Source organism: Raphanus sativus, chromosome 8, assembly GCF_000801105.2.
Source record: "Raphanus sativus cultivar WK10039 chromosome 8, ASM80110v3, whole genome shotgun sequence".
NCBI lineage: Eukaryota > Viridiplantae > Streptophyta > Magnoliopsida > Brassicales > Brassicaceae > Raphanus > Raphanus sativus.
Genome location: NC_079518.1, coordinates 5,974,196 through 6,104,120, shown reverse-complemented (window position 1 = coordinate 6,104,120; position 129,925 = coordinate 5,974,196). Strand labels below are relative to the sequence as shown.

The following is a 129,925-nucleotide window of genomic DNA, read 5'->3' as shown; positions in this document are numbered from 1 at the left end:
GGTTTCGGGAGGCATCTTGTATATACCCTTTTAAATCATTTCTATTCACAGTGCAAAATGATTTTTTTTTGGTAGGCAAATATCTCTCAGGAAACCCGGACGAGTTAGTCCAGTGGTACCCCGAAACTTAGGCTAAGGGAACGTGGGTTCGAAACTCGGGTGGGGAAGCATGTCCAGGGCCTTAACCGGTACAGACGCAGGCTGGCGCCGGACCTAGATGGTGGGTCCTAAAGGAGCCAACACCTAGTTAATCAAAAAAAAAAAATATCTCTCAGGAAATTGTATTTCGTGGACGGAAGTTGTATTTCAACTTTACACAAATTTCTTGAATTAATATTCGAAACACCTGATTTCCTGAGCAGAATTCCAACATAAGCATGTATTTTAAATCATATTCATAATCGTATTTTTGTCTTTTGTACATATAGAACAATAAAATAGACTACTAGATTCGACGTCGTCAATTCATCACACAAGGTTGGTTGATCGTGAACTTTATCTATTTTATTAAAACTGATGTAAATAATAATAATCATCTATTTTAAATATTTTTATATAGATTTTATTCATTTTTAATTAATTCTTTCTGTTTCATTATTGTTTTTCCTATTTCATTCGATATAGATTTATTACAAAGTATAAACATAAACTTACTTATATGTTTAAAATGTTACTAAACAATTTATAAAAAAATAAGTAGAAATCAAATCCCGTGCGGCCGTAAAGATAAGCTCTAGTTTATAGTTAACTAGGGTCGGCCCGTCCTACGGACGGGATGTGAATTATAAAATAATTTCAATAGCTAAAGTATACGTATAGAAACATTAGAATTTGGATATTGAAATTTTAGGTCTGTATATCCGGATCCGGACCAAGTACATATTTTTAAATATTTAAATATAATTATATCTATATATATGTATAATATAAATAACTTTTATTAAAAAAAATAATATCTATTTTCATTAAATCACAACTCTATAGATAGAGAAAGAATATTTGAGAAATAGACTAATTTTTGGTGACAAAAATGTATCGAATCCACTATGAATGTAAAAACCCACAACTCTACATGTAGAGAGAAAATATTTGAGAAAAAACTAACTTATGGTGAGTGAGTAAAATGGAATATATTTGAGATAGTAAAATGGAATATATATATATATATATAGAGGCGGGTAATCAATTGAACGAAACAGTATAAATATATTTTAATAATTTTTTAGTTTATAAGTAATTATAATTTTCACTATTTACTACAAATTTTACTATTTGTTTTACAAATTATATATTTGTTACTATATTAGGACGATTCATAACGATTATAAGTATTTTAATTTGTTCACAATTTTTGTTTTTCTTGAAATTAATAGATTTTAATACATCTCAAATTTTATAACTTAAAATTTGTAAAAGTAAATTCAATTTTTTAAAGAACAATAAGCAAGAAAATAACATTAAAAATATATTATTAATTGTTACGATTTAATATTATAAATAACATGTTAGGTGCTATATTTATGTAAAATTATATTTGGAAAAATAATATTTATGTTTTTTTATGTTTCTTCAAATTCACATCAACAAAAGTTTGAAAATAATGAATTTCACAGTTATTTCCTTTTTATCACTATAATTTCAGCTAAACCCCAAAAAAATAATAGAAAACCACAACTATTTGATGTATTGTTAGCCATACAGCTTATTTATAGAGCATTTGATGTATTGTTAATATATGGTTCAAATGTTAAAAGAAATTTGAAAGAGCTTTTACAATGACTAATAAAATAACATTGTATTACACTTATATTCTTGTAGATGATGAATCCAATTAAAAATATTTTATGGAGAAAAATGAATTCATTTCAATTCTTAATCTAATAAAATATTTTATTTAAAGTGAAACATTAAATAAAAAATCAATTAAAAAACGAACTGGAAAAAAACTGTAAAGCACATCCCTTGATAACTCAATTCAGTTAAACAAAATATTGAATCCGAGATATGTAGCCTTCTAAAACCCAAATCCTCACCCACTCAACAATTCAACAATAGAAAAAAGTATTAAACTTCTATGAAAAATGTGACTTGGCCCGTTCTCTAGTATCTTTTTGGAGGACGAACACTGCCGCACTTGTGCACGTATTCCTTCCTGAACCAAGTTAGTTTGTAACCAAACATTAATCCAACTGTTCATATTCACCTGACGGCTTATGCTGACTTCTATCCTTGGATTCTTTGACGATGCTGTTTATTGCTCCACCATTGAGTCTCTTGCTCGGTGGTTCCACTCTTTATTCCTTGCATTATTGATCCAAATGTCACAAGCTTTCAAAGCTAAAATGTTCGTAAGCTCTTGCAAAGAATCAGTTCATTAGGAAAATACCTTTAAGGTGTTTCCTCTTCCATTTCCAAGTCATCCTCATCATCATTTGAACCCATCTAAAACCAAATAAGTAAAATCAGTATACGCTTTCAAAAAATTAAGTGAGTTAATGCTACTCACAACCCATCTAAAAGAAAACTAAACATTGCACTACTTAAAACGAATTAAAAATATACCACATCAGAGTTAAGAGTCAGATTTATCTTCGTCATCTGCCTCAGACTCACCAGGTTCAATGTTGGCCTTTTGATCATTCAACTTCAATGAAGTTTCCATCATCCGAAAGCGTTGCTCAAATTCTTCATTGGGTTAGGTACTCACAGTGACGAAATGCAGAAAAAGGTGAATCATATTAGGGGACAGCCAGTGACAAAAATGGAATGTATTCCTCAAGCTATATCGTTAAACTCAAAGGTTATCCTGAAACACATTGTTTATTAAGTAGCAACTAACCATCTTCAAAGAGTGATCTCGTTCTTGGGAATTAAATATCTGTGGAGAAAAGAAGATACAACATAAGTATGTAATCAAAACTCACTGTTCTTATTCAGAAGAAGAAACGATACAATATGAAAAACAGTCCCCTGACGTTCGTGTTTAACCTGATGGCTTATTAGGAGTTCTTTGACTGAACCCTGAGTCCTCTGAGAAAAACAACCACGCTGAGAGTAAGACAAATGTCCCTGTGAGAACGACTGCTGTGATCGAAGCTGCTGCGTCTGCTGTGATCGAACCTACAGAATCCTTTGACGATCTTCCTGAAGATTGATTATTTATGCTACGCAAAAAAATGCAAATGTGATTCAAAGATGTAGAAGATGATTTGGAGAGGAGGAAAACATACCCTTTAATGTTCGATTGATGGAAAAAGGTGTAAGGACTTGATCGAAACCCTCAACGAACCGAACCGTCACACCGATTTAAGCAGATCCGTCTCCTTTAGATCGAAGAATCGCGTTCATCATGTGCTTTAGGGTTTGCGCATAGCTAGGTTATCTCTCGACGCGAACAAAACATGAGATCAAGCCCAAAACGGAAGACCCGAAGCCAAGTGATGATCCGCCTCGTTTCATTTAGCGGACACGTGTCAGAAGGATAAAGCCCGAATTTGTGACATGGATGCTGATGTGTCCTCACCAGGAGGGAAAAAACTCAATTTTATATAAATAGATCTAAGAGAACATTTGACGTAAAAAAAAGATGGTAATAATGTTAATACATGAGAATCATAAATTGAACTGTAGCTTTCACAAAAGGCTTTATAACTCTATAGTCTGGATGGAACAAGGCCCAAGATCGTTAATGTCGTTAAAGTTGTAGAAACGGGTTCATGATACTTCTGCTTTTTCTTGGCATTGACTGCCTAGCCCTCTTTGTGAGGCTTGCCCGGAAGATTGCATGGATATAATCATCAATATCTTCTTTTTTTTTATAATCATCAATATCGAGTTGTCTACATTCCATTTTATTTTAGGCATTACAAAGAACCTGATTTTTCTTCAGTGTCAAGCAAAATAATCATAAGTTCAAAAATAGCATAAACTCCATTATATATTATGTAATAGCTGCTTATATATAACTAATCACAGGGTTCTGATGCCAGCCAAAAATGGGGCCTGGAAAGGTTCATCACACAAATATCATGTTTCACGTTACGTTCTCAAACAAATCATAAAACACATAGCAAACATCATTATATAGCAAAGATCCCAAACCTCGAGTAGAGGCATACGTACGACCATCAAAAAGAAAGGATCTACCTATCATGGCGTTAAGAGAGATGGTGATAGGTGATTGTGATGATATAGAGAGCTACAGTGAGCCATCCCTTTGTCTGGATAAAGCCAAGGAGCTTCTTGCACTCTTCAATTTACCTACAGGACTGTTGCCATTGAAGGACATGATAGAAGTTGGGCACAACAAAACAAAAGGGTTTGTGTGGATGAGGATGATAAACAAGATTGAGCATACATTCGCTGCTATAGGTCGTAAAGTGGTATATGACACGGAGATATCTGCTTTTGTTGAAGACCGTAGGTTTAAGAGAGTTACCGGAGTTAAAAGCAAGGAACTCATGATCTGGATTCCTGTGCATGATATCTTCATCAAAGAGAAAGAGCCTGAGAAGATCACATTTGCTAATAACACCGGCCTGTCACGAACATTTAACGTTTCAGCATTTCAGATCGAGGGCATGATATAAATCAGAAAAAGAGGAGTAACTTATAAAGTTACTTGATGTAAGCAAGCAATAAAGAACATAAAATGTTCCATATCAATAGAACACAGTTTCATTAATATTGTAAAGAGAATCCTTTCCCTAAGTGTTTGCACATAACCAGCGTTAGTGAATACTCGCATCTAGTTAGATTACCAACCTTGTTCTCTACCGTATCAAAAAAGATACAAAGTAAGAAAAAGGATTTTTTGACTTGTTGAATGAGGACCATATATACTACTCTTGAAAGCTAAACACACACTTTCTATTAAAAAAAAAACTGCAGATACAGAGAACAAGGTTGGCAGATCTTTGAAGCATTTGAAAAGCACACAAAGGTAAAATCAGGTGGGTACACATCGTTAGATTATGTAACAGAAGTGCCTCCTCACAGGAGAGATAAGATGGAGACGTTTTTCCTCGGTGAGACACTGAAGTACTTGTACTTGCTATTTGGAGATGACTCGGTGATACCCTCGGATAAGTTTGTTTTCAACACTGAAGCTCATCCGTTGCCATTAAGAAACAAGTGAAGTGTTTAATTTTGAAGACCGTTCCAGAAAAATACACACACAGATACTTCGTTGAGGGAAGTGATGTATAGTAACAGTATCAATTGGAAAAGAGGATATAGTTAGAAGCCTCAATAACTGAAATATATGAGTCGATTATTAACAGCCGGTGTTGGGTTTCATGTTTCGGTTTTTCGTTCTTATGGTTATCGGTTTGGTTTAGTAACTCAGGGTTTAGGTTTCCCGGTTTTTCACCCATGTTATTGCAAAAACCAAGAAATCTTCCGAGATTTTCCCATGTTTATTTATCGGTTTAAGCGGTTAGTTAAATGACCAAGTAAACCATAAAGAAGATCACATATATTCCGGTTTAGTTTGGGTAAAACCGTAAAAGCCAATAGGGTTTATAAGTTTGTCCGCTCTTTTTAAGACAGACGTCTACAGCTTTGGTTTCAAAGGCTCATTTTTTAACTCTTTCCGCCGCCGTCGTCGTCTGTCATATCCGGTTTCCTGATCTGTGATTTAGGAGTATAGTCACTTTTAGAGATTAGAGTTAGGGTGTTTATTGTACTTTTGGTTATATTCATATGTGGGAGTACGTAGATGATGAAGATGATGAGATATAGCAGGTACTTAAGATCAGTCTGGTTAATCTTCAGGAATGTTTCTTGGTGCAGCTAGCAGCTTTTAACTTCTGCTGTGCCGAATCTTCCGGATAAATCAGTCTGAATGACTTTTCAAATAAAGCTTGTTCTGATTCAATCATCCTTCTACTTCCCCTTTTATACAATACTTTTTTTTTTCTCTCGCAATGGTTGTTTACTCGTCTTCTAACTTCTCTTTTGATTTTTTCGCACCAGAAAGATTTCTTTTTTAGGTAACCAAACAAATAAAAGCCGTCTTCTTTGTTACGCTGTAACATCTTTGTTTCTGGTTTGACTCTGTGGTCTTTATAGACCAATGTTTTTAGCACCAAGTTTTTTTGGGATTGATTAGATTCCGAGTTGCTTTTGTTGATTGATTGGTTGCAATTCGCTGAAACATTGCAAATTTAGCTGTAGGGTATTTACCGTATTTTGTTATTGTTGAAGTTTTTGAGTTCTTCGTTTATATATGGGTTTGGTCAGGAGGTTGAGTTCTTCTTCTTGGTAGCTTAGATGCAATCCGTAATATATGGCAGAATTTGGGTGTGTTGATGAGGATGAGAAAGCAATAATAGGCTGCAAAGTGATATGTGACACGGAGATAGATAGTAGATATAGGTTCCTAAGAATGATATCGGCACCTCATCAAAGAGAAAGAATCACCTTTGCTAATACCACCGGCCTGTTACTAACATTCAAACTTCCAGTATCGTCAGAGCAGAGAGAAACTACTCTTCCTTGTTGTAAGCAACCACTTAAGAACATAAGTGGTAACACCATTGCTTATGGAGATTTAAGTTACAAGTGTTGAAATTCATGCCTTGCATTAATACTTAATTCCAATCAACATTATTAGAATCGGAAGATGTATTTTATGACACCTATTCGAAAGTGACTAACAAAGTAACCTGATATTTTTTTCTTGTGTTTTTATTGTTTACCCCTTCAAAATAAAGTTAATAACAATTGGGTGAGATTTCTTTTCCTTTTTAATGAACTTATAATTTATTCATCATAAAACCTTTATATGCTAAAGGCAACATTGAATTGAAATTAATTGAACTGCATGAGATTACATTTTTGACACCATAATATTTTCTATTAGTTTTCTTTTTTTAAGATTAGATATGGGTTTTTTTCTTTGATAAATCCAATGAAAAAATGAAAATTGTTTTTACAGGTTAACAAATCAAAGTTTACACGCACATATAAATATTTTCCAAATCTTTGAAAATTTCCAAAAAGTTTTATGGTAATGAATAAATTTTATATATGTATACTAATGATTCCTTAGTTAGGGTTTAACGTTTAAATTATTATTACTTTTAAGGTTTAAATTATAAATATACTAATATCAATTTAGATTCACCAATTCTGTTTTCAGTTTAGATTTCAAAATTTAAGATTTATGGTTAACAAATCATAGCTTATGTAAACATATAAAGGCTTTCAAAACTTTAAAGAGGTTTCAAGAGTTTTATAGTAACAAAAAAAAAAATTATACAATATACTAATTAATTTGGGTTAGCTAGTCCCCAGTGATGGTTTAGTTTATGGTTTTATGGTTTATTATTTTTTCTTAGAAATTCACTAGATATGATAAATTTACTAATATCTGAATTTAATTTATTTTCCAGTATGTATATCTCTATGATATTATTTGAGAAACCAGTTTTTAAGTGTTTTGTTTATGTTAATTTTCAAAAATATCAATTACATTGATACACTTAATTAACAGAACTTATTACAATCATTTGCCATTATTTCTATTTTTCTCTCAATTAATGTTTTTATTCTAAAATATATTTCTTCCAATAGCAAAATTAGAAAGTATCTCAAAATGGAAATTATTTTATAATCTTATAAATATTATTAAAGAAACTTATTTTTTATAAGTTACATTCACTTGGTTTTTACAAAATTTTATAATATTATTTGAGAAATCAGTGTTATGAGTATCATGCTTGAGTTAATTCTCATTCACGTGAGTACCATTAGTGAATTAAATCATTACAATCTCATATCATATTTTTCTGTAAAAAAATTGTTTTTTGTTGTAACTAACTTAATTATAAATAAACAGTTTTAATAATATATAATCAAAATTAAATTTATGGTTATTTGATTTGAATCATACATATATCTCATGTAACAAACTTCTTAGTTGTTGATTATGGTTATGTTCTAAAACTTTAACCCATCGGTAAGTTTTCAACGATTACTTTTTTGGTTTGTTCATGCAATTTCACACTGATCAACTTATATAAACTAAAAAAAATAGTAATATCTCTAAAAGCTAAAAAATATTAACAAGTTAATATGATTAACAAATATATCAAAACATATAATTTGTAACAATAAATATTTAGAATACTAAGACTAGAACACAAAATGCAACAAAATAATCTAATTTAACATAATAAGAATTGAAAGACATAAACCACGTAATATATCAAATATTAATAATTGAAATAGTCAAAATTGTTATAGAGATGGTATAAACAATGTTGATGGTTCCCGTGGTACTATAGAGATGTCATTTAACCTTTTAATTTCATTACTTTTATCGCCACCAATTTTTGCTTGTAACAAGTATAATTAGATCTGTTATGTATTTGGTGTTGTTCTGGAAAGATTTAACTTACACCCTTTTGGACTTAGTGAAATTTTGTGGTCTATTTCATGTTATGAAATCAAATATTAAATCATAATTGTTATTTTTATTATCGTTCTGAAAAAAAAATGAAAATGTTAAATGAAAATATTTTCTTCGGTAAAACATACAAATAATTGTAAACCATTTGTTATAATTTTAGAATCTGATCAAAACTAGTACATAGAAAACGAAAAGTAGATTTATTATGAGATGAATCCACCACTGAAAGATTAGCGCTAAGTAACAATATAATCCTTAAATATATGCAAACTGGAAATGAAGATGATATAGTTTTTATTAAAAGTCTGAGTATTCATAGTAACATCATTTGATCATACCAACTACCTTCTATATCATAAATCAATCATGTATAGAACGTTTCATACTGTATAGAACATTTCGAGAAGGATCTCTGAAGCTATAGAACGTTTCATACTCTTAGACTCTTGAGTATCCAAACTCGCTAGCTTTTTGATTTTGTGGAGTTACAGTTTTTGAAGTATTATTATGGATTATGTTATTTTTTATACTAGATATTTTTGTTTATCGTTTTTAGTGGACAGACTTAAAAATACTATCTTTTCCAAAATACTTGTATTAGAGTAATGCAACTATTAAGAAATTTTATTTTTTTTCTAAAAAAGTATTATTGAAATATAAATTTAAAACTATTTAATCAATTACAAAAAACATTATAAAATATTATTGAATTATGAAAACATCATCTATTCAAAAAAAAAAACTGTCAACAATTTTTTTTTTTTTCTGAAAACCTTAACTATCAACATCTTTATATCGAAAACATCTTTAATTTCAACTTTATTGTTCTTATGCCCAAAATGCCAATGTCGTAAAGAAAACTAAACTATCACACAGCATCTAACTCCTTTTAGTATGATTCAATCCTAAAGATTTCAGAAAGTTCAAAGCTTCAGAGACGTTTTTTCTTTCTCATGCAAAGGTCTAAACTTTAATACTATAAATGAATCTATGAACTGTGTAACAACCAAAACCGAGCTCAATCTGATTCATAAGCGAGAACAAAACGAAGCAAAAAGAAAAAAGGTATTAGTTAACAACACACCACTGTGGTTTTTGATTTATGGTATGAGCGTGACTTAAAGTGATGGGCCATTGAGCCGACAAGAAAAGGTAATGTCCCTCGCAGTGTTTCAACATATGATGTTAACTTGTAAAGCATCAAAAGACCAAATGTTTTTTTTTTCTTAAATAAGATGCAAAATACATTAAAGTTACAAAGCAAATGACAAATGATTACAGTAAAAGTTTAAACGATACCAAACCAAAGCACAAATCAAATCCACAAGTACAACTTGTGCAACAACACACACAAAAGAGTGACAGAGAGAGATTCAACATACTATATTACCAGATGATCTTTGAGTAGATCCCATCCTGCAAAAGGGAAGAGAAGAGAGAGAGGAGTAGTCCCACCAGATAGAGCCAGGATCAGTTTTACTTTGCCAAGAACGGTCCAAAATAGCAAATCAAGACTGATTTGAGAAATGACCAAGTTTCTGAGCTTCAAGTTTAAGCGACTTGAGGTACTGAACAGCTTCATCAAGAACGGAAGCTGTATTCATCTCTTCACCTCCAGGGACAATCTTCCTCAACATTCCCATCATCTTCTTCATCTTCTTCTTCCTTCCTCCTTTCCCATCATTGTTAGAACTACTAGCAGCACTTCCTGACGAACTCTGCTTCCTTCTTGAGCTGCTGTTACACCCATAACTTGAGTAACAAGTCTCAGCCGATGTATTCCCATACTCCCTCGAAGAAGCGTTACGAGCCGTGCTGATGACCTCTTCTGAATCACCACCATCCTCCTCCTCCCCCTCCTCATCTTCATCTGTGCTCAAGAGAGCATCAATCTCATTAGGATCTTCTTGGTAAGAAGAGGAGACTACTTCTTGGCCATAGTTACCATAACTGCCCCCATAACCTCCCCCAACATACTCGTTCTGAAACGTGGAAGCCAATCCGGAGTTCACGAGCCTAGGCGTCAGGTCAGGATGGTACATCACTTGGCTGTTGTGGTCATACGTCTGATCGAAAATGACAAAGTTCTTTGGACAGACCGGAGAGGGTTGGAGCTCAACGCCATGGAATGGTAGCTTGGCACATGGTGGGAACAAATCATCAAAGGATGAGGCTGATGCGTAAGGGTAAGGGTAGTTCATGTTCCCATCATAAGGGTAGTTCATGTTCCCATCACCCATATCGTCAGAGTAGTGGGGGAACTGATTGTTCTGCATTAGAGAAACCCCGGTGCAAAAGGGTATAAACTTATAAAAAAAAACCAAAGACCTAAACCTCGTTAAGCTTGAGAGCTGCTCGGTTTTACTACTACTACTAAAAAACTAGGTTGACAACTGAACCAAATGCTAGAATCAGGTGATGGCCATATCTTACTGAAGAGTTTTTTTCCACCAAGAGCCCTTCCTTACCCCTTAAACCAGAAGCTTTCTCCACCCAAAGGAGATTCAGGTGTCAACACAGCTCTTTCAGAATTTACCAGACAATAATCGAAATCAAAAGTAGACAGCCGCCCAAAAGAAAACCCCCCAAATTAACGGAAACTGAAGAAACCAGACTACGTTACAGGCTTAAGCAACTGTCTGAAATATTCTGCCTGCAGAGATTCAAAGACAAGGAAGGTTGAAACATTAGTAGACACACTATATTTACCAAATGAGACTATTAACCCAAAGTAGTTACAAGTGCATATGTTACCTGAGAAACTTGAACGGATTGGTAATTAGCAATGAAACATGTAGTCATCATAAAGGTTCCTATTTCTTTCAATGTTCGGTTTCCCTTCTTGTTTCCAACAAAGCACATTCTCAAACTTTAAACAACAATAACAACAACAAAGAGCTACTCCGAAATTCCGGAAACAACGCCTGCAAAAATAATGAAAAAGGAAATGTAAATAGCCTTACCAAGAAGCTGGTAAGTAAGATGGCAATGAGACTATTGGTTTTCCACATGGCACCCAACGCAAGAAGACAATCTAAATAAACTAAATACCAAAATATTATATGAAGGCTAAATGCCCAATCTAGAGGCAAACACACACAAAAGAGACTACACAATCTTAAAAGACTCAGACATGAAAGCTTTTAAGGGACACAAGAAGATGTAATAAGGTGGCCAACGCAAAAAAGGACAATCTAAACTAGATTACCCAACATATTATATTTGTTTTTTAACAAAAAAGAAAACATATTTTATTTGTTAAGCGTAAGATAATCAGTTATATATGATATGGCCATACAAAAAAAGAAACTAGAAGCTTTGTAGAATGCCATTGGTAAATAATAGCGGACACAGATAAGAAGTGGCAGAGGATGCTCACCTGAAAGATATGGAAATTTACAGAATAACGAGGAAAAAGACAACGAGACGAGTGCAAGTCCTGTTGAAAAACATGTAGAAGGATGTCCAGGGCATCTTTGATTCTTCTACTATTAACTTCAATTTTTCAGCGTTTCAAACCCCCAGTTCCTCTTCTTACAATAACTGCACAAAAAACAAAATCAGGACCAATACTGTTCATATGTAATGAAGTTTAGAGGCACTGAAACCGAGGCAAAATCCAAAAAATATTTATCCGAGACAAAAAACAGAGGAACTAAAACGCAGAGGATGTTTCATTCATGATCCAAAAATAAATAAAAGGGTACAACTTTACGCATCTATGTACAATAAACAGAGGATACCATGATCAAGAATTTTTTTTTTTTCCTTCACTGAAATGCTATACTGATCATCAGGGAAAATCAGAAAATGAAAAACAGAGCACGAAACAGAGTATTCACGAGATCATGAATGGTTTATTCAGAAAACGAAACAGAACACAGCTACAGATAAACCACACCGAATATTTCAATACAAAATTCACTCGAAGAATGAACGATACAACAAAACATAGATAGTAAAGTAATCAAAAATACAAACTTTACTAGAAGATTAAAAAAAATTAACAGATAAGAAACTAAAAGAGCCGCCAAGTCAAAAATTGCGGCGGTAGTAAGAAGCACAAAAACATCACATACCGTATCAAGTAAAGAAGATCAATAAAAACGAATCCTTTCAGAGTAAAAAAGTTAAGCTCAAAGCCTGATCGAAATGTTTGGGAAGAAGAAGTTGATAGGAGAAGATCTAGAGAGAGAGAGAGAGATGAGATTGGCAGAGACAAAGGGAGAGATGGGGGAGAAATAGGAGAAGGAAGTGACAGAGAGCGTGGCCTTCTTTTTCTGGTGCGGTTTGTTTGTTGTTGTTTGGTCTGTCCATTTTCATTTTAATGACATTGCATATGCCCTTGCTTATTGTTTAAAGTTTTAATTCCCTTAGCACGCTTTGTGTGCGTACTCTACTACTTGTTTTTTTTTTTATTACAGCAAAAAGATGTTAAACTTTTACTGGAATTTTTGGAATTATCAAAATTTTTTGCACTCCTACAATTTTTGATTCATCCCAGATCAAATCTTGGACAAAATATGTCTTTTTACAAGTTACTAGTATATGATAAAATAAAATTTTATTGTAAAAAAGAGTAGATAAAATCTTGGAGTCTGACTACATTAACCAAAATAATCTTAAATGATTATTAATAAAACTATTTCTGATTTGTTGATTATTTTATTTTTCATTTCTATCTAGTTCTAAAGTCATCTTTTTTGGCAACAGTTCTAAAGTCATCTTTAATGAAACACAAAACACTTTTTTTTTTGCACTCCTAATAATAATTTTTAAAACACCATATTTAATAGTATAATTTTATCTTCAACAAAATACCAAAATTAAAACTATTCCACAAAATTTAACGTATTACATCAAATTTTGTATAAAGAATTTGGTGTTATTTGTTTGAAATACCATAATAAAAAAGTTTTATTAGACTAAAGGAGATTACACTAATACATATCTTCAATAATATCTAAAAGATAAAAGATGATTGGAAAAAGTTTAGAAGATTTTTAAAATACCTTACTTCATACATATATTTAATCATCTGCATTCTAAAATATTTAAATATGTTGTGATAAACATTTATAACAAAACTGTAATTCATTGTGTAATACGATTACAAATTTAGCACCAATAGCGTATCCCATGTCTATCACTATGTAGATATAAAAATTTGAATGGAAACTATAGGTTTCAAAGTGAAAAGAACAATAATTAAATATATTAAGTGATGTTTGTTTTTGATAAAACAAAAATAAATAGTGGAAAATAAAGGAGAGGAAGGGAGCACGCGTGAGAGGATGGACAGTAGAGAGTCAAACACGGGGAGTATGAGCCGTTGGATGAAGCAATCTGAGTGGTTCCCGTTTAATGCGGGCATGATGGTGACCGTAGGATTGCGAGAGCACGCGTGAAAAGTTTCGTAGGTCCCCCACCAAAACTCTTCTTCCTTGACAATTTATTTAATTTTGTGTTGTGTGTTAAAATTAAAATTATAAAACAAAATATTCAAAGTGTGTGTAATAATCGACGACACCATGTACTCATCTCTTTGGGCTCTTGCCCCAACCCCATACTTCCACATTATACTTATTTCGAACCAAACCTCATGATTTCACTCTGTACATTTGAGCTGTAATTATAAGTACATAAAAATTGAGTGTCTGACTCAATGTTGGCATGCGGGTGGGTTATATTTTGTTTTCCACTAGTTTGATTTGATTGGTATCCACAACACAATCACACTGTTTCATAATCACTGTTAGCTTTGTTTACTAATCACGCGAAACAGTAGTTACGAATAAATATTTGGTGCAAAAGTAAACAAGTGGCAGTAAGTAAGTTAGAAATCACTACCGGGTACGCATATGAATCGTGTGGTTTAATTCAGATCATTATGTGGTGTATATTTTAGACTTCAAGGAAACGATGCCACATTTTTTGAACTAAATTCAACCGACCCAATCATTTCTATCAAAAGAAAAATGGTTATACCATTTTGTAATTAAATACATAAAACCAACAAAGTTGGATATAGTATATTGTGCTATTAGGTGAAAGTTGAAACTAAGTATTTGGTTGGCAATAAAATGGATATTTATAAAAGTTGGGATTGTCTTTAGTATTGGCAGAAAGACAATTTAGTGATAAATGAACTCTGTTATTTTTTTTAAATGATCTTTGTTATTGAAGAAAACTCTTAAAACATAGCATCGATGAGATATTTTAAACCGGTTTCTAAAATAATATTAGTATATATTCATATTTTAAAACAATTTGATTATGCAATTGAATTTCAATATTTTAAAAACAATTACATTATCGAATGAATTGTATACGTGGAAAGTTAGTCTTTTTAACATACTCTTTTATTATTTTTTACATGGGACACTGTTTGAGACCACCAATGATGGTGTTCATAGTGCTAGCGAAGGTTCTTAAGTGCCGGTGAAACACCCTATAGTGCTGGGAGCATGATCTTGTAGTGTGTTTTGAACTTTTGAAAACCAAACCGGACCGTCTAGTCTAACCGTCTTATATTTCATATTGTCGACAATGAATTATGTTAAGGATATGATTTATGTTGACCGGTTACAATTGCTGACCGATACAATAAAAAACTCTTTTCATGAAATTTAAGTTAACACTAGATGATAATCCGCGCCATGCGCGGAGTGAATTTTTTAAAATATGTTATATTGAAATATTACAATTAGAATGCATTTTGTTATCAAGATTTTTTTTACATTTGATTTGGGGTGGACATTCGGATACCATTTAGTTCAGTTTGGTTTGGTTCGGTCCAGTTATGTTTCGATTTTTTGTGAGTTTGATCTGGTTCGGATCTGCGGGTTCGGTTTGGATTTGGACTCAGATAACTCATTTTATTTAAAAAAAATAAAATTTGTATATACTTTAAATTTCTCAAAATATAAAAATAAAAAATTATTTATAACATATAATGTGTATAATGCAAGCTAAAACACTTAAACTTAACATAAAATTTGGTTAGCTTCAATATTCGGATAAAAAATCAATAGATATTTGAAGTATTGGTTTTTTGAATATCATTTAACTATTTTAATCATGTATTTTTAACTATTTGTAAATATTTTCAAGTATTTTGGACAACTTAATAACATTTTATATATTTTTATATTCTTTTAGATATTAAATTCTAAAAATAATTAATATATTTAAGTATATAAATCTGGTTTCGATATATTCGATATCCAAAATATTTTGTTTCGGATCAGGTTTCGTTCTAAAAAATATCATCTTAATAACATCTTACAATTTTTGGTAGTTTATAGACGTTTAAAAAAATTCAAAATATAACATATATGAAAAATCTATTTTTTAAATATGTTTAAGTGATTTTTTTAATAATATTAATTAAAATAAAATGTAGAGGATACAAATTTTTTTTATCAAATATTTTTGATTTGTAATCATTAATTATCATATATATATGTTAATCATATTAGGTAATTTCGTAGCTTTTATTTAAGGAAACAAACTTACGTAGTTTTTATTTAAGGAAAGAATTTAAGACTACTAATTAATATGATAATTAGTTTAATAAAAGTATAATATATATATGTATATGGACCAACATATTTTTCTAAGGATTTCTGAGAATCATTCTAGTGATGACAAGTGGCTACAAAATATGTTGTAATATTCCAGGATTAATATATAGGGGATATCAAAATTCTAAACCAGATGTCTTTCTATTCTAACATATATTTGTTACAGTTTTTGATGGTCTACTTATAATAGAGAAATCAGTTTGTTATTATATTATAGCAGAAACATAAATGAAAAATTCAACTAAAAACCGTAAACGCTATGCATTGATCACTTCTAACATATGACAATCGAGAACTCTAGCAATTGTATGATGAAACCAAAACGACCTAAAGGCTAAGCCAAATTCTTTGACAACTGATGTTTAGACAGCAAAAGCATGCATGGGGATTAATATCATTCAATTTATTGTAATTCATAGATGTGACAACTTAATACTGTATTATTCAGTTTATAGCATTTCATAGCGGTGACAATTAAAAGTCATACATCAATGATTTGTTTTAATTGTCAACTAGATTTTGACCCGCCCTTTCAAAAGGCGGACAAGTTTTTTTTTTTATCAACATATGTTTTGATCTTCCGTTTTCTTTATCATCATATGTTTTTTATCATCAAGAAAATTTTGTTATTTAAAAATCCTATAAAACCCTAAAATATCGCTAAAATTAGGGCTAGATTGCTTGTCAAACGCGTCCCGCAAAAGCCAGAACCCGCGGGTTTCAGTTTTTTTGGGTCAAAAACTCCGACCCACACAACCCACAAACAGATAATTTATATCCGCTTAATTTTCCGGGTAACATGTGGGACCCGCAGGTTATATATATATATATAATTACTTAATTTTTTTTTCTAAAAGATATATATAAATAATATATTTATAACTAAAATTTTCTATATTTTTAAAAAATCAATTATTTTTTTTCTAAAATTATCATATTTTAAAAATATATATACTTTTACAAAAAAAAACATTTAAAATTAAAGTTTTTTTTTTTGCGGAATGGCAGATACATACGCCCATCCTGCACAAAATACTTATACCCCGCACCCACGAAACAATTTTTTCGAACTGTTAAACCTGCACCCGCCCCGTGCGGATCAAACGGGTCACGACCCGCGGGCTAAGCTTCAAATTCCCATGCTTAACTCCGACCCACACAACCCGCAAACAGATAAATTATACCCGCAACCGCTCCGTTTAATTTTCCGGGTAACATGCGGGACCCGCAGATAATATATATATATATATATATATATATATATATATAATTACTTAATTTGTTTTTTCTAAAAGGTATATATAAATAATATATTTATAACTAAAATTTTATATATTTTTAAAAAATCAGTTATTTTTTCTAAACTTATCATATTTTAAATATACTTTTACAAAAAAACACTTAAAAATTAAAGTTTTTTTTTGCGGATTGGCAGATACATACACCCATTCCGCATAAAATACTCATAACCCGCACCCGCGAAACGATTTTTCAAACTGTTAAACCCGCACCCGCCCCGTGCGAATCAAACAGGGCAGGACCCGCGGGCTAAGCTTCAAATTCCCAGGCTTAACTCCAATTTTACAAAATTTTAGTAAAACTAATTTTTCAGCTTGTTGTAAGCGTAATTGATCAATATCTGAGAAGATGCGTACCAAAAAAAAGAAGTAGATTTGAGCATCGACGATTCGTATGTCTATTACAATTTAATGATTTATGTTTGAAAAACAATTTATTTTTTTATTTATTTAGTTTGCTTTTGTTGTTTACTTGTTATTAGTTTTTTTTGTTGTTTGTTTTTTTGGTTTATTTTAAAATTTAAAGTTATTTTTATTATTCACATTAGATATTTAAATATTTATTAATTTTAATATATATATATATATATATATATATATATATTTAATTCGTAATTTATTACAGTTTGATATATATATATATAATATATATTTTTAAAATTAACAACCTTGTAAGAGAAGTTGTTAGTAGAGTTTTTAAAATAAAAGTTGTTACTACAATTTAGTTGGTATTCAAATTGAAAATAATATATTGTTGGGATTAAGAATTTGAACGATGGATTACATATAAATCTTGTATAAATGCTATATTAAATTCTTGTTCATTAATTATATAATTGTTTTAAAATAAAATAATATACCTTTTTATAATCAATAATGGTATAAATGGTTAGATATCCGTAGGATTGATGTCGACATACAAATGGTGACAACATAATTTTACAGGTTAAATATTCGGATTCATGATGGATTTGTCATATTTGAAAGTAATATTGGAATGATAATAAAATAACCATTTAAGAAAATATTAATATTTAAAAATATGAATATAGAAAAACCTTTAATCGTTAGTATATTGACTGGAATTGTTTTTTTATTCATATACAAATTAAGGTAACTGATTTCTAGGGAAGAAATAATATATAGTTAATATTAGATTGAAAAAAATAAGCTAGACTATTTGCAAGTAGATAAATATTGCTTTTGTTTTAATAGTATTGATTTATGTCTCACACTTTTAACTACGCTATAAACATGACACAGAAAAACAACACCCCAAGAATTAGTGGAAAAACAATAATAACAACACCCAAAAATTTAACATCCTTCAACACTTGACAATCGGAGAATGCATCTGAAAACAGAAACCATATCTTTGTTCATGGGGGCAGAAAAGCATACATGGCTGCTGTCGATCTTGTAGGATTAGTCAATTGATCTCGATCGCTGGATTCTCAGATTACAAAAAAAAAGCCTAAATTTAGGACGATATTTAGATACTGAGAAGTGAATACTATTAGATGGATACAACATCCACTATATGGAACCATGACAATAACAAATTTTATATAGTAGTGCAATGCAACCCTAACATGCATAACACATGTTAACCGAAAAATATCCAATGTTTTTAGTTGCTTTATTAATTTTTTTAAGGAAAATTCCACATTTTTATATGTACTTCATATATGCATTTAAAAAAGTAAACATTTATGGATATAGTTCAAAAGAAGCGTGTCATTTTATCCACTTAGGTGTTTTTTTTTCTTTTTAAACTTTAGCCACCTAATTAGATTTCAAAACTTTAAAAATATTATTATATTTAGGGTGAAGAAGATGATTTCAATGTTACATATTCTAAGTATAATATCATCATCCAATAATAAGTTGAAAGCTAAAGATATTTTCTAAATACAATAATTAAGTTAATCAGATGACTATGTAGTAAATACTAGGTGGATAAGTTGATCTGGATGGTTACTTTGTAATCACCACAAATTATTGCAAAAAATGGTAACATATTAAATTACATTCTTGCAAGTTGACAGCCATATAGGAATCAACTTTCAAATAAAATCAGAATCGATTAATCATATGGTCGAAACATGCATATAATGTGTTGGTGCACCAAAACGTAGCTATAAATGGATTCCACATATACTACAGTAGCTAGGATCCTAGGATCGTTCTGGACTATGGATGCAAAATGGTGGTATATCATAAATGAAATACGATAGAAGTATGCATTATTTTATAGAAACCATATATCAGTGGAAGCATAATTAAGAGATAAAGTTTCATTTGTTCCGCATGAAAGAATGTTTTGGTTAATAATTTTTTTTTAAATGATTCATATTCTATATTCAGTAGGAATGGGTGGAACAAAACAAAACAAAACGATTCCTCTAAATTTCATATTACAGTATCTATAATTTTTTCATCTTTATTCTACTATAGTTCCTTTAATGCTCACCATTTATATCTTAATGCATAATAACACATACATTTGCGAGTTAATGTAAATTACTAGTATTTGAAACAGGCAGATAGTGACTTGAGAGACGTTGTCGAAAATGACGAACTAGTTTTATTGCATATCAGTACATTAGAATGATGCATGTTAGCTACTGGATAACAACATGATTTGGAGTTATGAATGTTTGAACTTTGGATCTTATACATACATATATATGAGTCATTGTAGAAAATATATCAATTTTTTTGACAAGATACATGTCCAATGCTAATATACTCATTATCAGCGTCCTTGTGGGAGTCTAAGGGCATCAATTTTAATAGGACTTTGATAGTCCTTAAAATAAATAAAAAGCAAACGAAACATGAAAAAGAAGAAGGAAGAAGAAAGACGAGCATCGGGACGTCCTTGTTTAAGATCTTTTTGCCTTGGTCCTCTTTGGTCCTCCTTGGTAAACGTGAAGGACGGGCATGAAGGACGTGTTGATAATGTTGTTCCACTCGATCGGATTGTGAAGGGAGAGGTAGTTTGAATTGAAAGTTTGTAGATGCAACGCCGTTTCCTGACGCAGTAAAAATAAACAAACGGAGAAGGAGAGCAAATCTAGTTTACTTGCTGACGATCTTGGTTCCACATTGAAGGAAAAAATGATTCAGTTACTATGGGACAGAGAGATTATACAGTGGCTATTTAGGAGTAGAGCTCAAGTGTGTGTGAGATAGTTATGTGGGCGTGTTTTACTACAAAACACTGCGTCACATGGTCTCAAACATATTCTAAGTTTTTATCATCCTGACATAAAATCTCCATCTTGCACTTGCCTCATCTTCAAGTTTTTGTTTTAAGTCATATATATATTGTCGCTTGCAGGTTATATATTCACAAGACTATTGCATCAGCTAGCTCGGCAGCCAATCAAGGGAATGAGACGAGGGACTCATTGCTTTGCTTGCTCATGGAGCTTCCTATTTTTTACATGACAGGCTCCACACCTCTTTAGATCACCACATTGCAGGTGTGTGTTTATTGTGGTGGAAGCTTTCTCACTTCTTGGGATGCGAACGTTCAATAGAATTCAAGAGATTGGAAGGTAGGACTCCAAAGAAGATGACTTGCGATTCTTGCAAGGCAAGCAAAAAGGATATAAACTGTGGCAGTGTCATATGTGTTCAGGTACTTAGCTGCAGTATTGGCGTCAATGAATATTAAAGATGACTCTTCAGTTAAGCAACATTTGATTACTTCAATACCATCAAAATGTTCCGTTTGTAGAAATAACTTTTGCAATTGAATGATAACAAAAACATAAAATCCATTTCCATTTAGTTCTACGACACAGTTGATAAGACAAAGAGTTATTTGATTAAATGGTAAATCATACAAATACTTGCAAATTTTACATCTAAACAACATCTCTTTCTCCCCTTAACACAAAGCAAATACTGAAGCAAATTACAGATAAAAACTTTGCTCACTTTCCGGAACAAAGTTGGTAGCAAAAGCCCATGCATTGTTGTTGACTGGATCAGCCAAATGGTCAGCAAGATTCTCCAAAGGTCCCTTACCAGTGACAATAGCTTGAACAAAGAATCCAAACATAGAGAACATAGCCAATCTTCCGTTCTTGATCTCCTTCACCTTCAACTCCGCAAAGGCCTCTGGGTCAGTAGCCAAACCCAACGGGTCAAAGCTACCACCTGGGTAAAGCAAGTCCTCGGCCTCTCCCAACGGCCCATCACCTGCGACTCTGTAACCTTCAACGGCTCCCATCAAGATCACTTGAGTAGCCCAAATAGCCAAGATGCTCTGAGCGTGAACCAAGCTAGGGTTTCCCAAGTAATCAAGCCCTCCTTCGCTGAAGATCTGCGAACCGGCCTTGAACCAAACCGCCTCTCCGAACTTGACACCGTTCCTGGCCAACAGCTCCGGGAAGACGCAGCCTAGGGCTCCGAGCATGGCCCATCTGCAGTGGATAACTTCTAGCTCACGGTTCCTTGCGAACGTCTCGGGATCGGCTGAGAGACCGGCGGTGTCCCATCCGTAGTCTCCGGGAAACTCTCCGGTAAGATAGCTCGGTGGCTCGCCGGAGAATGGACCCAAGTACTTGACTCTCTCGGATCCGTACCATGGGCTGCCTGATGGGCCCTTTGGTTTGGCTACGGTCTTCCTCATTGTCACACGGCCGCTTCCAAGGACTTCTGATGCTGCTGGGGAAAGCTTCACGGCCTTTCCGGCGAAGGCAGGGGAGGAGAGAGCCATTGTTGAGGCGGCCATTGCGGTTGAGTGCTGAGCAGAAAGAAATAAAACGTTTATTTGTTGTTGTTTGTGAGCCAAGAGATGGGTGGTTTGGGTTAGATGAGCCTTTTCGGTATTTATAATATAACGTTGAAGTGATGTCTTATCTTAGAGTATCAATATCAAGTGTTTTTATTGGCTCTTGACATATCTTTTGGTGCTTAGATTTTTTCTGGTTGCTTACGTGGTAATAGTGGATCCTACTCTGATCTTGTGTGTTTTAAGATAACGTTTCAAGCAGCCACTAATGAAATGACATGTGTAAGATTGTATGATCTCTTAATCTTATTAAAATAAGAACACTTGGCTAGAGATTGATGAATAAAAAGAAGATAAAACAGTAAGAAAACGATAAGAAGGGTAATTGAGTTTTAACATTCTTATAACGTAAAAGCAAGATAACTATCTCAACTATACTAGCAAAAGAAACTATAACATGCTCAAAACCAGTGTTGAGCATAACTTTCATCAAGAGAAAACAAACAATGAATGTTATATCTTTTATTCGTTAGCAACTTTCTCATGTTAATGTATCAGTGTCAGCATAATAAACACTGGAGTCCAGCTAATGATTAGAGAGCCCTGATCATGGTCATTGACTCAGTATCAACATGTCTCTCAAAGTGGAACTTGGTTGTAGGTTAAAGATGATCTCCGAGTGAAAATCTAGTCTCATTTCTTAGTTGAAACCGGACTAGTTAACCAACAATATCTCATTCAAAGCTAAGACAATATCTACACCATCAGAAACCTAAGCATTGTTAAAGATATTAACACATTTTGATTCGTTCTATCAACAAAAGAGTACTTGGTTGTCATAATTGTCATACTCCATGAATTAGCTACCCTGCTCTAGAGATCTTCAGTCAAATCCCCAACTCTTTCACCCACCATGTACCGTTCATTGAAGATCAACTCGTGCAAGTAGATAATGATCTCAAGCGTTAGCTTTGTCATGAACCAGACCGCAAGCAAAGCTAATGACGCTGGCCAAATAAACCGCTCGATAGCTGCACTGACGCTTTGCGAAAACCCAAGCAACGGTAACAGAGACTTCACGAGCACGTAAGGGATGGACAGTGTGGTTAGAAGTGTGTTTATGATGGAGCCAATCACATCTCGAAGCAGCCACATTGAAGGAAGCTTATTGATTCCCACGTTCCTGATTCTCTCGAACTTCCTTCGCCATGCCTTGGTTGCCAAACACTTGAAAGGCGTGAGCATTGTCTACAAGAAACATAAGAGAAAGCAAAAAGAAAAAAAAACATTAGTTGCTCTGCAAGAAAAACTGAGAGTCTTTGTTAAAACCCTTTAGATGTTTATCTTACCAAAAAGGCCCATATGTGAAGCACCACTACTCCTATCAACCAATCTTGGATCAAGAAATAGAGTGGTGTTTCGTTCAGTGGCACTCGTAATGGTATGATGATCATAAGGTCGATAAGCAGACCGAGCAATCCCGGTATGATAAAGATCTGTTCAGCAGAGTTTACAAGTCAGTATTAGAAAGTCAAAATATCCAAGAGAGAGTCTCTGATGAAAATAGAAGGTTGTTCTTACCCAGATGGAGAAGAGAAGGCCAATTCTTATTCGTGCCAAGATATATTTGAGAAGGAAAACAGTTCTTCCCCTCAAAATATGATCAAATGCAAAGCAAAGGCTGACATAGATTGCTCGTAGGATATAACATCCAATCCAAAAAGCACAAATATCTACAAAGACATGATTTGCATTAACAGGCTTAGAACTTTATAATCATCATATATAAGAAACTGGTCTAAATAATAAAGCAAGAAACTAGGACTGACCGTCATGTTTGATTCCAACTCTCAGCACGATGAAGGAGATAGAGGAGATAGAGGCAGAGAATACTCTTCCAACCACAATTGGCAAAGATAGAAAGGCTGTGCCAACGAGAAACAAACTCGAAGCAGCTAGCATCAACATTATAGCAATCCTCGTTCGACACCTAACAGTGTAACTTATCAGAAAATTTCAACAACTTTATTGAAAAGCTTGTTAATATCAGTTAATTGCCTGTTATCTCTTTGCTCCTTGATATTGTCTTCATCATTCTGTGATTTATAAAAAGTAACCAAAGATCCTTCACATACTGAATACAATAGTAACCAAGGGTTATCATCAGCATGGTAAAAGCTCTCTCCTCGGGGCACTACCAGCAAAAAATCACTCAGCTGAAGCCAAGTGCTAACGGTGATAATCCACTTGTGAACCATAAGTTCGATAGTTGGTTTGGTAAGTTGGATTAACCATTGGGGCCCGACATGCATTAGGTTGAAATAAATTGCATATGCAGAAACAATATTAGAAGGATTATCGTCGGTGATCCTGCGTTTTGTTCAAGGTACAATTATTTAGCAACGAAAACAAGGCAGCAAGGTTCAGAGGGGGAAGTAGTAAAAGACCAAAGATTTTTACCATAACTCCAGAGGGAAAAACGATGGGCTGATAAGTGTAATTGCTTTAGTTGGTAAGCGAAACAAGATCACCAATAATAACCCATGAGAAGCAAACACAAAGAAAATGTGTCGAAGATACAGTTTGGTGATATTGTAGTCTGGATCTGTGACATCTAGAAGATACCAAAAGGCTCGTTCATGGATGATCTGTCAAAGAAGAAGAAGCAAACGATGAAAAGAATCTGATAAAAGAATAAGGTTCCCATTGGGATGAAACCAACCATTACCTTCTGGATATGTTCCATGTAAGAGACGGCAGTTATCAAGCAAAAGAGTCCTGAAAGCCAACGAATGGCCATCATCATGCATGGGCCGTGTGAAAAAATCTCATATCTCTGAAAAACCGTGGTTCCAAACATAGGGGAGACGCAGGTTTCGAGGAACCAACCAACAATACAAGGCAGAGCACCAATTTTAAAGAACAAGACAAAAGCATCCTTGGTGAAACACAGGATTTTGCAGGCCTTTAACAAGTGGCACTGTAATGTCACTGTCATGAAGTGAAACCACTGGAATATGACTGGAAGCGAGGCTTGACGGAGAATGAAGATGATTCCAGAGCTCACAAGACTTTGCAGGCTTTTGCAGGACTTTGCTAAGAAAGTCAACAAGTGGCACGGAAATGTCACTGTTATGAAGCGAAACCCCAGCGAAAGCCATCGAACTATGACTGGAAATGATGTTCGATGGAGGGTGAAGAGGATTCCAAAGTAAGCAAAGGAAACTGACAGCATCATCATGTATCCAAGAATAACAGGAGAGAAATAGCTGCCGCCACTAAACGTTGCTAATACAACCCATCCAATTGAAAAAGGCAGAAGAACAAAGAGGGTAGAAACATATACGCTTATGGCAAGGACCTGAAGAGAGAACAAACAGAAGTTGTTACACACTACTGAAGAACAAAAAAGGAAACATGTAAGAAGACTCACAGCAAAGACATGGTCATCGAAAAAGAAGAGAAGCCTCCGGAAAACGCCAAATTCATCAAGTGGAGGGTTAGGAGGAACAAGTATAAGCCGACCAGGCGGCCCCAAGAAACGTATGAGTTTATGAAAAAACCAATCACAAAGGATCTTCATATTCATATACTTCCACAAGAGCTGTAAAACTCCACCATTAACAAAGACATTATCAGCGAGAAAAAACCACCCACCACCACGGAATCTCCCGAATCTGAGATCTCCTATTTGCATCCTCAATATACTGACAATCATCATGAAACACACGATGAGAAGGCTTTGAAGCAAGCCAGCACACAAACGAGCTAGTAGCTTCCGAGGCATAACTTGGCCTCATCACCTCACAGTTCTTGTTGAATCCGCGGCGAAGATCGAGCCAGGTACGGAGACAGTCTTGATGGACGTATTTGATGGAGCCTCGGCACAGGCACGGGTACCTTAAGGGGTTTCGCGGTTCCTCCGGCGATTGGCAAATCCGGCACAGCTCCTCTTCTTCTTCTTCTTCTTTTGCTAAGAAACTCTCGTCGTCGTAGTAACCAGCTTCCTGAGAGACGTCCATTTTTTACGGAAGCGAACCTCTTCGTCTCTCTCTCTTTCTAGTCGTCGTCGTCGTCACTCTGTGTGTATTCCCCTCAAGCGGCAAAAACACATGACCTTAAAACCAACAAACGAATTTATATATTTTTTAAAGAGTTTAAATTAATTAATTAATAATATTGGTGTAAGCGTTCGGATTTCGGTTCGGTTCCGGTTTATATCTTTCGGTTTTAGAGATATAGTAATTGTTTGTTTATCTATGAAATTATATTTGGGTCTGGTTCATGCTTTTCGGTTTCAGATCGGTTTAGATAACAATTGTAAAAACTGATTAATATCTAATAAAAATTTGGAGGTAACTGTTCGATCTCAATTTTTTTTTGGTTATTTTGGATAATTTGAAATAATTTTTTTTTTTTGAGATTTTTCGGATATAAATCGAGTATCCTGATAAATTTTAATATTTTGGATAAAAACTATTCATGTAACTCGGTTTTTAAGATACTTTGGATAATTTAAAATATTTTCGATAAAAAATATTCGAGTATTTTGATTTTTTTAGATAATTCAGTGTATATATAGTATGTTTAGAATATTTAGTACCTTTAATAATAAATATAATTAATATTTTTAGATATATGTATTGTATTTGTGATATTCAAATCCATTCGGTTGATTAGATTTCGGTTTTCAGTTATAGAAATATAGGAATAGTTCGGTAATTTTTGAATTTCAGCTTGGTTTCGGGTTTGATTTTCTCTGTTTGGTTCCATTTCGGTTTTCGGTTTTCTATTGGTGTTTCAGCCTAAGGAGCTCGTCTTCGTCCTCCTCTGGCTGCTTCCGAGGAGGAGGTCTAGAGTCTTCATCATCTTCATCGTTCTCATAGTCAACCAAGCCTCCAAAATCTCGTGCTATATATATAGTTGATAGAAGTAGCAAGCAAACCCCTTTAGACAAAGGTACTGCATACAAGATTAGTTGCTACAAATAATTTTCACGGCCAAGAGAAGTTCAAATATTTATTTGAATCATTCAGATTTTTGTAATTAGAGCATGGATTAATTATCAAGAAGAATCCAAATAGAATTAGTCATTAAAGAAGTAAAGGCCTTGAGCATATGAATATGAGTAGATATCAGAACACAATCGTTTTTCTTTTCTTTTAGATTAATATTCAAACCATACAAGGCAATGCGAGGAGGAGAGGAAGATAAGAAGAGATAGGGATGGTTCACAGAGGAAATGCCAGAAAGGATAAAATGAAGAGTTTCAGTTTGAGATTTACTTTTATGATCTCATTCCAAAGAGTATCAAGATTCACTCACAATAAACATTTTTAAGTACATCTTAGTGAACTCAACAGTGAGATCTCCCATAGATCGCATAATCTTCTTCTTCTTCCTAATCGTCGTCCACCCCACGACGCCTCTGGATCTGTAAACGCATCCGAGATAAACTTAAGAGTCAATGATATTGGCGGTAAAGATATGAGCAGGCCTTGTGCTTATATAGCTTGTGTGTACATACCGTGACTTTAGTCTGCTTGGTTGTTTGACTGTTTATTTGTTCCAACAGTGTTATAAGTCGCTCCTCAGAAACCTGTGAAAAAGAACAAATAGAGTATTTCAATAAACTCTCTCAGATGCGTGCAAAACCGAGTAGAAACCTTGTGATATGTAAGAATTATGAAGTGACTGGATTGTTACCTTCTCAACAATCTGTCCCATTTGAGCAGCCCTCAAAATAACATCCTCTACGCCTTTAGCTTTCTCAGGTTTCACCAGGGCAATTCGAGCAACTATAGGGGGAAAAGAAACATAACAGATACAATTACCACAATACTGAACCCCTCTTAGAGTTTTGGAAGATCATCATATTCATATCGATGACAAGTCCCCTAAGATGAACTTAAAAGCATTGAGAATGGGACTTACTTCTCTCTCGGGCTTGGGAAGACAATATTTGACTAAGCATCATTTGTCTACGTTCATCAGCTTCCCTAAACATATATGGTTCCAGTCAGAGAGAATACGTTAGCTCCTCAAAACAGATTTGAACTTTCAGCTAAATAGAGACAGCAAACAAACAGGTTCAGACCTTTTAGCATCTTCTTGAGCTCTCTCTTGATCTGGATTCTGCTGATTGCCGCCCTGCTTCCCCTGCTAATTAAGTTGGTTCACAATGAATGAGCCAAAAAGTGCAAATCTTTTTCATTTGAAAAAAGGCATTAAGGGAAGGTTGTTAAAACAATTACAGTGCCATGTCGAGCCATGAGCTCTTGCATTCTCCTCTGTCTAATAGCTTCTAGTTCAGGATCAGCCTACACACACAAGACAGATAAAAGAAGGAAGCTTTAATAAACATAGATCGACAAAAGTTAAAACTTACTTGAGCTAAAATGATTGCTCATTAGACCTAGAATTCAAAAACCCAGATATAGCACTACTGATTCAAATCTTAAATAATAACCACAAAGATTCAATCTTTCTCTAAGACAAACATTCAATCTCATTCAAAGGAACCAACTTTCAATCCAGAACAGAACCAATCATTCACTTTCAATCATTACTACGAATCAAACTTGTAACTTTATGTATAATCTCAAAGACAAATTTCACAAAACCCTAACAAAAACTCGAATTTTTCCAAAGATAAAAGCGAAAGAAATTTTTGAAAGGCTTTCGAGATATAAGATTCTTACCATTGGAGCAATCTTCTTCTTCTCCTTCCTCTTCTGGATGCCAAATCTCTGTGTTGCGCCTCGAATCCCAACGCAGAGCAGCTCCGAAGAGGAATCAAATGATTTAAAGAGCCCAAAAACTTAGCTTTTCTATCACGCGCTTCATCGTTTTTTGTTTATATATTCCCCCCATATGTTTTATAGTTTTTACAAATTTAACCGTGAACTTATTAATTTCTACATTTACCACCTCACCCAAAATCTCTTCAGAGACCTCAAAAGTTGTTATTCTATTTTTTTTTTTAAAATAGAATAATTCCAACATAAAGGTTTTAACACTATTTCATTTTTCAGTTAAGAGTAAAAAAGTAATGCAATGATACATATCATTATACCAAAAATATACTTCTCATTTTATTTTAGAACTAAAAATATAATAAAGTAATTTTTTTTTTGTAAACAAAAATATATTAAAGTTAAAAATATGAAATGAAAAAATGTAATAGAGTTGAAAATTCTCTCAGGTACATATTTAATTATTTATTTAGTTTACCAAGGAAAAGTAAAATACTTCCTACATCATCCTTAGTGCTCCAAATCTTGCATGGAAGAGTGGGTGGGGGCTAAAATGATGTTTGGCACATAGAAACTGTAACAGTGACCTTTCTTCTCTCAGTTGATCAGACAAGAGATATACGTATCTTAAAGTGAGCAAGTATCAAAAAGAAAAACAAGAATTCATGTTTGTTTGGTTACTGGATGAGAATATAGTTAGCATCAAACACATCTCCAGCAGTGGGAGAGAGATTGTTTCTCCTGACTTGCGCGTGTGTCTCTGCTTCGTGTTGAAACAACTTCACCAAATCCTGTAGCTCCAGCTTCCTCACCTCTACTTGTTCTTCCGTGATGGGCTTTTTCAGCCCCAAGTACACCAACCCAACCGCAATGAGAACAGCTCCGATGACGAGCATCAGCAGAGTGAACAGACCAAAGGCGTAAGGAGTGTTCTGCGCACCGGGGATACCATCCACGTTGATCCCAAACAACCCCACGATTATCGTGAGCACAAGACCGCATCCTCCAAAGACGGCTAAGTTATGGCTCACTCTCAGACTCTTGTCCTGAAATTATTATAAATCAGAGATTTGGTTTCAGCTTAAAAACTAATGAGATGGTTAAATTTTGGTTTTGTACAAACCTGTAACCAAGCACGGACACTACTTTGCATGACATCTTGAATTGTAAACAGACGTCCACGGACTGCTTCTTGTTCCTCCAGCATCTCCCTTGTGTTTTTCCTCAGACCTTCCAACAGCTGGCGAGCTACGTTTCCCCTCAGGTGCTGTACTAGCTCAAAGATTATCTCCTCTCTTGCGTGTAGTGACCACTTCACTCTGATGACCTGTCATGAGAAAACAAATACTTCATTTTCCTAACCATAGTTCGGTTAAGCTGAGGCTTAGCTTTGCAATAAAAAGAGAAAGGTGACCTGTCTTGATAATTTTCTAATCTCTTGGTTGAGAATGATACTAAAGAGATTTACATCCTCATGGTTTCTCCTAATAACAAGAAAAGATTAAAAAAAACATAAATATTGTGAATGATCCCCAAACAAAAGGAATATGTATATGTAAAGAACCTGTTCATAAACTTCAGTTCAATTTCATCTGCTGCACCAAATATGGATTTACGGAATAGCCTATCATCAACCAAGGACAACAGAAAGATTCTATTAGATACTCGAGTCAAAATTAGAGAAAAAGCTAAACCAGAAAGATGGTTGTCACCTATCATCCCATCGAGAAAGACGGCAAGCCAAGTGTGCTATTACTTCATGAACCGTTCTTGGTACATTATACCCTCCAGCATAAAGTAGCTCCTACCATAAAAAACCAGAAGGAAAATTAATGCAAGCGAGTGTAGCATCATTACATAATTACTTGACAGTTTGTGAACGAACCTCAACTTCAGTGACGCCAAGTACATTGGTGTTTGATACACTCCCTTTCACGTGCATCACAGTCACCAAGAAGTTCTTCGCTTGCCAAGACCGGAAGACAACGGGAACATCATCCTCACTGATCACAGGATCACCAACCGACTGTCCCAAAAGCTCAAACAACAAACCTCCAGCCACCCTCACCGGAACCTCGTAGAGAAGGTGTCTCATCCGTTCGCTTATCAGCTTACTCTCATCCCTCAACGCAAGACTAATCGCAGGATGCAACCACGTAGCGTTCCTAAGCCACGCCTCGACGGAAGAGTGTCCAGCAGCCATATGGCACCACCACGTGGGACCACCAGGTCGTTCCCAATAGGGAGCAGCTAAGTCTGTGACGGGGACATCCTCTTCGTCATCGATCAGCTCCAAGCTAGGCCACTCCGCGTTCACTTGCACCATCTGAACTAGCTCGGATATTCTAGCCCAACCGATGGGGACCCAACGACTCCCCTCGTGTCTCTCAGCGTGTGCTGATGTCGGAAGCACGTGGTCGTCTATAAAATTCAAAGAAGATGCCGACCTTGACCTTGGAACATCGGCTGCAGACGGGTCAACAAAAGGGTTATGGTTGTTAAACTCGGAGGCAGTAACTCTGGTGTGTCCATCTTCTTGCTTCAAGTGAACATGCTTTGAATCAATATGCTTCTTCGCTCCTCGGATGAACTCAAAGGCGCAGATAAGCCCATCGGTCCAAAGGTCACACTTGGGGACGCTTGAGTGGTTTTTGTTGTCAAGCTTCTTGGATTTACTCTCTTGTGAGCCTGAATGTTTGTCCCCATTTTCTCCCATGGTGATTCAGTAGAGAAAGAAACCTGCTATAAGCCTATATCTCTACTGCATGTATCACAAATAAGACAGTGAAAAATCAATAATCATTCGCATCAACAAAAAAAACTCTAGACAGACATTATAAACACTGTGAGATCAAACGGAGAAAGAGAAGCCAATACCAGAAAAAGATGCAAACTTTGGAGATTGAGTGATAACACAAATGGACTATCACTGGCTAACGAGTAGCTTCAACTAAGAGTGGAAAGACCACCAAAAAACGGAAGCTAAAGCTGAATCACATAGTTCCAATTTTCACCGTTCCGATCTAAAAGACATTTTAACTTGGGAAGTTTCTTGGGATCAATGTTTCACTTAAAGAGGGATTTAAACATGCACTTGGTCTCTAACACATATGACAAAATCTTAGAGAACCAAAGCTCATAGTATGAATACAAAAATCTTAATAAATTCTTTGAGGAAAGTTACATGCAAAAATTAACAAAATTCACTCCAACACAGCGTCAATTTTTTTTTTAAAAAATATGGTTAATGAATCTATAAGAAAATCAACTCAATGCAAGCTGTCGAAGAGAAAAAGTACCCACAACCCTAAAACAATTCGAGTTTCGCTAAAGAGAAGAACGGAAGAAAAATCTCACCATACAAGCAGTTCTCTCTCTCTGTTCCTAGATGCCAAATCCAACACTGAGAGTTGGTAATGAAGAGGAATCTTCACGAATCGCTTTAAAGTTTAAAACTTTCCAGGCATCCAAATGCAAAACAAAAAGAAAGAATGCTTTAAAAACCAAATTCAATTGTAACTTTTCAAAAACTAGTTTTTACACATTGGCCCCCTAGGTTTAACTTATTACAACATTAACCGTTAACTTATCATTATAACTTTAACTTTAGTTTTTCTTCTTTTTTTTTTTGTATCACATATGATATAATTAGCCTGATCTACATTTCGATATTTGAATCTGATATCTGTTTTCTTGTGGCTAAAGCCTTTTTTTCAACACAACATTTTGTTGGTACTTTTTGATGTATGTAATGTGAACTGTGAACATCCAGTTGATTGACGACTTCTGGTATTTGTATATATAAAACTTACCTCTAGTAGAGACGCTAGCTATACTAAACATCCTTAATTAGCTAGTAGCTCTTTCTAGTTTCTGTTATATATAAACCAACAAGTCCCAAACCTCTGTTTTACTAGAACAGCTTCTTATCTTCTTCTCATCTCCATTTGTTAGATAAGTCTGTGATGAATTAGGGGAAAGATGATGACGAGACAAGAAGAAAACATGTTTCCAACGACTTGTCACTTTTTCCATTGTGTGTATGTAGTAACTTGATGGAAAGACAAAAGTTACATCAGATTCAGCTAAAGTAGTTTTCTGCTATAACTTTTTTCTTCCCTGGTTATGTCGTGTCTCTTGATGGTTTCAAGTTCTGGTGGAGATTGTTGCTATCATCTCCATGTTGGCGCCCTTATAAACAATTTTTTTTCTTAAATCCGATTGGTTAAAAAGTGAATTTAATGTTTATATTCTTCAGCACTTGTAACATTATACTATTTTTGCTCTCTTCCTTAGATTTATCAGCCAAAAAGTGTGTGCCATGCAACAACACTAAGGATCTGCGGCCCATGAGTGAACAAAGTGCCCAAGAACTACTACAAAAGTTAGTATTTTGCAACTTCTTACTATGGCAGGTGAAGTTTTTTTGTATGCTTACTCCTGAATTATTCCTTTTACACAGGTTCCTGGATGGGATATGGCTAATGACATTGGTACGTTAAAGCTGCATCGGTCATGGATAGTGAAAAGATTTACAAAAGGACTAGGCTTCTTCATTCGCTGAACGGGAAGGTATTATATATAATCAGCAACTCAGCACACATGCTCTGTGACCCTTTTGAAAAAGATTTGGAAAACAAAAAGAGATGGCGTGAGGACAAGGACAATATATGTTACGGTTACTGTCTCTGAAGTATGGATCGGTTTAATACAGGTCATCACCCAGATTTGCATCTGGTAGGCCGGAATAATGTGAAGATCTATATGTAGACACATGCCATTGGTGAGAATCACGGTCTGTGGTTGTTGATATGAAGATATGAATCTCTGATTAAGTGCCTGATTCCGATGCTGGTAAATGTCATAAGCAAAAGACTTGAACCAGAGCAACAAAGGCGCGGTAAATACTTTTTCTTTTTCACATGTGACGCAAGACACAGTAAATATACTTGAAAGGTAAGCAAGTCGGAATAGGATCAGCTTCAGGCCTAGGCCAGGTCTTTTTGTTGGATGGGCTAGAGAGAGAATGGCCAAGAAGAAGTTTATAGCTCTATAAAACTTCATGAAAATGAATTGCGTAACTTTCAGGAACCTGAACCCAATCATGAAATTTTTTTCAAAAGAATTTCTTATATCTGCAACTGCAGTCTATGCCTTGGACAAAGAACACCATCTTACGAATAATATGAATGCATATAATAATATAAGCTGACAGAAAGAAGCCATAAGTTATGTATATAACTAATCAGTACCTGTAACAACAATAGATTAAAAAAAAACATATCATTAAAATCACTACTTGTTTTTGCAGAAATAACTTGTGTGCTTACAGCTGGAAAAAAGCTTCATTATCTGTTTCCCAAATCTTCAACAACAGTAAGCTGTTTGCTACAGAGTACAAACATACACGTTCGAGGAAATTGCCCTGTAAACCAACCAACCCACAACTTTGAATCAGACTTAAAAAACCAGAAACAAAGATACAACGCTCGAATTTCCCACGACTGAGCTAGAAGAACAAAGTAAATGTCTAAGAGCAGTTTCACTTTATGGTCACTAATATACGAACTTCCTTTGCTGATTGAGACACTGCAGAAATATAGCTTCCAAATCTACAAGGCTATATAACTAAGAGAGCAATATACTGATCCAGAGTAACAGCTACAAATTCTTTAATTGATTGTTCTCTTAAACTTCTTAAGAGACCTAAAATAATATGAAAGCGTGTCTTGTATTGACATTCATAGCAACATATATATACATCGTATTGTTTCCTTCTACCGTGAAGATATGGAAGTTTAACATTAACACAATATGGAAGTTTAACATTATCGCTAAGTGTCTTCCTTATCTCTATACCCCCCCTCAAGTGGGCGATGAAACTTCTTGAATCCCCAACTTGGACAGTAGATAGTTGAACGTAGTAGACGGGAGTGATTTAGTGAGTAGATCGGCTGGTTGCTCTTTCGTAGATATGTGCTCCATCGTAATAAGCTTGTTTTGAACAGCATCCCGAACTTGATGACAATCATTTTCTATGTGTTTCGTACGCTCGTGAAACACAGGATTTTTGGCAATGTAAATAGCAGATTGACTATCACAAAACAGCTTCATAGGTTCGTTGTGTTGGACACCAAACGAGGTGAGGATCCGTTTGATCCATTTTAACTCACGTAATGTATAGGCCATCGCGCGGTACTCAGCTTCTGCAGATGATGCAGAGACCGTGTTCTGTTTCTTTGTCTTCCACGACACCGGTGATGAACCCAACAGAACAATATATGAGCTTAAGGAGCGACGAGTCAGAGGACACGAGCTCCAATCAGCATCACAGAATGCAGTAACACGCAAGCTGGAGTCGGATCGCAGCATGACTCCTTGAGATGGACAACCCTTAAGGTAACGTATAACGCGTTGAGCTGCGTCCCAATGATCTTGCTGTGGTGCTTTCATGAACTGGGACAGAATATGAACGGCATAGCATAGTTCTGGTCGTGTGAACGTGAGGTAGATCAATCTGCCCACAAGACGTCTATATGGCGCTGGGTCTGCAATGAGTTCACTCTTTGACAGAGCAAGCTTGTGATTGAGTTCAATGGGAACTGCAGATGGTTTACACGCGAGAAGGCCAGCCTCAGCAACGATGTCAAGAGCGTATTTTCGTTGAGAGATGAAAAAACCTTCTTTGTTGCGAGCAACCTCAATGCCTAGAAAGTATTTTAATTTGCCCATGTCCTTCATCTTGAAGCACGTACACAGATAATTCTTGAATTTCTGAAGAGTAGAAAGATCATTGCAAGCGATAATAAAATCGTCTACATAGATGAGAATGTGAAGGCTGACTTTACCCCGGATGTAAGAAAAGTGAGAGTAATCCGGTTTACTTTGGATGAAGCCATATTCTTTCAATGCATCACTGAGTTTAGAGAACCAGCAACGAGGAGATTGTTTAAGACCGTAGATAGATTTCCGTAGGCGAGCAACCTTGGTAGGATCAGAACCTTGAAATCCTTGAGGAAGTTTCATGTAGACTTCTTCTTGCAAATCGCCATGTAAAAAGGCATTAGAAACATCCATTTGATGTACCTCCCATTGTTTAGCTGCAGCTGTTTCGAGAAGAACACGAATGGTAGATGGTTTGGCAACGGGTGCGAAGGTGTCTGTGTAATCAAGACCTTCTCTTTGACGATTGCCGTGTGCGACTAGACGAGACTTGCGACAAAGTATCTTGCCATTGGAGAGGTATTTTGTTTTGTAGAGCCATGAGCTGCCAATTAGTTTCTTTCCTGGAGGAAGTGTAGTGACATCCCAGGTCCCATTCTCGACATGAGCATCATGCTCCGTAACCATGGAATCGCGCCATATCTCATCCTGTACGGCCTCAGCATAGTTCTTGGGATCAGCAGTAGTAGTAATAGCTGCAAGAAAAGCTTTGTGGCCAGGAGAATATGCATCATCAGCGATGTAGTTTGAGATGGGATAAAGTGTGTTACCTGAGACCGAAGTAGAGGAACCAAGAGAAGAGTCGGGAGGAGATAGAGGAGTGTGTATATTTTTCTGAGCCGCATTGGTGACATAGTTCTTTAACAGAACTGAAGGCTGACGTTGGCGATGACCACGCCCCAAGAGCTCAGGGAGACCAGGTGAAGGAGGTTCATTGGTGCTCGCAGTTTGATCAGATGTAGGAGATGACGGTGAGGGATTGATAGGGCTCTCGGTTTGATCAGATGTCGGGGATGTTGGTATTTCGGTAGAGGTGGAAGGAGTAGGATCAGTTGTTAGGGGTTCGGGAGTAAGTGTTTGGACAGTAGAATCAGTAGAAGTTGTTTCAGTAGGAGAAGTAGGTAGAGGTAAAGCAGGCTGAGCTGCGTCTATTATTGGGTTGTTGCTCGGTGTGGGTAAGTCAGGCTGAGCTGTTTCTGAGACTGTAGGAGGTAGAGACCAATCATCAGGCGAGCTAATATCAACTGGTACTGACAATGGTGATGGAAGAGATTTTGGTGATTGATGTTTATGTGGTCCCGGGAACTGATCTTCGAAAAATACAACATCGCGACTGGTAAAGAACTCATTATTCTCTATGTCATAGACATTCCAAGCTTTCTTTCCGTGAGGATAGCCAACGAATAAGCATCTACGACTTCTAGGAGCAAACTTGTCATGATTTTTAGGGCGCTTTTGTGCGAAGCATAGGCATCCAAAGACCCTAAGAGCGTCATATCTTGGAGCAGAGCCATGTAGCATCTCATACGGGGATTTTCCTCCTAATATTCTTGATGGTGTTCGATTGATTAGATGAGCGGCTGTTAGTATACTCTGTCCCCAAAATGTGACCGGGAGGTTGGCTTGAAAGAGGCAAGCACGAGCCACGTTAAGAATATGGCGATGTTTCCGTTCGACTCGTGCGTTTTGCTGTGGTGTGTCTACGGACAAAGTCTGATGCAAGATACCTTCTTTACGAAGGAATGGTTTGAGTTTCAAAAACTCAGTTCCATTGTCCGTACGGACGGTTTTGACGGGAAATCCAAATTGACGAACTGCCATTGCGCAAAAATTTTGTAGTAGTATAGGAACTTCTGATTTTTCGAGCATAAGATGTAACCAGACAGCTCGAGAGTAATCGTCAACAATGGTGAGAAAATAAACTGCTCCACAAGAGGATGGAGTACGGTAGGGACCCCACACATCACAATGAACTAGTGCAAACGGTTCAATAGCTTTATTAATACTCTCATGAAAAACTTCACGTGTCTGTTTAGAAAGAAAACAAACATCACACGACTTGGTGTGATTAAAATCCAAAGCAACATTGTCTATAGTAGGTAAGGTAGATAACACATTGTGAGAAGGATGTCCTAGTCGACGATGCCAAAGTTCTGAAGAAGAAGCTTTTTCCTTTCCAGCTCGGTTAGACCGTGCAACTGTGACACCCGTGAAGTAATACACACCCTCTCTCTCTTCACCGGCTCCAATCAGGGTCCTCGTAAAACGGTCCTGTAAAACACATAGAGTATCAGTAAAAATCGCAATGCATCCAGTTTGCTTTAGAAGTTTAGAAACGGATATAAGGGTGCAGTTAAAGTCAGGAACATATAAGACGTCTTGCAAGAAGCATGACGAGTTGAGATACAATGTTCCTGATTTTGTAGATCGAGAACTGCGGCCATTAGGAAAAGTAACCGTGGATGAAACAATGTCTCGCACGTCATGTAGTAAAGATATGTCTCCAGTCATATGGTGAGACGCTCCTGTGTCAATTATAACATCAGTTGAGGAGGGTTTACCCGTCATGCGATCAGTGGAGAGTTGAGATTGCTGATTTTGCAGGAGGTTGATCAATGCTGCAATTTGATCTGAGGAAGCAATGGAATTTGCAGAGGATGTAGATGGTGCCGCACGAGATGTATTAGCTCTGCCACGACCACGAGAGTTGTTTCCACGTCCACCCCGACCTCGTTGCGACTGACCAGAGGACTGAGCATTCCTTTGTTGATCGTTGAACCAATCTGGATACCCGTGCAATAGGAAGCATTCTGAAGCTTCATGGCCTTTGCGGTTGCAGTGAGTGCAAAAACGGTTAGGATCACGGCTGCGAGGTGCGGTGACATTGGGAGAAGTCGTAGAAGCCGAAGAATCTGTCTTGACTGCAAACCCGAGAACATCTTGCTTGAGTTCAGTTGAGCGCATGGTGTGAATGTGTTGTTCAGCACGTATGACTCGTGAGTAAGCTAGATTCAGGTCAGGTAGTGGTTCTTCATCGATTATCTGCGACCGAATCGCACTGAACCTTGAATCGTCAAGACCAAACAGAAATTTGTGGACTTTGGCATCTTCTCGTTCTTTTTCAAGATGAGTTGACGCCTCACACGTGCAGGTGTAATGAGATTTGAAGCTCTGTAGTTCTTCCCACAGTTTAGAGAGACGACCAAAATAGCTAAGGACAGTTTCACCGTTTTGTTTGCAATTGGTGATTTCATCCTCAAGTAAGTGCTTGCGCACGCTGTTCTTTACCGAGAATCGACGCTTGAGAGATTCCCAGAGTTGGTGAGCGTCTGGAACGTAACTTACAGTAGACCGAACAGGAGGATCAATCGACGTGCGTATCCATCCCACGATCATTGAGTTAGCAGAGGTCCATAGAGCTAGATCGGGATTCGTCGAAGGTTTAGGTATGGTACCATCGATGAACCCAATCTTTTGTTTAGCTTGAAGCGAGTTCCAGAACTCGGTTGCCCATTCGGAGTAATTGTCGCCTTTGAGAAGAACCGGCGTGATCAACGCGCCCGGATTGTCAGAGTGATGAAGAGCATAAGGGTTTGGTGAAACACCAGTAGTAGTAGACATCGTAGAAACAGAGGATGGAGAAGTAGCTGACTCTGTAGAAGAAGTAGTAGCCATGTTTGTTTCTTGACAAGCACGGAGTAGAGTACGATGTTATGCGGAAGCGAAAATTTGAGAATTTAGGTCAAAAGATCGTTTTCTGCTCTGATACCATAAAATAATATGAAAGCGTGTCTTGTATTGACATTCATAGCAACATATATATACATCGTATTGTTTCCTTCTACCGTGAAGATATGGAAGTTTAACATTAACACAATATGGAAGTTTAACATTATCGCTAAGTGTCTTCCTTATCTCTATAAGACCCTAATTCCTTCTTAAGAGACCCTAATTAGACTTTCACATTCTTTGTATAGAAAGTAAACTGAAGAAGACAATGTTCCACAAAGTCCAACAATAAGTTGCAGTGTTTTAAATCGACAAAGCACACATCAACAGTAATACTCAAACTCCACTTATGGAATTGTCAAGTTGTGAGATCACATAATTATCCAAAACCCAAATGTAACATTTTTTACCTTGTTCATCATCTTGCAACAGGTTTCTGAAGCAAAGCCGTCAAGAAAACTTCACCATGCTTGGAATCCACCTTATTCGCCACAGCCCATTTCACCTTCTTGTATCCCAGCTTCCCGATCATCGGCCCATACACATTCTCAAGATCCACCTTCTTGCTAAAGAACCGATCCAACCAGAGATAACCCCCACCTCTCAAAACCCGGTCCAAATCGAACAAGAAAAACTCCATAACCGTAACCGGGATCCACCGGTTCACAGCCCTCCCGCACCTCACCAAATCCACCACCCCGTCGAAAACCGGGATCCGCTGCTGGAGCGGCACGTGCAGCGGCACGAGCCCCCTCAGCGCCACGGCCTCGCTGTACGGCGCGTTGAAGTTCATCGTCGTGGTCACGACGGTGACGTTGCGCGCCTTCATCGCCGCCGCGAAGGATCCCGTCCCCCCGCCGACGTCGATCCCGAGGCGGAGGACGGACTTCGCGGATTCGGCGATCTGGAGGAGCTGCGAGATCGGGAGATCGAGCTCGGATTTGTAGGCTGAGAACTGAGATTTGGACCTCTCGGCGGAGAGATCGAAGCCTGCGCCGGGGAACTTGGTCGCCAAGCAATCGAAGGTCTTGCAGGAGTAGCGAGACCAGATGACGGAGGATTCGGGGTTCGAGTCTGTGGCCTTCGGCGTGCGGGAGAAGCAGCGGCGGCGAGGGAGAGGGTGGCAGCCGCGGAGGATGAGTTTCTCGACGAGATCGGCGTCGGAAGGGCAGAGGGAGTAAGGAGCGTAGTTCATGTACTGGTGGAGGAGGTCGGGGTGGTTGTGGCAAGCGGAGGCTATGGGGGAGAGTTTGGAGTAGAGGAGGAGATCTTTCGGGGGAGCTGATGAGGAGGAGGAGGAGACGGTGGAGGCGGCTGAGGTTGATGACTTGTCCGGGTGGTTTGTGAGGTGGTTGATGGCGGCGCGGATGGTGTGGAGCTGGCGGAGGAGGTGGTCGGGGACTGTGGGGACGGAGGAGGGAGAGGATTTGAGGGTGGATTGGAAGAAGTTGGTGGTGGAGGAGAGGTGGTAGAGAGAGAGGATGTTGGTAGCTACCATAGCTACTAGTAGAAGCAGGTTCAAGCTCATAGTGAATCCAGCCATTGTAGCTTAAGCTAAGCTACCTCACTTGCTCTCGGATCCAAGTTCTTGAATTCTTGTGAGAGAGAATCTGATTCTTGGGGGCTTTAATGGTGTCTTAAAGAGCCAAGATTTGTCCGCCTTAGAATTATCGGAGTTAGTGACACTGTAAGATAAGCTAGGAGACCGACCTTGAAGTCAAATCTGGTGGAGTAGTAGTAGATACAAAGAGAGATCTGAGTTATATGTGAAAAAAGGCATTTATTCGCATCCAATGTCATTATTAAAATTTTGCATGGAAAAGTAATTAATAATTGTGGTGACAAGTTGTTGGCATAGTAAAATTAAAATCCGCATTCTTGGTTTTAACTTGAGGCACGTAGGAGATTTAACGCATCTGTCCCGTTCACATGTCTCTTGTCTTTTTTTTTCTTTATTCCTTTTACAGACAAGAAAACTTAAATTTCCGACCATGTAATAACTTTCAAAAAGTTTAATCAACACGATAATTCTATTATTCTAAAGTTAATCCACATGATAATGTTAGTGTGATTGAATTTAGTGGGACTAAACACTATGCGCGCTTCGATTCTAATGCTCATTGTAAGAAACGAATGTCTCAAAATGTATCCAATTTTTACGCAAAAGAAAATTTTGAGCAAACCAAATGAAACACCCAATGCAGTGGAACAGATCTCGATAAGTTTTTCACTGATTTGAGAATCCTATACTAAAAAAGTAAAAAGTTTTACAAGCTAAAAAAAGTGCTTCACTCACAAAGTTACTACTGTCTTTGTGACTTTGTCTTGGTATCTGCTAACTTGCGCCCACACGCGTGAATAGTGCCCACACACGTGTCTGATTTGTATGCCGACTCGATGAGATCAGGAATGATTTTGACAAGCTCCCCCTTTCCTCGAGTTATTTTACAGAAAGAAAAAAACTTTCCGAAAATATCGAAAAACAGAGCTTTTCTTTTGTTTTGGTGTCAATGTCGGAATCTAGCTCAAGCTTCTCGTCTTTAACTCTCCTGCTATTCATCTTCCTCCTTGTTCTACCATGTCCATCGCTTTCTTCGTCTTCTGAATCTAACGAAGTTCGTGTTTTGGATCGGGAGCTGTTGGAGATCAAGACAGATCCGAAGGTGAACAAGACTAGTAGAAAACCAAAGTGCTGCGAGATGCGGACCAGATCTCAGTGTTCGGGTTTCCCTAGATGCAGATGGTGTCGTAGCGAAGCTCTCGACGACTTGTGCTTCAGTAAAGCCGAAGCCTTGCGACTTCCTAGTCAAGTCTTCCGCTGTGAGTTATAAAACTTAATAGATTTTTATCTAAATATGGAGTTTTTTTTGTGGAAGTCTTATATATAGAGAGAGAGAGAGAGAGAGTTGCTTTCTTTCCTAATTTTGACTTGTATTGAATGTCTTGGTCTCATCTTTGTTGACGTCTATGGTGTTGTTGTAATCGATTTCATTCTCACAAGTTTTTGGAATGTAATAGATCTTGATTCATGTATCTTATTGAAAGATGCTTCTTTCCTGGTTTGTTTTAATTTTTTGAGCTCATCGCTTTTGCTATTAAATTCTGATGAAATATGCGATCACAATGTATGCTTGTTGAAGTTAGAACATTGTCAGAGAAATGTTCAAAATTTATGCTTTGTTAATTGAGGAAGGAGCTGAATTGATCAAGTGCTTTACTTTTTCTCATTTTTTTATATGAGTAGAGAAGACTAAGGGATTGGTTGTTCATTTGTTTGTAAAAACTAGTGTAATGTTTGATATAAGAACATAGGGTTTTAGAATGTAAACGAAAACAAAACCACAAAAGACATAACTGAAACCTGCAATGAAGTATGTAGGATTTTTGTCTGATATGCAGCATTGTTAGTAGTCAAATGGTTGACTAATTGGTAACTAATTGTTTGTCTTAGGCAAGGTTATGGCTTGTTTGTTTTAATAGCAGTTATATTACGTTTTGGAGTTTTTCTTTGCGTCACTGCTCTGATTTTAGAATCTAGGAGCAGAGCAAAGGCCAAAGTGTGCAAAACCTTGTTCAGGCTGAAGAAATGCTTAAACTCAGGAACTGTAACAGTGTTATTTGCAATAGGATCATAAGGCAGTTGGGAAGCTTTTTACTAAACCTAAACCCTTTTTTATTTCATAAACATCTGCTTTGTACATGGAGCAACATTGAAGAAGGAAGCACACATCCCTTTTCAACGCAAAAAAACTACTACCTATAATTATTTTTCTCCCACCCCCTTAACAAGTAAACCCAAAAGAAAACGCTCAAGAAAAGAAAAAAAAACATACCCGGAAATAAAAGTTATATATACATATTATATAAGCTAGTTAGCCATCAAATCCTGGACTGCATCCCTCATATCCTCATACACGTAACATATTTCAAGAAACTCCACAAGCTTCATGAGTTCTTGATCTTTCAGGTCGTCCACAAAAGCCTTGATAGGCACCCCATTCTCTGGCTGTAAAGAGTAAGAAGAGGGATTATCATCAACTATCAAAGCACTTCCGAGATCTTCCCCCACTACCATAGATAAGTCCTTCACATATCTTCCCTTCACTTCTCTGCACGAGTCTCGGTACAGCCGCTGCGAGATCACACCTTTCCTGTCTATCTTGTCCAAAACCTGCGAAGCATAGTCTTCCAGACCAGCTGTGAAAACCACCACTTGGAAGCTTTCGCCAAGTCTTTCCAAGAACTCAGTCAGCCCGGGACGTTTCACCACAAAGATTGGCATAACCCCGCTTTCCATTTTCACCATCACCATGAAATCGTATCTTACTCCAGGGATTTGCGTCGTGGAGTGAACCAAGGTTTCATCAAGATCGAGGATGATTGTCCTTTTCGTGTTGGTATACTCTGTGTCGAGTTTTGTGTAGTCATCATGTCTTGTGGTTGTTGGATAGCTGATGGTGGTGGTGGCTGTAAAGAACCTGGAAACACAACGCAGAAGGCGACAATGGAACGTATAGATGGACATGAATAGATTATTTTCGATGATTCTTTCATATGCCATTTGATTCCCCATTGAAAGACAAAACAAGCTTGCAGCTCTTCAGATGGAAAGTTTGGTATAGTGGTAAGATGTTTTTTGCAATGTATGTTCTGCTAACTTTTATATAATCATATCTACATTTGGTTTTAGTTTTGTTTGTTTATTGGATTTTTAGAGGTGAAGTAGAGCAGATGCCTAGTTTTGGTAAATTTCTGTTAAGACAATTAAAACATAGTTTTGCTGTTTCATGTACTCATGGACAAAAAAACAATGTACATAAAACATGAACCAACAATAGATACAGTTGAAGGTTATAATGGCATTACACTTGAAGTTTGTGCTACTTCACATGCTAGTTAAACAATAAATTTGTTGGAATCTGTTTCTAACTTAAAGTTGTTTCAAGTTTAACATAATATTTGTACTATAACAGCCAACATTATAATGGGTTTATCCAATATCAATCAGTTATTGATATTTTATCAAGTATAATGGTTTAGGCTTCATCTTTCATTTATTGAAACTATTCTCTTTTAGTGTCAAGTCCAAAAGGAAAAAAAAAAGCCAAGATTTTCATGAGACTGACATGGTTAAATCGAGTTTTATAGGTCAAGCATGGACAACTCATAGCTTAAAAGATGATTGATCTGTGAAATATCTCAAGCACATAAAGTTAACAGTCTCATACTCTCATTACTGAAGTTGACAGGAGGCCTTTTCTTGTAGTGAATTCTTGGTTCATTGTTCTTCTTTTGTTTGGAATGTTATCCACTAAACAAGACTAATTTCTTATAGTATTCCATTTTCTAGAACTCAATATCTGATGCATTAAACGATATAGAGATTTAACCTGGTTTACCAAATTAGCGTTGTTTATGGATATCAACAAAAATATATAAAAAGTATTCCGGTCTGAAAATACTACTGCTAACACTCTAAATTCAACAAATAATTTACTAGTCCAAAACTTTTTTTTCATTACCAATTTTCTTGGTTATCTAATACATTTTTTCAGTCACATATTATAGAGGTAACAACGTTGAAAAAGGAAGAAATCATCCTTTGTCAACGCAAAAATACCGATAACCAAAGAAAATCAACAAAAAAAAACAAAACAAAACTGAAAACAGAGTCTGCATTGAAAAGCCATTAATATATAAATGTGCATCAAATCACTTTGTTATATAGAAATTCTGATGCTGCATCCCTTAAGTCTTCGTACTGATAACATCCATCAAAGAACTCTGCAAGTTTCATCAGTTCTTGATCTTCCATGTCATCCACAAAAGGCTTAATGTGAACTCCATTGTCCTGCTGCAACGAGTAGGAGAAAGGGTTATCATCAACCAGCAAAACACTCCCAAAGTCTGTCTTCGCAACCAGAGACAAGTCTTTGGCGTATCTCCCGTTTATGTCTGTGCACGAATCTCTGTACAGCCTCTGTGAGATGACACGGTTCTTGTCTAGTTTATCCAAAACCTGAGAAGCGTACTCAGGCAGACCGGCTGTGAAAACCGCCACTCGGTAGTTCTTACCGATCCTGTCGAGAAACTCGGTGACTCCTGGTCGTTTCACTACAAACATGGGTATAACCACTCCTTGGATCTTTAGCCTCACCATGAAATCTACGTGAGCTCTGACCGGTGGGTCCATAGATGAGTGCACCAATGTTTCATCGAGATCAAGAACGATGGTTCTTTTCTTGTCGTTACGTTTTCCATGATGATGCTTGTGTTTCTCGAGCTTTTTGTAGCCGTGTTTAGTGGTGGCGGCTCTACGGCTAGGAGCTGAGCTAGCCAGACGGAAAAGCCTGGAGACGCAGCGAAAGAGGCGGTTGTGGAATGTAAAGATAGACATGTTGAGGGATGCGAAGATGGAGCCAGCTGCTGCTGGTGAACATCTGGATCGGTGACGTTGATGCTGGTTTCTTCTCCCTCCATGAATATGACGTCCATGAGATCTCTTGGTCGGTGTACCTAGAAATCCATGGCACGCCATTTTCAAGAACTCAAAGAGTTTAAAACAGTGAGAAGGGTCCGGTTCTTTTTCTATTAATCCCGCAGCTGGCTCAGATGGAAACATGGAGAAATTGGTGATGTATATAAAGCTCTAAAGGTTCTACACTGGCTTTGGAACTGAAAGGTACTTGATTTGGTATTTGTTTAGTTTGTTAAGGTTGTGATTAGAGAGGCTCCCAGTTATTTTTAGCAAAAATAACTGTTTTGGAAGTTAAGACAACGTATCTGAGTTCTGATTGTTTTTCACTGTGTTCTCTCAATGGACAGCAACAAGTTAAATGTGAGGACAGAACACGTTAGGAATAATAGAGGCTCAGAGATTTACATGGTATTACAGTTGAAATTAAATGACTAAATTTAATAAATCTATGATACCAACACATTTGCTATATTTACTTTATCAAACTCTTTTTCAAGAACATATCTCAAATCCAAACCACATATAACATATAAGATTTACAACTTTGATTAAATAACTTTTAGGAGCTAAAGTTAACAAAGGAAATGAAAATACCGTTTCAGAGTGTAAAGAAAACATGATTTACAGCAACATCATCTACTTCCAAGCGGATTTGAAGGCGGTCTGTCTCTACTTCTTGTTCTTGGTATTACCAGAGGTCTGCAACAAACCAAAGCAAACAGCAACTCCATAGTAAACAAGCTCATGCTGATCCAGACGTACAAAGTCTTCCGCCATTTCCATATAACCTTTTTGAAGAAAGGAAGATCTGATTCAAGCGAGAGGGACGCGTCGTACAGCTCTGGAATACCTGCGCCGGGTCGAAACTCCGCCCGCTGTTCGATCATCACCTTCAAGCAAGCGGTGGGGATGTCCTTTTCTGCAAATCCTTTCAGCTTCAAGCTCAAGGTTTGTATCTCAGAGACGTATCCTGTAACTAACGGAACCATTTTGAGGAACGTCTGAACTAGACGGATAGGCTCGCTTCTGAATCTCAGCATGCATGGACGCCGTATGCTGTTGAGCGTTTTACCATCCGCAGATAAGAAATCCACACGAACCTTCAACAAAGACACATGAATGAACAACCATACACATAACAAACATAACTTGTCTTAAGCTTCTAACTTCAATACCTGAAACATGCCGAGATTTTTATTGTACTCAGACTCGGGTAACGTCATTGAAAGAGTGATCTCTAATTTGTGGTCTCGAGGGATAGCTCGAACCCCTCTGACCTTCAACATCTCATTACTCTCCTTGCAACTTCCATCGCAAGCAACAACACCAGCACATGAGGTGATAGGCACAAATGCTTCTGGACTATTCTTGGTATAATCGAAGTTCAACACCTCCTTGAGCACAAACGGTTTATCGGCAACACGGTTGATCATAAACCCACCAAGCATAAGCGACAAAACCAACAAGCCAAACAACACAGCGCCTACGTAAACAGCCCAGAACAAACCCCATCCGAACTTCCACGCAAGATTCAACATACGTTTGGTGTCTTTTAGCCAACTCAGCTTAAAGGTTCCTAACACCATATCACTTAACTCTGCAACTATTGTCGTTAAGAAGCGTCTTCCGATCCTTAACGTGCTGAAGGGATCGAACATGAAGAGGAAGCACCAGTGGAGCAACAAAGGCGGATACTTGAACAAGGTGATGATCAGATTGAATTGGAACTCGATTGCTTTGAGTAAGAGCCCAGAGAGAGACCAGTCTGTTTGGTTCGTTTCCCGGAGCTCCGGTGGTGAGGATCCTGCATTGTCAACTTCCCGATCGTCGCTCACGGTGGTCACCGTGGACTCTTCGGTCAAGCTAACCCCTTCCTGAATCGGGTCAACCCGGACCCGATCCGAATCTGTTACGTCCATTGATTCTTCTGTTTTCTCTCCGCTTTCCCGAATCGGGCCAACCCGGGCCCGATCCGAATCTGTTACGTCCATTGATTCTTCTGTTTTCTCTTCGTGAAACGGGCCAACCCGGACCCGATCAGAATCTGTTACATCCATTGATTCTTCGGATTTCTCTCCGCTTTCATGAATCGGGTCAACCCGGTCCTGAACCGAATCAGTTACGACAATGTCGTTATCTTTCTCTGGAGGTAGGTCAATTAGGTCCTTGGTTGATTCGGTTACGTCCTCGCTCGATTTCTCATAGACTTTGAATCCATTGGAGGAGGATGAAGAAGACGGCTCCGTTTCTAAATCGGAACGAATCGGATTCCGGTGAGGAGTCGAGTTTCTCCGACGGAGATTCGCGGCGGAGGGATTAGCAGAATATTGACGGCGACGGGTCGGGGGCATGCAATCGTAGTAGAATTCATCGGGTGCGTCGAGGAATCGATCGAGTACGTCGTCGTGGGAGATGGTAGGGTTTGACGAGGAGGAGTCCATTGATTGAATCATTAACAGAGAGATTGATGAAGTTGAGGTTTTCTAAGGCATCGGTGACGAGAGAGAAGCATAATAGTAGTTGACAAATTGCTATGACCGGTAACCCCTGACAGGACAATGAAACCGGATTATTTGTTAACCGGAGCTACTAGGCTTGGGAGCTTGGGGGTTGAACCGCATCATTTCAACTTGTCGGTTTTGTTAAGTAGTAGTAAATTTCTTCAATTCAGTTTGGGTTAATTGCCTGAATTAAAATGTCCGGTTTTGTTAAATTCAAAATAGCTTCAGTAATTTTGGTTGACATCGATTAGTTTGATTTTTTTTTATTCTTATTGGTTTAGTTTAAAACTATGTATAGAATTTTGGATTAATTTTTACTTAAAATGTATATATCCCACATGCCCATAACCTTCCAGTTATTATTAGATAGATTATTAAAAATTTTATCTTTCTTCTGTAGCAGCGTTTTAAGACAAAGACAGAATAAATTGCTGAAAGACCTAATCAGTAATAAGATAAAGCTCATGACCAAACTAGTTCGCCAATCCTCTCTCAAATTCAAATACTACTTGGAAGGAGCGTAACTCAGCACTTCACACAACTTGTTCAGAGACCGGCTAAGTCCATTACTGAAGACATCAAACATGTAAATTAACCTAGCGCAGCCTTCTTCCCTTCTCAGAGGCTCAAGGTTTAAACTTGGTCAATGGTCATCAAGTTCTCGGCTCACATCTTGGTTTTATTTGTTTTATTCTTCAACCTTACCCTCTTCTCTTCTCCTTACTTCAATTGCAAGTTCCCGCTAATGTTACTTATTAACCATTTGGGGTTTATTTGTATCCCACTTGTAACCCAAGCTGTGTGGTTGGTTATTAATGAAAAGATTACTTAAAATGGTTCAAAGCATAAACAAAACAAAGAGTGGATATAATTAGAAGACAACTGGACAAGTACCTAATTACTACTTATCCTTTCTTTACCCATTGTTTTGTCACGTGTCTATTTCCATTTAAAATGTCTTTTTTTTTTGCCAATTCATTTGTCTTCTAATTAGAAAAAGAAACTACTTTGCTTTGCTTTTAACCGACTCTAGTTTTCATAACGGTTCCATAATGAATAAAATTGGTCTACTTAAAAAAATAAAATGAAATAATTGAGTTTTTACTATTTTGGAATCTATTTATCTTTTGCGCAAATATACAGATAATCTCTTCAATAACGCACACCATTCACACAGAGAAAGGATTTATTCTAAATATTTTTAAAAATAAATACTATTTTAGTGAATGATTCTGTTCTCAGCTTTTGTAGGTTGTCAGTGCTTTTCCTGTCTGTGGGGTTTTACCATCTTTTTTCCGGTTGTATTCACCTTTTGTAATTTTCAAATTTGACTTAATTAAATATTTGTTTTCTGGTAAACAGTTTGACTTAATTATTGTAAGAAGAAAAAAAAACTTTGAAAACCACTGTTCGTATCGTAGATTTGTCATAATTCGACAAAAACCACTAATCATCACCATCACTCTTTGTCCAAACCAACCCATAATTCTCAGATCTTCCACACGATTATCAAACATTTTGGATGAGACTCTGATCTACGTCGTCTCTTGTCCTCCTTATTTTTTTTTTGAGTTTTATCTCTTCTGTATCAAATGTTTGCCAATAAGAAGAAGAATATTAGTATCTTCGTATTCTCTGCCTTAGTCATCATTTGCTACAACTTATACGGTGTAAATGCTTTCAAATTACCCCAAGATGAAGGTATTCATCTAAAGTTCGTATCTTTCTATTTTTTTCTTCATTGGTAAAGTTTCTGGGTTTTTTATTGCTTGGAAATAGGATTTTTTTTTTTTTTTTTAAATTAATTTGGTTACCGGAATTTGTTTTTTTGACGTTGAGGGTTTGTAGGGTTTTTCTTTTAATTGAAGTTGTTTAATCCAAAATGTTGGAGGCGTTGATTGGGTGATTTGGTCAATTTTCGTTTATTAACTTATCTCTTTTTTTTTTGTAACTGAAATTAACTTATCTCTTGATTGCTTTTGTTTGAGTTTCCTTAAGAAACTACTTTGTCATATCTCAGCATTAGAAGAACTCTTTAAGTTAGAAAAGGCAGTTTCTTTTCACGATTTGTTGAAGCAAAACATATATGTATGTATATATCATAGGCCAATATTATAATCTTTTGTGTTTTTTGTTCAAGTGATTATCCTGATGGGTGTCTTGTGCTGTTTTTTACTTCTGTGCTTGTCCCTTAGTCGATGCTCTGGAGCAAGTCGCTACCACACTGGGCTCCAAGTACTGGAAATTCGATGCTGAAAATTGTTTAGTCGAAAAGGTGGGGCTAACAGAGACTCCTCCTCCGACAGCTGAGCAAGTAATAGAGTGTGAATGCAGTCCCACCAACGCAAATGATTGTCATGTTGTGAAAATGTAAGAATGCTCAGCACTCTCTTCATAACTTCCTTTTTCTTCGGTGTCTAAGACCTCCAAGGCATTATGGTAATTATTTGTTTTTGGTCTTGCACTGTTGTTGATCTGTGATGTCTGCTGTGTAGAACTGGGTATTGTGTCTCTAGGTGTATAGGTTATTCTGTATAGATGCCAGAAGTCACTTGTCTTGAGTTTATCTTTGGTGTTAGTGTCTGATATGCATAATGTCTAAAAATGGGTTGTGACCATGTCCTTGATTTGACTAAATAGCAAAGAAGAAGAAGAATTGTTTATTCAGTCAACTTGTCTTTTTAACTGTCATCATTTTATGATTCTTCTTTGACTTGTTCTCTAGTGCATTCAAGGATCATAGTCTTCCAGGAACTCTTCCTCCTCAAATAACTAAGCTTCCTAAACTCCGGGAGATGTAAGTGCTCACATTAAAGTATCTCAACCTTGCTTTTGAACTATTATAGGAAAACTTCACTTACTTTTTGACCACTGTTTCTTGCTATGTTTTAGAGACTTAGCCTACAACTACCTCAATGGGACTATACCACTTGAATGGTTTACTACAAATTTAACACTTATGTAAGAACATTCCCTCTTAATGGTTTATCTTTAGTGTCTTAATGGTCTTGTAACAGTAACATATAATGTCTGCGCAGCTCTCTTCTTGTAAATCGTCTGTCAGGGGAAATCCCAAAAGAGTTGGGAAACTTGACTTCACTAACTTACTTGTAAGTTTGTTAGCTCAAGAATTTGGATACTTAAGTGCACTTTCTCTATAGAAGTGCTGTTATGATATTTTATTCTGTTCTTGTATAGGGAGCTTGAGTCAAATGCGTTTTCTGGAACCATTCCTCAGGAGCTTGGGAACTTAGTCCACTTGGAAAAACTGTGAGAGTTTCTGATTCCCTATCCTCTTCATTGTATATTGTTCTTTGTTCATGGTGTTTTTACATCTTTCTTGTGGTTTCATCTTTTACAGGTTGCTTTCCTCCAACAATTTGACGGGAAATTTGCCAGCTTCATTTTCTAAACTACAAAATATCACAGATTTGTAAGAATTTTGTTCTGTTTTTTATTCTAACTTAACTACTTATTATGTTGGTTTGGTTCCCTTTTGTTCATCTGCTGTTTGCTTTTTTTTTTGCACAATGCAGCAGGATTAACGATCTCCAACTCAGTGGAACGATACCTAGTTACATACAAAATTGGAAGGAACTCCAGAGACTGTAACATCCTTCTTCTTAAACTCTTTTCTTTATTTTGTTTTCTCAACACTCATTGATGTTATTCTATTTTATTCCTTGTAGAGAAATGGTTGCATCTGGTCTCACAGGTCCAATCCCATCGGTCATCTCAGTTCTGAACAATCTTCAAAATCTGTAAGTAGAGACAACTCTTAAACCTAGTTCATTTTCATCTTAATAGTAGTGCTAATGACGCTTCTGTTACAACGGCATAATTGTTATCAGGAGGATCAGTGATATAGGTGGACCAGTTCAACCATTCCCTTCGTTAAAGAACTCAACAGAAATTTCAAAGCTGTAAGTTATATTCCTCCTTGAAGCTGTTCCATTTATCTCTTATTTAATCTAATTCTTGTTTGTTTTTTATTCTTAGGGTATTGAAGAACTGTAACCTTGCTGGACAAATACCTGACTATCTTTCCAACTTTGAGAATCTGGAGACACTGTAAGCAAATGAAAAGTAGGTCTGCTGTACATGAAACAGTGACAATATTGATTAATTCTTATTTACGGTTTGTGGGTAGGGATCTGAGTTTTAACAAGTTGCCTGGGGTCATTCCATCGTTTGCGCATGCAGAAAAACTACGGTTTTTGTAAGTGAAAATTGTATATGTTAAATATTCTATCTTACTTTTGACTTAGAATCATTTAGCTTACTTTTGTTTGCAGAATCTTGGCTGGAAATAGGCTCGAGGGAGATGTTCCAGCTGACTTACTAAGGGATGGAATCACTGTGTATGTATACAAATCCAAGTTTTGTATCTCATTACATCTCCATTTTGATGATAGTTCGCTTGTTTTTGCAGAGATCTTTCGTATAATAACCTCAAGTGGCAGAGTCCTGAGAGCCGTTCTTGTCGTCCAAACATGTGAGGATACTGTCATTGTTTTCTTCTTTTGATGTTTTTTTGGTTTACATAATTGGCATTTTTTTTAAACTAAGATTCTTGTTTTAGGAATCTAAATCTAAACTTGTTCCAGAGCACTTCGACAAAAGAATCGTAAGGTCCTTTCCTTTGATCATCTTTAACATCTAGATTCCGTTTTTGCATCTTAATTTTCCCCCTAAAACGCCATAACCAATTGATGTTTTTTTGTAGAAGCAAGTTTCTGCCTTGCATTGACGATTTCAAATGTCCTCAATGTAAGTGTACTTACCTTCTTAAAAGGACTTAGTGATGATAGATCGTTTCACAATAGTCTCTCACCTTAAAGTACACACTATAGACATTGTTATCTACTGTCTTATTATCATTGTAGAAACTAGAAAGTTCACTCGTTAATTCTCTCTCATTTATATTATTTTGGTTTTATCTGGCAGATTCGAGTTGTCTCCATGTAAACTGTGGTGGAAGCGATCTAACGTTGAATCAAAACAAAAGCAAAATCTTATATCAAGGAGACGGAGAAGCTGAAGGTGGTGCTGCTAAATATTACCTGAAGCGTAATGATTATTGGGGGTTCAGCAGCACAGGGGACTACATGGACGACAACAATTTCCAAAACACTAGATTCACAGTCTTTGTCCCGGCATCTAACCTGTCTGATCTGTACAAATCAGCACGGATAGCTCCAGTGTCTCTCACTTACTTCCACGCCTGCTTGGAAAATGGAAAATACACTGTGAACCTAGACTTTGCTGAGATGAGATTCACCAACGATGAAACTTATAACCGGCTTGGGAGGCGTGTGTTCGACATTTACATTCAGGTTAGCCTTTTGCTCTCAGCTGGTGACAAATTAAATTTAATAAGTTCTGTTCTCTTTTTTTGTTCTTACGCCTTCTTTTTCTGCAGGAGGAACTAGTAGTGAAGGACTTCAATATCATGGATGAAGCAAAGGGAGCTCAAAAACCTATAACAAAAACATTCTCTGTCAATGTCACTAACCATATTTTAACTATCCGGTTGAGTTGGGCTGGTAAAGGAACCACCAGGATTCCCACTAGAGGGGTGTATGGTCCTCTCATATCCGCCATTTCCATAGTTTCAGGTAGCTTTCTTATTATAGCATAAACCAGAAATGATCACTACAGCAGCTTCTTTTAATAGTAATAATAATACCTTCAATGTTCAGATTCTAAGCCGTGTGCATCCCCTGGAAGTGGAATGAGTAAGGGAGCAAAAGTTGCAATTGGACTTGGATTCCCATGTCTTATTCTCTTTATACTGGGTGTCCTTTGGTTCTTTGACTGCCTTCCAAAACGTTGGCAGCAACGAAAAGGTGATCATTGCCTTCTTATCATTATCTTTTGCTCTGCTATGTAGTTTATCATTCTTCAGACTGCTTCTTATAAAGTCTGAGTGCAAAAAGCTGGTAATAAGAAATTGAAGATTCTAAGTTTTTTTTTTTATCCCCACAGATCCTAATGAGGAAGAGTTGCCATCTGGAACGTTTACGTTAAGGCAAATCAAATTTGCTACAGATGACTTCAATCCAGCAAACAAGATTGGAGAAGGTGGTTTTGGTGCTGTGTTTAAGGTGAAAGATCACATGATGAGAGATTATTCTTGTTAATATAGTGCAGTGCATCTGCTGATAATAGAATCTCTTTTTTTTTTGTAGGGTGAGTTATCAGATGGAAGAGTTGTAGCAGTGAAGCAGCTTTCATCTAAATCAAGACAAGGGAACAGAGAGTTTCTAAACGAGATTGGCGCAATCTCTTGTCTTCAGCATCCAAACCTCGTCAAGCTTCATGGCTTCTGCGTTGAGCGGTCTCAGCTATTGCTGGTGTATGAATACATGGAGAACAACAGTTTGGCTCAAGCCTTATTCAGTGAGTGTTTGTTTTGTTTCCAAGAGCTATTTTTTTTATGCTTTAGTTCTAAAGAAAATGTGTTTGTTTTTTTTGCAATGGTTAAGGTCCAAAGCATAAACAGATACCACTGGACTGGCCTACAAGGTTTAAGATTTGCAGTGGGATTGCAAAAGGTCTAGCGTTTCTCCATGAGGAATCACCGTTGAAGTTTGTACACAGAGACATCAAGGCCACTAATATTTTACTGGACAAGGATCTAACTCCCAAGATATCTGATTTCGGATTGGCTAGGCTTGATGAAGAGGAGAATACACACGTCAGCACCAAGGTCGCTGGGACTATGTAAGCCCTGAGCTGACCCGCTCTCTTGTTTTGTTACAGTTATGGTTTGTCTGTTAACCCCATAAGAAACATGTGAACCTATTATGCAGAGGATACATGGCACCAGAGTATGCACTGTGGGGTTACTTATCTTTCAAAGCAGATGTTTACAGCTACGGTGTTTTGGTTCTAGAGATCGTCGCTGGCATAAGCAACAGTAGTTTCATGGCGGCAGGAGATGACGTCTGCCTCTTGGAATGGGTAATTTTTTCGCAAGTTTTTCAGTTGCTTATTGAAGCTGTTTTCTTGATAAACCTTTTCTTGTTCTGCAGGCTACTGATTTGGAAGAGTCAGGGGACTTGATGCAAGTTGTGGACGAGAGATTGAGACATGATGTGGACAAGAAAGAAGCAGAGACTTTGATAAAAGTGGCTCTCGTGTGCACAAGCGCTTCTGCGTCAGATCGTCCTATAATGTCGGAGGTGGTTGGTATGCTGGAAGGTCACTATCCGGTGCCGGAATCAACCCCCGGAACTAGCAGGAGATCAGGGGATATAAGGTTTAAGGCGTTCAAAGATGTAAGGAAAGGCATGGAGGAGAGCAACAGTAAGACTCAGCTTTCTACTAATAGTTATCCTTCTTCTTCCTCCTCTACTCATGTGGCTGGACAAGAAAGAAAGCAAGATGAGTCAAAGACTTAAAAGAGGTTTCAAACTTGATGTCTTCTCTCTATTTTCTTTTATTGTAAAATGATCTGACTGTTAATTTTGTAAAAATGGGTTGGAATTTTATTACACGATTAGTCCATTTACTGTATTTTTTTTTGTATCTATTACTACTAAAGCTTTGATTAGTTAGGGACTGAGTGGTGTGAAAAACCCAAACTCAAATGACGATAAAGTCAATGATCTTTCCTAGTCATACTTTTAAAAGCCTTTAAATCCTACATCAAGAACTAAAGTTTGATTAGTTATCTTGTGGAAAATCAATACTCAAAAGATATGAATCATACTTCTGAAGCCTCTAAATTCTACGTAAAGAAAATGATTTTCTCTTTTTTTGTTCAAAATAAAAAAAAGATAGACATTGATACTGATTGATGCAGGTTGATTAGCCTGCTTGGTGCAGGTTGATTAGTATAAAGCCGGGGGACCCTAAAGCCGGGGGACCCTAAAGCCGGTGATCTTTCCTAGTCATCAGGCCCGGCTCTAGGCATGTGCTGGGGGAGCACTGGCACAGGATCCATTATAATTTTTGATTTTTTCTGGTCTAGATTTAGGGTCCAATATTTAAAAAAAAAAATTTTGTATGAGAAATTTTTTTTTTTGCTCAGGGTCCATATAACACTTGAGACGGGTCTACTCATACTTTTAAAGCCTTTAAATTCTACATCAAGAATAAAAGCTTGATTAGTTATCTTGTGGAAAATCATTACTCAAAAGATATTAATCATACTTCTTGAAGCCCTTAAGTTATATACCTTCAAAATGACTTTACTCTTTTTTGTTTAACTTAAAAGAAGACATGGACAGTGAGTGACATTTTTAAGCTAAGAGCATCCAACCAACATATTGTTTGAAAGGCTGGATCTGTGAAATGATTTGTACACAAATATTGAAACTGATTCATCTTTTAAAATTTAATTCTTTTATCTTTTTTTTTGTGGCTACATGTAAACTTCAATAATTGTCTTCTGTCATTCTGTGTGATATTAACCGAATGCAGAAAGATTTGGGTCATACTCATCACTTCTGACAAAGATAAAGCCTGGAAAGAGCCTTAATGCATTAAAACCAAATCACCGCAGAGAATTAGTCATCGTGTACATCGGCCACATGTCATAAGTGGACATGGAACATCAAACATTTATGAACTTCGACATTGCTTATGTTTATGATCAAGTGTCTATATATTTGAGATATAAACAACTCAAAAATGGTTAACAAAAAAAAAAGCAACGTAAAAATAATGTTAAGGTTTCATAGAATGGCTTGGAAATGATCATTTATGAACAAAATAAATCGTGGAAAGAGGCTAATGCACTAAAACAAGATTACTGCAGGTAATTCGCCATCATATACATACATCAGTGATCAGCCATATGTCATAAGTGGACATGGAACATCAAGCATTTATGAACTTCGAAATTTCAGCAGTACTAGTTCTTGAAAATATTAATTTATCTCTATTCTCTAGTCACCGACACCGACGACCGAGAGGAAACCCTTTTTTTTTGGACAAACAAAACATTTCATTCTCTAGTCAAAAGTTACTCTCCCGAAGGAGAGTTCATTACAGACATTGCGAGTGCAGATTTTGCGACTAAATTTGCCTCAGTGTTGAAAGTACGAGAGATAAAAGTAAATGAAATTATATCAAAGAAGTGAACAAAGTGATAGATAGTATAATTTGGATATTTAGAAAAAAGTAACTTTATTTTTTTTAAATAGAAACTTTCATTTCAATCAAACCAAGTTAGAGGACAAAAGAGCCTCGTTTACAAACAACATATTCGTAGCCAGTTCATCGGCTTCCCTGTTTTTATCTCTTGAGATCCATTCAAAGGAAATGGTTTCAAAAAGACAAGCAGAGTTCAGAATATCTGAGACAACTCCATATAAAGTTTTATATTTTATTTTCATTTGATATACGAAATATCAGAAAATAGTTTATATTATTTAATTTTTTTTAGTAGCAAGTTAAGAGTTATTACATCTAAACAAATATATCAAAACTTAAAAATTCTTAAATATTTAAATGTCTAATGTGTATAATAAAAAACTTTAGATCTAAAATAAATCAAAAGTAAAATACATTAATAAATTATCGATAGAAAAAAAAACGGATACTAAATCAAATTAACTAATTTTTGTTTTTTCTATTATCATTTCAGTTTTTTAAAGTAAAAATGATTAGAAAATGTTATTTATTGGTTCAACCATTGGTTTAATCGGTTATCAGATTCCAGATTTTAATGAGTTTTTACGGGTTTTATTGGGTTTTTAAATATTAATTTTTTCACAAAACTCAAACTGGTTCAATCGTGGATCCGGATCAAATGCCCGTAAATAATAGATTCATATCCACGTGACCGCTAAGTGAGAAGTAGAAAATTCATGAAAAATTACAATCTCCACTGAGTAATAGTACACCTACACCTCGACGTTGTTTTTCAACCAGACCGGAGTTAATAATTTTGCACTGATGGCAGAATTTTGATTACTTCTTATCTATATTTGTTCCATTTTTTACTTCATTGTTAAATATATGAGGCCGTCAACTTCAACACACGATAGACAAGATGATTCGTAACAAAATTGATAATCCACGTCCACGTCCGTATGGTTTGCTTGTCACACAAATTGATAATCTCAGATTTTTAGCCTAACAGACATTTGAATTAGAGCTTCATTTATTTTAAACACGTTTTGATTGAATAAATTTAATATTCATCCAAAAGAAAAGAAAAAATCCGAGGTGATAGTCTTAGGGTTCGGTTTGGGTTCGTGGACACGTTTATCTGTTTATCCAGTATAAACATTTAGAATCCAAGCTGGTTATTTTAGGAACCAAACTTCTTAGAATCATGTTACTAAAACGTGGAGCATTTTAATTGACCTTCTAAAAGTAATAAACACATAAGGAGACATGAAACATCAATCACGAACGTCTCTGTTCTCCACTACAGCTTCAGAATCAACATTTATTAAGTATGGTTAGTATATATCTTTCTGCTACAGTAACCGACGACCCAAGAAACACCCTACATTATATAACTACTGAATCACTTGCTGTTGATAACATCTATTCACAAAACAAATACACATACAGAGATTCAGTATATGTAATTTACATCGATATGCCAATACCATTCTCCAGTTTTCTTATGTTCTTTACCATCGTCACAAGCTTCCTCGTAATTTTAGCAACATCGGCTTCACGGCTTCATCCAGATGAATGTATGAGAAGAAAAAATGACTACTTTCTGAACTTATTTCTTATCCAATCACAGTCAAAATCAGTGTAAATTTATATGGTCGATGTTCAATTTTTTCTTTTATTATATTAATGCAGCGAAGGCGCTTAAGGAGATAGCTACTACACTTGGTATCAAGGGATTGGACCTCAAATCTGAAGATCCTTGCACTATGAGCCGTCTAAAGTTTGATTTTGTTCGGACTGTTGGTGATGATGTTAACAACACCATTAAATGTGGACGCTGTGACAACATGATGACATGTCATATTACCGACATGTAATAGTGTTATTCTTCGCTCTAACTGTTTGATCCGTTTCGCACTTCTTTTCCTTTATAAATCTTTTTGTTGCATTTGAAAAAAATATAGATCTCTCAAGAACATGAATCTTCCTGGGAAACTTCCGCCTCAGTTAGTGAAGCTTCGGTATCTCCAGTCCATGTAAGTTCGGAGTTTTCACACCCGTAACTATAAGAAAATAGCAACAAAGCATATTTTACTTATAAAATTAGCCATTATTAGTTTACCAAAAATAATTAGCCATTATTGTACAATATTAAGAAATTAGCCATTTGGTGTTACAAAAAAAATTAGGATAAACAAGTGTTTTCACACAGTGATGTATGCTGCTACTTTGGAATTTTAAATGTATTATGCTAGATTTGAAAAATGTTTTAGGTTATTTATTTTTATATTACCAATCGAGAATTAGTTATATTAAGAAGTACACAAACAAAATTTGTATTAATAATAAAAATATGTCTAAAAGTTTACTGCAGAAATTTATCAAAAGATTTTTTTTCCTCTGAAAAATATTATTAAACGTAACCATAACCATAATACAAAGCGGGCGGTTTATCAAAATCTTGAAATCGAAAGTCATGGGACGAAAGAGATGTTCCCACAGACAGCCCACACAAACGAAACGAAAAGACACACTTGCAGACTAAAGCAAACCATAACTAAGAACGAGAACTAATTGAAACCCAAAAACGTTTTGAGACGAATTAGCATGCAATCTTTAAGCGAGATTCTTTGCAAAATACAGTCATCAAAAGATATTTACAATTGTAAACGCAAACACAAAATGTTACTGGAAAGTCAACTTCTATGTCCGTGTCTAATTAGAGAAATTGGTAAAAATACACCTAAGCCAACCCCTAATATACAATTTATCCTTAATCTCATAACCTATTTTCGTCGGACGATTTTACCCCTCTGCCACGCGTCAGCCTACGTCTAATAGCTCTGCATGCTATTCTCTTAGGGCTGCAGTGCTCTGTCATGTGTCAGATTTATTCTTATATCCGTTGGATAATACTCATTATTTTTTTAGTTCTCTTTTGTTTTTTCTCTTTATTTTTCATCTTCTTTCTTTCTTTTGCTTCATCTTCTTTCCTTTTTTTTCTTTCATCTTTCATCACTTATTAACCAGACTCATGGTTTCAAATATTTGACTACTTCTGATTATCAACTTTTTCATCTATTTTACTAACTTCGGTCAGTTATATCTGATTACCTCGATAACATAACTTGTAGCATGTTAATAAGTAGTATAAAACGTTAACATAATGCGTAACAAATAATATAGTCTGTTAACTCGCTAACAAAATTTGTAACAACCTTAATAGTCAAATTCATAGTTGGTTATCTGACACATAGTTTGATACCAAAAGAATTCATTACGGTTTAACATGATGTTACAAAAATCTTCACGTTAACTGATACATGATTTGTTTAGCTGATACTTGGTTTATTAGCTCACAAACAGATTGATACATGTCTGTGAATTAATAAGTTACATGATAAGTTGGTTGTTATCCGTTAACCGATTTGTTACTTGGCACATGTATTTAGCTGATACATTATATGATACCAAATAATTGATAGATAATTCGTTTGTACGATATTACAAGAGACTTGATGTTCATTAATACATAATTTGTGTAGATGATAAATAATTGAATAAATAACTTGTGAGCTTGTACATTTTTTATATTTAGTTTATTAGCTGACAAATGCATTGATACATGGTCTTGATTAATAAGTTGTTATCTGATATATTATTTGTTACCTGATATAAATTTTGTATGATAAATGATTTCTTACATGTTTTGGTATCTGACACATAATTTGATATTGAAGAATTCATAACTGTTTTATCTGACACATAGTTTGATACCGAAACATTCGTAACTATCATATTTGTTATCTGATATAAGTTTTATATGATAAATGATTTCTTACATGTTTTAGTATCTGACACATAGTTTGATACCGAAGAATTCATAACTGTTTAACATGATATTACAAAAGTCTTTACGTTAACTGGTACATGATTTGTTTAACTTATACTTGGTTTATTAGCTCACAAACGGATTGATAGATGTCTGTGAATTAATAAATTACATGATAAGTTGGTTGTTATCTGTTAACAGATTTGTTAACTGGTACATGTATTGTTAGCTGATACATTATACGATACCAAATAATTGATAACTGGTTTGTATGATATTACAAGATACTTGATGTTCGTTGATACATAGTTTGTGTAGATGATAAATGATTGAATAAATAACTTGTGAGTTTGTAGATTTTTTATATTTAGTTGTTAGCTAACAAATGGATCGATATATGGTGTTGATTAATAAGTTGTTATCGGATATATTATTTGTTAACCGTTAATATATATATTTGATATATAACACAACATATTAGCTGTTATAGAATTTTATCGATAACATAATCTCGATTTGATCTTCGCTGCTTTATCCAACAGTACATTGTATGTCCCGCCGTCCATCTCTGCAGTCTGACACACGCCTTTATGCGGTATGACACACACTTTTTCGGCAGTCTGACCTGTATTCAATAAAAGAGGGGCATTTTCGTCCGCACAGTATCAAAAGGTTATTTCTTTTTGAGATATGTACAATCATAGGCATTTCTCTTTTATGGGTATGCTTATTCTGCTCATTCTCCCGTCTAATTATTCAAAACCGCTTAAATATTTCCACGGTTTATCTTTTGGTATTTAATTAGGACAAGACTTGGATTCATCCCCTATGGTGAACCTTTAAATTCACCACCTCCCTAATAACCAATCAAAATGCCAACTAGATTAATGATTAAAAAATATTTTTTCAAAAACCAAAATAATTAAAAAAATAAATAGTGTCAATTTTAATAATTCCAATGTCACTATCTAATTTTTTTAGTATTTCTACTATATATTTTAATTTGTATGTTTATTTTAACTACAAGAAAATAATAACCATTGAAACTAATTAATTTAAAATAATTTTAAATGCAATGGCAGAATATATAAATAAAAAGATATTAAAAGAAGAAATAAAAGCAAATATTTAATCTGCTATTGATGTTTCTGAACAATTTTTATTTATACTATTATTCATGTTTTCAAGCCGTACCAAAATTTACTTCAATTTTAATAATATAGATCTATCAATTTTCAAAATATTATATTTTATTTAGTTTTCAAAAAGTTACTTGTAACTGAAATTTAACTACATCCAAATAAAACTAAATTAAAATTTTAGTAGACAAAGCGAAAACAGAACCAAATAACTGTTGATAGTGATCTGACGCATGTTTTTAAAACGCAAGGTTGTTTTTTTTTTTGAACTTGAAACGCAAGGTTGTTTCTTACAAATTTTTATTTATAAAATATATTTAACTATGTAGATCTGTTTGTTTTTCTAATAATCGTGATCAGCTTTATTTGAGTTATCTTTTTGGACTTAATACACACATATATATTATATATATATTCTTATAATGTATTATAATACTCAATTGTTAAAATTTAATTAAATGGTTGTAAATAAAATAATATGTTGTCATGTATCTAATGATGTAATTATTATTTTTATACAGTTAAACTTGTTTTAAAATAAAATATTATAGAACTTTCGTTTTTTCGCTTATTGATCAAAATTTAATTAGTAACTTTTAGTATTTCAATAACATTTTCGAGTTTAGATTATTATTTTATAAAATATTAAAGAGATTATATAAAATGTAATAGAAGAAAGAGACACATACTTATTTTTAAAGTAAAAAAATATTAGAAACATTATAATTAAATTAGTTAATTAAATTTGATATTAGACTCTTTAAAAGTTGTTACTAGACTACTTAAATTTTGGACCTTTACATGTTTGTTACAATATTATCACTGCTTAAATAATACAACCGGTCTACTTAAACTAAAACAACATCGCCTATTAAAACTAAACCGGTGTCATATTTCGAAACTAAACTTTTTTTTTGAACAACATAATATAAATCTTAAATGGCCTCAGGTCCATGTGGTTATAGAGTAAAATAGGCAGGCTTTGGCTAGCATATTAGCCGGCCCATTTTATTCTCTGGGTACAAACGAAATACAGTAAAAGGAGAAAGTAGAAGATATAACGTTGATGTCCTATAGAACTCCGTAGAGGTTCATCGGTTTTGAAGTCGAGTTGATCGCTTTGACAAGCGAGAGAGAGAATCTGATCAAAGCCAGATATTGGTGATGCCGATGTTGTGTGCGTGGAGAGACCTTCCCGAATTGCTAGCCCTTTCGCCATGATAGCTGATGCGACCCTAGTTTGGAATTGGCATCCATCTGATGCAGCCATCGAAGAGAGAGATGAAGAGACGTCGAAGATCCAAGTAAGACCCGCATCTTGGGATTCCTTTTTCCAGGTAGCATCAGTATTGCATGACACTGTACCGAGAGGAATAGATGGGGGTCCTTCTGTGATCTGAGTGTTCTTCGGTATATTCGCTTTAGGATCTTGCACCTGTAGCCATTCTCTAGCTCCCGTCAGGGCTCTTAAAGCAGTGGCTTGTGCTGATGTTGGGCGCGATTCAAAGAGGAGCATGTTTCTTATAATCCAAATATTCCAGATCTTCCATGAAAGTAGATTGCCAGTGATACCAGACGGTGGGAGACAGGTATGATGCGTTTTCGATCACTGAGATGATCGAAGGTGATTCCGAAACTAAACTAAAATTAAACCTTCGGTCATTTAGAAGAAAATACAATACACGACTCTTCTTATACATTTCTTAACCACTGACTTTAATTGGACATCAAGTTAATATTGATGATCTTCTTTGCTTTTCTTCAAATCACTAATTGCAACATAACAAAATATAATTAATTTATATTTTGTCTATCTTTCGTCATACTAAATTATCATATGTTATATAAATATAAATTACAAAATATATGGAGTTACATAAAATACATATTTGACAATCATATACCATTATAACTTTATAAATAATTTTATAATGGCAGTTTTATATATTTAGTCATCTATAACATAGACCATGTTTATATGACTGTCGTAATACCATTATATTTACATGATAATATAATAATATAATTTTAATAATTTACCATTATATATTATTTATATTTTTAAAAAGATTTTTAATGTAGATAATATATTTATTGTTACACAGAAATATTCTATCTATACCAAGATTTTGGTAGGGAATATACCTATGCTAAAATAAAACTAATAAGTAAAATTGTGTATATCTTTTTAAAATAATTCATTTAAAATATATAATATTAAAAAGAAATCATTTTAAAAAAGTTGTTAAACCTATCTAAAAATAAATAAATCTATAATACTAATTTATAGTTTTAAATAAATAATATATATATAATTTTCTTTTATATATATATATATATATATATATATATAATAATTTCTTTTTTTTTTGGTTCACCACCTAATATTTATAGTGAGTTTTCGCTCTTCTTTACAGAGAGTTGTGCCGAAATTACCTTTCAGGCTCCATCCCGGCGGAATGGGCTTCAATGGCAGACCTCACTTTCATGTCAGCTCTCTGTCTTTCTGTTTGTTTATTTTCCAGCTCCGACAATTCCCTCTGTAGGATTCGCGAGTTAACTTTGACTTTGGACGCAGCTCGCTGTGCGCGAATAATTTGTCAGGCCCTTTACCATCTGGTTTACAAAACTTCAAGAACCTGACATTTCTGTACGTCTCATACATGTAGCCTCTAGGAGTGTGCCTTCTAATCATTAGTCTAATACTACATTAACGTGATGCTATTTTTTCAGAGGGGTTGAAGCCAACCAATTCTCTGGTCCAATTCCTGATTGGCTTGGTAACTTGACCAACCTAACAGGATTGTAAGATTCTCTTTGCATCTTATTAACCATTGTCCAAAAACCACCAGAATCTTTGATTTTATTGAAATAGTTAAGTATTTAGCTAAAATATAATCTGAAACCTCTGTTTTGCAGGGAACTCGCATCCAATCAATTTACAGGAAGCCTTCCTATCACTCTCGCTAGACTGATAAAGCTTGAGAAAATGTAAGTTTCGAAAAATATTGTTTTGTTGGCACCTAAATTGAACTGTAACCTCTTAATTGGAGCTTTTGTGTTGAGAATGAGAATGTTTCCTTGACCCGCAAGGAAGTGAACTAGTTGTTTATTTACACTATGCAGTAGGTTATGTGACAATAACTTCAGTGGCATCATCCCAGAATATATTGGCAGCTGGTCTGGGCTTCAAAGGCTGTAAGCTTGTCCATCATTACTAATTATAATTTCTCTTATTTTTTGTGTGTTTAATGTCATCTAATTTGTGTCGATTATGATCAACAGAGATCTACATGCAAGTGGACTGAAAGGACCTATTCCTGACGCGGTGGCCCGCCTCGAAAATCTTACCCACCTGTGGGTATTAACTACTTTTAGTTAATTGATCAGCAAAAGGTCCATTGAAATGAATATACTGACCTTTCATGTCCATTTTTCAGGAGCATTAGTGATACGACTGGGATACACTCCTTTCCAAATATATCTAGCGAAGTCATCAAAACCCTGTATGTGTTTTCCAATGAAGCTTTGGTTTATCTGAGAATGTCAAACTAATGTCTCCGTCCCTGTTTCAGGATTTTGAGGAATGTGAGTCTGTCTGGTTCAATTCCTTCTTCCATCTGGAGCAAGATGGATTTGGAAACTCTGTAAGTTTATATGCTTAAAGTTACTGGACTAAATCAGTTCTAGCTGTACATAAGCACATCAATAAATATCATAGAGAGAAAATAAGGTAACTTTTTGAGATTGATATGCAAGTATGACAAGTCACCAACTACGATTTGACATTGTGGTTAAAATTTTGGATTATGTAGTAGAGATCTTAGAGGTCACATGTTTAAGTCTCGCTAGGAAAGGTCTACTTTCATTGGAAAGTAGACTTAAATGTGTATGGTCGGGATCTTCTCCTACGACTATTCTGGTCTTCGGACATATAACCTCTCTCCTCTCGTCATAAAAAAAAGTATGACAAGATCTGATGTATTTAAACCTTTGCATGTATGAGATATTGAGATGGTCTATTTAAGAATTGTTGCGAAATCTGCAAATTTATATATTGAAAAGTGAAAACACAAACATCCATCCAGAATTTATTGTTTATTTTGTACACGTTGTTTGCGGCAGTGACTTATCGTTTAACAACTTGACTGGTGAAGTAAATGGAGATAAGGCACCAGATCATACGTAAGTGCTACAAGATGACATTGAGAATGCTAAAGAGCTGGGAACCTTATTCTAATGTATCTTCTTGGACATGTTCTTTCAGCTATTTGACTGGAAATAGGCTCTCAGGGGACTTTGAATCTAGTGGTCTTTCAATAGCCGGTCTAATATGTACGTTTAATCTTTCCGTTGTCTATGACCTGAGCTATTTTTTTTCGTCATGTCAGTTAATCTTTTTGGTGGTTTCTTCATAGCGATCTCTCTTACAACAATTTCTCATGGTCATCTAGCTGCCGCGAAAATCCGTACAACCTTCTTTCTCTCTATTTTCCTAACCTGCTATCTTATTGTTAATAACCTGCTCATGTTGAAGTTTTTTATTCACTATATGTAAACTAGTAACATTAATACATACCGGAGTTCCTATGTGAAGAACAACTTGTAAGTGCACTCTTCTGTTTTTATATTGCATCAAAAACTTGGAAATCTCTTAGTTTCAAATAAGCAAAAGTAATAATCATATCGTATGAATATTTTGTGCCGATGTGATGCCTAACAATTTTGGTGCAGAACTGGGCTTCTTCCATGTACTGCTCCAATCAAATGCACAAACTGTGAGTACACATTATATGAGCTGTCTTAACTTATCTCTCTGGTCCGTTTTCCCTGTTAATTCTCTCTTTCTGTTGGTCGTTATGGATTGTAGATCAGGGGTTTCTACATATAAATTGTGGTGGAGAGCTAGTTATTACAAACTCTTCATATAAAGTTGGCTACAAAATTACATATGAAGCTGATAACAACATTACCAAAGCCTCAACAAATCTGCGCTTCAAAAACTGGGGAATCAGTAACACTGGTAACTTTGTGGATGATAAAACTGAAGAGGACGCATACACCGTTTCAACTAATTTGGCAGTACCTGGAGATTCTCATGGTCTTTATAAGACCGCACGTCGATCTGCTCTCTCTCTTGTTTATTATGCATTTTGCTTGGAAAATGGAGACTACAATGTGAGCCTCCATTTTGTGGAGATTCAGTTTTCAGACGAAGAACCACCATTCAAGCGTGAGGGAAGACGCATATTTGACGTCTATGTTCAGGTAAAGCGTTGGTGTTCTTTATTTCCTATTCTCAGAATGGAAGATTGACGTTCATTTCATATTTCCTCCCTCTCTTGTTAGGGGAAACTGGTCTTGAGTGATTTTAACATCAAAGAGGAGGCTAAAGGGGCTCTGAAGCCTGTTATCAGAGAACTGAAAGCTAATGTGACCGATCATATGTTAGAGATTCAGTTGTATTGGGCAGGGAAAGGGACAACCCTCATACCCGAAAGAGGAAACTATGGTCCTCTTATCTCTGCAATCTCCTTATGTCACAGTAAATAACACTTCTCTCTCTCTGTTCCTCGAAAACCACCTTATTTGATTATCTTAAGTCGCTGTTTCAGCAACATAACTCTCGTATGGTTTCAAAGATTTCTTTACAAAGAGTTGTTTCACTCTCAAACTGCCATAACTTGAGAAGATTACGCTTTTATAAATGTTTTTTTTTCTTTCATGTTATTGGCACCTAATGATAATATTCATCTTTCAAAATTTCAGGTCAGGAGCCCCGATGTGGAGGTTTTTAGACAAAAAAAAAATACCTACTTTATTAAACATATCTTTCTCTGTATTGGTTTTTATAATTTACACCTACTGTATCATTTGTAGCGGAGAAAATCAAACATCACATTAGTTCTCCCATCATTTTCGGGGCAACGGGTGCCTTGGTAACAATTTTTCTCTTGGCTTTGGGAATATATGCTCGGAGAAGATGCAGAGAAGACAATAACACAAGAGAACGTGGTATGAATTCATTTGTGGTATATAACTAATTCATTTTTAGCATTACTAATTATTTTTTACTTGGTCACAATAGAACTGAGAGCCCAGGGTTTGCAAACTGTTTGCTTTACATGGGGGCAACTGCAAGCTGCAACAAACAATTTTGATCAAGCCAACAAACTTGGAGAAGGAGGTTTCGGATCCGTATTCAAAGTATATATTAAAACATAGATGCCAAGATCTTCTCAATGTTTATTCAAGATATGGTTTGCTTCTTGTTTTGAATGTGACTGAAACTTAATGCAGGGAGAGCTGTCAGATGGAACAATCATAGCAGTGAAGCAGCTTTCTTCCAAGTCATGCCAAGGAAACCGCGAGTTTGTGAATGAGATTGGCATGATCTCAGGTCTGAATCATCCAAATCTTGTCAAGCTTTATGGATGCTGTGTCGAAAAAGATCAACTTCTGCTCGTGTATGAGTACATGGAAAACAACTCCCTTGCTCTTGCTTTGTCTGGTAATACATCAAAAGGCATTCAGCTTTCCTTTACATCTTGATTCTAATTCAGGTGTATATATGTTATCACATGTCAAGTAGTATCATTTCCAGGAAAGAGCTCAACGAAGTTAGAATGGGCAATGAGACAGAAAATATGTGTAGGAATCGCAAGAGGGCTTGCATTCCTCCATGAAGGATCTGCAGTCAGGATGGTTCACCGTGACATAAAAACAACAAATGTGCTTCTAGACGCTGACCTGAATGCAAAGATATCTGACTTTGGATTGGCCAGGCTCCACGAAGAAGAACACAGTCACATTAGCACCAAGATTGCAGGAACCATGTAAGTAGTATATTATAAAACAAAAACTTCACAGTGTGTCCAAAGAAATATAGCTCAAGTCTTGGTTCTTGTTACAATGCAGCGGATACATGGCTCCAGAGTATGCATTATGGGGTCAACTAACAGAGAAAGCGGACGTGTATAGCTTCGGGGTTGTGGCCATGGAGATTGTTAGTGGCAAGAATAATACTAAACACAAGGGAAGTGCTGAACACGTCTCCCTTATCAATTGGGTAACTGTAGAGATTGTTTTTCATTTGATATATACAGATTTTACCTTCTTTCTTTTTTACATTTATTTAAACCACTTTTACATCTGAGCCTCAGGCATTGGCGCTGCAACAGACAGGGGACATAATGGATATTGTAGATCCAGTTCTTGAAGGTGACTTCAACAGCAAGGAAGTAGTAAGGATGATCAAAGTTTCTCTGGTTTGCACACATGCATCTCCTTCTTTAAGGCCTACGATGTCAGAAGCTGTACAAATGCTCGAAGGCGAGATTGAAGTAACACAAGTTATGTCAGATCATGGTTTATATGGACATAACTGGAGCATCTCAAAGATGAGGGACGCTGATACACATGGAAGCTCGAGCACATCTGGTGTGACCGATCAAACAGCATCGACAATGAAGTCCTCTGTTTCCGGTAGTGATCTCTACCCATTGTACCCCGAATCTGTGATTCTAAACTCCACAGTGGAACTACCTTCCTCGTCGGTGTGATATCAAAAGATGTGCACGAGTCCTTATATCTCTTAAGCCCTGTGAAGTAGTCTTATAGTTAGCTTACCACATAGTCATATCATTAAATTTGTGTGAAATCTTATTACTAAGTTAATTTACATTGATCGAAAACCACATCTCTATAAATGTTTGTCAAACTCGAAGTATATATTATATATAGTGGTTGTTGAATAAAACTCTCTTTCCTAAAACTTTCCTAACGCTACACAAAATTGAAAATCTTTTACTTTCTTCCTTTTTATATAAGAACCTTCATAATATTTTCTAAAAGATACTTTTGGAGCTATAACACACATAAAAGGGATAAAAGAAATGGGTCATTCATGAACCTATACCTGTTCATCGCTGCCAACTTGTACAATAATTCATATATTAATAATTAGCTTTGGTCTTATATGTATCGCGACTTTCTACTAGCGACGACCAAGAAGACCTATATAAGTAGATAATAATATCCTTTCACTGTTACACTTATTTAGTTAAACAAGTCCACAAATTTTGAATCGATAATGTGGACTGTCTCCTCGGCTCTCGTTCTGTTCTTCACCATCATCACAAGCTTCTTCTCCACTCTAACAACATCCGCTTCACCAGCTCTCCATCCAGATGAATGTACTCAATGAAAATCTTGGTCCTTATAATATCAAAGGTCAGTATCCATAACTTTTTTCGTATATAATTTCTATAATTTTTGCAGTGAAAGCGCTTGGGGAGATAGCTTCTACACTTGGAATCAAGAGACTGAACCTAAGTGATGGAGATCCTTGTCTTTTAAAAACTCTAAAAATTGGTCTTGTTTCTAATTCGGATTCGGATATGGAAAATATCGTTGCTTGTGATTGTAGTTTCAACAACAACATGACATGTCATATTATAGAACTGTGAGTGTGAATCTCTTATCTTCAATTATCAAATCTTTATTTTCTGATGATCTTTATTTTTTTTGAGAAATCACAGAAAACTCAAGTCCTTAAGTCTTTCAGGGAAACTCCCGCCTGAGTTGGCCAAACTTCAGCATCTCCAGAAGATGTGAGTTTGGAATTTATGATTAGTTGTTTGTTTAGCAAACCTTGGTTCATAATCTATTTAGTCATTTGTGATTGCAACAAAAGTGATTTCGTTGATAAATAAAATTAAAATCTATTAAATTTTTATCATTCATATGATACCACATTACAAAAGTACAAGCTCTTACCTAGTATCCATAATGGCTTTTAAGTTAACCGGAAATATGAGGATTCATTCAAAACAGAATAAACAGAGATTCGAACTTCTTTAGTCTGGGAATCTCCCATGTTCACATTGTATAGTGAGTTTCTGCTCTTTCTTGCAGAAACTTGTGCCGAAACTACCTTTCTGGCTCAATCCCAATGGAGTGGGCTTCATTGCCAAACCTCACTTACATGTCAGCTCTCTCTTTCTATCTCTCCCCCCCCCCTTTGTAAACTTGTAATCTTCATTATCTGGTAGGTAATTTTTGGCTTTCTTGCAGGTCGTTCTGCGCGAATCGTTTGTCTGGGCCATTACCACCTGGTTTACAAAACTTCAAGAGTCTACAATTCCTGTACGTCTCATACCTGTAGCCTCTAGGGGTATGCCTTCTAATCACTAGTCTAATATTTACTTTATTGTAATGAATTTTTCAGAGGGGTTGAAGCCAACCAGTTCTCTGGTCCTATTCCTGATGAGCTTGGTAACATGATCAACCTAACAGGATTGTATGATTCTCTTTGCATCTTAACTATCTTCCAAAAAAAAAAAACAAGAATCATTGCTTCTATTGAAATAGTTTAAGCATTTAGATATAATCTCTTCTTAAAACTGGGTTTGGCAGGGAACTTGCGTCCAATCATTTTACAGGAAGCCTTCCTAGCTCTCTTGCTAGACTGGTAAATCTTGATAAATTGTAAGTTATTGCTCAACTTAGCAACTAGAGTTTTCAAAAAGCGTTGTTTGCCTTTTTAGTGGGAAAAGCTCTTCTTTATTTATGCTTGAATGTGAGTAAATTTGTGAATCTCCTCAGGGGTGCATTAGGTTTGAAAAAATGTTCTTATATTGGCACCTAGCTTGAATTGTAACCTCTTGGTTATAGCTTTGCTTTGAGAATTTTTCCTTGACCCGCAAGGAAGTAAACTAGCTTTTTGTCTACACTATGCAGTAGGATAAGTGAAAATAACTTCAGTGGCACCATCCCAGAATATATTGGCAACTGGTCTCGGCTTCAAAGACTGTAAGCATTTTCATCATCACTAACTGTAATTTCTTTTACAGTGTGTATGTTTAATATCATCTAAGTTTGGTCGAATATGATCTGCAGAGATTTACAAGCAAGTGGACTGACAGGACCTTTTCCTGACGCAGTGGCCCGCCTAGAAAATCTAACTTACCTGTAATTAACTACCTCAGGCTAATTGATCAGCAAATGACAACTGAAATGAATATACTGACTTCTAATATTCATTTTCAGGTTTATTAGTGATATGACCGGGATAAACTCCTTTCCTAATATATCTAGCCAAACCATCAAAGACCTGTATGTGTATTTTCAATGAAGCATGATTGTATTTGAGGATATCAAACTAAAAACTCCGTCCCTGTTTCAGGATGTTGAGGAATGTGAGTATGTCTGGTCAAATTCCTTCTTACATCTGGAGTAAACCGGACTTGAGATCTCTGTAAGTTTGTTGTGGTGAAATCTGGAAAAGACTTATGCAGAATTACTCAAAGATATTCATACCTTATGTTGTTTGCTGCAGTGATTTATCATTTAACAAGTTGACGGGTGAAGTTCTGGGAATAAACTTAGCTCCAAAATTTACGTAAGACGCATATAATGTTAAGATATATAACAAAGAACCACACACGGATGATTTATAGTTTGATGTGTGTTACAGCTACTTGACTGGCAATATGCTTTCCGGGGAAATTAAATCTGGTGTTTACCTCAACAGCAGGTCAAATATGTACGTTTTAGCCTTTCCCTTGTCTGTATGGCTTGAGAAATATTTCGTCATGTAAACTAATCTTGTAGTTGGTTTTCTACAGTGATCTATCTTATAACAATTTCTCATGGCCGTCTAGCTGCCAAGAAAGGAGGTACATACATACATATTTGTTGATAAAATGCTCATATTGAAGTTGATGTTCTCAATTTGTATTGGATCAGTAACATTAATACATACCGGAGCTCATCCTTAAAGAACACTTTGTAAGTTCACTCTTCTGCGTTATCTTCTGCAACAAGAATGCCTAAAACATTGTAGAAATCTTTTGCAAGTTTTCTTCTGATCAGATGCCTAAATACTATGATCATTTTTTTCATACAGAACTGGTCTTCTTCCATGCGCTGGTCCAATCACTTGCAAGCACTGTAAGCACATCCTGAGAATTTGACCCACTCTCTTTTGTTAATTCAATTTTTCTATTGATGGTGATAATCGTTGTTGATTGTAGATAAGCGATCACTACATATAAACTGTGGTGGGGAAACTGTGACTGTTACAAACTCTATTGGTAAAATCACTTATCAAGCTGATAACAGTGATAAGGTCAAAGCCGCTACAAATGAGCACTTCAAGAACTGGGGAATTAGTAACACTGGTGACTTTATGGATGATAGTAGTGATGAAGATACATACATCATTTCAACTAGTTCGAGACTACCTGGAGATTCTCCTGATCTTTATAAGACTGCACGTCGATCTGCCCTCTCTCTTGTTTATTACTCTTTTTGCTTGGAAAATGGAGAATATAATTTGAAACTCCATTTTATGGAGATTCAGTTTTCAGATCAAGAACTATATAGTCGTCTAGGTAGACGCATATTTGATGTCTATGTTCAGGTATAGCATCATTGTTTACTAAGTTGCTTAGAAGATTGAAGTTCATTTTCTTTTGTCATTTTTCTTTTCTTATAGGGAAAATTGTTCTTGAGGGATTTTAACATCAGAAAGGAGGCTAATGGGACTCTGAAGTCTATTGTGAAAGAACTGAAAGCTGTTAATGTGACTGATCATAAGTTAGAGATTTGGTTGTATTGGGCGGGTAAAGGCACAACACTCATCCCCAAAAGAGGAAACTATGGTCCTCTTATCTCTGCTATCTCCTTGTGTCACAGTAAGTAACACTCCTCTGCTTGAAAAAAACTTAAGAATATTTTTGTTACTCCTTGTTACCTATAAATAAATATTCATGTTTAAAAATTTCAGGCATGGAGCAACATTGTGGAGGTCTCAAAAGATAAATAAATACTCTGTTACAAATTTTTTTCTCTAGATGGGTGTATATATTAACACTTTTAGGGTCTCATTTGCAGTGGAGAAAACCAAACATCACATCAGTTATGCACTAATTTTTGGGATAACGGGTCCCTTGATAGCAATTTTTCTCTTGGCTTTGGGATTCTATGCTCAGAGAAAATGCAGACGGGACAAGAAAAAAAGAGAAAGAGGTATCAAAGCTCACAAAGAATATGAATCCGTTACTCATATTTTCTCATAGTATTATTACTTATGATTTTCTACTTGGCACCTGATCACATTATATAGACCTGAGAGCACAGGGTCTGCAAACTGTTTGCTTTACATGGAGGCAACTGCAAGCTGCAACAAACAATTTTGATGAAGCCAACAAACTTGGAGAAGGAGGTTTCGGATCCGTATTCAAAGTATACTAAAAAACAGATACAAGTTCTTCTCAAGTACGGCTACTTTCTTTTGGTTTCTGATATGAGAAGCATAATGCAGGGAGAGCTAACAGATGGAACTATCATAGCAGTGAAGAAGCTTTCTTCCAAGTCATGCCAAGGAAACCGTGAGTTTGTGAATGAGATAGGAATGATCTCAGGTCTGAATCATCCAAACCTTGTCAAGCTTTACGGATGCTGTGTCGAAAAGGATCAACTGCTGCTCGTGTATGAGTACATGGAGAACAACTCCCTTGCTCTTGCTTTGTCTGGTAAATCAAAGTCATTCAGATTTTTCTTTACGTTTTGAGTTTATTCCAACTGGACATATCATGTAAAGCAACATCATGTCTCTTCCATTTCCAGGAAATAGCTCCTTGAAACTGGACTGGGCAGCAAGAAAGAAAATATGTACGGGAACCGCAAGAGGGCTTGATTTTCTCCATGAAGGAGCTGCGATCAGAATGATTCACCGTGACATAAAGACTCCCAATGTGCTTCTAGATGCCGACCTTAATGCAAAGATATCTGACTTTGGATTGGCTAGGCTCCATGAAGAAGAACACACTCACATTAGCACCAAAGTTGCAGGAACCATGTAAGTAGTATTGTATAAACACACCATGGCAAAAAAAAATTAATGTAGTTTTCTACATGTCTGAAAACATGAAAATTCATCTTTATGAAACGGATGTAGTATAACTGTTTACAATACTACCATGTAAGTAGTATTGTATAAACACAACATGGCAGAAAAATTTAATGTAGTTTTCTTAATATGTCTGAAAACATAAAAATTCATCTTTATGAAATGGATGTAGTATATAACAGTCTGTTTGCAAGGTCTGAGGATGACTTCATTTCTCTTATGGTGTAGCGGATATATGGCTCCAGAATATGCTTTAATGGGTCATTTGACCGAGAAAGCAGATGTGTACAGCTTTGGGGTTGTGGCAATGGAGATTGTTAGTGGGAAAAGTAATACAACACAAAAGGGAAGCGATGACAACGCCCCACTTATTAAATGGGTAATGTGGAGCTTTCTGCTCTCTCTTTTGCATTTCTATTGTCCTCAGTTCTATAGTTTAACCTATGACTCTTTTGACAATTAAGTTTATATCCATCTCAGGCCATGACACTGCAACAAAAAGGGGACATAATGGAGATAGTAGATCCGAAGCTCGAAGGTGAGTTCAACAGCCTAGAAGCAGAGAGGATGATCAGAGTTGCTCTTGTTTGCACAAATGCAAATCCCTCTTCACGTCCACTGATGTCAGAGGCAGTGAAAATGCTGGAGGGAGAGATGGAAATACCACAGATTCTGTCAGGTCCTGCCGTGTATGGACATGATTTGAACTTTTCAAAGCTGATGGAGATGCAAGAGTCAACCTCGATGTCTGGTTATGGACTGTCCCCATTTAATCAAGGATCAGCCACCTCAAACTCCACAGCAGAGTTTTCTTCCTAGTCATTGTAATATGTAAGGTTTAGTTGCGAGAAAGCAGACGTGTATAGTATAGAAGTGGTGTGTTATACATATACAATGAGAATGTACAAGTATATATACAGAGTACGCAGAGAGATCTAGGTCTAGGTAATAATAGAACATTCCATAAGTGTATGACACAGAAGATACTAGAGAGATATCTTCGGGATACTAATGTATCCTTGACATATAGCTTCGGGGTTGTGGCAATGGAAATTGTTGACAGCAAAGAAGCAGTAAGGATGATCAAAGTTGCTCTCGCTTGCACAATCTCATCTCCATCCTTAAGACCAACCATGTCAGAAGCTGTACAAATGCTCGAAGGAGATATTGAAGTAACACAAGTTATGTCAGATCATGGTATATATGGACATAACTGGAGCATCTTAAAGCTGAGGGACGCTGATACCCAAGGAAGCTCGAGTACATCTGGTGTGACCGATCAAACAGCATCTACAATGAAGTCCTCTGTTTCCAGTAGTGATCTCTACCCATTGTACCCCGAATCCGTGATCCTAAACTCCACAGTGGAGTTAGCCTCCTCGTCGGTTTCATATCAAAAGATGTGCACGAGTCCTTGTCTCTTCTGGTCTGTGAAGTTATCGTATAGTTAGCTACATAGTCATATCATTGAAGTAGTCTGAAATCTTATTACTAGGTTAATTTACATAGATCCCAAAACACATCTCTATAATATTCGTTAAACTCGAATTATATATTATCTATTGCTTTTTGAATTTAACTATCTTTCCTATAACTCTCAAAATAATTTACATATTCGAACGCTACACAAAATTGAAAATATCCCATAGACTATATTTGAGAAGTAATTTGTACATGTGTCATCACTATAATTATTCTCAACAAAAAATGATGACATGGCTTAAAAGAAATATGACATGGCATTGATCTAATTGTGACATGTAAAAGTTTATATATTAAAATTTATATTTTTGTTAAGATTTTTTAAATATGGTAACTATTGTTTTCTATATACGGATTCATATTTTTGAAAAAGTTTCGTAAATAGTAATAATAATAAATTTTATATTAAAAAATATTTTTTTTCTACAAGTATCCATTTTGGTAAGATTTTAGAAATATGGTAATACTAATAACTTTTCTATATCTATTAAAATAATATAATTATATATATAAATAATAATTAAGAATTTAATTTTTCATCATTTTATGAATTATATTTTTATTATCAAAATAAGTGTAGTTATAGTTATATATTTATTAACTTATATATGTTATTTATATTAATGTATATATTTATTAGAACTAATTTAAAATAAAAGTTAACTGAATAAAATATAATATGAATAAAATTACTCTATAAATTTTTAATTATTATTATTACAATTTAAATAAAATAAATTAAAAGATTAAAGTAAACTTGAATAAATCAAACTAAAAAAATTACATTATGGTTTTAATTTTTAACTAATAAAATTTAAATTTAAATACTGAAAATTTGTTTATATAAAAGTATTTTAAAAATTTTTATATCTGCGCATGGCGTAGGAAAACTCCTAGTTTTACTTTATTTCTTTTACAGAAAAAAACTATTTAGTTTCATTCTTTTTTTTTTGAAACACTTTTTTTTTTGAAACTCAAACTATTTAGTTTCATTCATAATATTTTTTAAATGATACTTTTGGAACTATAAACACAAAGGAAAAGTGAAATGAGTCATTCATGAACCTATTCATCGCTGCAACTTGTACAATAATTAAAGAGAAAAACTTGTCCAATACTTCAGTAATAATTAGCTTTGGCATATATGTATCGCGACTTTCTACTAGCGACGACCAAGAAGACCCATATAAGTAAGTAGATAGTATCCAACAGTTTTTACAGTTACATTTATTTAGTTAAACAAGTCCACGAATTTTGAATCGAAATGTGGGTCGTCTTCTCGGCTTTCCTTATGTTCTTCATCATCATCCAAAGCTTCTTTGCGACCCTAACAACATCCGGTTCACCAGCTCTCCATCCAGATGAATGTATTAAATCCAAATCTTGATTCTTATAATATCAAACGTCAGTATCCATCATTTTTTCATATATAAACTCGAGAATTTGTGCAGTGCATGCGCTTGGGGAGATAGCTACTACACTTGGAATCAAGAGACTGAACCTAAGTGATGGAGATCCTTGCCTTTTAAAAACTCTAAACCTTGGTGTAGTTTCGACTTTCGATATGCCGCCTGTCAACAACATTGTTTGTGATTGTAGCTTCAATAATAACATGACATGTCATATTACAGAAATGTGAGTGTTAATATTTTGTCTTCTCTTATCAAATTTTTATTCCTTTTTTTTTCTTTTTGGTTTAAATGTTAAATAACTTTTTTCCTTCTTTTCAAATGATTTTTTTTTGGTGAGCAATCACAGATATCTCAAATCCACAAGTCTCCCAGGGAAACTTCCGCCTCAGTTGGCCAAGCTTCGATATCTCCAGAAGATGTGAGTTCGGAATTTATTTCCAGAGTTGATTATTAGTCGTTAGTTGGGGCCCGTTAGTAGTTGGTTTTGCACTCATGGCTCGTAATATTCTTGATTTTGAAATCCCAAAATTTGAATTTTTTTAATTTATTAAATTCTATATTTTATTACTGAGTTTTCAAACATGTTGAGATGCATACCTAAGTTACATTTAGAATATTTATAACATATTTTCTGTGATATTATATATGTAGACAAAAAATTATATTAGCATTGAATATTTATAACATATTTTCTGTGATATCATATATGTAGAAAAAAAAATATATTAGCATTATTTTTTAAATTGTTTTTTTCTAAAGTTTCCACGGACATAAATTGGAGATTCATAAGAAAATTAATTAAATATATTAGAATACCCTAAATCCTTGTTTGTAATCATATTTATGTTTAATATTAATTTAATTTGATAAAATATTTTTTTAATAAATAAAATACATAATTAAACATAACATTTATCGATAGGTCATGTTCCTCTTTTAATAGAATACTAGATCTTGATCTTTGCGGTCAATTTTATGTACATATGTTTATTTATTTTAGATCATTAGTAGTATACATTTTTAATGTTAATAATATATTTAAATGTTTATGTAACTATTTCAAATACAATAATTTTATAGTTTATATGTTGTAATTAATCAATTGGTAAACTCTCATATTATATTTGCACTTACTTATTGAAAAAATTAATATTGCATGAAATAACATTTAAAATTTATTTTGTACTAAATATATGCTTAATTCTGAGCCGCTGACCTTCAAAGCTGAATTTAAAAAAAAAAAATATTTTCTACATTTGCTCATTTTAGATAATATATTATTATATATACAAAAGTACAAGATATTTCAATTTTATATACGTATTATATAGTTTGTGAATGTTAAGTCAGTATGTCATCATATTATTTTTTTAGCATAAATACTTTATATTTATGAAATGAAATTTATAAATTTATCAATTTAATACAATTTTATCATATTTAGTTCAATATAATAATTTTAACATGAATTATTATTATTATAAAATAGATAAAAATAAGATAGATTTTTATTTTCATTTATAAAGGATAACTTAATACATATTAATGCATAATAATAGTTCATTGCTAATTACAAAATTAGTTTAAATATTTACAAAAACTTTTTGAAAATTAAAAAATTGTTAAAATATTTCTCAATAGATTTCTTAGAATTTTTAATATATATATATATCATGACTAAAGTAGTTGTAAATATTTTATATTATTCGTTTTAATGAAATACATGTTATTTTTAATACAAGTATTGTAGAGTTTGCTAATGTTAATCCATGTTACCAACATATTAGCTCAATGTAATAATTTCTCTTAATATGGCTGATTATGATTATATAATTGATAAAAATAGTATATAATTTTTTTTTTGTCATTTTATACAATAAATTAATGTCTAATAATATTTTAAAACTAATTATGATTTTAAATATTTTAAACATATTTGTTAGATTATATATATATAATAAAAGATATCAAAAGATATCTATCTTATTAAACAGAAGTACACATATAGAAATACCTTTAATTTTCAAATTTAATTATACTTTCATGCCACTGATAATTAAATTGAGTTTCCTATTTAAATATTTGTCTTTTTCAGTTAGATTAATGTGTTTCTTTTCTCTTTCCTATTTTAATGATTGTCTTTTTCAGTTAAATTAATGTGTTTTTTTTTTCTTTCATATTTTAATGTTTGTCTTTTTAGTTAGATTAAAGTATTTATTTTATTTTTCAACAATTAATGATATTTTAATGTTGTCTTTTTGTCAATTTAAAGTTGTCTAAACTATTTAAAAAAATAAAAAATAGTCAAAAGTAAACATATAAAGTAGATAAACAATAATCAAACACCAAAAATATTTAAAATATATATTTATTCTCCATCCAAATATTGAAGTTCAACCTGTTTTTTAATTTTTAATTTAGATATTTTGGCTTACATTACTCAAATTTATATGTTTTGAGAAATTTAAAGTATATATAAATTTTGAAAATTTTAAAATAATTCAAACGGGTTATCTGTATCCGAACCGAACCCGTAAATACTCGAATCAAACTGAAACCAAAATTTATAAATATTTGAATGTTGCTGAAATCCTTAAACTCGAGAATCTCAAACCCAATAGATTTTAACCGAACATTGAGTATCCAAATACAGATTCCTAACGTAGTCAATGTAAAATGATCAAGTATTACAAATATATCATTTAGTATAAATAAATAAAAACTAAAATTGAAATTAATATCCGTGCGGTCGCACGGGTCGAGATCTAGTTATGATTAAAATAGTTCAAAGATTCTATATATTATTAGTTTTAATAAATATATTTAATAAAAAATTAAAAAAATAATTCAAAATAAAAAATCACACTCGAAAGAAGTTATGATTTCTATTATTCAAATTAAAAAATCACATTTGAAAGAAGTTATGACTTCTATTTTAATAGATAAGATAAGTTTTTATTTCATCAAAAACGTTAGGCCAAATGAATATTGGCATCTTATTGGTGTACATGGATCTAAGACACCTCCAAAATTAACACTAACTTCTTCAGTCCCAGAATCTCCTTAAGTTGGACACTGAAGACTCATGTGTTAAATTAGTCTTTTTAAGAAACCTCATGAGAGCGAGTCTCCCATGCGAACATGAACATCTTATAGTGACTTTTTGCTCTTCTTTGCAGAGACTTGTGCCGAAACTACCTTTCGGGCTCAATCCCCATGGAGTGGGCTTCAATGCCACACCTCACTTTCATGTCAGCTCTCTCGCTCTCTCTCTCACTTTGTTTCTTTTCGAGCTCTGAAAATTTCCTCTTCATGATCAGCAAGTTAACTTTGACTTTCCACACAGCTCCCTCTGCGCAAATAACTTGTCTGGCCCTTTACCACCTGGTTTACAATACTTCAAGAACCTGACATTTCTGTAAGTCTCATACATGTAGCCTCTAGGAGTGTGACTTATAATCATTAGTCTATGTTACATTAATGTGATGAACTTTTCAGAGGGGTCGAAGCCAACCAGTTCTCTGGTCACATTCCTGATGAGTTTGGTAACTTGACATCCCTAACAGGATTGTAAGATTCTCTTTGGCACTTAACCATTGTCCAAAACCACAAGAATCTTTGGTTTTATTGAAATAGTTAAGTATTTAACTATAATCTCTTGTGAAAACTGAGGTTTGCAGGGAACTTGCGTCCAATCAATTTACAGGAAGCCTTCCTAGCTCTCTGGCTAGATTGGTAAACCTTGAGCAATTGTAAGTTATTTCTCAACTTAGCAACTAGAGTTTTCAAAAAGCCTTTCTGCCTTTTTAGCTGGAAATGCTCTTCTTTAATTATGCTTGGATGTGAGTAAATATGTGAAGCTCCTCAGTGAATGTATTTGATTTGAAACTTTGAAAAAAAAAATTCTGTGACCCGCATGGAAGTGAATAAGCTGTTTGTTTACACTATGCAGTAGGATAAGTGACAATAACTTCAGTGGCGTCATCCCAGAATATATTGGCAAATGGTCTAGGCTTCGAAGGCTGTAAGCTTTTTCCTCATTAAGAACTGTAATTTCTTTTACTGTTTGTGTTTCAATATAAGTTGTGTCGAATGTGTTCAACAGAGATCTTCAAGCAAGTGGACTGAAAGGACCTATTCCTGACGCAGTAGCCCGCCTAGAAAATATTACCGACCTGTAATAAACTACTTCAAACTAATTGATCAGCCAAGGGACCATTGAAATGAATATACTGACCTCTAATATTCATTTTCAGGATTATTAGTGATATGACCGGGATAAACTTCTTTCCTAATATATCTAGCCAAGTCATCGAAAACTTGTATGTGTTTTTTCCAATGAAGCTTGATTTTATTTGAGGATATGAAACTAAAGCTAGTCTTCGTCCCTGTTTCAGGATGTTGAGGAATGTGAGTATGTCTGGTCAAATTCCTACTTACATCTGGAGTAAACCGGTCTTGAGATCTCTGTAAGTTTGTTATGGTGAAATCTGAAAAAAGACATGCAGAATTTACTCAAAGATTTGCGTACCTTATGTTGTTTGCTGCAGTGATTTATCGTTTAACAAGTTGAGCGGTGAAGTTCTTGGCATAAACTTAGTACCAAAATTTACGTAAGACACAGATATTATTATAACAAAGAATCACACACGGACGATTTATAGTTTTGATGTGTTCTTACAGCTACTTGACTAGCAATATGCTTTCCGGGGAAATTAAATTTGGTGTTTACCTCAACAGCAAATCAAATATGTACGTTTCAGCCTTTCGCTTGTTTAATCTATATGGCTTGAGAAATCTTTCTTCAAGTAAACTAATCTTCTAGTTGGTTTTATACAGTGACCTTTCTTATAACAATTTCTCATGGCCGTCTAGCTGCCAAGAAAGGAGGTACATACATAAATATGTGTACCTATTTGTTAATGAAATGCTCATATTGAAGTTTATGCTCTCACTTTGTATTGAATCAGTAACATTAATACATACCGGAGCTCATATTTAAAGAACACTTTGTAAGTTCACTCTTCTGCAATGAAAAAACCTTAGTAAAAAATTTCTGCTGATTAGATTCCTAAATACTATGATCGTTTTGTCATACAGAACCGGGATTCTTCCATGCGCTGGTCCAGTCACCTGCAAGAAATGTAAACACATATTGAGCCGTTCTAACTTGTCTCTAACATGCTTTAGAGAATTTGATGCATTCACTTTTGTTAATTCCCTTTTCCTATTGATGGTGTAGATCGGAGATCACTACATATAAATTGTGGTGGGGAAACTGTAACTGTCACAAACTCTTTGGGTAAAATCACTTATCAAGCCGATAACAGTGAGGTCAAAGCTGCTACAAATATGCACTTCAAGAACTGGGGAATTAGTAATACTGGTGATTTTATGGATGATGGAGAGGAAAATGACAAATACATCATGTCAACTAATAAAACACTACCTGGAGATTCTCCTGATCTTTATAAGACTGCACGTCGATCTGCTCTCTCTCTTGTTTATTATGCGTTTTGCTTGGAAAATGGAGAATATGATCTGAAACTCCATTTTATGGAGATTCAGTTTTCAGATCAAGAACTATATAGTCGTCTAGCTGGACGCATATTTGATGTCTATGTTCAGGTATAGCGTTATTGTTTGCTGAAGAGTTGCTTAGAAGATTGAAGTTCATTTTCTTTTGTCATTTTTCTTTTCTTATAGGGAAAATTGTTCTTGAGGGATTTTAACATCAGAAAGGAGGCTAATGGGACTCTGAAGTCTATTGTGAAAGAACTGAAAGCTGTTAATGTGACCGATCATAAGTTAGAGATTTGGTTGTATTGGGCGGGTAAAGGGACAACACTCATGCCCAGAAGAGGAAACTATGGTCCTATTATCTCTGCTATCTCCTTGTGTCACAGTAAGTAACACTTCTCCTCTGCTTGTTAAACTTAAGACTATTCTTGTTACTCCTTGTTACCTATAAATAAATATTCATGTTTAAAAATTTCAGGCATGGAGCAACATTGTGGAGGTCTCAAAAGATAAATAAATACTCTGTTACAAAAAAAATTCTCTAGATTGGTGTATAAATTAACAGTTTTAGGGTCTCATTTGCAGTGGAGAAAACCAAAAATCACATCAATTATCCACTAATCTTTGGAGTAACGGGTCCCTTGGTAGCAATTATTTTCTTGGCTTTGGGATTCTATGCTCAGAGAAAATGCAGACGGGACAAGAAAAAGAGAGAAAGAGGTATCAAAGCTCACAGAGTTTATGAATCCATTACACATATTTTCTCATAGTGTTAATTATGATTTTCTCATTATATAGACCTGAGAGCCGAGGGTTTGCAAACTGTTTGCTTTACATGGAGGCAACTGCAAGCTGCAACAAACAATTTTGATGTAGCCAACAAACTTGGAGAAGGAGGTTTCGGATCCGTATTCAAAGTATACTAAAACACAGCTGCCAAGTTCTTCTTAAATAAGGCTGTTTTTGGTTTTCTTATATGGCTGAAACTTTAATGCAGGGAGAGCTGTCAGATGGAACTATCATTGCAGTGAAGCAGCTCTCTTCCAAGTCATGCCAAGGAAACCGAGAATTTGTGAATGAGATTGGCATGATCTCTGGTCTGAATCATCCAAACCTTGTCAAGCTTTACGGATGCTGTGTCCAAAAGGATCAACTGCTGCTCGTGTATGAGTACATGGAAAACAACTCCCTTGCTCTTGCTTTGTCTGGTAAATTAATCGAAGTCATTCAACTTTTCTTTACGTTTTGAGTCTATTCCAAGTGGACATGTCATGTGAAGAAACATCCTGTCTCTTCCATTTCCAGGAAAGAGCTCCTTGAAACTGGACTGGGCTGCAAGAAAGAAAATCTGTATGGGAACCGCAAGAGGGCTTGATTTTCTCCATGAAGGAGCTGCGATCAGAATGATTCACCGTGACATAAAGACTCCCAATGTGCTTCTAGGCGCCGACCTTAATGCAAAGATATCTGACTTTGGTTTGGCTAGGCTTCACGAAGAAGAACACACACACATTAGCACCAAAGTCGCAGGAACCATGTAAGTAGTATTGTATAAACACACCATGGCAAAAAAAAATTATGTAGTTTTCTTAATACTGTATGTCTGAAAACATGAAAATTCATCTTTATGAAACGGATGTTGTAGCAAGGTCTGAGGATGACTTCATTTCTCTTATGGTGTAGCGGATATATGGCTCCAGAATATGCTTTAATGGGTCATTTGACCGAGAAAGCAGATGTGTACAGCTTTGGGGTTGTGGCAATGGAGATTGTTAGTGGGAAAAGTAATACAACACAAAAGGGAAGCGATGACAACGCCCCACTTATTAAATGGGTAATGTGGAGCTTTCTGCTCTCTCTTTTGCATTTCTATTGTCCTCAGTTCTATAGTTTAACCTATGACTCTTTTGACAATTAAGTTTATATCCATCTCAGGCCATGACACTGCAACAAAAAGGGGACATAATGGAGATAGTAGATCCGAAGCTCGAAGGTGAGTTCAACAGCCTAGAAGCAGAGAGGATGATCAGAGTTGCTCTTGTTTGCACAAATGCAAATCCCTCTTCACGTCCACTGATGTCAGAGGCAGTGAAAATGCTGGAGGGAGAGATGGAAATACCACAGATTCTGTCAGGTCCTGCCGTGTATGGACATGATTTGAACTTTTCAAAGCTGATGGAGATGCAAGAGTCAACCTCGATGTCTGGTTATGGACTGTCCCCATTTAATCAAGGATCAGCCACCTCAAACTCCACAGCAGAGTTTTCTTCCTAGTCATTGTAATATGTAAGGTTTAGTTGCGAGGACTATCTACTAAAATTAACTTCAAACTCCATATCATTAGAAGTTGTCTGAAACCTTACGTTGGATATTTTATAATCTATGTATGTTTCCATGAAAGTTCCTAGTGTTTAATCCTGGTCAGTTCATATCAATTCTCGATATCTCCCTGCGTATAAAAGCTGCTGAAATCTATTTTCCAAAGTTGATAATGAAACATGCATGAAGCTGTAGGCTGTAACTGTTCACTATTGCAGATTGAACAATAATTGTGGCTTTCTCAATAAATGCATCTCGTACAATACTCCATTATTATCTTTGGCTACAACTGTAACGCTGCTCTGTACTAGCAGACTAGGGGACGACCAAGACCATAAACGTAAATAATACGAAATATTTTCATATTTACAAAATTCAATTAAAAAAAACTTTCATTTCACAATTATTATTTTATCTCTTCTTCTTGTTGCTAAAGATTGTGACTAACCAACCAAGTCCACATAATCTATATCGATGATGTGGATCGTCTTTTTCTTCATCATCATTACAAGCTTCTTTGCGACTCTAACAACATCCACTTCACCAGCTCTCCATCCAGATGAATGTATTAAATCAAAATTTTGATTCTTGTAAATATTTTTTTCTTATATGAACTTGATAACTTGTGCAGTGCATGCGCTTGAGGAGATAGCTACCACACTTGGTATAAAGAGAGTGAACCTAAGTTACAAAGACCCATGCTCTTCACAAAGTCTAATGATCATAAAACAAGATGATTGGAATATGGAGGTGAACAACACCATTGCTTGTGATTGTAGCTTCAACAACAACATGACATGTCATATTACAGAATTGTGAGTGTTAATTTCTTTTTCTTTTTTTTTTCACTCTCTTATTTACTTCTTTAGTTTGCTTTAATCAAATGCAGAAGTCTCGTGAATTTAACTCTTATGGGGAAAGTTCCACCTGAGTTAGCCAAGCTTCGACATCTCCGGTCAATGTAAGTCCAAAGGTTTGATAAATTTATCAAACCTTTTTACGTTACAAGTGGAAGTAGAGGGTGAAAAAGATCTTATGTGCGATAGGTTAAAGAGAAAGTATGTTCATGTGTCAGACTTAGGGGTCTAGTGGGAGTTAGATTTTTGTTGATTGTTAGAATTCTTAAATTCTATTAAGCTTTGGCACATATATTGTTGGGATTTTACATATTCATCCATCGTTTTTGGTAAATCAAGTCCACCATGTAGTTCTTCCGTTTGTAGAATCTAACAAGTTTTAAAAGTCAAGTCCTGTTATTTTATAGATTTTACATTCTACTAAAATATAGTATCGTTGGTTTGATGATATTGTTATTCAAAAATGTTGTTTTTATTGATTTTATAGTTATGTTTATATTCAGCATTGTTAGAATACTATTCATATCCATTGGATTATAAAACTTGTTATGATGCATCTTGTAAATATACTACAAATTTAACAAAATTCTATTTAAAACTTCTCTATGCAAATTTAACATAATCTCTCAAAGTCAACCTAAATCTATCAAAATCTAAGTCCCACTAGTTCCTATGGATTTTGCTAGATATATTTCTATTTTTACTACAAGAACTCACTACTGATAAAACCAAGACAAGCAGTAGCCATTAAAACCAATATATTTCAAAACCCTAACGCTCCCAGGCACGGGGCTCGAGGTACTCTGTGATTCAATGCTCTCCGGCGCCGGCGACGCATTTTCTTGCCGGCGCTGGCTACTCCCGACAATATCGTCCTCTGTCTTCATCTATCTGGTCGTTTCTCATTTCAATTCTCGTATGCTGCGGAGTCGTAGCGTTCTGTTAACAGGAGAAAGGGGTCCCCGACGGAGCCTTCGATGGAGACAAGAACTTGGGTTCGTCGTTTTCACCGCAGTTCTCCTGACAGCACGTCCTCTTTGGTGGGTCTCCTCTCCAACGATGAGTCGAGAGGGTTCTCTCGCCACCGTTGTACTCTGGTTCACGGGAACGTTTCCCGGCTCCTTCTGGCTGTCGACGGTCAAGCTGCACCGTTGACTTTGTCTGTGCTCTTCAACTGCTCACGGAGTTCAGATCTCAACGTACAAACTCTCGCTTTCCGCCTCCGGGAAGTGAGACAAGATATCAATGTGTTGCTCCTCCACACTTATGTGACACCAGATTCCGCGACAAATCAAGCCTATATCCAGATCTAGTTAAAAGCTCTCCACTTTCCTTGCCTTTAAGTGTGTCGTCATCTTCTCCTGTGTGTCTTCTTCTCAACGGCTTCGATGGTAGCCTAGCTTACTCCAGTGAACCTGTCTCTCCGCCGGCGAGTGCCATATATCTCTCAATCAACGTCATCCGCACCACCTCTAACCTTCAACCTAGATCGATGACGTCTCGTAATTTCCCGGTGTATGCCTCTGCTTCTGATCTGAGATATATTCTTATGTGGGCCTGGCCCAATTCTTCTGCTGAAGCTTATAACCCAGTTATCAAAATTCTAAAGCCCATACTATCAGTTCAAGACGTGAGATATGTAGATGCGGGTCTGAATTCTTTGGATAATTTGAAGATTTCCCATGGATTCATGGGTGTTTATAATCTGAGATCATTGCAATATCACTTCTTTAGGAAGAATTTGTCACCATCCTCCTCTACTGAGGAGAGTATTTCACCTCCATACCTTCCTTCAATGAACGGAGATGTCTTGTTGGGTCCTATCCCGAGCTTTTGTTTTAACTTTCTCACCGGTTTGTCATCTTGTATAGCGGTCTGCACGGGGCCAGAAGGTGCAATCGAGATTACTTCGGTTTTTCTCACTGATGAGGGTTATCCCTCAACGTCACTTGTGACTATTTCTTAGCTGTCCGACTTTGTCGTGAAGGCTCTCCGGACGCATTCGAACCATGTCTTGAATCCGCTGTCATTTTTATATGAAGATTTATCTTGTTTGACTTCATTTCGCCTTGTAGTTTATGATTTGTCTTCAAGAAGATGCTTAATTCCCTCTTGACTTTGTAGTTCATGAAGTTATGTTTAACGAAAGTTGTGTTTCAAAGAAAAAAAAGATAAAACCAAGACAATAAAGAAAGAAAAAAAGGATTTGCGGGGTAGTCTTTAAAGTAAAGTTTAAAACTTGATTGATCAACAAAACTGTAGCCACTAGCCAGAGTATCTACAAAGAGAAACATAACAAAAGTTCCTTACGAGTTTTTTTCTCTTACTTGTAGCGACTTATCCGCCAACTACCTTACTGGCACGATTCCACACGAGTGGGTTTCAATGCCATATCTCACTTTCATGTTAGCTCCCTCTCTTTCTCTCACTCTGATGCTTCATCTTTATGATTTACGAATAACTTTGAATATTCTGCAGCTGGCTCTGCGGGAATCGTTTGTCTGGGAATTTACCAACTTGGTTGCAAAACTTCAAGAATCTGAAATTCTTGTACGTCTCTGAATGTTTCCCACTTCTGTGGATTTTGATTATTAATTTCAAGTTTATGTTTTCCATATTAAAACCAATTGGTGATAAATAGATCGATTATAACTTTTTATATCATTAAATTATTTCTCCATTAATTACCAATTCAGAACTTCATTCATTGACTCCATATCGTTTGAATGGATTCCAAGAGAAAGAAACAGAGAAGCTGATACTTTAGCAAAACATGTTCTGTTTGTAAACGAGGCTCGTTTGACCTCTAACTCTCTTTAAGGAAATGAAAGTTTGTGTTTTCAAAAAAAAAAAAAGAACTTCATTCATTAACCGTCTCTTCATGCTCAAGCGTGGACAATTATCTGAAAAACATCCACGGTGTGGTTCAATATCGGGTGATTCTGATACCATGTTAAACTCAGTTTTACTCGGATTTACTCTAATTTAACATGGTATCAAAACCACTGAACCTAACTATTAAAAAACTTTAGACTCGATAAACACACTCTTGTAATTCAGTCCAAAAAGTGGCTTTTGCTCTCGGACTCAATAATGTTGGTCTGCGAGATTAATGGCCTGAAGGGCTGTTATCTCGAGAGAGTATTTGAATTATATAGAGATTAATTAAAGGACCATAAGTTCTAGTGTCTAAAGAGTGTGAATATAAGATCCTATATCGAAAGTTTTAGTGAGATATAAATACTATATAAAGAGTTTGGACCATTCCATTTAATTATTGTCAGTTGGTTTAAGTTGGAAGCCATGAAATTTAACATTGATTCAACTGATAAGTCTGATATGTGGTGATGAAATTTTCAGAGGGGTTGAAGGCAACCAGTTCTTTGGTACAATTCCTGATGAGCTTGGTAACCTGACCAAACTTGTAAAATTGTAAGACAGTCTTTGGCTTTGCAGATATTCAAATCAGTTTTGATATATATATTTGCATTTAAATTTTTGGTTTAATGCCAAAAATGTACAGTGGAAGATCTTATCTGAAACTTGGTTTTGCAGGGATCTTGCATCTAATCAATTTACAGGAAGCTTGCCTATCACTCTCGCTCGACTAGTAAACCTTGAACAACTGTAAGTTGTTGTCTTCCTTTGAAATGAAAACTTCCAAACCATTTTTGCCTATTTTTGAAATTGTTTTATGAGCACCTAGATTGAACTGAAACATAATTTAAAGCTTTGTTGCAGAACACTTATTATATATACTTCGTAGTATATGTAGTTTGGTTGTAGGTTTGTGTAAGAACGGAAACAGGTAGTATATATAGAAAAAAAAACCACAAACAACTAAAAGGTTGTTTGTGCAAACCAAACTACATATACTACATATCATTTTCAGTTCTTACAACTTTTTTCTATGCTACAAAAAAGTTGTTTGTTTTTTATTTTTGCAGTTGGATAAGTGACAACAAGTTTAGTGGAACCATCCCAGCATATATTGGCAAGTGGTCTCGGCTTAGAAAGCTGTACGTAAGCTTTGTCCTTTCATTGCTAATTTTTAATTTCTACTTGTGTTTATGCTTATGCGCGGTCTAACATGTATCAATAATGGTCAGCAGATTTCTACATGCCAGTGGACTGAAGGGACCTTTTCCTGATCCAGTGGCCTGCCTAGAAAATCTCATTGATCTGTAACTGATTTATCTTTCATAGATTAGCAAAAGGACAACTGAACTCATGTTTTAAGGATTATATATATATTCATATGCGCAGGAGAATAAGTGATACCACTGGGATAAACTCATTTCCAATTCTATCCAGCAAAGTCTTTGAAACCTTGTAATTTATTTTTCCACTGAAACTTATGGTTTCTTCTATCTTCATTGTTTATCAGAAATTTTCAAACTAATGGTGTCTCTGTTCTGTGTTCCAGGATTTTGAGGAATGTGGGTTTGTCTGGTCCAATTCCTTCTTACATCTGGAATTTGCTAAACCTAACTAGACTGTAAGTTCTTTGTCATTCCTGCGTTTAAAATGCCTTGAATATACAATTTGTTTATTAACAAGTATGTCACAGCTAAAACGTATATTTAACTATATACCAAAGAATATTGATTTACAAGTTTAACGCAGAGATTTATCGTTTAACAAGTTGACTGGTGAAGTTCAGGACATACAAAAAGCACCAAAACTTCAGTATACGTAAGTTGTTACAATCCAAGATTTGAGTATGTTATTCCAAGATTGAGAATCATTGGTTTTCTTTCAGCTATCTAACTGGCAACATGCTTTCCGGAAACGTTGAGTCTGCTTTTTTAATCAAAAACAACCCTAATATGTACGTTTCACCTGCTTGTATGGCTTGAAAAAAGTTGCCATCATGCCAACTAATATTCTTCGCGGTTCTCTACAGAGATCTCTCTTATAACAATTTCTCTTGGTCATATAGTTGTCAAGAAAAGAGGTATGAACGTGAAATGGAACATCTTTAAATCTTATATTTTATATAACCTGATAATGTTGAAGTCTCTGTTGAATCAGTAACATTAACACATACCGGAGCTCAATTTTGAAGAATAATTTGTAAGAACATGAATGGATAATATTATTGAATGGTTTGAATGTTTGTTGCTATATGAGATACCTAAATGTTTTTATCGTTTGTACATACAGAACTGGCCTTCTTCCTTGCGCTGCTCCAGTCAACTGCAAGACCTGTAAGTACATGCATTCAGTATTTTCTACATAATGTTTTTTGTTAAATCCCACTCTTTCTACTCATTGTTGATTGTAGACCAGCGATCAATACATATAAACTGTGGTGGAGAAGATATAAAGATTAAAAACTCCTTTGGTAAAATCACATATCAAGCTGATAGCCATAAAACCACGGCCGCAACAAATCAGCACCTGGAAAACTGGGGAATCAGCAACACAGGTGACTTCACTGATGATCGATATACTGATGACACGTTCATCATTTCAACTAGTTTAAGACTACCAAAAGATTCTCCCCATTTCTATAAGACCGCGCGCCGATCTGCTCTCTCTCTGGTTTACTATGCATTTTGCTTGGAAAATGGAGCCTACAATGTGAAACTCCATTTTATGGAGATCCAGTTTTCAGACCAAGAAGTATACAGCCGTATAGGCAGACGCATATTTGACGTTTATGTTCAGGTAAAGTGTCACTATATTTGATTACATAACTTCTTTAACCAAGCTTGGAAGATTGAAGTCCATTTCCTCTTGTTATTTCTGTCCCATGTTAGGGAAAATTGTTTTTGAAGGATTTTAACATCAAAGAAGAAGCTAATGGGACTTTAAAGCCTGTAGTGAAAGAACTGAAAGCTGTTAATGTGACCAATCATATGTTAGAGATTCGGTTTTATTGGGCAGGGAAAGGGACAGCCCTCATTCCCAACAGAGGAAACTATGGTCCTCTTATCTCTGCTATCTCCTTGTGTCACAGTAAGTACCCTTATTCTCTGCTGCAGCAACTTCACTCCTTTACATTCAGTTTTCTTCACTCTGAAGTGTCCACAACTTCAAATTATCTTCTTCAACTTCTTTACACTGATCCACACCTCCTACTGACAATATTCATCTCTTGAAATGTCAGGTCTGGAGCCACGATGTGGAGGTTTTTACACAGAGAAAATTTCTTTCTGTAGATTGGTTTATATATATATATATATATATATATAATATATATATATATATGTATGTGTATATTAATTTACACTTTCTAGTGTCTCATTTGCAGCGGAGAAAATAAAACATCACATTAGTTATCCCCTAGTTTCGGGGGCAGCAGGTGTATTAGTAACAATAACTCTCTCAGCTGTGGGAATATATGCTCGGAGAAGATGCCTAAAAGACAGTAACACAAGAAAACGAGGTACCAGAGTATAAATCTATTTATGTTTAGTTGTTAGAATTACTAATGATTTTCTACTGGACATATATGATCACAATAGATCTGAGAGCACAGGGTTTGCAAACTGTTTGCTTTACATGGAGGCAACTGCAAGCTGCAACAAACAATTTTGATGAAGCCAACAAACTTGGAGAAGGAGGTTTCGGATCCGTATTCAAAGTATACTAAAAGACATGCCAAGTTCTTCTTAAATAAGGCTGTTTTTGGTCTTTTTATATGGCTGAAACATTAATGCAGGGAGAGCTGTCAGATGGAACTATCATAGCAGTGAAGCAGCTATCTTCCAAGTCATGCCAAGGAAACCGTGAGTTTGTGAATGAGATAGGCATGATCTCTGGTCTGAATCATCCAAACCTTGTCAAGCTTTATGGATGCTGTGTAGAGAAGAATCAATTGATGCTTGTGTATGAGTACATGGAAAACAACTCCCTTGCTCTTGTGCTTTCTGGTAATCAAAGTCGTTCAGCTTTTTTTTTAAAAATGGTTTTTACATGTCATCACATATTAAGTGACATCATTTCTCTTTGGTTTGCCAGGAAAGAGCTCCATGAAACTCAACTGGAAAGCAAGACAGAAAATTTGTGTTGGAATCGCAAGAGGGCTTGAGTTCCTCCATGAAGGATTGATGATCAGAATGGTTCACCGTGACATCAAAACTCCTAATGTACTTCTAGATGCTGACTTAAATGCAAAGATATCTGACTTCGGATTGGCTAGACTCCATGAAGAAGAACACACTCACATTAGCACCAAAGTTGCAGGAACCATGTTAGTACAGAACATAAAACAAACATCACAAAAACTTATCTCATTCTTGGTTTCTTTTTTTTGTAATGCAGGGGATATATGGCTCCTGAATATGTACTATGGGTCAACTAACAGAGAAAGCAGACGTGTATAGCTTCGGAGTTGTGGCAATGGAAATTGTTAGTGGCAAGAGTAATACTAAACAAAAGGGAACTGCTGACCACATCTCACTTCTTGATTGGGTAACCATGGAGCTTTCCTTTCTCTTTTGTCCATTTGATGTCTACAAGTTTCTCTTTAGTGAAACTTGTATTTTTTTTTTTATAATGAAAAATCAGGCGCTGTCACTGCATCAGAAAGGGGACATACTGGAGGTTTGTAGATCCAATTCTCGAAGGTCATTTCGATAGAAAAGAAGCGGTGAGGATGATCAATGTTGCTCTTGTTTGCACAAACTCATCTCCTGCGTTGAGACCAACAATGTCAGAGGCATTGAAAATGCTGGAGGGAGTGACTGAATTAACACAGGTTATGTCAGATCCTGGTTTATACGGAGACGACTGGAACTTGTTAAAGATGAGAGATGTTGATACACATGGAAGCTCGAGCACGTCTGGTGTGACCGATCAAACAAGAACGACAACGAAATCCTCTGTTTCTGGTTGTGATCTCTATCCGTTATACCCTGAGTCCATTACACTAAACTCCACAGTAGAGTATCATTCCTCATCACTGTAATATCGAAAGCTTTTACTCGACGGTAGCTTAAACCCCTCAGATTTAACTCTCTCTGCACTAGTGTGAAAGGGTCGCATTTCACACCATTTCATTTTTTTTGAAAAGTAAAAGAAAAGTTCTAGAAGTTCTCTAACATGTGTTTCTTCGGCCTTTATTGTCCTGGGTTTACGTAGAAACCTGAAGTCTTTGCGTTTGCATTGAACCCGGAAGTCTTTGCGTTAATAAAACGAGGAAAATAGCCAGTGCCTTTCGCCCTTTGCACTTAATGCTTTCATAAGTGTGAAATTAGTGGTTCATATAAGAACACAGTCACATAAATTGTGTTTATTTATTTACTTTAACTATTTGACTCGTCGCTGTTTGTATTCCTCGTTGGCTATTTCTTTTTCTTCTTTTTTGTTCACCCCTCGTTAACTTTTTTTTTGTAACTTAAGGCTACCCCTCTTTAACTTTCCTTTTATTATTAGTTAGAGCATCAGCATTGGAGAAGCTTCTCAACCATCATCTCTTGCTTTATTATATTATAATATTTTAGCAAAATAAATTAAGTTTTACCTTTTTAAAATATTACACCACTAAATACATGACCCATGTAGAATTAATTTCTCTCATTTGGTTGAAAGTCTCTCGTAGAAGAGATGTCATTCTTTTTCTCTTCTATCTTACTTCATCTTTCTTCATTTATTACACTGCTAACTCATATAAGAACATCTCCAAAAAAAACACTATTCCCTCTGTTTCAAATTATATGTCGTTCTAGAACAAAATTTTCGTTTCAAATAAGTGTCGTTTTCGTTTTCAATGCAAAATTTATTGAAAAATATTCTCTATTCTATTTTTTATATTGGTCGATGTGTATTGGTAATAGTATTTATTTTGGAAATATGTAAAATTAAATATTTTTTTAATCTGTGTGCAAAGACTTAGAACGACAAATAATTGACGGAGGGAGTATATAACTTCATATTTGAAGTTTTTTGTTCTCATAAAGGAAACTTCAAAACTTCAAAACTTCAAATCTGAAGTTTTTGATAGTGAAACTTCAATATAGAGTGTCACTACTCAAACTTTCAAATTTAAAGTTTCACTTTTTATTTGCATTTTATGATTTTTATATATTTTGATGTTTATCATTTTAATCTTAAGAAAAATCATATCTCGTAATATTTTATGTTTGTTTTCATAAATTTAATTTTACACAAAGCTAAATAAAAAACTTAAAATAAAAAGTTTTAAAGTTTAAAAAGTATCTTTAGACTTCAAATATGAAATTTAAAACATCTTTAAACTTCAATATGAAGTTTTGCAAGTTTCAAAATAGAGAGTCTTTTTCTTGTAGTTTATATTAGTTATATATATATATATATATTTATAATTTATTTTACTATAAGATTTTATTAATTAATATCAATGTGATATTATTATATATTTGCTAGTTATTTATAAATTTTGTGAATTTATATTAATTATAACAAATATAGGGATCATAGTGTAAAATTTAAATAATTTTAAAGTTAGATTTGAAGTTTTGCTTTTGGAGAAAAACACTTTGAAACTTCAAATTTAGAGTTTTGAAAACTCTAAAATATAGAGTCCTTTTGGAGATGTTCTAAGAACATTGCCGAATTGTTGTTTAAAAGAAACAAAAAAAGTCGTTAGAAAAAAAGAACATTGCCGAATTTAAGTGCGATGATTATAAGCTAAAAGCTTTAGTTCATTCGTTGTATATTTTTTTTTTAACGCTTTGTATCATTCGTTGTATATTTATTGACTACTATTACTATAAAAACAGTCAGTCATGGTGCGGCCTATAATGTTTTTTTTTTCATTTTTGTACTTCAAACGATGGAAGTAAGATATGACCAAAAAAGGAAAAAAAGTGGAATTGTTATACGTAAGCCTTATAACTGCGTTCATAGGCTGCTCATGCAGTCATGCATTAAAAACAGTTAAATGCAGACAATAGTTCGTCGGGCCTGCATATATACGCAAGTCTTATCCGAGAAAGGGACATGAACATCAAGCATTCTTTTTTCTATTATTTTTTGGTCAAGTCATTTGGACAATTCAAACATTAATTTCGATCACAAATATATATCTACTCTCTATTCCAATCAAACTTACGATCAATGAACGTGTATGACCGTAACCGTGACCGTGAGAGTTTTCTTCCAAATACAGTATCTTACCTCAATTAGTCTCTCTATAGCCACCGACGAAAGCCCAATGAAAATTCTAAAATCTATATAAATATATAACCATTAATCGATTGTCTTGCTCTTGCATGATGATATTGTAATTTGTGACTAACGAAACAAGTACACATACAAAGAAGAAATAGTCATATTATGCGAGATATGTTGATCGTCTTCTCAGTTCTTCTTCTGTTCTTTACCATCTTCACAGGCTTCTTAGCAATTTCAACAACATCATTTTCGTCAGCTCTTCATCCAGATGAGTGTATGAGAATAAACTGCTACTAGTTTTTTTTTTGTTATTAAATCAAAGATTAAAATCCACATATTGATGTATATATACTTCGATTATATATGTTAATTATAAGCAGTGAATGCGCTAGAGAAGATAGCTACGACACTTGGTATCAAGGGACTGAACCTAAGCAATGGAGACCCTTGCAGTTTAGGAACCCTAAAGATGAGGCAAGACGTTGATGGTGCTTCTAACCCGGAGAATAGAAACAGCACCATTCGTTGTGATTGTAGTTTCAACAACAGTAGGATATGTCATATAACAAGCATGTTAGTGTCATTAAATTGTTTGTCTTTTTAAAAAAAAGTAGATGTTTCTTCTGTGTCCTGATATTTTTCCTGGTTCCAATATTTGTACAAAAACAGAGATCTCAAGACCCTTAGCCTTCCAGGAAAACTTCCACCAGAGTTGGCTGAACTTCGATATCTAAGATCGATGTAAGTTCAAACCATGCAGAATCAAATGTTTAGATTATATGTTGTCAAACTGAGAGTATTATTTATTCAACGAAATTATCAAACAAACCTGTAGCGTTTGAATCTTCAGAGATAGTTCTGAGAGCGGGATTTTGATTTTCTTTGCAGAGACTTGTGCCGAAACTACCTTTCAGGCACAATCCCAATGGAGTGGGCTTCATTGCCTTACCTCACTTCCATGTTAGCTCCCTCTCTTTCTCTCTCGCTGATAGATACTCTTTCATGAGTGACTTTTGAATTTTCTTGCAGCTCGCTCTGTGCAAATAACTTGTCTGGGCCTTTACCAACTGGATTACAAAACTTCAAGAATCTGACTGTTCTGTACGTTTCAAACATGTTCCCTATACCAAATATGCCTTTTTGATTTTACCTAATTTATGTGACAAAATTTTCAGAGCGCTTGAAGCCAATCAGTTCTCTGGTCCTATTCCTGATGAACTTGGTAACTTGACATCCCTAACAAGATTGTAAGATTATTTATGGATCTTAACCATTGTTCAAAACCAAGAATCTTTGATAAGATGAACAGTAGTTTTAATAATTTCAGAAACTGGTTTCTGCAGGCATCTTACTTCCAATCAATTTACAGGAAGCCTACCTAACACTCTAGCTAGACTGGTGAACCTTACAGATTTGTAAGTTGTTGCTATAATTGGAAATTGAAAATTTTCTAAAGGTTTTTGTTACCTTTGAAACTGGAGATGCTCATCTTTAATTAGACGTAAATGTTAGTCAATTCGTAAAGTTGATGAAGTTTGGAGGAAGAAGATGTTATATTAGCATCCAAATTGAAGTTAAACCTTTTTGATTCAGAGCTTTTTGCTGAACTTCTTCTTGAACATTTTATATGTATGAATTGTTTGGTTGTGAACTGATTTTACACTCACTAAGTTCTCACCTCAGTCAAGAAAACCTATTAACTAGTCCAAGAAGAAAATTTGTAGAAAGCTCTTAACTAGTTTTTAGTTCTCATTACGCAGTAGGGTAAGTGATAACAACTTCAATGGTACTATTCCAGCATATATTGGCAACTGGTCTCGGCTTCAAAAGCTGTAAGCTTGTTCTTCATTGCTAATTTTTAGTTTCTTTTACAATTTCTGTTTACGTACCATCTAAGTTGTGTATGTTATGAGCATCAGAGCTTTACAGGCAAGCGGACTGAAAGGTCCTATTCCTGATGCAGTTGCTCGCCTAGAAAATCTTATTCATCTGTAATAAACCTACATTCAATATACGTATTAGCAAAGGGACAACAGATACAACACTGATGTTAATATTCATATGCAGGAGTATGAGTGATACAACTGGGATAGCCTCCTTTCCAAATATATCCAGCAAAGTCATCAGAAAACTGTATTTATTTTCTAGTCATCAGTTTCACATCTTGAGGCTTTATTCTATCTTAAATTTTGAAACTAAAGTCTCCCTTTCCTGTTCCAGAATTTTGAGGAATGTAAGTTTGTCTGGTCCAATTCCTTCTTACATATGGAATCTGCCAGACCTAACGACTCTGTAAGTTCTTTCTTGTCACAAGTCAAAAGACTTTTGTAAGTTTGTCAGAGCTAATTAAATTTATACTCTACATTACTTGCTGATCAGAAATTAGAGTAAGATCAGATGCATATATTCATGAAATATTCAGATCCATGCTTATAGACTATATTTCTATGTGTGTATATAGATTGTTATGGATGGGTACACACATGAATAAACACAATAGAGAGAGAATAACTTTTTGTGAGACTGAGAGGGTCTACTTAGGATTTTTTACAAAATCCATAATTTACAAATGCAAACATGTATGCTTTTTGCACATATTTGCTGCAGGGACTTGTCATTTAACAGCTTGACTGGTGAAGTTCATGGAATCCAAAAAGCACCAAAATACACGTATAGTACTAAACAATCTGAGATTATAAATGTTAAAAGAGCTGAAGACCTTTCAATGTCAATACCACAGTACAATGATCAAAGTATGTATCATTTTGACATGTCGTTTCAGCTATTTGACTAGAAATAGGCTTTCTGGAGATGCTGGATCTGGTGGTTTTCTCAATAGCAAATCTAATATGTATGTTTTGGCTTCCCCTTGTCTATATGACTTGAGATACCTTTTCCACATGTAGACAAATAGTTTTGCTATTTTTCTAATATGGTTATTTCTCACAGTGATATCTCTTATAACAATTTCTCTTGGCGATCGACCTGCCAGGATAAGAGGTATCAATATAAATTCTTGGTAGATACAATACACCTTCTCTCTATTGCTAATAAGGTTATTATGCTGAAGTTTATGTTTTCACTTTATGCTCAATCAGCAACATTAACACATACCAGAGCTCTTATCTTAAAAACAATTTGTAAGCACACTCTTCTACTTAATAATTCGCATCAATAGAATATTGTGTGCCATTGTGATGCCTAGCTGTTTTGGTAGTACTTTCATAAAGGACTGGGCTTCTTCCATGTGCTGGTCCAATCAACTGCACAAGCTGTGAGTACATAAAGAGCGGTCTCTAACATGTTATTTTGCGGTCTGTTTTCCCTATTAATTCTCTCTTTCAATCATGGATTCTAGATCAGCGAACACTACATATTAATTGTGGTGGAGACAACATAGCTATTAAAAATTCCTCTCATAAAATCACTTATCAAGCTGATAATAGTACAATCCATCCCGCAACAAATCAACACTTCAAGACATGGGGAGTTAGTAACACAGGCGTATTTATCTCGAATGAAAATAGTGAGGATGATACGTACATCATTTCAACTAGTTTGACACTACCTGGAGATTCTCCTGATCTTTATAAGACGGCACGTAGATCTGCTCTCTCACTTGTTTATTATGCGTTTTGCTTGGAAAATGGACCCTACAATGTGAAACTCCATTTTATGGAGATTCAGTTTTCAGACAAACAACCATACAGTGGTCTCGGCAGACGCATGTTTGACGTCTATGTTCAGGTAAAGCGTTGGTGTTTTTTATTTCCTATTTTCAGTAATCATAGCATGGAAAATTGACGTTCATTTCCTTTTTTCCTTTTCCTCTCTTATTAGGGGAAATTATTTTTAAGGAATTTTAACATTAGAGAGGAGGCTAAAGGGAGTCTGACGCCTGTTGTGAAAGAACTGAAAGCTGTTAACGTGACTGATCATTTGTTAGAGATTCAGCTATATTGGGCTGGGAAAGGGACAACGCTCATACCCAAAAGAGGAAATTATGGTCCTCTTATCTCTGCAATCTCCTTGTGTCACAATAGTAAGTAATCTTCATCATGTTGCTTTCTTACCTCTCAAGTGGGGCCATAGCTTCAAATGATTGCACTCATCTTGTTGACATTGGTTCATCTTTTAAAATGTTAGGTATGGAGCCACAATGTGGAGGTCTAAATACAAAGAAACTACTTTGTTGGCATTATTTTCATTAGCTTGGTGCATATGTTGTTTTACACTTCTTTTGTCTCCTTTACAGCTGAGAAAATAAAAGGTCGCATTAATTATCCCCTAATTTTGGGGGCAGTGGGTGCCTTGGTAACAGTTATTCTCTTGGCTTTAGGAGTATATGCTCAGAGAAGATGCACAAGAGACAAGAATACAAGAGAACTAGGTATCAGAGTTCACAGTGTAGAAATATTTCTGGCACATGACTGTTATTTAAGCCATTAGTAATGATTTTCTGTTTGGAACTTGACCACGTAGAACTGAGAGCCAAGGGTCTTCCAACGGTTTGCTTTACATGGAAGCAACTTCAAGCTGCAACAAACTATTTTGATCAATCCAACAAACTTGGAGAAGGAGGTTTCGGATCAGTATTCAAAGTATACTAAAACACAGATGCCACGTTCTTCTCAATTATGGCCGTTTTTTGTTGGTTTCTGATATGAAAAACATATTGCAGGGAGAGCTGTCAGATGGAACTATAATAGCAGTCAAGCAGCTCTCTTCCAAGTCATGCCAAGGAAACAGAGAATTCGTGAATGAGATAGGGATGATCTCTGGTCTGAATCATCCAAACCTTGTCAAGCTTTATGGATGCTGTGTCGAAAAGGATCAACTGCTGCTCGTGTATGAATACATGGAAAACAACTCCCTTGCTCTTATGCTGCATGGTAAATAAAACTCATTAATAATTTCATTAGAATTATGTTTTTGAGTCTAAATCAAATGTACACTTATGTTACCTCATGTCATTTATCTTCGGTCACAAATTCATTTCCAGGAAAGAGTTCTTTGAACCTGGACTGGGAAGCGAGACAAAAAATCTGTGTGGGAATCGCAAGAGGGCTTGAATTCCTGCATGAAGGATCGATGATCAGAATGGTTCACCGTGACATAAAAACCACAAATGTGCTTCTAGACGCTGACCTAAATGCAAAGATATCTGACTTTGGATTGGCTAGGCTCCATGGAGAAGAAGAAGAACACACTCACATTAGCACCAAAATTTCAGGAACCATGTAAGCGTAGATTTTAGCACAAAATTCACAGTGTATATAGCTCACTCTTGGTTGTACTTATAATGCAGTGGATATATGGCTCCAGAGTATGCATTATGGGGTCAGCTGTCAGAGAAAGCAGACGTGTATAGCTTCGGGGTTGTGGCAATGGAAATTGCTAGTGGGAAGAGCAATACTAAACACAAGGGAAGTGCTGATCACGTCTCTCTTATCAATTGGGTAAAACTCTGGAGATTGTTTTATCATTTGATACCTACAAGTAACCATTCATACACATTTACTTACTTAAACCACTTTGTACATCTGAATCTCAGGCATTGACGCTGCAACAGGCAGGGGAGATAACGGAGATGGTAGATCCAGCGCTCGAAGGTAACTTCAACAGCAAAGAAGCAGTAAGGATGATCAAAGTTGCTCTCGCTTGCACAATCTCATCTCCATCCTTAAGACCAACCATGTCAGAGGTGGTACAAATGCTCAGCGGGGAGATAGAGATAACAGAGGTTTTATCAGATCCTGGTTTATATGGACATAACTGGAGCTTGTCAAAGCTGAGGGACGTTGTTGATACGGATGGTAGCTTGAGCACGTCTGTTTTCACCGATCAAACGGCAACGAACACGGAATCCTCTGTTTCTGGTTATGATCTCTATCCATTGCGCTCTGAATCAATGATTCTAAACTCCACAATTGAGTTTTCTTCCTCGTCACGTTAATATAAAAAAAAAGAAAAACTATGCACGTTGCCTGAAAGAGGCAAAGATTGTGAAATTATTGTATAGAACCTTACTACTAGCTCATTTCACTGAAGTTGTTTAAACCTTACTACTAGCTCAGTTTATATAGAACCAAATTATGGGTATATGTATGAATGTTTATCTAATTCGATTCAATGGTGAGTTGTTTCAAATATTTTTGTTAGAAGATTGCGATTATTTAGGAAAGAAAATAGTCTCGAAATCGGCTAAAATGATGGACTCCTCAAGAATATAGTTTTGTGCTAGTAACCGGAACCATATATTACTGTTGCTCCATCTATCAAATGCGAGGCTATGTTCCATGTCACATGGACCATGTGATTGTGAGCTGAACCTGCAGCTTCTAATTTTATTTGATTTGGCGCGTCCGTAATCTAAGTTAAAATTGAGGTTTGATTTTTTTTTTTTTTTGGTTCGAGTAAACCGGGGGTCGGTCAAGGACAGAACGACCGGTAATCTCTAAACGCAGCGTTTGTCGTGAAAGTTACTCTTAACCACCAATTTCTTTCAGGGATTATTTGTGTGTTGGGGTGGGGACTTGAGAGCCATTCACTCGAGAGAGGAAGAGAGACATGAAGACTGCCTTTCTCACCAAGCACTACTCTCTTCAACTCTAAATCAGGTTTCTTCCTCTTCTTTCTCTTTCCTCTGTTTCTAATTACTTGTCGTAAAACATCCCTTTTTGTTTCGTACCTCTGATCTCTACTTTTTTTCTGGAATTCATAAATAAAATTACAATGCGTCCAGATGATTCCAAGTTCCTCCTATGATCAAATGTTTTAAATTTGTCGAAAACTCTTGTAGTATTGTTATTCATAAAGACACATTTGGTTAACTTGAAGAAAGTTAGATGCTTTAGCGCTATTAAAGTTAGATGCTTCAAAGCCTTGTGTCTTAATGACCAAAAGGATTTTGGTAAAAAAGGTTGAAGACTTTCTATGATTTTAGAAACACTGTGTAACTGAGCTTCCTACAAAAAGTGATTCTCTTTTCTTTCTTCCTTCTTTTTACTCAACTGAAGAAAAACTTATTAATTTGCTCAGAGTATATTGACAGGTGGCAAAACAAGAACCAATGGCTATGGTGATGTCAGGTGGCACGATGCCACTTCACGCCAATCCTCTTCCTCTAAGTATCATCAACACCAAAACAAGAGTCCGGCCTGCATCATCCTCGTTTCCGCTATCCTCACCCGCTCCTCACACCCCTTCCACCTCCCTCTCCATCCGCTTCAAGCCCTTTCAGCATGTTTCCCGGTCTCTCTCTGTGGTATCTTCTCTTCTGTCAGAGGACAGAGCTACTGGAGTTAGTGGCTCCGGGACAGATGCACTCAAGCTAACATACTTTGAGGTAAAGGGTTTGTCTTCATATGGATGGTTGGTTCTTAGAGCTCTTTCTTCAACATTTAATTCCGTAAGCATATACTGATATATGTCTTTTTGTAAACTGGATTTAAGGGAAATAGCTGGCTATGGGAAACAGGTGGATTGAAAATCTTGGTTGATCCCATTCTCGTGGGTAATTTGGATTTTGGAATCCCATGGCTCTATGATGCTGCCAAGAGATTTTTGAAACGCTTCAAGGTAACACTTGTTCTCTATTCATATTTTTCATTGAATCTGTTTTGCATTAAGTTTCTAAGACTTTTTGTATATTTAATGCAGCTTGATGATCTCCCTGAAGTTGATTGCTTGCTCATCACTCAAAGCCTTGATGACCATTGCCATCTAAATACCCTCAGGCCGCTTTCCGAGAAATCTCCAGACGTAAAGGTTATCGCAACTCCAAATGCAAAGCCTTTGCTTGATCCTCTTTTCAGAAATGTAACTTATCTGGAACCTGGAGAGACCTACGAGCTAAATGCAAGAAACGGTTCTAAAGTTCGAGTTAAAGCCACAGCAGGACCTGTCCTCGGTCCACCATGGCAACGCCCTGAGAACGGGTAAATTTTTTTTTAAATAACTCTCATCAAGCTACCACCAACCTCGTTGTGGTTATTGATTTATGCTTCTCTTTTGTCCTCAGGTATCTTCTTGTATCACCTGAAGATCAGATATCTCTCTACTACGAACCGCACTGTGTATGCAACATGGAACTTCTGAAGAATGAAAGAGCCGACATTGTAATCACACCGGTCATCAAACAACTTCTCCCACAATTTACTCTGGTTTCTGGCCAAGAAGACGCTGTCCAGCTAGCCAAAATCTTAAAAGCCAAGTAAAACAGTCATCTCTCTCTCTCTCTCTCTCTCTCTTTTGTTCTTCCATGTAGCCTCGAGAAAATGTAAATAAGCACTCTTTGCATTACTTTGGACTGTAGGTTTGTTGTGCCGATGCAAAATGGCGATCTTGATGCAAAGGGGATTTTAGCAGGTATTATAAAGAAAGAAGGAACGATAGAATCATTTAAGGTGAAGCTCTCTCTTAACCCAAAGAAAACTGCAAAACAGAATCAGTATTTTTGCTTTTAACTAAGATCAATGGTTGGTTATAGTGGCTTTGTTGTGTGGGTTTGTGGATGCAGGAATTGTTATCAAGAGAGCTTCCAAAAGCTCAAGTGTTGGAGCCCATAGCAGGTGTGCCGCTAGAGATCTTGCCTCCAACGTCAGACGTTTAGAATGTAACGGGTATATGAACATGACTCATGAGGATACACACACATGTAAATATACTAGGCATTTTGTTGTTTTATTTTTCTGTAATGAACGATGATTATTGTTAGTACTGTGTTGATTATTTATGATCTTCGTGTTGTGTGTGACAATAGATTGTGTTCCAAAAATTTTATTTTTTAAAAGTAATTTATAAAATAATAATTGTATCACACAAATCAAACTTCATACTAAAAACTTAAGTGTTTTGTAAAAGAGAGTCAAACTTCATCGATGAAGAACAAAGAAAAATCGATAAAAGCATCTGCGGACTAAAACTTCTTTGAAAGTAATCTATTCTATTAATTTTTCAACATATCCAATTGATTAAAGGTTGTGTCCAACATAAAATATAATGCATCTAAATAATTATCTATATATATTATGTAATTACCTTTATTAAAAAAATTGTAACTTCCACGTTGGTTACCTAAATCTGTAACTTCCACGTAATATGCGGTTATTTTTTTCTTTTGGGATCCATCAGAATAAATTCAGTTCCAATAATTATTATTATTCATAAAATAATTTTGTAATGCTTCTAAGATGTATGCATATTTTGTAAAGTCACCCTTTAATTCCAAAATATTAGTGGTTCACTACTTATTACAAACTGTGGACAACCTTACGTAGTTTAATAAATAAAAATTATATAATTTGGAAACAATAATATTGATACTTTACATTAATAAATATTATATCCACTATAAAAATTAATGGAAATGAACTGTGGTTTAATTAAGATAATATAATACAATTTAGATTCTGATCAACATTTCAAAGAGTGAGTATATTTTTTGTTTTACATTTTCTAGAAATTCAATTTTTATATTTGTATCTTTTTAATCATATTTGTGTAGAATATTTTTCTTAACTGATTAGTAAAAAGTTTTAATAATTTTATAAAATAGCTGGACTATTAATAGGTCATTTTTCTAATTTAATAATATAGTTTATAAATATATCAGTATTAAAAAGTAATTTTTAAAAAATTTAAATTTTTTTAAAATTTAAATTATTTATATTTCATTTCACATAAAATATAATTTAAAAATATTCTACAACAAATTAGAGTTACGCTATATAATTCAAATACAACTAGATTTTGATCCGCTCTTAAAAGGGCGGATATATTTTTTGTTTTATATTTTAAAAAAAAATTATATTTGTGTGTTTTAATTGTATCTGTGTTTTTTTGTATAATATTTCTTCTAAATAGTTAATAGTTTTTAATCTATTTTATTAAATAGTTTGACCACACCTATATCAATAGGTCATGTTCATGTTTTAAGATCCGCGGGTATAAGTTTTGTTATGTTTGGTATAGGTCAATAGGTCATGTTCATATGTTTACCTATACCAATAGGAGATAAAAATACTTATGTTGGACATGACTTTTATCAATTAATAATTATCTAAATATCTAATTAAAACATTGAAATTAAATTTTAAATTTATAAAAAATAACAATTTAAATAAAATTGAATTATATCAATCACCTATAGGTTCAACATGCACCCTCTGGTTTTAACAGTTTTTGTGGGTTTTATCAAAATTTTAGTTGATGAATATCTCTTGAAATCCAAACCGGAATACATATTGAATCACTAGATCTATAGATTTGAAAACATATCCGAATTTTCCTGTTTCAAAATAGACAAAATCTTTACGAATTTACATAATTTTTGTAAAATTATTAATGAAATTTTACATCATAAAATATATGGTGCTTTCAAGTGTGGGTCGAAAAATTGTTTATGTTATTAATATTTGAACACAAATATTTAAGTTTTTGATATTGTAATATTTATTATTAATAAATTAAGAAGTTTAATTATATGATGAGATTTTGGTTTAAGTCTATTCAGAATTCAAATTTTTGTTTCAATTCATATTTTATGGGTTTTAGTTTGGGTTTGACTATCCGTTTAAATCATATAAAATTCTATAAACTAAAATATATAAATTTCAAATAAAAAATAAAAAAAGAACAAATCACATATAAATTTTGTAATACATGAACAAAGTATCTAAATTTAACATAAAATTACTTATGTTTAAATCTTTGGTTAAAAACCCAATAAATGTGACATATTGGATCCATCTATATATTTCATTTATTTAAAAGACTATTATATCAAATTAAATTAGTAACAAACATAAATATGATTATAAAATAAATCAAATACAAACAAATAATTTTTCAAAAAAAAATTAAAACAAAAAATATACCCGCCCTTTGAAGGACGGGTCAAAATCTAGTTTTGACTTAAATTTTAAAGTTTTTTGGACCGGCCAATGACAACGCAGTCCAATCTGCTTTAGTTCGCAGTCCAATCTGCTATGTCAAATTCGTTATGTCTTGGATGGGGATCACCAGTGGTGGATCTAAAAATTGTTTTAATCCTGAATATAAAATTACATATTACAGTAATAATTTAATAATTCAACAGGGACAATACTAAAAATTGACAAACAATTACACAAATTTACAAATATTATAAGGGGCAACTGCCCTATCCAAAATGTAAGTGGCAGCACCTGTTGGGATCACTCAAACCATTTAACACCCAATCTTAGATACTAGTTGGCTACCCATTTAAGTATTAGTCATGAATTCGATTTCCAAATTCATTTCCATTAGAAACTAAGTTATGGTTAATTGATCAATCTGGATTTAGGTTTCGTTCCAAGTGATTAACATGACGCGCGAGTTCTAACAGTTGATAGGTTTACTTCTTAAAATCAATCAGAAGATATTTCAAATTTAATTAATCACAAAGTATTCCATTAAAAATGCTATCAATGCTATAAATTTCGCACTAACTCAATTTGTAGCATTAAAAATTTTTTTTAGGATGGATATATAAAAATAATAATTAAGGATTGTTTTGTGAGATGATAAGACAAAAAAAATATTTAAGGGATGAAACTTTCTGCTGCTAGCTAGCGGGTGATCTTGAGTTAGATTTTGTAAATGTCAAACCAAATCTAAAAGGATTGATGAAACATTAGAGGCGGTTGATGAAACATTCACAATATTTGAGCTCAAAATTATTAAAATAAAGATGAATATTGGAATTATAAAATCTAACCAAAAGATATTGTCATCCTTGGTCTGAAAATCATTTATTTATACAAATATATTGTTTACACAATGAATAGACGATCGCTATACCACGTCTATCTTATTGTGTCAATTCTTCATAAATATCATCTACAGCTTTCTTAATCAAAAGAAGCGGATGATCAGATATTCTTCAACAAAATCTATTTCATTGCCAAATAACTGACTGGGAAATGAGAAAAAAATGATAGTTTATTAACAACTTAATGTGAATGACACAAACTATAAAAACAGTAATTTATATATCGTATAGACTAAATGCCAATGTTGCTAAGTGTTAACACATCAATATAACATGTGACAATTTACAACATATTAGACAGATGTTACTTTTGTGGTGTTAAAAAAAAAAGACAAATGTTACTTTTGAAAATAATTATATGATTAATATATAAGTTGAATTAACATACAAATATACAATGTACTTTGTCAAAAGAAATATTTAACATTTTGACCGAAACTTTTTTACTTTTGTAAAACGAAAACATATCCCCCCCCCCCCACTCCCCCCCCCCCCCCCAAAAAAAAAAAGCATATGCTCTCTAGAATTCAAGAACAAGACATGGTGATATGAGGAAACCCTGGAAAAAAGGGAAAAAATTAAAGAAACACAAAGTCAAAGAATTTGTCTGTCTGGAAATGAAAAAAGGATCTAATTAGCAAACAAGACCAGTCAACCTAAGAATCTTCTTGATATCACACACAACCAAATATATATGTAAAAATAATAATTAATAAAATAAAAAAATCTGAAAACGCGGTTTCTACGATTATTGGAGTCAAAACCAGAAATGGTGTTGGTGAGAAGCTAAATCGAACAAACAAAAAAAAGCTCAAAACTTTCTTCTTCTTCTTCTTCCTCAAACTCACGAACCCTAAGACGAGCTTTGTAAACCATCATCATCGCCGCCTTTCTGAGACGATGGAGAATCGTAAAGGAGGAGACTTTAGCGTACCCAGCTCCGAAGCTTTGACCACGACGCTTCGCAATGCGATCCAAGCTCTGGGTCGTGGTTTCGATGTCACATCCGATGTTCGTCTCCTCTACTGCAAAGGAGCTCCTGGTTCGAGACTCGTCCACATCGAAGAAGGACAGAACAGAGATCTTGAATTGTCCGATGGGTTTTCTCTCCCTAATGTCCCCGTTGATATCGAGTGCTCACGAGGCGACGAGGGCATACATAGAATCCCTGTTTGCACCTTCCATCAGGTGAAGATGCTATTCTTACATTAAGCCCTTTATGTCTTTTTGTCTAGGATGTTTTGTCTGATTTTTGATATTTGTGGAACCACTAAGCTCAATTAAACCTTTGGACTTATCTAAATTTAGGAGCTTTTAGTCCCCGGTGTTGAAAATATCATTTCTTACATTAAGCCATGTTTTGTCTTTTGTCATGTTGCCTGATCTGATATTTGTGGAACCATTAGTTCATAGTAACCTTTGGACTATTCTAAATTTAGAAGCTTTACCTGAATTAGTCCAGATGCTAAGGGCAACTGTTTGTTGATGTGTTCTTGATTTTTTTTTTTTTTTTTTTTTTTGGGCAGATGGCAGCATCCTTCAACGAGAATTCAGGTGTAAAAGGGAACATACCACTCGGATGCTTTAACGCAATGTTCAACTACACTGGCTCCTGGCAAGTCGATGCAGCTTCCACGAAATCTCTCGCAGTCGTTGGATACTTTAATAAGCTTTATGAAGTCAAATTAGCAAAGCTTACATTGTTCTTGCGCAATGAGATCAAACGCGCCGTTCCTTCCTCATGGGATCCTGCTTCCTTAGCCAGGTATAGTCTCTCTTCCTTTAACAACACCCACCCTGTGTTCCCTTCAGTGGTTTGTAGATTCTGATGTTTCTTTCTCCACTTTGATACAGTTTTATCGAAAACTACGGTACTCATATTGTAACCTCGGTGACGATTGGTGGAAGAGACGTTGTTTACATCAGACAGCATCAGTCTTCTCCTTTACCTATATCCGAGATCGATAACTACGTCAATGACATGAGGAAGCACAGGTTTCAAGATGCAGAGAGTCAATCTATCACTGGACCATTAAAATACAAAGACAAGGTTAGTAAAAACCGTCACGGTTACTATTTTGGTAAAACAGAGTTTTAGTTTCATTCTGTTAGCTGAAAGAGAGCTCTCTCCTGTAGGATATCACAGTAATATTTAGGAGAAGAGGAGGAGACGATCTTGAGCAAAGCCACACTAGATGGGCTAAGACAGTACCAGCAGCACCGGACATTATCAACATGACTTTTACTCCTATTGTCTCTCTCCTCGAAGGTGTGCCTGGTCTAAGGCATTTAACGCGTGCCATCGAGCTTTATTTGGAATGTGAGTTTCTATCTAAGAAAGCAAAACATCTTTTACTATTCCAATCTACCCTGTTTAGCGTTTCTTACAAACAGAAAAAAAAAAATATCTCTTACCAGATAAGCCTCCTATTGAAGATTTACAGTACTTCTTGGACTTCCAAATAGCTAGAGCATGGGCTCCTGAGCTGAGTAACCTCCAACGTAAAGAGCCTGTGTGTGAATCTCTTCAGTTTAGCTTAATGGGTCCTAAACTGTTCGTCAGCGCTGATCAGGTATACACAGAGCAGAAGATTATTTCGGTTAGGTTTAGGCATTTGGATATTCAGTTCGGTATCAAGTAGTTCGGATAGGGGAATTTAGGACTCATTTATAAATCCAAGGAAGATGGTAGTCCTTGGTTCGGTTTAGTTCCAGTTTGGTTCTGTTATAGATATTTGGTTATTTTATATATATATATGTATATAGAAATCGTATTTTAGAAATTCTGATTTATCCATTCGATTCTTGATTCAGTTTCGGTTCCATTTGAAATCCAAGGTAGTCTTTGGTTCGGTTTAGTTTCGGTTTGGTTCTGTTACAGATATTTGGTTATTTTATTTATGTATAGAAATCTTATTTCATAAATTTGGATATTTGTTCCGTTTCGGTTCCATTTAAATATTTTGTATATAGAAAATATAGGAGCCGTTTTGGTATCGGTGATATTTGATCCGGTTTTGGTTTTTCGATTCGGTTCTTCAGATATCTGGTAAAATGCCTGGTCTAACCAAGTTTATAGATAAACTGAACATATTGATTGCCTTTTTGGGGTATTTTCAGGTAACGGTTGGGCGTAAACCGGTCACAGGTCTCAGGCTAAGCTTAGAAGGAAGCAAACAAAACCGTCTCTCTATCCATCTACAACACTTAGTCTCTCTCCCCAAAATCTTGCAGCCACATTGGGACTCTCACGTGCCAATAGGTGCACCGAAGTGGCAAGGACCAGAAGAGCAAGACAGCCGCTGGTTCGAGCCTATCAAATGGAAGAACTTCTCTCACGTTAGCACCTCGCCGATCGAACACACGGAGACGCACATCGGCGATCTTTCGGGCGTTCACATTGTCACCGGAGCTCAGCTTGGTGTTTGGAACTTCGGATCAAAGAACGTTTTGCATTTGAAACTACTCTTCTCCAAAGTCCCTGGTTGCACAATAAGACGGTCTGTTTGGGACCACACACCGGTTGCTTCCACGGGGAGACTCGAACAGGGAGGTGCTTCTACGTCGAGTAGTTCGGCTGAGGAGAAGAGAGAAGACGTGTCGGGGCAGGCAGGGAAGCTGGCTAAGATAGTGGACTCGTCTGAGATGTTGAAAGGACCACAGGATTTGCCTGGACATTGGCTTGTGACTGGAGCAAAGCTAGGCGTTGAAAAGGGTAAGATTGTGTTGCGTGTGAAGTATTCGTTGCTAAATTATTGAGGAGGGTTTTTAGATGTGAGATCTATGTTTTTCCGACAGCATTCTTTGCACAGAGCGAATCTAATCTTCTTGTACATGGATGGTTTCGTAAGCAAGCAGCCGCTCTCGGTTTGGTTCGACTTTTAGAGTGCTTTTGGTTTTGTATTGGTTGACTATTAAGTTTTGTTCCGGTTTGGTTCTGTAGACGACTTTTTATTATCAAGTCGGAGATGTAAATTTTTGTGTGATTCAATTTCAACACATGGTGGTTGTAAGGACTTTTCATGTCACGTTTCTGTGAAATTTGCATGCCTTTTATCGTTTAATCAATTAATAATCATTATTACAAAAGAAAATCAAAGATTGGGTTTGAACTGGTACGAAGATCAGATCAGGTGACTCCCGGAGCCCTGTTGATGGTTTCGACTTTCGACATTCATGTCTGAGCATTTGCTATTGACGGTGGAGATGTCTTGGCAAATGCAGACTTGCCACTAGGTCCACCGAATCAACTATGAGTTCCTTCAATACGCACTCTCAAGCTTATGACTTATGATGTTAAGTCAGGTTCGTGAGCTTATCCACGATTTCCTGAAGCCCTGAGCTTGTAGCTGCTCCGGAGGTCAAGTAGCATAGCCAAAACATACGGGAAATTTTGGTGCAGCTGGCAGATAGATGGAGGTATATGTCTCTGTACCAGTTACCAAAATATTGGCTATAAACCAGACCAATTGAATGTAAACGGTTCTTTTTTTTTTTGAAACAAAACGACTCCTAAGAGTTAGTGTATCAACTGATCATATGGTTAAACAATTAGTACTAATCATTTAAAAATCAGACATTAATAAGAATCACGAAATATAGTGGTGAAATTGGGTTAATTCGATCTTGTCCGGTTTACTTTGGTTTGAACAATCATTGGTCCCTGTATGTGTGTTTCTTTAGGTGACAAGTTACTGGAAGCAACATGTTAAATGCTTCTACTCGATATCGCGTGACTATAGTAGCAATTCCTATGAACAATCTGCTATGAACCGGGTTATATATATATATATATAGAAATGCTTGATTTTCGAATTTATGACAAAAAGATAACATATGAAATGACGATAAACGAGAAGATCACATTAGTTTGTGGAACTTCATTTAGTTTCTTTTTTTTTTTCTGACTTTCTTCAAAGCCGTGCCAGCCCTGCGATATCAGTAGGATAAGCGTCTGAAGGCGACTCTGCCTTGTACGACCTCCTCGCGATAACAATGTTTGCAGCTTCAGTTGGGTGAAACGCGTCCCAGAACACATACGCGTTTCTGTCTCTACATGGTCTTTGTCCCGGTAAACATGTGATCTGACCTGCATTTCTACCGATGCCACAACATCCAGCGTTCGTCACCCTAAACCCTGGAGAAAAAAAAAAACATTCCCGACAAAAACGATATCAAGTTCGGCTTCTTTAATAATAAAAAACAAAAACCAAATGTTTGTGTTTTGTTTTTGTGTATATACCGAATCTAGATGGGTTTTTAATCATGTCCTGGAAAACGTCATAAGCATTGATGTAGGTAAACTTCGCATCAGGGTGATTGTTGTTGAGCTGATCAACCAGAGACCGTAGCTTGCTGTTGAAGATTTGGTTTGCTGAGTTGATTCTTTCGTCGCAAGTCCTACTGTCACGACTGCGTGCGAGCGCGTTAGGACTACAACCGATTGCGCCGATTCCTATCAATGCAAACTTCCTAGCCCCATAGTTGTATAGTGCCTGCACAAAGCTTGTAACGTTGTGTTAACTTAATGATCTAATGACATGAAAACAGAGGTAGGTAGACAAGGCCATATTTAGATGAAACGTACGGTAAGCTGAGTGCTGTAGCGACTGATGAGATCGCTAGCGTATTGTTCTGGTGTGAATTGTCTGCTAGAAGAGTAGAACGTAGGCATGAAGTAGTTGTTGAGGTAGTCATTGCTTCCCATACCAACAGAGTAAATGCACTTTTTGAGGTAATCAGCTGCTTGAGTCTCTCCTCCCAGCAGACTCACAACCTGCTGAACCGTGTTCTGGTAGTTCCTAACTTGTCCACTAAAGCTTATCCTTTGTCCCTTCATTTTTTCAAGAAAACAGAAAAATTGGTTAGAAAATTGTTGATAGAAAGTGTTATTTATGTTTAGTTACCAATTGTCGACCGGTTTCTTCTCGGATTCCGGCAGCTGCTGATGCGTAATTAACTCCCGAGAGTATTTGTCGACCTCTCACAGCATTGTACGCAGGAATGTAGTCATTAAATCCAAGTAGCTCAGCTTCATTACACAACACAGAAACACAGAAAGGTCAAAACCATGTTTTCTCCGTTTGAAAAATATGTATGAAAATTTTTGACACTTATTATTTTCTATGTTTAGTTATATCCAAAGATGTTTAATCAATCATAATTTAGTAAACATAATTAGTGTTTTTGAAATTTACAAAATATGGATCTTTTAAAAACAATTTTTTAAAAAAACTATGGATCATTTTGAAACGGAGTGTGAGTATTAGACTAGGACTATTAACATTTTAGCCACATTAATTATGTAACTAGCATTAACTGTGTTTACTTAAAGTGTTATATTGAGAAGATAGATTGTGTAAAAAGGACTCATACCGATCTCGTCAACGGTGGTTCTTCCGTTGGAGAAACGGCCAGTGGGGCCGCCAAAATCGATGCCGTAAGGGAAATAATTGGCTCTTGCAAAAGAAACAAGACCATTGTTGTTTCCATTGTCAACCAAAGAGTCACCAAAAATGAAGTAACATGGAACTTGTTGTGCTTTTGTTACACTAACCGCTAAACCCAACAACACAAACACTACACACCAACTGTTTAAGTAACTCTCCATTTCGAAACCAAAGTCTACTGGGTGATGAGGTAGGAAATGGAAAGTGTAATGATGTGAAGAAAATCCGTAGAGGCTGTGTATTTATATAGATATATGTTCGATATTTTGGTAGCTTTAATTTTGTAGAGTTATGGTCACTTTAAGATTGGTGGTCCAATGAAAAAATATCTGTTTTTTTTTGTATTCATAAATGAAGATTAGGATTGATTTTTGAAGGGCTTTTAATCGAACTTATTTAAACTGGGTGTGTGCCGACAGCCGCATCGACATTAATCACGTACTAAAGATCGTCATTATGTTTAGTTCAAAAAAGATCATCACTATTTTAAGGACTTGTATTGAGAAATAGGTTAGGCATGGATAATTGGGTGTTCTGTTCGGTTTAGTTTTAGTAACTTGCTTTCCTGTATTTTAAAGATAAAAATTGGTATAATTTATTTGGATATATTATGATTAGTTTTTGTGTTTTTGGTTTGGTTTGGATAATAGAAGCATGTCTATGAAAAGCTGTAGAAACAAAAACTATAAGAAAACAGGTTGAATTTTTTTTCCTGTAATACCAAAATTAGGCATGGACATTCGGGATCCCAATCGGATTTCGATTTTTTGGATTTCGGTTTTCATATTTATCAAAATCAGTCTATTCGGATTATTTAAAAGTTCGGTTCGGACCGGTTCGAGTTCTACCGGATTCGGGTCGGGTAAGTAAATTTTCAAAGAACCGGTACAACTCAATGTACTTTCGAGTTCAAGTCTCAATCGATTCTTCAATTTTAAAATATCTGATTTGTACATATTTTGTAATCAAAACATAAGTAAAATCGGTTTTTATCGGGTTTCAAATACCTAATTTATACCTTTTTGTAACCAAAAAATAAGTAAAATAGATTTAAAAATAAGACAGAACGTCAACTATGATAATTCAAAATCAAACGAAAAGAAATTATATTTATTGATAAAAAACAAATAAATGAAAGCATAAAACAAAAATCACATTCTTATAAAATGAGAAAGATTGTTTAATGAAAACAAAATCTAAATCTAAATATTTCAAAATTCAACAGCCACATTTAACCATCATCCTTCATGTAATAGATAAATATTTTAGATGTTCAATATATCTTAATGCATTTTGAATACATATTAGGAATTAAGATCATATTTGGTACAAGATTTTTATTGAGTTTTGAATGTTTCGGGTTCAATCAGATATCCATTTAGATTCGGATTTGGTTCGAATAATATCCATAACCTAAAATACCATAAAACTAGATCTATTCGGTATTTATGTCGGGTATAGATTGATTCGAATTTATTTTTACCAGATCGGATTAGATTCGGATTTCCGGGTTCGGTATATCTGCTTACCCCTGATCAAAATCCTCTTATAAAATGATATTTTGCAGCTTAATTTGAGAGGCGAAAAACGCGTAGGTAGGTTTTGACAATGCCACTGGTGCTTCCGAAGTAGAGTTTATTCCACGTATAAAATCCAAACTTTTTTAAAAATAAAATCAAACTTGGTCCTTTGGATATTCAATCCGTCAACTAAAATCATTTTTATATACAAAGTAGGAAAGGAAGTCGGGATAGATCATAGATCGTATATTATTTGTCTCACTTATTGTGTGTGTGTATATATATATATCTATATATATAAAAAAATGTTCCTTCTTTCCTGTTGTGCTACGTCATTAAGTCGTTCGACAACAGGGTGACACGTGTCCTGATTTATTTAAACGCTGCGCATCATTTCTATTTCTATTGGGCTTTACTTAAGTGTTGTGCTTTGGGTTTGGGCTGTGTCTGCCCCCATGTTCCTCCGCGTCGATCTCAGTTCGCGTTTGAAGGTCCTCTCCTCCTCAAGCATCTCTTCCACGCAATCCACCGGTATCAAAGCTTCACGCCATTGAGATAACACGGACCAAGTCGTCACCAATCCTCATCTCGATCCCATGGATAAGGCGTCTTGATGTTCCGAAGTCGTGCTCTGCTCCGTCGTCGTCAACAGATCCGATGAGAAGAAGATCGAGCAACGTTAATGGCTATTTCTTCCTCTTTTGACATCTGGCCCTTCGTCTTCTTGCTTCTTTCAGTTAGGCCCCTGAACTTTCAACTTGTGCAGAAACATCCTATTGATGCAGCCCCCAAACATTTCTGATCGTGAATCTAGACCCAATGAGTATCCAGAATTTGCAACACTGGTCCCTGTGATTTCATCTTATTTCGTTTAGACCCCAGATGTTTCTGATTTGCAGAAATAACTTTGCAATGCCATCCAAAACTTCGAACTGTGCACTTTAAACCATGTGATATGCAATTATGCATGCAAATACAATATATACATCTAAATGCAACCTAATATAATTATTATAAACTAAAATATGAATCTAAAACTCAGAAAAATGTATGAAAAGTACAATTGACTAGCATTTTTAAAAGGTCAAAATAAAAATATTGATGACAATATAAAATAATTATATATTGGTGGTAAGCTAACTAAATAATTTCTAACAACGATAATATAATAGATAGTAAAAATTGTAAGAAAAAGTAGTAAGAATAATATAATACGAAAATAATTTATTGGATAAGTCAAAACTTAACTACATCATTAATCATGATAAAATAGTTACTACTATAAGTTCGAACATTTTTTTCCTGCTATCTCAACAAACGAGAAAAAAAAACATGATACATCAGTGTAAATTTTCAAAATTTATAATAAAATTCACATTTTTAACATTTGAATATTGAACCACATATATTAACAATACAGCGAATGCTCCATAAATAATTTTTATAGCCAACAATACAACATATAGCCTAACTTTGGTAGTAAAAAAAATTGCAGAATTCATTGTTTTCAAATTTTTGTTAATGTGGGTTTGAAGAAACATAAAAAAACAGCATGAATATATTTTTCTCAAAGATAATAATACATAAATATATAACCTAACATATATTTGTAAATATTAAACAATAAAAAAACTAATATCAAATTTTATGCTACCTGCCTATTTTTCTTAAAACTATATATGAATGATAGTTATTCAGTTAAATCAGGTTATTGGTTAGCTAGGAACACATCTTCCTAGAAAAGGCTATAATAATTCCTTCAACTCTTTATAAATACTATAATTTCATTTCACTGATTATAACAAATCTTCAACAAGAAAATTATGTTAACTCTTGATTTTATTAACAAAAGTAAAGTATTATATATATCAATAATTGATTACAAAAATGTCTGTCATTTTTATCATAAAATCAAAGAAAGTAATCATAATTCATTTAATAACAAATTAATTTATATTAATATAACATTTTAAAATAAAAATTATTAAAGAAAAATTAAAAATTATCTACTCTAATTATTTAAATTATTTTCAAATTATGATCCCGCCCGTAGGGCGGGCCGATCCTAGTCTAAAATAAAAAGATTTCAATTATTTAGAATGGATGAATATTGGTTGATAGAAAACAGGTGAAGAATTAGGTTTGGGCATTAAATGAAAAAGTAGAGTCCTTGTGAATAAATCAACGACTTTGTATCATAATTGACCAAGGCAAGGTGATGCTCCCATGTCCCTTCCAAGGCTCCAACTCATTCGATTTAGGTGAAACTCATAACTTAAGATAATAACACATTTATTATACTATATCATTTCATGATATACGGTGAATTTCCAGGTATATAGTCATATAGATGTCCAGAAAACTCATATTGGGTATTATTAAGGATCCAATTCAGACTCAAACGGGTTGGTGATTCACTGGTTTTACAATACTATTTAATTATCTCTTGCGATCTATGTTAATACCTGGAAGAAGAAAAGAGAAATGAATCATGGGATATTGAGGATGCTAATGGTAGAAAGAAAAAAATTGTTCACAATGCAAATTTATACATTAAGAAAACTCTAATTTATAAAATATATTTACAAAATTATAGATCCACCGCTAAACGATGGCCATATTCTCCTATTATAAAATGTATTACCACTTTGTCACGAAATCATTATAGACTTCTTAGTGACAGATAAGTTCATCGTTAAATGCTTTCTTGACAAGGTTTTGTTCATAAAGGAAGTCATTTTTTCAAAACCCTAATACGTACGTCGTAGATCTGTAGTTGATTAAATGTGTAGGCATAATTAAAAAAAAAAACTTGCTAATATATCTAGAAGATTTGATCATTCAATCTTTCGACCGTCATTAATTATATAATCAAAAGAATAAGAAAAAGGTATATTAAAAAACAAAAGAAAACAATACAGTGTGATTGTCTTCGCGTTAGACTGATCGAGATCACAATCAAGCAAAGATTGATAACCATTTATGCTTAATTAACAAAATTTAATAGAGTATCTCCATCGGTTTTAATATAATCCGTTTTATCTCCATCCGTTTTTTTCTTTTAAAAAATATAAGTGATATTAAAAAAATTACACACAAATTAAAAAAAAAATGATCAATTGTTTTGTTTCATTATTTTGTTTTGTTTGATTATGTTAATTATAAGCTAAAAATTGTAAAAATAAAAAAATATTATTTGTTTTAAAAATACAAAATAATACTTATAGTGAAACAAAATTAAAAGTATAAAACAATATTTTATATGAAACGTAAGAAGTATTATGTGTGGACAGAATTAGCTAGGTATTTACATATTTTCGAAAGATAAATGGGATAGAAATTAGAGCATCTCCAATCTTCATTTATATTTGCCTCTATAATATTATTTAGATATAAAATTACTCCAATCCTACTCTATTTATTATTCTAAAATAGATATCACTATATTTTTCTCTATTTATAGAGGAAAAAATATCATTCCTCTATATTTTGCTTTATACTTAAAGATCTCTATTTTAAAGAAATACATTGGAGCAAATCACATCTCTATTATAGAGTTTTTTTATTATAGAAAGAAAAAACAAAATACATTAGAGATACTCTTAGGGTTTTAGATATTTATGCTTCAGTCACTTTTTGATTTGATATAATAATATAAGTTTATCACTAAACTGGTTTGGGTTGATTTTTTATTAAAATGTAATAACAAGTTATTGAAATAAAAACCTTTTGAAATAAAAGTTTACAAAAAAAAAAGTTATTGAAATAAATTAAATAACCTGTATCATTATATTTAAATTAGCTAGGTCATTTATAGGAATTTTGGTTATGTTAAGATCGATTTATATTTTGATTTCCTTATGTTGGATGGGTTTCGTTTGTGTTGTAACACTTTTGTTGGATCATTTTCTTTGTTCACATTTTATTGCCATAGGTTTGGCTGATAACTGCTCAAACAGTACACCCGTTATTAGGCTTTGATCATTTTGGTTCGAATGAAATGCTTAACCATTTTTTGGTAAAATTGCTCAACCATTTTTATTCGTTCCTATATCATAACAAAGTGTACAAATTGGGAAGAACTATAGCCTATAGGTTTCCAATTCAAGTTAGTCGATCGGCAATGAACGAAGACGTCTATATCATCATCTGTTATTTAGTGTTGATTATTGAATTATCTCTACTTTTGATGTGAGATATCTTAACACGTTTTATCAAATGGCTCTTTTGGATTAATCAACTCGAACTGATTTCCACTTTCTGTTTGGATAGGTTATACATTTTTGGGCTTAGCTTTCTTTTTTTTGACGACTTTTGGTTAGCTCTAGAGTTTAGAAATTTGATGAAGTCGGAACTTTATCCTATTGATGACTGTCCGATGGTTTGGTTTAATAAGCTCTAATACTATTTCAGGAGCCATGGGACATGGGATCAGATGACAATAAATGGGACTCATATACTGTGTAGTGTTGAATCATCGATCTCATTCAAGAAAGAGGATAGGACCAACTAATCAAGAAAAAAATCAAATGCCTAATGGAAGTAACTACATGATTACGTGTTATGTTCTTTCTTACTACTAGTACTTGTTATTGATGAAAGGATTTCTTTTCTTGCAAGGAATTGAAGATAACTAATGTTACAATAAATAATATGAACATGTTGACATATTTTCACCCATTGTAGATTCAGTTTCAGCGAAGCTATATATATATCGGATATTAATTTTTTCTTACTAATTAAAAGATTTTAACATAAACATGATAATTAACCCAAGAAGCAAAGCATTAACTGTGGAAGCGAACCAGAGAGTGCAATTTTTATAAAGTAAAACAATTTGGGTACACACATATAACATTACTTCAGAATCTTTTTTCCAGTAACTGAATTTAGAACTTGAAAATCATTACAATTGTTTGAAAGCTCTAGCTCCTATTATATGTTCTTTCAAAGCTTTGCCAACGCCGAGATATCAATTGGATAAACGTCTGAAGACGATTGCGCATTGTAAGATCTCTTAGCAATGATCGTATTCGCAGCATCCGTTGGATGAAACGCATCCCAAAACACGTACTCATTTCGGTTCGGGCACGGACCTTGTCCCGGTAAACATGTTAGCTGACCTCCGTTCCTTCCAACTCCGCAACACGCAGCGTTAGTAACCCTAAACCCTAGAAACATTTGCCCACAACCCAAATATATATATCAAGATAAAAGAAAACCATTTTTAACATAAATTACAAATGTCGATTTTGTAACGTTTTATGTTTGTGATAGAGTTAAGATTCATGAAGAGAAAAAAAAAATTCATGACGAGTTATGTGTACCGTAAGCAGAGGGGTTGGCGATTATGTCCTGGAAAACGCCATAAGCATTAATGTAGGTGAACTTAGCATCCGAGTGCTGGTTGTTGAGCTCTTGGACCATAGACTTAAGCCTGTTGTTGAAGATTCGGTTGGCCGAGTTAAAACTCTCCACACAAGTTGTTCCATCGGTGCTGCCCTGTGCCAGAGCGTTCGGGCTACACCCTATGGCTCCCACTCCTACCAGTGCAAACTTTCTAGCTCCGTAGTTGTATAGTGCCTTCATAAACACACAAAGAAAGATTGTGGAACAAGGAATAAATACTCATACTTGATCCAGATGGATCTCTCTAACAGAAATAAATATGAAACTTTATTACCAAATGAGTTCCTACAGCTTAATTGCATTAGGAAATTTGATTTTTTTCAAGAGGTCAAAAGGTTGAAAATTAATATTGATTTGGACCAAATCATGTCATATCTATTGGTCGGAAAAAATAACTATAACTGACAACAAACCAGAGGAACTATTTCGTAGAGCATAGTCTCATCAATGTGAACATCACTTAACTTGAGAAAACTTACATTGAGCTGGTCGCTGTAACGATTGATAAGATCATCAGCGTATTGTTCGGGAGTGTACTGTCTGCTAGTGGAATAGTACTGAGGCATGAAGTAATTATTAAGATAGTCATTGCTTCCCAATCCAACAGAGTAAATACATTTCTTAAGATAATCAGCTGCTGTATTTTCATCTCCAAGGAGTTCCACCACTTGTGCCACTGTGTTCTGATAATTCTGGACTTGTCCACTAAATGTTACCCTTTGTCCCTTCATACCCAAAAGCAAAACGAAGAAAAGTTATAGTTCTATTTTGTCTTATATGGAAACATATATATTAATCAAAATCTTGTTCTGGTTACCAGCTGTTGACCGGTTTCGTCTCTAATTCCAGCAGCTGCAGATGCGTAGTTGACTCCTTGAAGTATCTGCTCGCCACTCGCATCACTATACGCCGGAATGTAGTTATCAAATCCAAGTAGCTCAGCTTCATTGTATCACAAGATATGTCAAACCCCCCATGTTAGTTTTTTTCCCATGTTAGATTCTGATTATAACATTATAAGTCTCACTCTAGTTTAGTTAACCAAAATGAGATTATAACTTTGAGGAACAGTGGAAAAAACATGTTTTATAATAGAAGAAAGATGTGGTTTAGGGTTTACCAATTTCATCAACGGTAGTTTTTCCATTGGAAAACCGACCAGTTGGACCGCCCAAATCAATGCCGTAAGGGTAATAATCGGCTCTTGCAAGAGAGGAAAGACCATTATTGTTTCCATTATCAACCAAAGAATCACCAAAGATGAAGTAGCATGGAATTTGAGGCTCTGCTTTTACATTAAACGCTAAACCTAGATATAAAACCAACACAGAAACCAAACACCATTTCTTCAAGTAATTCTCCATTGACCACAACCAGAAAAAAAAACACACACACACACACTCACACTTAGGAACTAATTTTTATGTATGGAGAACACAATGTTTTGTGGAGTGAGCTTTTTCTTTTGAGTCGTGGTGGTTGTGAAATGTGAACAACCCAAAGAAGTTTTGAGTCTATTTATGGATGGACTCTGAGAAATGTAGTGTTATACTATTTTCTTTAATTCCATTTTTAGCTGTTGTTAATTTTGTGGCAAACTTTATTTTAAGATCGGTGGGTCCAATATGCCGGGCCGTGTCCAATTTATATGGACCATGTTCAAAAAAATATTAGTGGCATATTTAACGATGTAGTTAAAATTTATACATTTATTTATATATATTTGATGTTTTTTTAGAATTCTAAATTTAGTACAATGCTTAAAAGTTTAAAGTTTCATATTAATTTTCAAAAAATTTAATTTATTTTTTTATTTTTTAGTTTGGACCCTATTCAATCATACTCACTTGCACATGCTGTTAGACGGTTACACCACTATAAATACTATAGTTAAAGATATTTTATGGGTAAAAGAAAGAACAAACTCTGTGAAATGTATTTTCGTGGTAGATGGAGTTGTCGTCTCACTAATAACTTCGTCGTGAGAAATTGATAACGAGAGTTTTTCGATATAATATTTCATTCAAATACGATCGATCCTATCGTCTGGTTGGTAGAAATATTATAAAGTAAATAGCTTAAATTGTATTGTATAGTCTAATGGTTCTTGTAATTTTGAAAGCTGTGCTTTTGAAATTAGTCTTACTTTATGTAAGAATTAGTCTTGGACTTGGTTTTCATGAAATAAATAAAATTTTCACTTCAGCAAAAAAAAAAAATTCAAAATTTTACCAAGAAATCTCTGGTCTAACTTGGCTGTACGCGTGGGAGTTCCAAAAAAAAAAAAACTTGGATGTACGCCATTATGCGATTATGGAAGGAAGGATTACAAGAGATCTTTAACATGGTGCAAGTAAATCTGGTCAGGCGTGGATCTTCATAGGACGGCTCAGATGATGCAGTTAGGCGTAGATTTTCATAAGACAGGTAGTATTGTCGGTTGTCGAATCGTCTATGTAATATTCCTAATAATTGTAATATCATAATGTTAAAAAAAAAAACTTGGCTGTACGCGTGGGAGTTCCAAAAAAAAAAAAACTTGGCTGTACGCCATTGTGCTTGCAACAACTATCACAATTTACTGTAAAAAAAAATCGGTCGCTTACGTAGCTTATGCTATGGGCCGGCACAAGAACCCATCAACAGTCGAAAGATATATACAGAAGCAAAAGGAAAATGAAAATATGGACTTGAATTGAACATTTTTTTTGTTATCAGAAAAAAACAAACTACATTTTGAACTCTTTAAAGTTATCAGTAACATCATGCATTCATACGTTAACGTCAGTCGCATTGTAATATAAGATTGATTAACGTGATCATACTAATTACACGTTAACGTCATTTGCATAGTAATTATAGTGCAATAAAGAGTCCAATCAATTTTTTCCTCTTCTGCAAGCTGACTGAGAGCTAAGTATATCTCAAAAGTTAAGTAACACCACTAAAAGTTATTTGAAATAAGAAATTAGGCTAGATAACAAGAGCAAATGTACGTGTGATCAGAGGTGTATCATTTCTCCCCCGCGTATATAAAATGTTCAAATTTTTAGTTCGCATTGATGGAGTAGCTAGCTCATGCAGTGCCGGTCCTGAAATATTCATGGTTTAATACGAAATACAAAATTGAGGCTCCTATATAATATATAAGTATGCCAATTAAAAATTCAAGTTTATAATAAAAAATTATAATGTCCTCAAAACTAAAAAAAATTATCAGTTCTTAAATATAGATCTTTTTGTATTTTTTCGTGCAAAATCATCCATCAAACTTTCGTAATTAAGGTTCTTGATCATATCCTTTTCAATCGACAACATAGTCAGACCATTTAATCTTTTTTGTTGTCGTTATAATTTTTTTCCCTTTTTTACCTTTTAATCCACTCATAATTAATAACACAGAATACAAAAAATTTAATTATCTTTGTATTTTAGTGATGTTCCACAACTTACACATAACAAATTGTCAAATTGATATATTTTTAAGTAATAACAATTAAAAAAATAGGCCTTAAAATTTTACAAAAATAGTAGGTTCCATATGTATGTATCATATGTTTTCGTTCAAGCTCGGGCCTGAGCTCACGGAGCTGCGAAATTGGCAGGTGATTCGTTGCGGAGTTTTCAACCAAGATAAATACATATCATAGCATGATGAAACTGTTAAAAGAAGAACTAACAACAGCTTTTATGACCAAGTGTTCATGCATGAAAGTAACATGATGCAAAAATCATCTTGTAAAGACATTTCTAATCCTATTCCGTTTTCTACGCCAAACATTATTTTGGAGTTAATATATTCCAATTCCACTTTATTTTGGAATTGAAATTTTTATTTATAGAATAGTGCTTTAAATTTTGAATAATTTTATTTCATACTTCAGTATTTAAAGATAATACAATAACATTTTACCAAGAAAAATGATTTCCATAAAAAATATTAAATAATTTTATATAAAGATGCAAAAACTAATAAAAATACCAAATCAAAACAAATAAAATAAAATAAATATAATATAGAATAAACGATTTAATAATCCAGAAATAATCGTCAGGATTGGTGAAGTATGAAAATGACTGATTTTTAAAAAAATTCTTGTTAGATTTAAAAAATCAAAGATAAAAAAACTCATTATTCATTATGAAATGCATTAGTTAATCATTTGTGGATAAAATCTTACAATGCTCATTATTAAGCCAAAATATGATATATCATATACATCTTTATGATTATTGTACTTTTTAATAATAAATTTTCAAATTTAATAAATTATATTTTTACGAAAAATTTTGTAAACATGAAATAGTTGAGGATAATTGGTAATTTTTATAAGTAAAAGATATTACTAACAATTATTGATAAAATAAAATCTAAATTATTTTTTGAATATTATTTTTTAGAGTAAAAATAGAGTAAAATATTAGAATAAACTTAACTAATTTTTGGTGTTGCATCATTTTTGAGTAGAAAATGGAATGATACATTATAAATGTTCTAAAGGTTTATAATTCTACATTTTATCCACAAAAATTTTCCCATATGAACTTTCTCGTCACAGATTAAATTTTGATTAGTCAAATGTACAACTCAAATATCTTTGTTAACCAGCATAACTAATTAACGCGCTATGAATAATTATTTTTACTAATAGTTCAATAAAATATTCTTACTTACAAGGGGTGTCCATGATCTATGTCACGATGTACTAGCACACAAATTGATTAAGATTAATTGGTTCTTAATGCCATTTTTGTTTAGTCAGTTAGAACTGCAATAAATGAAAGTTAGTTGGGAGTTTAGTTGTAGGGCAACCAGACCAAAAAGTCAAGAACTGGGTTACTGAGGAACGTGCTCCTGCTTGAAAATCTATCAAGACGTTGACGGTCCATGATTATCTGAAACTGTGTTTATTTTAATTCGTTAATTATATAGTTTGTAATGTTTTATACATTTGTTTCAATTAATCTCTAATTTTATATTTTTCCGCTTCAAAAACGGATTTTCTAAAAAAAAATTGTTTGAAACAATTATAGTTTTCGTATTTCCAATGCAACTTTTGTCAATTAATAATGAAAAATTATAAAGTTTAAAAATATTAATTATATTTTGTAAAGTTTTATTGGTTTTAAGATACAGGAAATATAAAATTACAGAAAACTACGTATTTATAACTAAATTTTATTCTCTCCGTTTCAAAAAAGTATTTTATATTTTCACATATTAAAAAATATATTAAAATTTGATTGTAAATGCATTGTTTTGTGAATAATAATTTTTCATAAATTTTAGCCAATAAACATCATTAATTTTTTTGAAGTTTAATTTTTTGTATTAAATATTACACTAAAAATTAAAAGAGTCAATTAGGTGTATATTCTAAAACTATATGGAAATTTGCAAGGAAGGAGAAGCCTAGGACGCGAAACGGGCTTGCTTGGGTCTGGCCAACTGAATTACGAAGCTGCCCTTTCAGTCTAATGATAACCTATAGAAAAGTTTATATCGTAGAGTAGGGAAACGCAAGAGTTGATGTGATTAGGGATAGATATAAACATCGATATAGCAGGTTTTTGTGTGCTTGATATCGTCGAGAAACGAAACATATCCGGCCCAATTCGGCGAGCATTAAATGCAAGATCTTGTAGAGATTTTGGCATATACATACACCTCTACATCGTCGTCTTTTGTACTTATCTCCGTTTATAAAACCGAAGCACTTAACCGGCTGCTGAGCTCACAAACATCATCGTCTTCCACCTTTTAACAGAGAGAAAAATCAAGAGAGAGAAAACTTCCATTCGAGGCAGAAACAAAGGTATGTCCAAAAGCCTAGATTTGTACATATTTAGCCGTTTCTCTGTCCTCAACCACCGAATATTTGTCTTGATAGACGGCCATTTATGAGTCTTCAGTTACATTTATTAGGGTTTTCTTAGTACAACATTTATTTTGTCGTTTATAAATGATTGGCTCAAGAGAATATATTTCCTTTTATGGTTGCATGTGATAGATTTGTCTAGCCCTAACTAATCTTTGATTTTTATTTTTCCGCAGATGAGTCAGCTTGTGCGTCTATGGCGTGGGGATTGGAAGAAGCAGCCCAACGGAGACTGGATTTTCTTTGAGGACCCATCTGACTTCGGTTTCGGTGCATTGATCGGCGAGGGTGAAACTTTTGAGTCACTGATGACTATCGTTCGTATGCGATACCAACTGGCGAACACAACCCCTGTTGTCTTAAGCTACCAGCTTCCTGACCATATGCTGGTCCAAGCGGGGAGGAGGTCGCCACCGATAACTCTATCTACCACCGCAGACGTTGGCGTCATGTTGACTGTCCGTGATTGGTACGCGGAGCAAACTGTGAATGTCACCATCGGACCACAAAACGTCGCTATGTATCATTTTCATCGTCGTGACAACTTTGTTGTCCGCGGCAGGACCTTTGTCGTTGATGGAAGCTCTAACGAAGAGGGGAGAAATGCGTTCGAAGGTAAGCTATTCAATCATTACAAACCTACTATATTTTTGTTTGCATTTCATGTTTATTTGATCTGTATATTGGATGCTTATGTCAAGTGTTTTGTTGTGTTTCAGGTCTCATGAATGAAAGGATTATCGTTTGTAGTGTGAGTGTTTTGGAAGAGATCTTTAGCGAAGAGGACATGGTCATCTTGCACCGTGTTGCTCTAGAGCTGAACTCTCCCAGTTACACTCGTGGTCGTCGTGCCCCTCCCCCATCTCCGACTACCAACGGCGGTTCTACTCGAATGGAACTTGTACTGCTGGATGATGACGACGAGGTGATGGCTACTACACAAGTGAGTAATGGAGGCCACAGTGGACTAATCGTTGCAAACTCGGGTAAGGGTTTAGTTTCTCTAGTTTTTTTTTAGTAGTTCATCTTGTATTAAAGATCTTGTTTCATAAGTAGTAAAAAGGATATTTTTAGAGTTAACCGTTATGTGTTTAATTAGCTTGCTAACATGTGATGTTTTATATCTCTAGGTGAAATGACTATTGTTCCTGTTACGGAACAACAGCTGGAACTCCCTCTCAGCCAGCCACCCACAGCCTTTGGCGACGTCGGTCTTGATCTCATGGTTACATCCCAAAACGGAAACCCCGAGATTGACTGTGAAGGGTTCCATGACAACTTCATGTGGGAAAGACTCTTGGAAGAAGGATTGCTTCAAACTGTTCAAGGATTGCTTCAAACTGTTCATGTGGGAAAGACTCTTGGAAGAAGGATCACCGCACAGCCCAACGAGCCCAACGAGCCCAACCAGGAGTCTCCCAAGTCTGTTCTCCGTGTGCTTAATGGGCCTGAAGCCCATGATGGTGGAAACTCTTCTACTGGATCGTCCGTCGGTGTGACATCACTTGTGCCTGAAACCGTCCTCACCCCAGTTACTGGGACCACTTGCGGTTCAATCTCTAGCGTCGGAACTCAGCCGGTCGGACTAATGAGCAGTGGCAATGCTTTACTTGCGGAGTTTGACAAGTACATTGGTATGGTCTTCGTCCTAAAATCTCAAGTTTTTAATTCTATTGGGCCTAAATAATTTGGCCCAATTACTAACTTCTCCACTCATTTGCAACAGAGGCAAGATCGACAATGGCGATGCTCTCTCCTGTTGGGCCTGGGCTTCCAGCTTCCGCAGCTTCTGCATCGTTTGCTTCAGGCTCAAAGAGTGTTGGATCTCCAACACTTAAGTTAACCTTGGGCCGTCCCAACCAAGCAGGCCCACCGAAGAAGGACCGTGCACCGGAGGATTCTTCGCCGGAGGACAGCGGCAGTGGGGGTTCGTTCTAAGTCTTCAAGATATAATCAAAAATAACTAA

General features: G+C 35.2%; 21 protein-coding genes, 1 long non-coding RNA gene and 1 pseudogene across 32 annotated transcripts in view; 11 read left to right on the top strand and 12 right to left on the bottom strand.

Moving 5' to 3' along the window:
* Window positions 1-1,944: 1,944 nt before the first annotated feature.
* Window positions 1,945-3,526, bottom strand: LOC108839327 (uncharacterized). 2 transcript variants are annotated; one of them, XR_008938135.1, is made up of 6 exons: window positions 3,231-3,523; window positions 2,989-3,164; window positions 2,840-2,878; window positions 2,614-2,702; window positions 2,387-2,442; window positions 1,945-2,300 (listed from the first exon to the last, which is right to left on the bottom strand). It is a non-coding gene; the product is annotated as an uncharacterized LOC108839327 (long non-coding RNA). The 2 variants fall into 2 exon arrangements; XR_008938136.1 differs by having other exon boundaries at window positions 2,614-2,878; window positions 3,231-3,526.
* Window positions 3,527-4,077: 551 nt separating this feature from the next.
* LOC108821336 (uncharacterized) lies at window positions 4,078-4,684 on the top strand. Its single transcript, XM_018594379.2, has one exon. It carries the CDS (start codon window positions 4,152-4,154, stop codon window positions 4,587-4,589), a length of 438 nt encoding a protein of 145 aa, XP_018449881.2. The 5' UTR covers window positions 4,078-4,151; the 3' UTR covers window positions 4,590-4,684.
* A 4,937-nt stretch (window positions 4,685-9,621) lies between these two features.
* Window positions 9,622-12,728, bottom strand: LOC130498340 (transcription factor bHLH144-like). Its single transcript, XM_056991621.1, has 4 exons — window positions 12,496-12,728; window positions 11,796-11,959; window positions 11,171-11,340; window positions 9,622-11,069 (listed from the first exon to the last, which is right to left on the bottom strand). The coding sequence occupies exon 4, from the start codon at window positions 10,690-10,692 to the stop codon at window positions 9,925-9,927; it is 768 nt and encodes a 255-aa protein (XP_056847601.1). The 5' UTR covers window positions 10,693-11,069; window positions 11,171-11,340; window positions 11,796-11,959; window positions 12,496-12,728; the 3' UTR covers window positions 9,622-9,924.
* Window positions 12,729-21,119: 8,391 nt separating this feature from the next.
* On the bottom strand, window positions 21,120-22,136 carry LOC108823138 (chlorophyll a-b binding protein 1, chloroplastic). Its single transcript, XM_018596411.2, has one exon. It carries the CDS (start codon window positions 22,048-22,050, stop codon window positions 21,229-21,231), a length of 822 nt encoding a protein of 273 aa, XP_018451913.2. The 5' UTR covers window positions 22,051-22,136; the 3' UTR covers window positions 21,120-21,228.
* Window positions 22,137-22,730: 594 nt separating this feature from the next.
* On the bottom strand, window positions 22,731-25,762 carry LOC130498720 (probable E3 ubiquitin ligase SUD1). Its single transcript, XM_056992278.1, has 8 exons — window positions 25,484-25,762; window positions 24,779-25,411; window positions 24,511-24,698; window positions 24,109-24,420; window positions 23,880-24,040; window positions 23,632-23,783; window positions 23,400-23,546; window positions 22,731-23,298 (listed from the first exon to the last, which is right to left on the bottom strand). Exons 1-8 carry the CDS (start codon window positions 25,745-25,747, stop codon window positions 22,924-22,926), a joined length of 2,232 nt encoding a protein of 743 aa, XP_056848258.1. The 5' UTR covers window positions 25,748-25,762; the 3' UTR covers window positions 22,731-22,923.
* A 1,421-nt stretch (window positions 25,763-27,183) lies between these two features.
* On the bottom strand, window positions 27,184-28,901 carry LOC108820811 (uncharacterized). 2 transcript variants are annotated; one of them, XM_018593817.2, is made up of 7 exons: window positions 28,752-28,901; window positions 28,305-28,370; window positions 28,148-28,212; window positions 27,985-28,049; window positions 27,757-27,848; window positions 27,578-27,649; window positions 27,184-27,484 (listed from the first exon to the last, which is right to left on the bottom strand). In XM_018593817.2, exons 1-7 carry the CDS (start codon window positions 28,752-28,754, stop codon window positions 27,452-27,454), a joined length of 396 nt encoding a protein of 131 aa, XP_018449319.1. In that variant the 5' UTR covers window positions 28,755-28,901; the 3' UTR covers window positions 27,184-27,451. The 2 variants fall into 2 exon arrangements, with proteins under 2 accessions (XP_018449319.1, XP_018449320.1); XM_018593818.2 differs by having other exon boundaries at window positions 28,148-28,209.
* Window positions 28,902-29,373: 472 nt separating this feature from the next.
* On the bottom strand, window positions 29,374-32,303 carry LOC108823153 (uncharacterized). Of its 2 annotated transcripts, none has more exons than XM_018596427.2 (7): window positions 32,163-32,303; window positions 30,691-31,566; window positions 30,518-30,609; window positions 30,370-30,429; window positions 30,220-30,289; window positions 29,929-30,132; window positions 29,374-29,851 (listed from the first exon to the last, which is right to left on the bottom strand). In XM_018596427.2, the coding sequence occupies exons 2-7, from the start codon at window positions 31,519-31,521 to the stop codon at window positions 29,483-29,485; spliced, it is 1,626 nt and encodes a 541-aa protein (XP_018451929.2). In that variant the 5' UTR covers window positions 31,522-31,566; window positions 32,163-32,303; the 3' UTR covers window positions 29,374-29,482. The 2 variants fall into 2 exon arrangements, with proteins under 2 accessions (XP_018451929.2, XP_018451932.2); XM_018596430.2 differs by lacking the exon at window positions 32,163-32,303 and adding an exon at window positions 31,683-31,833.
* A 1,676-nt stretch (window positions 32,304-33,979) lies between these two features.
* On the bottom strand, window positions 33,980-41,039 carry LOC108822694 (probable methyltransferase At1g29790). 3 transcript variants are annotated; one of them, XM_018595837.2, is made up of 2 exons: window positions 39,668-41,037; window positions 33,980-34,230 (listed from the first exon to the last, which is right to left on the bottom strand). In XM_018595837.2, exon 1 carries the CDS (start codon window positions 40,798-40,800, stop codon window positions 39,676-39,678), a length of 1,125 nt encoding a protein of 374 aa, XP_018451339.1. In that variant the 5' UTR covers window positions 40,801-41,037; the 3' UTR covers window positions 33,980-34,230; window positions 39,668-39,675. The 3 variants fall into 3 exon arrangements, with proteins under 3 accessions (XP_018451339.1, XP_056848548.1, XP_056848549.1); XM_056992568.1 differs by lacking the exon at window positions 33,980-34,230 and adding an exon at window positions 34,520-37,799 and having other exon boundaries at window positions 39,668-39,825; XM_056992569.1 differs by lacking the exon at window positions 33,980-34,230 and adding an exon at window positions 37,664-37,799 and having other exon boundaries at window positions 39,668-41,039.
* Window positions 41,040-41,432: 393 nt separating this feature from the next.
* Window positions 41,433-44,323, bottom strand: LOC108820909 (uncharacterized). The gene has a single exon (XM_056992570.1). The coding sequence runs from the start codon at window positions 43,828-43,830 to the stop codon at window positions 43,126-43,128; it is 705 nt and encodes a 234-aa protein (XP_056848550.1). The 5' UTR covers window positions 43,831-44,323; the 3' UTR covers window positions 41,433-43,125.
* Window positions 44,324-44,766: 443 nt separating this feature from the next.
* Window positions 44,767-45,795, bottom strand: LOC108820908 (uncharacterized). The gene has a single exon (XM_018593939.2). The coding sequence runs from the start codon at window positions 45,793-45,795 to the stop codon at window positions 44,965-44,967; it is 831 nt and encodes a 276-aa protein (XP_018449441.1). The 3' UTR covers window positions 44,767-44,964.
* Window positions 45,796-46,206: 411 nt separating this feature from the next.
* LOC108820906 (seipin-2) lies at window positions 46,207-48,297 on the bottom strand. The gene is made up of 2 exons (XM_018593938.2): window positions 46,911-48,297; window positions 46,207-46,835 (listed from the first exon to the last, which is right to left on the bottom strand). Exons 1-2 carry the CDS (start codon window positions 48,186-48,188, stop codon window positions 46,368-46,370), a joined length of 1,746 nt encoding a protein of 581 aa, XP_018449440.1. The 5' UTR covers window positions 48,189-48,297; the 3' UTR covers window positions 46,207-46,367.
* A 1,349-nt stretch (window positions 48,298-49,646) lies between these two features.
* Window positions 49,647-55,771, top strand: LOC108820904 (probable LRR receptor-like serine/threonine-protein kinase RFK1). The gene is made up of 24 exons (XM_018593937.2): window positions 49,647-49,937; window positions 50,432-50,606; window positions 50,962-51,033; window positions 51,129-51,197; window positions 51,275-51,346; window positions 51,435-51,506; window positions 51,598-51,669; window positions 51,773-51,844; window positions 51,926-51,997; window positions 52,088-52,159; window positions 52,236-52,307; window positions 52,387-52,455; window positions 52,532-52,597; window positions 52,669-52,731; window positions 52,819-52,863; window positions 52,963-53,006; window positions 53,184-53,572; window positions 53,659-53,854; window positions 53,939-54,085; window positions 54,225-54,343; window positions 54,428-54,638; window positions 54,725-54,962; window positions 55,052-55,202; window positions 55,274-55,771. Exons 1-24 carry the CDS (start codon window positions 49,829-49,831, stop codon window positions 55,640-55,642), a joined length of 3,036 nt encoding a protein of 1,011 aa, XP_018449439.2. The 5' UTR covers window positions 49,647-49,828; the 3' UTR covers window positions 55,643-55,771.
* A 2,967-nt stretch (window positions 55,772-58,738) lies between these two features.
* LOC108835764 (probable LRR receptor-like serine/threonine-protein kinase At1g29720) lies at window positions 58,739-70,070 on the top strand. The gene is given in 26 exon segments (XM_056991567.1): window positions 58,739-58,900; window positions 59,016-59,196; window positions 59,288-59,359; window positions 64,712-64,783; window positions 64,873-64,944; window positions 65,028-65,099; window positions 65,214-65,285; window positions 65,421-65,492; window positions 65,580-65,651; window positions 65,735-65,800; window positions 65,870-65,941; window positions 66,420-66,479; window positions 66,562-66,602; window positions 66,605-66,629; window positions 66,713-66,763; window positions 66,858-66,899; window positions 67,029-67,072; window positions 67,165-67,562; window positions 67,644-67,839; window positions 68,064-68,084; window positions 68,175-68,309; window positions 68,383-68,501; window positions 68,595-68,805; window positions 68,899-69,130; window positions 69,213-69,363; window positions 69,458-70,070. Coding segments are annotated over 26 exon segments (3,048 nt in total). The 5' UTR covers window positions 58,739-58,800; the 3' UTR covers window positions 69,857-70,070.
* A 265-nt stretch (window positions 70,071-70,335) lies between these two features.
* Window positions 70,336-76,804, top strand: LOC108835763 (probable LRR receptor-like serine/threonine-protein kinase At1g29720). Of its 4 annotated transcripts, XM_056991571.1 has the most exons (26): window positions 70,336-70,489; window positions 70,575-70,758; window positions 70,835-70,906; window positions 71,211-71,282; window positions 71,370-71,441; window positions 71,524-71,595; window positions 71,712-71,783; window positions 72,036-72,107; window positions 72,195-72,266; window positions 72,345-72,410; window positions 72,481-72,552; window positions 72,634-72,696; window positions 72,772-72,840; window positions 72,923-72,973; window positions 73,044-73,085; window positions 73,204-73,247; window positions 73,331-73,719; window positions 73,795-73,993; window positions 74,086-74,106; window positions 74,193-74,327; window positions 74,425-74,543; window positions 74,623-74,833; window positions 74,928-75,159; window positions 75,439-75,589; window positions 75,691-75,806; window positions 76,319-76,804. In XM_056991571.1, the coding sequence occupies exons 1-26, from the start codon at window positions 70,387-70,389 to the stop codon at window positions 76,659-76,661; spliced, it is 3,114 nt and encodes a 1,037-aa protein (XP_056847551.1). In that variant the 5' UTR covers window positions 70,336-70,386; the 3' UTR covers window positions 76,662-76,804. The 4 variants fall into 4 exon arrangements, with proteins under 4 accessions (XP_056847551.1, XP_056847548.1, XP_056847549.1 ...); XM_056991568.1 differs by lacking the exon at window positions 76,319-76,804 and having other exon boundaries at window positions 70,337-70,489; window positions 75,691-76,239; XM_056991569.1 differs by lacking the exons at window positions 71,712-71,783; window positions 76,319-76,804 and having other exon boundaries at window positions 70,337-70,489; window positions 75,691-76,239.
* Window positions 76,805-77,898: 1,094 nt separating this feature from the next.
* On the top strand, window positions 77,899-86,059 carry LOC108820902 (probable LRR receptor-like serine/threonine-protein kinase At1g29720). Its single transcript, XM_056991572.1, has 25 exons — window positions 77,899-78,059; window positions 78,144-78,327; window positions 78,451-78,522; window positions 81,284-81,355; window positions 81,451-81,522; window positions 81,603-81,674; window positions 81,785-81,856; window positions 82,057-82,128; window positions 82,210-82,281; window positions 82,361-82,426; window positions 82,502-82,573; window positions 82,655-82,717; window positions 82,788-82,856; window positions 82,944-82,994; window positions 83,075-83,116; window positions 83,205-83,248; window positions 83,347-83,732; window positions 83,811-84,009; window positions 84,103-84,123; window positions 84,210-84,344; window positions 84,423-84,541; window positions 84,622-84,832; window positions 84,930-85,161; window positions 85,308-85,458; window positions 85,560-86,059. Exons 1-25 carry the CDS (start codon window positions 77,957-77,959, stop codon window positions 85,896-85,898), a joined length of 2,991 nt encoding a protein of 996 aa, XP_056847552.1. The 5' UTR covers window positions 77,899-77,956; the 3' UTR covers window positions 85,899-86,059.
* Window positions 86,060-86,327: 268 nt separating this feature from the next.
* On the top strand, window positions 86,328-94,853 carry LOC108820905 (probable LRR receptor-like serine/threonine-protein kinase At1g29720; annotated as a pseudogene).
* A 2,063-nt stretch (window positions 94,854-96,916) lies between these two features.
* LOC108819809 (probable LRR receptor-like serine/threonine-protein kinase At1g29720) lies at window positions 96,917-103,070 on the top strand. 2 transcript variants are annotated; one of them, XM_056993345.1, is made up of 25 exons: window positions 96,917-97,178; window positions 97,285-97,477; window positions 97,574-97,645; window positions 97,793-97,864; window positions 97,934-98,005; window positions 98,080-98,151; window positions 98,248-98,319; window positions 98,665-98,736; window positions 98,824-98,895; window positions 98,972-99,037; window positions 99,125-99,196; window positions 99,512-99,574; window positions 99,687-99,755; window positions 99,854-99,904; window positions 100,003-100,044; window positions 100,135-100,178; window positions 100,263-100,651; window positions 100,745-100,946; window positions 101,051-101,071; window positions 101,160-101,294; window positions 101,387-101,505; window positions 101,586-101,796; window positions 101,907-102,144; window positions 102,213-102,363; window positions 102,459-103,070. In XM_056993345.1, the coding sequence occupies exons 1-25, from the start codon at window positions 97,067-97,069 to the stop codon at window positions 102,858-102,860; spliced, it is 3,084 nt and encodes a 1,027-aa protein (XP_056849325.1). In that variant the 5' UTR covers window positions 96,917-97,066; the 3' UTR covers window positions 102,861-103,070. The 2 variants fall into 2 exon arrangements, with proteins under 2 accessions (XP_056849325.1, XP_056849326.1); XM_056993346.1 differs by lacking the exon at window positions 98,824-98,895.
* A 305-nt stretch (window positions 103,071-103,375) lies between these two features.
* On the top strand, window positions 103,376-105,665 carry LOC108821039 (uncharacterized). Of its 2 annotated transcripts, none has more exons than XM_056993348.1 (7): window positions 103,376-103,524; window positions 103,946-104,252; window positions 104,360-104,485; window positions 104,567-104,844; window positions 104,928-105,119; window positions 105,222-105,312; window positions 105,426-105,665. In XM_056993348.1, the coding sequence occupies exons 2-7, from the start codon at window positions 103,977-103,979 to the stop codon at window positions 105,516-105,518; spliced, it is 1,056 nt and encodes a 351-aa protein (XP_056849328.1). In that variant the 5' UTR covers window positions 103,376-103,524; window positions 103,946-103,976; the 3' UTR covers window positions 105,519-105,665. The 2 variants fall into 2 exon arrangements, with proteins under 2 accessions (XP_056849328.1, XP_056849327.1); XM_056993347.1 differs by having other exon boundaries at window positions 103,388-103,524; window positions 103,959-104,252.
* Window positions 105,666-109,477: 3,812 nt separating this feature from the next.
* LOC108822466 (MACPF domain-containing protein CAD1) lies at window positions 109,478-112,765 on the top strand. The gene is made up of 6 exons (XM_018595553.2): window positions 109,478-109,889; window positions 110,228-110,466; window positions 110,556-110,751; window positions 110,838-111,021; window positions 111,120-111,274; window positions 111,822-112,765. Exons 1-6 carry the CDS (start codon window positions 109,602-109,604, stop codon window positions 112,458-112,460), a joined length of 1,701 nt encoding a protein of 566 aa, XP_018451055.1. The 5' UTR covers window positions 109,478-109,601; the 3' UTR covers window positions 112,461-112,765.
* Window positions 112,766-113,464: 699 nt separating this feature from the next.
* On the bottom strand, window positions 113,465-115,371 carry LOC108822467 (GDSL esterase/lipase At1g29670). Its single transcript, XM_018595554.2, has 5 exons — window positions 115,077-115,371; window positions 114,608-114,732; window positions 114,289-114,534; window positions 113,944-114,196; window positions 113,465-113,838 (listed from the first exon to the last, which is right to left on the bottom strand). The coding sequence occupies exons 1-5, from the start codon at window positions 115,309-115,311 to the stop codon at window positions 113,615-113,617; spliced, it is 1,083 nt and encodes a 360-aa protein (XP_018451056.1). The 5' UTR covers window positions 115,312-115,371; the 3' UTR covers window positions 113,465-113,614.
* A 6,086-nt stretch (window positions 115,372-121,457) lies between these two features.
* LOC108819359 (GDSL esterase/lipase At1g29660) lies at window positions 121,458-123,594 on the bottom strand. The gene is made up of 5 exons (XM_018592373.2): window positions 123,200-123,594; window positions 122,897-123,021; window positions 122,559-122,804; window positions 121,998-122,253; window positions 121,458-121,841 (listed from the first exon to the last, which is right to left on the bottom strand). Exons 1-5 carry the CDS (start codon window positions 123,441-123,443, stop codon window positions 121,618-121,620), a joined length of 1,095 nt encoding a protein of 364 aa, XP_018447875.1. The 5' UTR covers window positions 123,444-123,594; the 3' UTR covers window positions 121,458-121,617.
* A 3,867-nt stretch (window positions 123,595-127,461) lies between these two features.
* On the top strand, window positions 127,462-129,896 carry LOC130498814 (uncharacterized). Its single transcript, XM_056992453.1, has 5 exons — window positions 127,462-127,895; window positions 128,135-128,573; window positions 128,678-128,944; window positions 129,089-129,592; window positions 129,685-129,896. Exons 2-5 carry the CDS (start codon window positions 128,135-128,137, stop codon window positions 129,894-129,896), a joined length of 1,422 nt encoding a protein of 473 aa, XP_056848433.1. The 5' UTR covers window positions 127,462-127,895.
* LOC130498354 (uncharacterized) overlaps window positions 129,337-129,925 on the top strand; it is a 3,299-nt gene continuing 2,710 nt past the window's right edge. Inside the window, exons 1-2 of the mRNA XM_056991657.1 lie at window positions 129,337-129,592; window positions 129,685-129,925. The exon at window positions 129,685-129,925 is cut by the window's right edge and continues 1,148 nt beyond it. The gene's annotated coding sequence lies outside the window, so the exon portion shown is untranslated. The remainder of the gene's footprint in view (window positions 129,593-129,684) is intronic.

Coding starts and splice junctions, on each gene's coding strand:
- LOC108821336 (XM_018594379.2), top strand. CDS start 4,152: ATGGCGTTAAGAGAGATGGTGATAGGTGATTGTGATGATATAGAGAGC.
- LOC130498340 (XM_056991621.1), bottom strand. CDS start 10,692: ATGCAGAACAATCAGTTCCCCCACTACTCTGACGATATGGGTGATGGG.
- LOC108823138 (XM_018596411.2), bottom strand. CDS start 22,050: ATGGCCGCCTCAACAATGGCTCTCTCCTCCCCTGCCTTCGCCGGAAAG.
- LOC130498720 (XM_056992278.1), bottom strand. CDS start 25,747: ATGCAAATAGGAGATCTCAGATTCGGGAGATTCCGTGGTGGTGGGTGG. Junction 24,421..24,510: donor TTTTTCCCTCTGGAGTTATG/GTAAAAATCTTT, acceptor AACAAAACGCAG/GATCACCGACGATAATCCTT. Junction 23,299..23,399: donor TTCACATATGGGCCTTTTTG/GTAAGATAAACA, acceptor TGTTTCTTGTAG/ACAATGCTCACGCCTTTCAA.
- LOC108820811 (XM_018593817.2), bottom strand. Junction 28,213..28,304: donor TCATGGCTCGACATGGCACT/GTAATTGTTTTA, acceptor CAACTTAATTAG/CAGGGGAAGCAGGGCGGCAA. Junction 27,849..27,984: donor TTCCCAAGCCCGAGAGAGAA/GTAAGTCCCATT, acceptor TTCCCCCTATAG/TTGCTCGAATTGCCCTGGTG.
- LOC108823153 (XM_018596427.2), bottom strand. CDS start 31,521: ATGGGAGAAAATGGGGACAAACATTCAGGCTCACAAGAGAGTAAATCC. Junction 30,610..30,690: donor TTGGCGTCACTGAAGTTGAG/GTTCGTTCACAA, acceptor TTTTTATGGTAG/GAGCTACTTTATGCTGGAGG. Junction 30,430..30,517: donor CTTTCTCGATGGGATGATAG/GTGACAACCATC, acceptor GGTTGATGATAG/GCTATTCCGTAAATCCATAT.
- LOC108820909 (XM_056992570.1), bottom strand. CDS start 43,830: ATGGGGAATCAAATGGCATATGAAAGAATCATCGAAAATAATCTATTC.
- LOC108820908 (XM_018593939.2), bottom strand. CDS start 45,795: ATGGCGTGCCATGGATTTCTAGGTACACCGACCAAGAGATCTCATGGA.
- LOC108820906 (XM_018593938.2), bottom strand. CDS start 48,188: ATGATTCAATCAATGGACTCCTCCTCGTCAAACCCTACCATCTCCCAC. Junction 46,836..46,910: donor AAAATCTCGGCATGTTTCAG/GTATTGAAGTTA, acceptor TCTTTGTTGAAG/GTTCGTGTGGATTTCTTATC.
- LOC108820904 (XM_018593937.2), top strand. CDS start 49,829: ATGTTTGCCAATAAGAAGAAGAATATTAGTATCTTCGTATTCTCTGCC. Junction 54,963..55,051: donor ACCAAGGTCGCTGGGACTAT/GTAAGCCCTGAG, acceptor CCTATTATGCAG/AGGATACATGGCACCAGAGT. Junction 55,203..55,273: donor ACGTCTGCCTCTTGGAATGG/GTAATTTTTTCG, acceptor CTTGTTCTGCAG/GCTACTGATTTGGAAGAGTC.
- LOC108835763 (XM_056991571.1), top strand. CDS start 70,387: ATGTGGACTGTCTCCTCGGCTCTCGTTCTGTTCTTCACCATCATCACA. Junction 73,994..74,085: donor TGCTATCTCCTTGTGTCACA/GTAAGTAACACT, acceptor TAAAAATTTCAG/GCATGGAGCAACATTGTGGA. Junction 75,160..75,438: donor ACCAAAGTTGCAGGAACCAT/GTAAGTAGTATT, acceptor CTTATGGTGTAG/CGGATATATGGCTCCAGAAT.
- LOC108820902 (XM_056991572.1), top strand. CDS start 77,957: ATGTGGGTCGTCTTCTCGGCTTTCCTTATGTTCTTCATCATCATCCAA. Junction 78,523..81,283: donor CTTCGATATCTCCAGAAGAT/GTGAGTTCGGAA, acceptor TCTTCTTTGCAG/AGACTTGTGCCGAAACTACC. Junction 81,356..81,450: donor ATGCCACACCTCACTTTCAT/GTCAGCTCTCTC, acceptor CTTTCCACACAG/CTCCCTCTGCGCAAATAACT.
- LOC108819809 (XM_056993345.1), top strand. CDS start 97,067: ATGCGAGATATGTTGATCGTCTTCTCAGTTCTTCTTCTGTTCTTTACC. Junction 98,006..98,079: donor TTCAAGAATCTGACTGTTCT/GTACGTTTCAAA, acceptor CAAAATTTTCAG/AGCGCTTGAAGCCAATCAGT. Junction 99,905..100,002: donor TCGACCTGCCAGGATAAGAG/GTATCAATATAA, acceptor ATGCTCAATCAG/CAACATTAACACATACCAGA.
- LOC108821039 (XM_056993348.1), top strand. CDS start 103,977: ATGGCTATGGTGATGTCAGGTGGCACGATGCCACTTCACGCCAATCCT. Junction 104,253..104,359: donor TCAAGCTAACATACTTTGAG/GTAAAGGGTTTG, acceptor ACTGGATTTAAG/GGAAATAGCTGGCTATGGGA. Junction 105,120..105,221: donor GCCAAAATCTTAAAAGCCAA/GTAAAACAGTCA, acceptor TTTGGACTGTAG/GTTTGTTGTGCCGATGCAAA.
- LOC108822466 (XM_018595553.2), top strand. CDS start 109,602: ATGGAGAATCGTAAAGGAGGAGACTTTAGCGTACCCAGCTCCGAAGCT. Junction 109,890..110,227: donor CTGTTTGCACCTTCCATCAG/GTGAAGATGCTA, acceptor TTTTTTGGGCAG/ATGGCAGCATCCTTCAACGA. Junction 111,022..111,119: donor CATCGAGCTTTATTTGGAAT/GTGAGTTTCTAT, acceptor ATCTCTTACCAG/ATAAGCCTCCTATTGAAGAT.
- LOC108822467 (XM_018595554.2), bottom strand. CDS start 115,311: ATGGAGAGTTACTTAAACAGTTGGTGTGTAGTGTTTGTGTTGTTGGGT. Junction 114,535..114,607: donor AAGAAACCGGTCGACAATTG/GTAACTAAACAT, acceptor GAAAAAATGAAG/GGACAAAGGATAAGCTTTAG. Junction 113,839..113,943: donor TAAAAACCCATCTAGATTCG/GTATATACACAA, acceptor TTTTTTCTCCAG/GGTTTAGGGTGACGAACGCT.
- LOC108819359 (XM_018592373.2), bottom strand. CDS start 123,443: ATGGAGAATTACTTGAAGAAATGGTGTTTGGTTTCTGTGTTGGTTTTA. Junction 122,805..122,896: donor ACGAAACCGGTCAACAGCTG/GTAACCAGAACA, acceptor TTGGGTATGAAG/GGACAAAGGGTAACATTTAG. Junction 122,254..122,558: donor GTTACAGCGACCAGCTCAAT/GTAAGTTTTCTC, acceptor GTGTTTATGAAG/GCACTATACAACTACGGAGC.
- LOC130498814 (XM_056992453.1), top strand. CDS start 128,135: ATGAGTCAGCTTGTGCGTCTATGGCGTGGGGATTGGAAGAAGCAGCCC. Junction 128,574..128,677: donor GGGGAGAAATGCGTTCGAAG/GTAAGCTATTCA, acceptor GTTGTGTTTCAG/GTCTCATGAATGAAAGGATT. Junction 128,945..129,088: donor ACTAATCGTTGCAAACTCGG/GTAAGGGTTTAG, acceptor TTATATCTCTAG/GTGAAATGACTATTGTTCCT.